The sequence below is a fragment of the Chiloscyllium plagiosum genome, unplaced genomic scaffold (assembly GCF_037043375.1).
Source record: "Chiloscyllium plagiosum isolate Xiang-an unplaced genomic scaffold, Cpla_swu_hap1 HiC_scaffold_23, whole genome shotgun sequence".
NCBI classification, from domain to species: domain Eukaryota; kingdom Metazoa; phylum Chordata; class Chondrichthyes; order Orectolobiformes; family Hemiscylliidae; genus Chiloscyllium; species Chiloscyllium plagiosum.
This window is the reverse complement of record NW_028270161.1, coordinates 7,904,948-8,049,126: the sequence shown is the minus strand read 5'-3', so window position 1 is coordinate 8,049,126 and position 144,179 is coordinate 7,904,948. Positions and strand designations below refer to the sequence as shown.

The 144,179-nt window shown below is 42.7% G+C and overlaps 1 long non-coding RNA gene and 1 pseudogene across 1 annotated transcript; one reads left to right on the top strand and one right to left on the bottom strand.

The window, feature by feature from the left end:
• Positions 1-24,255: 24,255 nt before the first annotated feature.
• On the bottom strand, positions 24,256-116,255 carry LOC148145806 (uncharacterized). The gene is made up of 3 exons (XR_015761201.1): positions 116,208-116,255; positions 32,749-32,874; positions 24,256-24,578 (listed from the first exon to the last, which is right to left on the bottom strand). It is a non-coding gene; the product is annotated as an uncharacterized LOC148145806 (long non-coding RNA).
• An 11,505-nt stretch (positions 116,256-127,760) lies between these two features.
• Positions 127,761-136,472, top strand: LOC148145805 (general transcription factor II-I repeat domain-containing protein 2A-like; annotated as a pseudogene).
• Positions 136,473-144,179: the final 7,707 nt, after the last annotated feature.

The window sequence follows — 144,179 nt, the reverse complement described above, 5'->3', positions numbered from 1 at the left end:
TGGATGAACAAGGCCGGATTGGAATTTAGCACAAGTCTGCTGGGGAAGGCTTGGAGAGGAGCAGATTTGCAATACAAAGGGAAAAAATATGTTTCCTGCCTTGTGCTCATTTTGACTAAATAAAATTTGTATGAGTTATAGATTTCATGTCGTGTGGGGAATGTACTCACTGTGTACAGTGGCAGCCCCATAAGAGGACAGCAGCATCATTAATCTTGGGACGCAGGTTTATGGTAATTTGCAAATGCGGGAGAGACCACATAAGGAGAACATTTATCCAGTAAGATCTTATGATTTTGAATGTATTGGCTAGAAGGATGGTGGGAGCAGATTCAATACTAACTTTCAAAAAAAAGTGAATAAGACAGATAATTAAAGGGGAAAAAATTTTCTGAGCTAGAGGGAAAGGTGAGAGATAAGATAACGGGCGAATGGTGGCTCAGTGGCTAGCACTGCTGCCTCACAGCACCAGGGACCAGGTTCAATTCCAGCCTCAGGCATCTGTTTGTTTGGAGTTTGCATGTGCTCCCAGATGCTCCAATTTCCTCCCACAGTCCCATGTGCAGATTAGGTAGATTGGCTGTGCTAAATTGCCCATAGTGTCCAGGACTATGTAGGTTAGCTGGATTGGCCAGGGCAAATGTGGGATTGGAGTGAAAGGCTGCATCTGGGTGGGATGTTCTTTGGAAGGTCAGTGTGGACTCTTTCCATGCTGTAGGGATTCTATGATTCTACATGGGATCTCTTTCAAAGAGCCAGAGCAACACCTTCCCTCTGCGTTGCAGTTAAATCCATGCAGTGAAGATGCCTGTTTGGAAAAAGGAATGGGTTTATGAAACTGTGAGACTGCCATTTAAAAACACAGGGCTTTTAGGTGGTGAGTGTATGTTTCAACTAGATTGGAGCATTCGAACAAATACACAAGCAAGAATTGCAAGAATAAAGGTCAGAATAATCAGAGATTTGATTGAAACGTCTGCATTAAGATGTGATAACTGTGAATTAAAACGTGTTCACACTGGCTTCAGATGTGGGCACTGCAACAATTGAGGCTCAGAATGTGGGTAGTTCCCGCTTTTCTTTCCTACAAAACTGGCACCTTCAGCTGCTTGAACTGTTGTTTCTGTAACACTGTAATGATTCATTATGGCTCAATTCTCTGGAAAAAGAGGGATGCTCTTATCAAAACAAAAAGCAGTCTCTTGCCAGGTGAAAACATCTTTCGCTCTCAATAGGTGCTGAGGTCACCCCAAGGTTATTGAACAGCGGGAGTGGAAGCTGCCTGATTTTCTGCAGCTCTCTGGCTGCCATTCATTTTATTTTGATCCAGCTGCAGGCACAGTCCTTGCAGCACACAGCATTAAAGCCTTCGACATATAAAATACTTGGAAAGAGCAGAAACATAGTGTGGAAAATGTAAGCACTTTCATATCCTTCTGGGAGATGCATGTCTTTCCTGATCCATATAACTGAGAAAATTTGCCTTTCTCTGAATGCAAAGGTGCTGACTCGTGTTGGGTATGGGTTTTGTTAGCAACGCAACACAGGGACTCAGGGTCTCTGAGCAAAAAGAAATCTCTGAGAGAAAGAAACTTTGCCTCTTTCCCAAATTAACCAGGAGTTTGGTGAGCCTATAACACACCATTGCTTTCTCAACGGCATTTCATCATCCAGTTATAGTCAACTCTCCAACCAATCAGCAGCTTTTTCTCTTTAGTATCGATTGTTGTATTAATTGAGGTTCTATGTCTGAAGGCAGCTGTTGACACTGCTTTCTGCATGACAAGTCTGTAGAGAACGCAAAAGTATAGTTTGGCATCAAACCATGTGAAAATAGACTCAGCGGACAGCATGAGACTCAGACTTGAGGTGGAACCTGACACATTTATGACCTCTTCAGCTAGAGTGCACATTGGGGACGGTATCTGCTATTAGAGCCAGTGAATGAACCTCAGCATATCCTTCTCAACCAACATCCTCACTGTTTCACATCTGTTAAATGAAAAGAGATTTCACAGAAGTTTCATATCATCTAAATAGGGTGAAGGAGAATATCTATATATTTATGTGTCATTTTTGATGATTTCTGTCACTAACGCTTTAGCATTGGAGATGGTCTAAATCTCCCCTGATGTAGTCTCATGGTGAATTATAACATTGCTGAGGACAGGATATTCGATGGTAATAGGGGTTAATATGGGTAAACTCTCTTGAAAGCCTCCAAGTACTGGCTGTAACATATGGAACTCAAGGTTTTACTGAGTTGAGACACAGCACACACCCAAAAGGTAGCAAATTAAGTCTGTTATCGAAACTGGAAAATTTGCTTGTCATCTGCTTTGTTGGTTGAACTGTGACTGGCCAAGATTCCCAGTTTGTAGGAAAAGATGCAGCTCCTGCAAGGAGATCACAGTCTCGGGGAGAAATAATGTGTCATCTCAGCACCACGTATACCTTTTCACATTAGGAATTGGACAAACCCAGGATTGCAGCCTCCCCTTGTATGTACCTCTCCATTCCCCATCTCTTGATCGGAAGCAAAGCCTGTCGATCAGGGAAGATGTCAAGGCTAATAGTCACTAATATGGGATTATTAACTTCTCACTGTGCAGAAAATCCACATTCACATTATCCATTGACAGTCTGGATAAAGAACCGAGAGTATTGTTGCAAAATTTGTCGATGACAAATTTGGGTCCCATATCTAAGATTGATGTGCTAGCATTGAAGTGGGGTCCACAGGAGGTTTATGAGAATGATTCCAGGAAGATAAGTGCTTGTCATATGAGGAGCAGTTGAGCACTCTAGGTCTATACTTGGGTAGGTTAGAAGGATGGGGCGGAAAGGTGTGGGTATCTGATTGAAACTTGCAGAGTACTGAGAGGCCTGGAAGAAGATGATTTCATGAGTAGGAGAGGCTAGGACTTGAGGGCACAAGCTCAGAGTGAAGGGATGACCCTTTGGAACTAATGTTTAGAAGGATTAGAAGGGTTCTCATTGATTTGATTTGATTTATTGTTGTCACATGTACCTAGGTACAGTGAAGCGTTTTGTTTTGCATGCAGTACAGTCAGATCATGACACACAAGGGCAAACAGGTCATAAGGTGATTGAACAGAGCAGGGCATACAGAGTTATGGCTGCAAAAAAAGTGTACAAAAGCAAGATCAACATTAGGTTTGAAAGTTGAGAGGTCCGTTCGGCAGTCTAATAACAGCAGGGAAGAAACTGTTCTTGATCCTGTTGGTGCATGTGTTTAAGCTTTTGTATCTTCTGCCTGATGGAAGAGAGTATAACTGGGGGAGGAAGGGTTTTTGACCTTGGTTGCCTTTCCACGGCGATGGAAACATATAACATTCTTATAGGGCTGGACAAACTAGATGTTTTCTGTGGTTGAGAGACTCAAAGCAGGGGACAGAATCTTTGGATAAGAGGTAAGCCATTTAGGACTGAGATGAATGGGAAAATTCAAAACTAGGGGCATATTTTTAAGGTTAGAGGAGAAAGATTTATAAAGGACATGAGGGGCAACGTTTTTGCACAGACAGTGGTTCATGTGTGAAATGAATTGTGAAGGATGCAGGTAAAATTTACAAGGTATTTGGATAAGTATGTGAATAACAAATGTTTGGAGGGATTTGGCCAAGCGCAGGCAGGGATGGGACAGGTTTAGTTTGGGAACATGGTTGGCCAGGATTGGTTGGTTTCCAAGTTGTATGACTCTAGTCAATCCAAGCTAAGAAAAACTGAGATAAGGAAGAATTTCTTCAGCCAGAGGGTGGTGAATCTGTGGAACTCATTGCTGCAGAGGGTTGTGGAGAGTAAGTTATTGAGTATCTTTAAGAAAGAGATAGGCTTTTGATTACAAAGAAAAAGACCAATACAGCACAGAAGCAGACCCTTCGGCCCTCCAAGCCTGTGCCAACACATTTTGCCTTTCTGTCCTAAAACTGTCTTTAACTACAGGATCCGTATCCCTCGATTCCCTTCCCAATCATGTATTTGTCCAGGTGCTTCTTGGATGCTGCTATTGTGTCTACTTTCACCACCTCCTCTGGCAGCATGTTCCAGGCACTCACCACCCTTTGTGTGAATAATGTGCCTTAACACATCTCTTTTAAACATCCCCCCTTCACACGGTGAACCTGTGTCCCCTAGTAACTAACGCCTACACCCTGGGAAAAAGCCTCATATTTTCCACTCTACCCCTGCCATTCACAATTTTATAAACTTCTATCAGGTCACCCCTCAATCTCATGTACTCCAATGAAAACAAACCCAGTCTATCCAACCTTTGTTCATAGCTAAAATCCCCCATACCAGACAACATCATTCTAAACCTTTTCTTTACCATCTCCAAAGCATCCACATCCTTCTGGAAGTCTGATGACCAGAACTGTACACAATCAGTAAGGGGATCAGGAGTTACGGGGAGAAGGAGAATGGGGTTCAGAAACATATTGTTATGATCCAGTGACAGAGCAGACTTGATAGGCCACATAGCCCGAATTCTGCCCCGATATTTTATGGTCTTAACTGACACGAACATGGACTTCAGGTTGACTTTTCAGACACACTTTGTGCATGAGGTTAATCTCAGTGAGGGCATTCTCAGGACACACTAGCCTGACAGCACTGTCCCTTAGCCTGAGACCACTCTCTCTCTCCCTTGCACCATCCAACTCTGCAATCTTTGTCTTGGGGTCCTTCAGAATCTTAGATGTTACTCTGGATCTGAACTATAAGGCAGAGTACCCTGTATAGATAAAATCATCATAGTCTTACCAGACTGAGGGCTGCTCTCATATCACAGAGAGACAACTGGTGGTGGTGGTGGTGGTGGTGGTTCAAGCTGCAAGAAATGAACCCATATTACTCTGTGTCGCAAACCAGCCATCCAGCCACTTGAGCTAACCGACCCCTTGCTATATAATCCAGGAGTCTCTAAATGACATTTCACACCATTTTATATAGTAAGCGAGGAACAACCAAAAGAACAAGCAGAGAGACAATGATTACAGATGGGAAAACTGGGAGAATTGTTGTGAATTCCAAATACGTACTTGGGTGAAAACTGTTGAAAACCTTGTCCTTTGATTTTTCTTTTATTTACCCATTTTTCTCAGCAAACTTTACACACCTCAGGAGTAGGTGGTACTTGAATCTAGGCCTCCAAGTCCAAGGGTTGTGACACTACCACTGCATCATGAGGGGGAACTGTTCCTTAGATGCAGTGTGGGTTCAATTTGTAACTTTTTAAGTAGAAAGAAAAACTGAAATTGTTCATTCGGCCTGGCAGTATCTGTGGAGAGAAATCAGAGTTAGTGTTTCGGGTCCATTGACCCTTACCTCAGATGGTAGCTAGGAAAATGCCAGCTCTTATGCAGAAGATGGGGTGGTGGGGAGAGGGGGTGGTGGTAAGGAGCAAATGATAGGTAGGGGTAGAGACCAAAGAGAGAGAAGAACAGTTGGACAGACAAAGGAGTGGATAACAGTCAGCCGAGGAGAGTGAATAGCTACTAATGGAAACTGTTAGTGGCAAACAATGGGTGTTGTGTAGAAGACTCTGTGATATAAAGGCCTGGTGTGTGGGGGTTGAGGTAAGGACATAGGAGAAGGTTCCTCAAGAAATAAAATTGTTGAATTCGATGTTGAGTGCAGAAGACTGTAGAGTTCCCAAGTGGAAAATGAGTTGCTGTTCTTTCAGCTTACACTGAGCTTCACTGGAGCATTGCAGCAAGCCTGGGACAGAGATGTTGGCCAGGGAAGAGGGTAGCTTGTTAAAATTGCAGGCACCTGGAAGCTCAAGGGCTTTTTGTGGACAGGATGTACATGTTCTATGTTTCATGTCTCCACTGTAGAGGAGACTACATTGTGAACAACAAATACAATAGACTAGATTGAGTGAAATGCAGGTAAAGCACCGTTTCACCTGGAAGGTGTGTTTGGGCCCTTGGATACTAAAGAGAGCGGAAGTAAAAGGACAGGTGTTACACCTTCTGTTGTTGCAGGGGAAGGTGCCTTGTGGGGATGTTGGAAGTGAAGGAGGAGTGGACCAGAGTATCCCGGAGGGAATGGTCCCTGCAGAAGGCTGACAAGGAAGAGGAGAGCATGTGTCTAGTGGTGGCATCTCACTGGAATGGTGGAAATGGCTGCTAATGATCCTGTGGATTTAGATGCTGGTGGGATGGTAGGTGAGGACTTTTTGCAGTTGTGGGAGGGAGGAGAGGGGGTGAGAGCCTAAGTGTGCAAGGTGGGTCAAACCTGTCTGAGGGCCCAGTCAACAATGATGCTGGGGAATCCTCAGTTGAGGAAGACGGTGGACATTTCGGAGGCTCCCTTGACGAAATTGGCATCAACAGAACAGAAGCGATGGAGGTGGAGGAACAGGGAGAGTGGAATGCAGATTTACTGGAAGCAGGGTGTGAGGATGTGTAGTCAAGGTAACTAGGGGAATCGATTGGTTTGTAATGGATATTGGTGTCCAGCCTCTCTCCAGAAATGGAAACAGAGATGTCAAGGAATGGAAGAGAGGAGTCAGAGATGGACCAGGTGAAGGTGAGAGCCGGGGAAAATTGGAAGCGAAATCAATAAACATTTCCAATTTCAGATGAGAGGGAAGCAGCAGCAGTGCTGTCATCGATATACCAGAGAAAGAGTTGTGAGTGGGGGGCCAGAGTAGGACTGCAACAAGGAATGTTCCACGTTCTCCACAAAGAGACAAAGAGAACTGGGGCCCGTGTGATTAGATTAGATTAGATTACTTACAGTGTGGAAACAGGCCCTTCGGCCCAACAAGTCCGCACCGCCCCGCCGAAGCGCAACCACCCATACCCCTACATTTACCCTTTACCTAACACTACGGGCAATTTAGCATGGCCAATTCACCTGACCTGCACATCTTTGGACTGTAGGAGGAAACCGGAGCACCCGGAGGAAACCCACGCAGACACGGGGAGAATGTGCAAACTCCACACAGTCAGTCGCCTGAGGCGGGAATTGAACCCGGGTCTCTGACGCTGTGAGGCAGCAGTGCTAACCACTGTGCCACCGTGCCACCCACAAAACTGATGTCACCGTGTGGGTACCCATGGCCACCCCTTTGACCTGAAGAAATTGAGAGGAGCTAAAAGAGCAGCCATTCAGAGGGAGGATGAGCTTGGCTGAGGCGGGGGGAGGTGTGGAAGGCTGGTGGTGGGTGGGGATGTTTCAGGCCTTTTATTCCGCAAGAAGCAAGAGAGCCTTGAGACCATCCTGATGGGGGATTGACATGTAAAGGGATCAGAAATAGGCAGTGGCCGGAGCCCACAAACTGAAAATGCTGAAACTGATGTAAAGCATCAAAGGAATCATGGATGTAAGTAGGAAGGGACCGGACAAGCAGAAAACCAAACGAGTTGAGGTAGGAAGAAAAAAAATGCAGAAGTTGTTGGAAAAGCTCAGCGGGGCTGGCAGCATCTGTGGAGAGAAATCAGAGTTAATACAATATTTCTGGTCTGGTGACCCTACCTCAGAAGGTAGGAAGGGATGTATTCTACGGGCAGGAGCAGATAGACACAATGGGTTTTCCCTTGATAGTTCTGTTTGTGGACTTTGGTAAGGGAGATAGAGGTGAGGTTGGGGTCTAGGACTTAGAGGCAGGGGGATGAGATCACCAGATGAAAGAGGTTAGTGACTGTTGTGGACACAGTAGTCTGAGGTTCCATGGTCGGGTCATAGTCCAGGGAAGATCGGAGGAGGTATCTAAGAACTGGCACTATCCTCTGCAATGTTGCTTTTAAATAGTTGTCTGTCCCAGCTAGTTGATACAATAAATCTTACAATCAGTCAAAAGATGCGTAATCAACATTTAGGTTTGCTCTTCATCATAGACAATATTTATTCATGATTCAGAAAACCAGATTTATTGACAATTAGTTACACAGTTAATCAAAATACACTGCATGAATATTAAAGTCAGAATCACAGCAATAGTTTTATATGTTAGCCCATGGTCTGAAAGTCCATGGGCTAAGATAATAAGATAGAACCCGAGAGTGTACTCATCAAAGGCTAATAAACGACCTTACCAACTTGCTTTATTAAGATACACTGTATTCCAAGTGACATAGGATTGCCAAACACATATCCATCAGTGTAATAGCTTTCAAATAATGCAATGAAAATGCATATCCGTCAATATAATTTCAATATACATCTCCAAATCTCCATCCATCACTATTACCATTTTAATATTATACTTGAGGAGCTCCTGAGGTGTTGCTCACAGGGGACTGTTCTTTATAGAAAAAAAAATGAATTCAGAGAAATATGGAGCATCGATATTGTGTTGTTCAAATATCTCAAAGTACTTCACAGGGCGAACTACTCATTTTTAACTGCAATGAATATTGTTATCTAAGCAAACTGCAGGCGGTTGAATACCATTTTTGTTGCTCTTGTGTTGTTAATAAGTAAGTTATTGTTTATCTCAATATCATAGAGTCATGCAGCACAGATCCTTTGGTCCGACTAGCCCACGCCGAACATAATCCCAAAGGAAACTAGTCCCATCCACCTGCACTTGGAGCTTATCCATCCAAATATTTCTTATTCATGTACTTATCCAGAAGTCTTGAAATCTACCCACATCCACCACTTCCTCTCATTAATGGCTATGCCTTCATCTACCTTAACCTAAAGTTGCGGAATTCCCTCAACCCTTTTTCAGCTGCCTACCTTCATTTCTTCTTTTAATACTCTTTTTAGAATCATTTAACTATGATTTTGGTCACCTCACTCATTACTTCCTAATGTGACCAGGTGTCATACGTTGTTCCGTGAGCTGTCTTGAACATTTTATTACTGCATTACTGCATTGTAAACATAAATAAATGTAAGTTGCTGATCAGATTAATGTAGTTCCAGAAAGCCAGTAAATGTGAAAATATGACAGCAATAACAACTTGTATTTATTAACACCTTTAACACAGTAAAATGTTCTGGCAACTTGAAAGTGCATGATCAGAGCAAGCAGTGACAATGAGCCCAAGGAGACATTAGGGTAAGTGACCAGTCGCTTGCTGCCAAAGAGTTTTGGATTGTGTCATAAGGAAGGAGAGAGAAGTGGCAAGGTGATGAGGTTTGGACAGGGTCACAGCGTATATTTTTATTCAACCACTTCAGAAATATTATTGCGTACCTCCAGGGCCAGTAAGACTTAAAACTGTTGCGATAAGAGTCCTGCCTACTCAACCTCATCCCTTGCCTGAGGTGTGGTGACCATCAGGTTAGCTCACCACCACCTGTCTCAGAATTGCGTCTGTGGTGACTTTACTCTTACTTCGGGATAATGACTGCACCATGAGATTCCCCCTGAGTCTTAGTGTAAGGTGACAGTAATTAGCTGAAAACATCCTTGTCATCAAAGCTTAAAGAGGACCATACTGATTTGTTAAAAGTATCAAACCTTACCATTCCCTAATCATCAATAATCCTGGATGGTCAGGTGGACACGAAATATTCACCAGCATCCGCAGTTTTTTCAGTTTTTAATGATAGGAAGCTAACGTGTGCAAAAACACTTCTGAGTTGTGCATGCTATTTGCAGTATCACTTTGATTTGACTCCTGCTTCCTGATCATCATGGGCTGACAGTCTCTTTGGCTTTGAACCAAGACACGCCACATGGCTTTCTAGAGTAGTTACTGCATTCTTAGGGTCTCAAAATTGGAACGGGTTCCTGAAATAACTCTACAGAGGCCAGTGTCCTGTCACCAAGTCACGCTTTATTCGTACATGCACAGTACTTAACAGTGGTCTGGCTTCCTCAGAGCCAATTCTCAGAGTGAACAGTGCCAGGGACTTGGGTTCGATTCCACCCTTGAGTATCTGTCTGTATTGAGTTTGTACACTCTCCCTGTGGTTGCATGAGTTGTATGTGCCTGTTTCGGGATGTGTAGGTTTAGATAGATTTGCCATGGGAAAAGCAAGATTATAGGGTAGGGGAGTGAGTTTGGGTGAGATGCTCTTCAGAAGATTGGTGTAGACTCAGAGCTGAATGGCCTCCTTCCACACTGTAAGGATTCTATTCTAGGAACCTCTAAGACTCCTGTTTATCTTTTTTTTTCTTCTTTTTTTATTGCAGTGCCCTAACCCTTCTGTTTATTTTTTCTTTTTTTTTAGGAAGAAAGGAAACACCCGAGTGGCCAGTGACAAGCAGTGCCCTTCACATCAAATGGAGTTTGTTTTTTTTTAAATTAAATTAACCCCCACACTAGCGCTTAACCGCAGTAGTGCTTATTTTAAGACTCCTGTTTATCTTTTTTTTTCTTTTTTCTTTTTTTTTAACCCCCACACTACCACCTAAGTGCGGTAGTGCTTATTTTGTCCCCAGCACCCATGGTGTGTGTGTGTGCAGGTGTGAGACACAATGAAAGACACAAAGTGCACGAATCTTTATTCAAATTCCACCACCAGGAAGATAGGAAAACACCCGGGTGGCCAGTGACAAACACTGCCCTTCACATCAAAGGGCAGTGCTGTGTGATCAAAACAGTGAAGGGGAGGGTAGGGACTAAATCAAAATAGAGTTGGAAAGACTCCTGTTTATATCTGTCAGCCAGGGGTCCCTGCTTGGACCAGATTAACGATTCTATGAGGTCCATCTGGCTGACCTCATTACAATCACTACAGTTCTAACCATAAAGGTTTCATAATAAAATAAAGATAAAGATACTTCATTTAGTCTGAAATAAAAGTAGAATCATGATGGAAGTGCACCACAGTTCTATTTGAAAGGTTTGAGTAGGAGCTACTACACAAACTCTACCCAGGAGAAACTCACGCAGCATCAGTGGAGGGAGAAAGAGAGATAACATTTCAAATCAGTATGAATCTTCTTCAGAGTCATTCCCGATTCTGCTGAGTTCCTCCAGCATTGACTGCGTTTCTTTCAGATTTCCGCCATCCATAGGAGTTTGCTATTATTCAAATACCAAACTGCTTTTTCTGCCAGCTGTTGATTGATTTTCCACTTTTATTTCACATGACTTCTAATTTTACTTCAAGCTTTCTCAGTGTATCATAGCTCTGATCTGTTTCTGTATTTATTTTGTGCTGACTCATGAGTCAATTCTGCATGTTGCAGCCGTCAGTGTAAAATGAGAAGCTTGAATGTGTTTTTCTGAACTTATGCAGAGGCAGATACAATCTTCACACAGAAAGGAAACTCTTAGGTAGCCAGAATGAATCTGATCAGAGACAGTTACCATCACACTAATAAAATAATAATGTGTCAGAAACTATTTGAACGTGTCTGATATGGTCGTCTCCTGGATGTGTCAGAGGATGTTTACTGGATTTAGGCAGATATTAAATATGCTCAAGATATATTTCTTCCAGTCGGTGCTGATTCAGTCAATATTCAGATATAAAACTGGCGCTGCTATCCAGAATGCATGTTTACTGCAAATAGAATGCACAACTCAGTAGTGTTTTTGCTGCACATTTTTAAAAACTGAAAGAACTGCGGATGTTGGAAATCAGATACAAAAAACAGAAATTGCTGGAAAGTCCAAGCAGGTCTGGCAGCACCTGTGGAGAGAAATCAGAGTTAATGTTTTGGGTTCAGCCGGTTTTGAAGGAGGTTCACTGACCCTGAAACGTTAACTCTGATTTCTCTACACTGATGATGCCAGACCTGCTGAGCTTTTCCAGAAATCTGTTATTTTGTTGCCAGCTTCCCACCATTCCTCCTCATCTAATCCTCTCAGGATTGAACCATAAAATGATGACAGCACTGAAGGAGGCTATTCTGCCCATTGTGTCCATACTGACTCCATGCAAGTGCAATTCAGTCACTCTCACCAACAATCCTGCTCCACGCCTTACCTTCTGTCTGGAGCTTTTTTCCCTTCAGTAGCTTATGCAATTCCCAAGGGAACACTGTCGCTTGTCAGCCACAACTGAATCTGTTTCCAACACACCCTTAGGAAATGCATTCCAGTCATAACCACACGCTGTGTATATCATTCTGTTACCTTTAGTTATTTTCTCAGTCACATTGGATCCGTGTTCTCAGATCCTTGATTCTGTTAATAAAGGGAACAGCTTCCCTTTACTAACTTTGCCGAATTATCTCACAATTTGGAAAATCTGTATCAGTAATAATTCCTGAAACCACTCGAGAGAATCTTCTTTTCACTCTCTCTAAAGCCTTCACCTGCTTCCTAATGTGATAGTATTGTAATCACTGCTGATGGTAACAGTGGACAAGTCAGAGTCTAGAGTGAGTCAAGGCTTGATTAGATTAGATTACATTACATTACAGTGTGGAAACAGGCCCTTCGGCCCAACAAGTCCACACCGCCCCGCCGAAGCGCAACCCACCCATACCCGTACATTTACCCCATACCTACCACTACGGGCAATTTAGCATGGCCAATTCACCTGACCTGCACATCTTTGGACTGTGGGAGGAAACCGGAGCACCCGGTGGAAACCCACGCAGACACGGGGAGAACACGCAAACTCCACACAGTCAGTCGCCTGAGGCAGGAAATGAACCCGGGTCTCGGGCGCTGTGAGGCTGCACTGCTAACCACTGTGCACTACATTACATTGTGCAATGTTTCATTAGTATGTCAGTGTACCTCTAAAAGACTTGCTCATGATATCATCATTCTCTCGGAGCACATGACCTGAAAGTATGAAGATCTCAGTCTCTGACTAAACCCACTGATCACTTGAAGAAGGACATGACTCTGATTGTGTTTTTGGGATCCTTGAAGGGGAGGGGGAGCAGCCCCAAGTCATGGCCCACATAGGTAATAATGACATAGGTAGGAAAAAAGGTGGGGATTTAAGGCAGAAGTTTATGGAGCTAGGGTGGAGGCTTAGAGCTAGAACAAACAAAGTTGTTATCTCTGATTTGTTGCCCGTGCCATGTGCTAGTGAAATGAGGAACAGGGAGAGAGGGGAGCTGAACACGTGGCTGCAGGGATGGTGCAGGGGGGAGGGTTTTGGATTCTTGGATAATTGGAGCTCTTTCTGGGGAAGGTGGGACCTCTACAAACAGGATGACCTTCATTTGAACCAGAGGGATACCAATATCCTGGGGGAAAATCTGCTGATGTTGTTTGGGGGTTTAAACTAATGCAGCAGTGGGATGGGAACTTGAATTGTAGTTCCAGTGTACAGGAGGTTGAGAGTAGTGAGGTCAGAGATTGGTTTACAAGGTCGTGAGAAAGCACCAGCAATCAGGATGTTGGTTTGAGATATGTATACTTCAATGTCAGGAGCATCCGGAATAAGGTGGGTGAAATGCAGCCTGTGTTGGTACATGGGATTTCGATGCTGTGGCCATTTCAGAGACATGGCTAGAGGAGGGACAGGAATGGTTGTTGCAGATTCCGGGTTTAGATGTTTCGGCGAGAACAGAGAAGATGGTAAAGGGGGGTAGGGGAGGTAGTGGCATTGCTAATCAATGGTAGTATTATAGCAGTGAGATAATGTTTTGAGCACGCATCCACTGAGGTAGTTTGGGCTGAGGTTAGAAAGAGGAAAGGAGAGGTCACCCTGTTGGAAGTTTTCTATAGGCCTCCAAATTGTTCCAGAGATGTAGAGGAAAGGATAGCAAAGGTGATTCTCAATACAAGCGAGAGTAACAGGGTAGTTATCATGGGGGACTTTAACTTCCCCAATATTGACTGGGAATACTATAGTTCAAGTAGCTTAGATGGGTCAGTTTTTGTCCATTGTGTGCAAGAAGGTTTTCTGACATAGTATGTAGATAGGCCAACAAGGGGCTAGGCCATATTGGATTTGGTACTGGGAAATGAACCCAACCAGGTGTTAGGTTTGGAGGTAGGTGAGCACTTTGGTGGTAATGACCATAATTTGGTTATGTTTACAATAGCAATGGGCAAGGATAGGTATATACTGCAGAGAAAGAGGTATAACTGGGCGAAAGGCAATTATGATATGATTAGGCAAGATTTAGGATGCATAGGATGGGGAAGGAAACGGCAGGGGATGGACACACTTGAAATGTGGAGCTCATTCAAGGAACAGCTACTGCGGGTCCTTGATAAGTATATACCTATCAGGCAGGGAGGTAGTTTTGAGAGAGGGAGCCATGTTCAACTTCTTCAACAACTAAAGAAGTTGAAGCTCTTGTCAAGAGGAAGAAGAAGGCTTATGTGAGGATGAAGCATGAAGGTTTTCAGTTAGGGGGCTTGAGATTTATAAGTTAGCCAGAAAAAATCTAAAGAGAGGGTGAAGCAGAGCCAGGAGGGGACATGAGAAGTTGTTGGCGGATAGGATCACAGAAAGTCCTAGGGCATTCTGTAGGTATGTCAGGAATAAAAGAATGACTAGAGTAAGACTAGGACCAATCAAAGACAGTAATGGGAAGTTGTGTGTGGAATCTGAGGACATAGGGGAAGCGCTTAATAAATACTTTTCATCAGTATTCACATTGGAAAAGGGAAATGTTAGTGAGAATACAGAGATATAGGCTATTAGATTAGACGGGATTACGGTTGCAAAGAGGAGAGTTTAGCAATTTTGGAAGATCTGAAAATAGATAAGACCCCTGGGCTGGATGGGATTTATCCTCAGATTCTCTGGATAATTGGAGCTCTTTCTGGGGAAGGTGGGATCTCTACAAACAGGATGGTCTTCACCTGAACCAGAGGGGTACCATTTTGATCTTTATGTCATCATTGTCGACAGGAATAGTGCCAGAAGATTGGTTGATAGCAAATGTTGTTCCGTCATTTAAGAAGAGGAGTCCGGACAACCCTGGTATTTATGTCAGTGAGTCTGACTTCGGTTGTGGATAAGGTGTTGGAAAAGGTTATAAGAAATAAGATTTATAATCAGCTGGAAAGGAATAATTTGATTAGGGATAGTCAACACGGTTTTGTGAAGAGTAGGTCATGTCTCACTAACCTTATTGAGTTCTTCTGAAAGGTGACAAAATAGGAGGATGAAGGTAAAATGGTTAATGTGGTGTATATGGACTTCAGTAAAGCGTTTGATAAGGTTCAACATGGTAGGCTATTGCACAAAGTACAGAGTTTTGGGATTGAAGGTGATTTAGTGGTTTGGATCAGAAATTGGCTAGCTGAAAGAAGACAGAGGATGGTGGTTAATGGGAAATGTTCATCCTAAAGCTCAGTTACCAGTGGTGTGCCACAAGGATCTGTTTTGGAAACTGCTATTTGTCATTTTTATATATGATCTGGAGGTGGGCAGAGAAGGATGGGTTAGTAAATTTGCGGATGACACTAAGGTATGCAGAGTTGTGGATAGTGCTAAAGGATGTTGTGGTTATAGAGGGACATAGATAAGATGCAGAGTTGGGCTGAGAAGTGGCAAATGGAGTTTAACGCGGAAACGTGTGAGGTAGTTCACTTCAGAAGAAGTAACAGGAACGCAGAAAGTACTGCGCTAATGGTATAATTCTTGGCAATGTATACAAACAGAGAGATCTCAGTATCCAGCTGCATTTATCCCTGAAAGTTGCCACCCAGGTTGATAGGGTTGTTAAGAAGGCATATGTGTGTTGGCATTTATTGGTAGGGGGATTGATTTTTGGAGCCACGAGGTCATGCTTCAGCTGTACGAGACACTGGTAAGGCCGCACCTGAAGTATTGCATACACTTCTGGTTCCCACATTATAGGAAGGATGGAAGCATTGAAAAGGGTTTAAAGGAGATTTACCAGGATATTGCCTGGTGTGGAAGGGAGGAAATGCTGAGGGAACTGAAGCTGTTTTCCCTGGAGCGTCGGAGGCTGAGGGGTGACCTTATAGAGGTTTACAAAATTATGAGGGGCATGGATAGGGTAAATAGGCAAAGTCTTTTCCCTGGGGTCGGGGAGTCCAGACCTAGAGTGCATAGGTTTAGGGTGAGAGGAGAAAGATATAAAAGAGACCTAAGGGGCAACTTTTTCACGCAGAGGGTGATACATGTATGGAATGAGCTGCCAGAGGAAGTGGTGGAGGCTGGTACAATTGCAACATTTAAGATGCATTTGGATGGGTATATGAATAGGAAGGGTTTGGAGGGATATGGGCTGGGTGCTGGCAGATGGGACTAGATTGGGTTGGGATATCTGGTCAGCATGGACGGATTGGACCGAAGGGTCTGTTTCCATGCTGTACATCTCTATGTCTCTATGACTCTATGGACATATAAATGAATAATAATGGAACGCTGTCAGGTAAGATGGGCATCAGATTAATTTCACAGTTCGGCACAACATCAAGGGTCGAAGGGCCTGTACTACGCTGTAACGTTCTATGGTCAATGTTCTATGTTCTATGCCATTTATTCATGAGACATTGGCATCTTTGGCTGGCTCAGCATTTATTGCTTGTTTCAGCTGCCCTTGAGAAGGTGGTGGTGAGTTGCTTTCATGAACTGCTGCAGTCCATGTGCTGTAAATCAACCCACAATCTCACTGGGGAGGGACTTCTAGGATTTTGACCTATCATTTCTAAATGTGGATGGTGTATGGCATGGAGGGGATCTGCAGAGTGTGGTGTTCCCATGTAACTGTTGCACTTGCTCTTCAGGTTGGAAGTAGTCATGGGTTTGGAAGGTGCTGTCTATAGATCTTCAGTGAGTTTCTGCAGTGCTTCTTGTAGATGATACACACTGCTGCTGCTGAGCAAGGGTGGTTGAGAGAGTCGGTGTTCATGGATGTGGTGCCAATCAAGCGGGCTGCTTTGTCCTGGATGGTGCTAAGCTTCTTGAGTGTTGTTGGAGCTGCCCCATCCAGGCAAATGGGGAGTATTCCATCACACTCCTGACATGTGCCTTGTAGATGGTGAACAGGGAGGTGAGTTACCCTCTTTAAGATTCCTAGCTTCTGACCTGCTCTTGTAGCCGCTATGTTTATGTGGTGAGTGCTAGTTCAGTTTCTGGTCAATGGTAACTCCAAGATGTTGATAGTGGAGGAGTCAGTGATGGTAACACTGTTAAATGTCAAGCAACAATACTTAGATTATCTCTGGTTGGAGGTTGTCAATGCCTGACATTTGCCATGAATATTATTTGCCACTTGCCAGCCCAAGCCTGGATATTGTCCAGATTTTGTTGCATTTGGACATAGAATGCCTACAGTGTGAAGCTGGCCTTTTGGTCCATTGAGTCCACATTGACCCTGCAAAAGATCATCCCACTCAGACCCCACCCCCATCCCCCACCCTGTCCCTGTAATCCTGTATTTCCCATGGCTAATCCACCAAGCCTGCACATCTCTGGACACTATGGACAATTTAACATAGCCAATCCACGTAACCTGCACATCTTTAGATGCTTCAGTATCTGAGGAGTCTTCAATGGTGCTGAACATTATGCAATCATTGATGAACATTCCCACTTCTGACTTTATGATGGAGGGAAGGTCATTGATGAAGCAGCTGGAGATGGTTGGGCCTAGGACACTACCCTGAGGAACTCCTGCAGAGATGCCCTGGAGCTGAGATGACTGACCTCCAACAACAACAACTATCTTCCTTTGTTCCAGGTATGACTCCAAACAATGGAAAGTTTTCCCTCAGATTCCAATTGATTCCACTTTTGCTAAGATTCCTTGATGCCACACTCAGTCAAATGCAGCCTTGATGTCAAGGGCTGTCACTCTCATCTCCCCTCTGAAATTCAGCTCTTCTGTCCATGTTTGAAACAAGACTGGAATGAGGTCAAGAGGTCAGTGGCCCTGCTGGAACCCAAACTGGGCGTTACTGAGCAGGTTATTGATGAACTGGTGCTGCTTGATGACACCTTTCATCTCTTTACTGATAATGGAGAGTAAACTCATGACGGGAACTAGCTGTGTTTGATTTGTCTTTTTTTTGTATATAGGTAATACCTGGGTAATTTTCCACATAGTTGTGCAGATGCCAGTGTTGTAACTGTACTGGAAGAGATTGGCTAGGGGTGCAGCAAGTTCTGGAGCACGTGTCTTGAGTAATATTGCCAGAATGTTATCAGGGCCCAGTACTTCCAGCCGTATTTGTGATCTCACGTGGAGTGAATTGAATTAGCTGAAGACTGGTATCTGTGATGCTGGGGACTACTGGAGGAGGCCAAAATGGATCATCCATTCAGCACTTCTGGCTGAAGATTGCTGCAAACGTTTCAGCCTTATCTTTTGCACTGATGTGCTGGGCTCTTCCATCATTGAGGATGGGGATATTTCTGGAGCCTCCTCCTCCAGTGAGTTGTTTAATTATCCACCACCATTCACAACTGGATGTGGCAGGACTGCAGAGCTTTGGTCACAATCAACTCTGTCTCTCCTATGCTACTTATGCTGTTTGGCTTACAAGTGGTCCTGTTTGCTAGCTTCGCCAGGTTGACATCTCATTTTTAGATATGCTCCTGGCATGCCTTCTGCACTGTCCATTGAACCAGGATTGATTCCCCTGGTTTGATGGTAGTGGTTGAGTGGGGGATATGCTGGGCCATGAGGTCACAGATTGTGCTGGAGTACAGTTCTGCTGCTGTTGTTGGCCCACAGCACCTCATGGATGCCCAGTCTTGAGTTGCTAGATCTGTTCGAAGTCTATCCAATTTAGCACAGTAATGGGCATTTTCAAAGTGAAGTTGGGACTTTGTCTTCATAAGGACTGTGTAGTGGTCACTCTTACCAATCCTGTCATGGACAGATGCATCTGCAGCTGGCAGTTTGGTAAGGTTGAGGTCAGTGTGTCTTTCCCTCTTGTTGATTCCCTCACCACCTGTCGCAGAACCAGTCCAGCAGCGATGTCCTTTAGGACCTGACCATCTCAGCAGTAGTACTTTTTCACGCAGAGGATGGTACATGTCTGGAATGAGCTCCCAGAAGATGTGGTGGAGGCTGGTACAATTGCAACATTTAAGAGGCATTTGGATGAGTATATGAATAAGAAAGGGTTGGAGAGATATGGGCCGGGTGCTGGCAGGTGGGACTAGATTGGGTTGGGATATCTGGTCGGCATGGACAGGTAGGACCAAAGGGTCTGTTTCCATGCTGTACATCTCTATGACTATGACTCTACTGCTGCTGAGCCACTCTTGATGGTGGACATAGAAATTCCCCATCCAGAGTACATTTTATGCCCGTGCCGCCCTCAATGCTTCCTCTAAGTTTTGCTCAACATGCCGAAGTACTGATTCGTCTGCTGAAGGAGGATGGTATGTGGTAACCAGCAGTAAGTTTCTTTGTCCATGTTTAACCTGATGCTTGGAGACTTCAAGAGGTCTGGCGTCCATGTTGAGGACTTCCAGGGCCTTGATATGCTTGTGAATGTAATGTTTGAGTGTAATAACCATCTGTAATAAGTGTCTGCTTTCTTCATTAACCACACACACCTTATACTGCAGTGGTAACACAAGCATTGTCACATCAAGTAAAATATTTGGAACAAAGTCCACATCATTGTGGAAATCATTCACTCTAAATATTCACAAGAGGCTGTTCATGAACTTTTAACAAAAGAACTTTAAAGTTTATTATACAAAAGAGAAAAGAAGCTCATGCTAGATTGTGTTAGACAAGGATTATTGGAATAATCTCATTACAAATAACAGAGCAAAAGATTTACCCCTCTTACACAGGCAATAACCTTGCAGACACTCAAACCTCAGGGGAGAGTTATTCCTATCACTGCGTTGAAGCTTCTTGCTCTGCTGGCATGGCTGTTATAATTTCCTTTTCACAAATTTCTGCTGAGTATTCTCTCAATGCCATCTCCTTTAGTTAAGCTGTGGAGGTGCTGGTGTTGGATTGGGAATGGACAAGTAAGATGTCACATGGCACCAAGTTATAGTCCAACAGGCTTACTTGAAATCACAAGCTCCTTCATTGTGCGACTTCTGTCCTTTAGTTGAGCAAGTTAGAGTTTAACCTCGGTTATCCAAACATCAATTATCCAAATTTCAGATTCTCCAAACAAGATCTCAAGGTGCCGTAAAAAATGGTATTAGGCAACTCAGCACTCAGTTATCAGGCAAATGGCATTATGACATGCATTGCTGGATAACGGAGGCACATTCGATAACCAGCATTCATAAATTGCCACTTGTTTACAATCAGATCATTTATCCGCACAATCAGTTACGCGAACAAAATACTCCCTGCCTGTCTCACTTGGGTAATTGAGGTTATACTGTATTTAGTATTATTTAGTTAGTTCTTTAGTAAATTTGTGGCAGTGGACTACTTCAAACAACCCTTACTTGAACCACATACCGATACAGGCGGCACATTCTACAAGGTATCAGGAATAGTCATCTGGGATTTACACCTCCTTACACGGATCTTACCAATCCTCCTTGTTAAAATTGAACTTAGCCATCATTTTCATCAAAAGAAGGAATGTTCTCTACGATAAACATAAAATGAACTAAACTTTTAAATCGCAATTACCCTGTCTATTTGAAGTCAGTGCTAGAAATCCACAGAATTCTTCCACTTATCACAATAAGTTACTATTAGACTGCTAAGTTCAGCTGAGTCATGGCATTGGGCAACTCAGCACTCAGTTATCAGTTAAATGGCATTATGACATGCATTGCTGGATAACGGAGGCACATTCGATAACCAGCATTCATAAATTGCCACTTGTTTACAACCAGATCAGTTATCCGCACAATCAACTACGCGAACAAAATACAACTCGCCCGTTTCATTTGGATAATTGAGGTTGTACTGTATTTGTGGTGGGAAGGAGTTAATACTGTGTGATTTTAATTGACTAGTAAGCCCGCTGTCCACTGTTTACATGCTCTTCTCAAGATCATTAGGGATGGGCAATAAATACTGGGCTAGCCATCCCACCAACATTCCATGAACGGACTTCTATGGAGAAAGAAAAACCAATAATACTGGTGAATGAGATATACTGGTCAGATGCATTTTTATACTTCAAAATGATATATTTATTCCCAAGTACTAACTGATTTACAAGATTTTCAAGCCGTATTGTTTCAGATTCTCTTTATTAATTTTCAAATTTTGATCCTATTTTGTGAGTTGGTGCCAGTTGAACCCAATAAGGGTTGGTTCTGTTGAGACAGAATCTGTGAGGATTTCTGGGCCAAGAAATTCTGGATCTGTTGGCTGCAATTTCCCGAATCGAGTGAAATGCTGCTTTTCACTGGGTGTGCCAAACATCCAACATCAGGTTTTTCTGTTTTCTTTTGCATTACAAGTGTGTCTGCCAGATTGTGGGTTTCAACTTCTCTCTTGCTGAAGGTAATCATTATTGAAAACCTATGGCTATTCACACTGACTCTGGAACCTCACCCAAGGATTCACAGCCAGTTCTGATCTTGCCCGTACCTACTCTTCACTCACATGAAATCACTGGATATTCATCACATTCAAAAGCACAGGCGTAACTTGCTTTTAAATTACATTTTGTTTTCAGGTCATTGGGCCTATTTGCTGTGATAATCTAGTGGATGTGAGTTAAATCAGTACAGATTGGGAGCTGGTGGAATTTTGTGAGCCATTTTGTTTTGCTTGTAAACTTCTGGCATGGATGGTCATGAGCAAAGGTGATGTTTTGACTCGTTGCTCTGGATTTTATAACCTATTAAAGCAAATGATAAATTGCAGAACGCATGGAGTTGATTTCCCTTAATGTGATCTGTGTAGGTGAGAACTGCGCTAGCATTTTAGAACTGGAAGAAGTACACTCTGGTCCGTATACCTAATCTTATTCAGAGATGAATGGCTTATCATAGGAAGAGATACTGAGCAGTTTAAGTCTCTACCCTCTAGAGTTTAGAAGGATGAGAGGACATCTAACTGAATGTGCTGCATTTTGGGAAAGCAAATCTTAGCAGGACTTATACACTTAATGGTAAGGTCCTAGGGAGTGTTGTTGAACAAAGAGACCTTAGAATGCAGGTTCATAGCTCCTTGAAAGTGGAGTCGCAGGTAGATAGGATAGTGAAGGCGTTTGGTATGCTTTTCTTTATTGGTCAGAGTATTGAGTACAGGAGTTAGGAGGTCATGTTGCAGCTGTTTAGGACATTGGTTAGACCACTTTCGGAATACTGCATGCAATTCTGGTCTCCTTCCTATCGGAAAGATGTTGTGAAACTTGAAAGGGTTCAGAAAAGGTTTACAAGGATGTTGCCAGGGTTGGAGGATTTGAATAGGCTAGAGCTGTTTTCCCTGGAGCTTCGGAGGCTGAGGGGTGACCTTGTAGAGGTTTATAAAATCATGAGGGGCATGGATAGGATAAATAAACAAAGTCTTTTCCCTGGGGTGGGGGAGTCCAGAACTAGAGGGCATAGGTTTAGAGTGAGAGGGGAAACATATAAAAGAGACATACGGGGCGACTTTTTTACACAGAGGGTGTTATGTGTATGGAATGAGTTGCCAGAGGAAGTGGTGGAGGCTGGTACAATTAAACATTTAAAAGGCATCTGGATGGGTATATAAATAGGAAGGGTTTGGCGGCATATGGGTCGGGTGCTGGCAGGTGGGACTAGATTGGATTGGGATATCTGGTCGGCATGGACGAGTTGGACCAAAGGGTCTGTTTCCGTGCTGTACATCTCTATGAATCTATGACTCTGTATAGATAGCAGAAGGCACTGACAAAGTGATTGATTGATTTGCTGTTGTCACATGTAATGAGGTACAGTGAAAGTATTGTTTTGTGCACTATACAGGCAGATTGTACCCTACAAAATGCATCAGGGTAGCAGAACAGAGAGCAGAATCCAGTGTTACAGCTGGTGCAGAGAGAGAGATCAGAATTAACATTTGAGAGGTCCATTCAAAAGTCTGATAACAGCAGGGAAGGATGTGTTCTTGAATCTCTTTGTGTGTGCCCTCATACTTTTATATCTTCCACCTGATGGAACAGGGTGGAAGAGAGAAACACAGGGGTGGAAGGGGTGTTTGTTGATGTTGATTGCTTTCCTGAGGCAGCGGGAAGTATAGATGGAGCCAATGGATGACGTAGAGTAGATGTAGAATTGGATGTTTCCCCTTGTGGGGCAATGAGAGATCACAGATTTAAGTGGAAGGATGGTAGATTTAAAACAGAGGTGAAATGGAATGACTTCTCTCAAAGGGTTGTGAATCCACAGAATTCACTACCCCAGAGTGTAGTGGATGCTGGGAAACTGAATAAATTTAAGGTGAAGTTTTAATTTGTAATGAGTTGAAGGGTTATGAAGAATGGAAAATGTAATGGAGGACAAGATGAGAACAGCCATGATCAAATGGTGGAGCAGGCCTGAGGAGCTGAATGGCCTTACCCCTGCTTTTAGTTCTTATCTTCTCAACACACAGCAGTGATGCCATTACCTACAGGAAGACTGGACAGGCCTCTGTTTGATTAACACCCTTTTACAGTCCTTTCTGTAAATCATGAAAGGAGCATTTTCCTTCTATTCAGAATTCAGCAAAAATAAAACTTCTTGGAGCTTTTTGAAAATGAAAATGTTTGAAAATGGAACTGGGGAAATGGTTCGAAAAAACAACTTGTAATTATATTTAAAACTGACCTCTTCCGTAAATTTAGCCATCCTCTAGCAGAAGGTTAAAGGAGGTACATCAAAAATTATTTTAGTGATTTTTGTGGTGCAGAATGCAATGGAATGTTAAATGTGTACATTCAGTGAATATTTACATTTCAATTGGGTAGCACAAATTGAAATACCTTGATGTATTATCAGATTAATGAGTGTGCATTCTCCTCACCTTCATATTACAATATCGTAGCAATTTTGCCCAATGCTTATATACATTTTGACAATATTATTGTCATTTAGCCTGCCGCTGTGTCTTACAAGTCTAGAAATGACCTAAAATTAACAATCATTTATGTTTTCAAAGACCGCCCAACTGCTCTTACCATCAGTCGGAATCAGTCAGCCTGACCCCAGCATTGTTACTCTTACTCTGTCTCTCTGTTTTTACATGACCAGGAGCAGATTAATTAAGTCTGGTGACAAACAGTTCCTCTCAGCCTCACTAACAATGACTAAAAATTACAGCTTGAGAACCAAAGTATACATTAATTTTATTGCTGCGGTCATGTTTGGCCCAGTGTTTGAAAAGATCTCAAAAGCACCTGTGAAAAATTTCAACCAACATCTGTTAAATCATGTTGACACTTATAAAAAGTTAAATTAAGAGAGAGATATACATTTCACAACAAATGTATCAATGACTTTCCAAGAAAATCTTCTGTCTGCTACTTTTATGAAAATGTTAGCTGATCTTGTTCCAAATCAAGTTTATGCAAATTTGGCAATTAAGAAGCTCCTCTATTTGAATGATTCAACAACAACGTGGTGTATTTATATGGCATGTATTGTGTAATAAGACATCAGTAATGGGAGCATAATGACGAAATTTGACACTGAGCCAAAGAAGTAGATATTAGGAAGGGTGGCCTACTGGGCCAAAAGATCAGTTTGAAGGAGCATCTTAAAGTAATGTCAGGAGTTACACAACACCAGGTTATAAGCCAAAGGGTTTATTTGAAATCACAAACATTCAGATCGCTGCTCCTTCTATGACTTCTGACTTTGTCCACTCCAGTCCAGCACTGGCACCTCCACATCACCTTAAAGTAGAATAGAGACATAGAGATGTACAGCATGGATACATACCTTTTGGTCCAACATATCCATGCCGACTAGATATCCCAACCTAATCTAGTCCCCCTTGGCAGCATTTGACCCATATCCCTCCAAACCCTTCCTATTCATATACCCATTCAGATGCCTTTAAAATGATATAATTGAACCAGCCTCTACAACCTCCTCTGGCAGCTCATTTCATACACGGACCACACTCTGCGTGAAAATGTTGCCCCTTAGGTCCATTTAAAATTTTTCCCCTCTCAATTAGATTACTTACAGTGTGGAAACAGGCCCTTCGGCCCAACAAGTCCACACCAACCCTCCGAAGAGCAATCCACCCAGACCCATTCCCCTACATCTAACACTATGGGAATTTAGTATGGCCAATTCACCTAACGTGCACAGCTTTGGATTGTGGGAGGAAACCGGAGCACCCGGAGGAAACCCACGCAGATACGGGGAGAATGTGCAAACTCCACACAGACAGTTGCCTGAGGCGAGAATTGAACCTGGGTCTCTGGCACTGTGAGGCAGCACCTCTCCGCCCCCACCCCCACTCCGGCCTATCACCCTCACCTTGACCTCCTTCCACCTATCACATTTCCAACGCCCCTCCCCCAAGTCCCTTCTCCTTACCTTTTATCTTAGCCTGCTGGACACACTTTCCTCATTCCTGAAGAAGGGCTTATGCCCGAAACGTCGATTCTCCTGTTCCTTGGATGCTGCCTGACGTGCTGTGCTTTTCCAGCAACACATTTTCAGCTCTGATCTCCAGCATCTGCTGTCCTCACTTTCACCCACATATAAAACCTATGTCCTCTAGTTTTGAACTCTCTCACCCCAGGGAAAATACTTTAGCTCTTCATTATATCCATGTCTATCATGATTTTATAAATCTCAATAAGGTCACATCTCAGTCTCTGACACTTCAAGGAAAACAGCCCCAACCTACTTAGCTTCTCCCTATAGCTCAAACCATCCAACCCTGGCTACGTCCTTGTAAATCTTTTCCAAACCCTTTCAAGTTTCACAACAATTCATCCTATAGTAGGCTGATCAGAATTGAACACAGAGAGATGGAAAGGTTTAAGTATTGTGTGACTTAATGTTTTTGTAGCAGACACCATGGTCAACAATGGTGGAACAATCCATCAATTATATTCCCATCAGGAATATCACAGAGCTCTGGGATTGAGGGAGATTACAGAAATAAGGAAGGACAACCATTGTGATAGGGTTTGATAACAATTGTGAGAAATTTAAAATTGAGGCATTTAAAACTGCGTTAATGCTGCCTGAATTTATAACGGCTTTGTTATTTGTTCCATTCATACAGTCAGGACTTTAACCTTATTGTCTACATATTTTCATAGTTTGTCATCCAAACAAACATAACCATGTAGGTGGTTCATTCTATGGTAGGTGCCTAAGTTCTGAACCCTTAACTGTTAGGTCATTTCAGACAGGCAGATATGAATATGAGCCATTGTGACTGAACCAGACAGGCCTCTAATTCTTAAAAGTTATGAATAACTCAAATGGGCTATTTCATCAATCCAATCACTTTTTAATTACTGCAGTTGGTTCCCAATCAACCCTCTATATAACAGTGTAAAAGCATTGAAGATTCTCAGTGTGTCTTCAATGGGCTCACTGCAGCTGATTAACTCAACAAGTGCTTGGAGAAATAAAACCAGAGAAAACTGGAGCTACAGGCAACATCTGTGGAGAGAAACAGAGCATACATTTTAGGTCTATGACCTTTCATCAGACCTACAGAGTGGAGTGCTGAAGTCATTGTAGATTTATATAAATGATTTGGATATGAACATAAGAAGTATAGTTAGTAAGTTTGTAAATGGCACCAAAATTGGAGGTGCAGTGGACAGTGAAGAAAGTTACCACAGATTACAACGGGATCTTGATCAGATGGGCCAATGGGCTGAGGAGTGGTAGATGGAGTTTAATTTAGATAAATGCGAGGTGCTACATTTTGGGAAAGCAAATCAGACCAGGACTTATACACTTAATGGTAGGGTCCTAATGAGTGTTGCTGAACACAGAGACCTTGGAGTGCAGGTTCATAGTTCCTTGAACATAGAGTCACAGGTGGATAGGCTAGTGAAGAAGGTATTTGGTATGCTTTTCTTTATTGGTGAGAGCATTGAGTGTAAGTCAATGGGAGTGCACAGCAGTTAAGGCAGCATCCAAGGAGCAGCGAAATCGACGTTTCGGGCAAAAGCCCTTCATCAGGAATAAAGGCAGTGAGCCTGAAGCGTGGAGAGATAAGCTAGAGGAGGGTAGGGGTGGGAAGAAAGTAGTATAGAGTACAATTGGTGAGTGGGGGAGGAGATGAAGGTGATAGGTCAGGGAGGAGAGGGTGGAGTGGATAGGTGGAAAAGGAGATAGGCAAGTAGGACAAGTCCGGACAAGTCACGGGGACATTGCTGAGCTGGAAATTTGTAACTAGGGTGAGGTGGGGAAAGGGGAAATGAGGAAACTGTTGAAGTCCACATTGATGCCCTGGGGTTGAAGTGTTCCGAGGTGGAAGATGAGGCGTTCTTCCTCCAGGCGTCTGGTAGTGAGGGAGCGGCAGTGAAGGAGGCCCAGGACCTCCATGTCCTCAGCAGAGTGGGAGGGGGAGTCGAAATGTTGGGCCACGGGGCGGTGTGGTTGATTGGTGCGGGTGTCTCGGAGATGTTCCCTAAAGCACTCTGCTAGGAGGCACCCAGTCTCCCCAATGTAGAGGAGACCACATCGGGAGCAACGGATACAATAAATTTATTTATTTAAAGCAGAATTTATATAAATTCAAAGATTGGCTTGTTCAGTCTCTGGGTATAGATGACTCTGTCAATTCTGGCATTTTTTTATCCACATCTAATGACTCATTTCTGGACTCTTAACTAATAGGCCATTTCAGATGGCAGATATGAATATGAATCATTGAAACTAAACCACATAGGTTTCAAATTCTTAAACGCTATGAGTAAATCAGATGGGTTACTTCATCAATCCAATCAATTTTTAATTGCAGACGTTTTTTTTTTAAATAGTAATTGTTTTGAGGTTTGAAACAGTGCATTGATTAACAGAATCCATCAGTAATAATGCTGACAGAAAAGACAAGGTTCAAATATATACCCTGTCTTGTCCTTCCCTCTTGTCCCCAGCAAGAAATATAACCAGTCCACACCCCAATCCCTATCAAAGCATACTCAGTATTCATTGCAGATTTCACTAGCTTTCTGTAGCCTATCATTGCCCCAGTACTCTTCTGTTTGTGTTTAGAACATAGAACATAGAACAATACAGTGCAAAACAGGTCCTTCGGCCCTCGATATTGCGCCGACCTGTGAATTATTCTCAGCTCACCCCCCTACACTATCCCAAAATCATCCATGTGCTTATCTAAGGTTTGTTCAAATCTCCCTAATGTGGCTGAGTTGGCTGTGTTGGCAAGATAATAATCTGTGAACATCTGTACCAGCTGTACTTGCTAAGGCCGGCATGAGCTGCTGTCGTAGTCTTGATAATGAAAATTTTTAAATGGAAATAATCACAAGATATGACTTGGAGGTTTCACGTGAAGGGACCATGGTTATTTGATTTGGTATCTTGTTCCATTGTGGTACTGCCATGGTGAAGGATCAGAAACTATTGATCCTGTGGACGGTCACCTCTTAGTCAGTGCCAGAGGGAACCTGCTACTTGTTTTTGTCAATTAACACCAGTCATTTCCATAGTTTATAGAACAGCTCTGTCGACTTCCCTCTCTCTTTTGCCATCATGGTTCCCATTCCACAACATTGATTAAAAATGTGGCACTTGTGTATTTTCCAGGCTGATTTGTGCCAAGAATGTCTTTGGATCACTTCAATCTTATTTGCACCTCAGTCAAAAAGTGTGTCGTTGGAAAGACACAGCAGGTCAGGCCGCATCCGAGGAGCAGGAGAATTGATGTTTTGGGCATAAGCCCTTCATCAGGTATGTCACATATCAACTGTCCAAATAATCAAAACAGACTTGCTTACTTTCACGTTTTAAGGCCATTGTGTGATTTCCAGTTCTTTTCCATCACATTATGCTTGAGAGAGCTCACATCACTGACTGTAAATTAGGGTGAGGTAGTGGTAATGTCACTTGACTAGTAAACCAGAGACACAGGCTCTGGGGAAAGGGATTCAAATCCGACCATAATACCCAGTGGAATTCAAATTCAACTAAGAAAAGAAATCCAGAATGTAAAGTCACCACAGTAACCATGACAACTTAACTTTATACAAATCCATTTGGTTTACAAATGGAAATTTACTGTCCTCCCCTTGTCTGGCCAAGGTGTGAATTTCAATTTCTCTCTGAAATTATTTCAGTCACAGTTTGGAATATGCAACAAAAAGTGACCTTAGTAACAATTCCCACACCCCATGAGAGAATAGAAAAAAATAAAACTGCTCCAACATGTCTTGCCTCAGGGCCATCAAAATTGACACATGAGAAAGACCTGAACAAAAATAGAAATTACTGGAAAAGCTCAGCGGGACTGGCAGCATCTGTGGAGAGAAATCAGAGTTAATGTTTCGAATCCAGAAAGGGTCACTGGACCCAAAGTGTTAATTCTGATTTCTCTCCACAGATGCCTACCAGACCTGCTGAGTTTTTCTGACAGTTTCTGTTTTTGATTCTGATTTACAACATCTGCAGTTCTTTCCATTTTCACAAAAAAGATCCATTTTTTTTTAATTACGAACATTTATACGGTGCCATGCTGGTGGGAAGGTTTTTTGATTTTATGCAGCTTGTGCAGAGAATGGGTGGGTTCTTGAATTAATTGAAATTTGAACATTGTCGTCCAGCTATTGACTGACAAGAACAACTCATTATTACAATTAGACTCTCACTCATGAAGACTCTTGTGATACAGTGGGTAGTGTCCCTAGCTCTTGGCCAGTAGATCTGGGGTTAAGTCCCACCTGACCTGGAGGAGAGTCACAGGATGCCTGAACAGCTTGATTAAAATCACTATTCCAATCATTACTGGGAGGGCTGTTGTGACACTGTGGTAGTGTCCATGTATTTGAGTCAGGAGGCCTAGGTCTAAGTCCTACCTGCTGCAGGGGTGTGCCAAACGTGCCTGAAAAGGTGGATTAACTATCTACCGTCATTGGCTGGCTTGACCCGTCATCTGTAACAAATTATTTCCTATAAACACCAGTTTCAGTACCAAAACAAAACTGCCCTGTTCAAATCCTTGACGTGCTTGCTACAGGTAGACGATCCTTTATTTGACATTGTCGGAACCAGCTGTTTTTTGGAATTCGGAATTTTTCAAATTTCAAATAAGAGACAGTTCGATGGTGAAATTGTAAAAAGTCTTACCAGAGGAGCAGATTTATTAAGTAAAACAGGCCTTGAGAGAGAATCCAAACCTGCTGGTGCTGGGCCATGCCTCTTCATGTCGTATCTGGGCGGCACGGTGGGCGGCACGGTGGCACAGTGGTTAGCACTGCTGCCTCACAGCCCAGAGACCCGGGTTCAATTCCCGGCTCAGGTGACTGCCTGTGTGGAGTTTGCACGTTCTCCCCGCGTCCGCGTGGGTTTCCTCCGGGTGCTCCGGTTTCCTCCCACAATCCAAAGATGTGCAGGTCAGGTGAATTGGCCATGCTAAATTGCCCGTAGTGTCAGGTTAGGGATATGGGTTGCACTTCGGCGGGTCGGTGTGGACTTGTTGGGCCGAAGGGCCTGTTTTCACACTGTAAGTAATCTAATCTAATCTGAGTGACACACATCCAGTAGGTGTCAATTTGGGTTAACTGTTTGCATGCCAAACATCCTTGTTTATGAGAAAAAAACTTCACAAAAAAAACCTTCGGATTTCAGAGCTTTGTGAATTTTGGAACTATGGATAAAGGATCTGTACCTTGTATTGGGTTAGTAGTCTTGTAAGATCGTGCTACCACGAATACGTAGGAATTATGATAATCAATGACAGGGTGGATTGGGGCCTGAAACAAAGTTTATTTTGCCAAGAGTGGATAGTTTTTAGACTCCTGCACAAAAATAGATGGTCATTCCTGAATGCCTAAGAGTGTTAGGCTTGTTCCATGAGGCTCCTGCCCGAAACATCAACTCTCCCGTTCCTCGGATGCTGTCTGACCGGCTGTGCTTTTCCAGCGCCTCACTTCTTCTCCTGATTTTTTTTTAACAGCTTGTTTACGATTCTTTGTTATTGTTCATTTGACCAGACATCCCATTAATCGAAGAATTGTAGCTGAAATTGTCTGCATGCATTTTCAGTCGCTTAGCTTATATTTCAGGCCGGGGCTATCACATGTCTGATGATTAAATGTTCTTTGTCTCCCTAGAATAAATTGTAATAGTCCAGTTGTTGATGACCTATATCTTTTAAACTAAACTACAATCAAAATGAAAGGGTGTCTATATTCCTGAATGTTAGTAGCCTGAAGAATGGAAGAGGGTTTTGAATTCTCACTGTAGACTGTTCACAATATTGTAATGAACTTATTATGTAATCCTAATTAGAGTAATTACTTTATGCAAGGATCAATTACATCAAAAATATGATGGATCACCTTGAGCGGTTGTCACAGTTAGCTGAGGCTCAAAGTAAATAAGTGGGAATCTGTGTTGCTTTGAATAAACTGCATGTGGCTAATTCATTAATGAAATGATTGGGGATTGAAGTTAGTGTTCAGTAAATGTATTGATTTTTCAGATTCTGCAACATATATATTTTGTGGCATGAATTACACACGCCACCTATGCAGAATTCTCTGGTGGATAATTATACTGTTTTGAGTTAGGTAGTTAAAGCCACACATGGCAACCAATAATGTTGATGTAGACAGTCAATCTTTCATATCCTGTGACAGTGTTTGCCACCACATGCCCTGCTGTGTGTTTACCTTAGTGTTCTTCAGTTGTGTCTAGACTGACTCAATTCATCCGCAAGTGCAGTTGCCAAACATTGTCTCCTGAACTCGATAGGTTGATGATTTTTGGTTGAAATATATAAACTTGGGATTTTCTGATTTCCCTTGGGTGTCTCTGAGTTCAGTCACTTGCCTTTTGTTGTATTCTACTGCTGAGCATTCTTTCTGGTATTGTGATTATTTTGAGCCCTCTATGATTATTGATATTGTATTGTTCATTTGGGTGGCACTACTGCCTCACAGCGCTGGGTACTGGGGTTCAATTCCAACCACATGTAACTGCCTGTGTGGAGTTTGCACATTCTCCCTGTGTCTGCGTGAGTTTCCTCCCTAAGTCCAAAGATATGCAGGTTAAGTGGATTGGCCATGTGAAATGCAGGGTTACAGAGATAGGATGACAGGGGGTGGTGAGTCTGGGGTGGGATGCGGTTAAGAGCGTTGGTGTGGACTTGATGGGCCAAATGACCTGCTTCCACACTGTAAGGATCCTATATAATGACCTGTGTTTGCTTGTTCTTATTTATGCAGGAAAATTGATAGACCACTCTGTATTGTGTCAACCAGCATGAGATATGTTCCTTCATCTTCCCGATCAGCAATGTTAGTTGCAAACTTCTGGAGGAGCTGGAGACTTAAACCAATGCTCCTATCCCAGAGGTAGGGTCACTACCACTGTGCCACAAGCCCTCCCTTGCTTTACTTGCAAGCTGCGCAGCTCTATCAAATGGAAAACAGGAGTGAGTTAGGTTATAGACAGAGTCCTCTAGGGGTCTGAATGAGGAGCTACACCAGGATGATTGGTAGAATTGGAAATGTAGTTCAGGGAGGAGCATTGTAAAGGCAGGAGCATCTCGCTCCATCTTTTCCGTTTTTGACAAGCGATGTGAGAAGTTTCTGGCCCAGTGTCAGTGAGTTGCCAGTTAAGGGGGATTATTGTCTGATAAGCACCTTGCTAAGAGCACAGCTTGCTTCACTAGTCTTCAGCTTTCTATTCTAACCAATTCACCAAACAAGCTGGACATGAAGGAAACTCCCTAGTCCCTGGCCATCTTAATGCACTGGCTTCCTCTGTTTGTTGTATATCCCCTCTAGATCATCGACCACTTCATTCACACCAAAACACTTATGGACACAGAGAGCAGGGAAAGGATAGGGATGGTGTAGAACAAGGGACACTGTTGTCAGCAATACTCATTACCATCTCTGCAGCATCTTCTTTCTGTTCCCAGGTGGTGTAAGAGGCTCTCACCAAAGTCCTCCAATCCTGACAACATCATGTCTGGCTGTCAAGTGGTGCTTAATGTTGAAATGATTACATTTGGGGCTGCACAGGAAGACAAATGATCAGATGTCAGGTGAAAACAGTGACATCTATAAAAAAGTGCAAAATAACGTACAGTGAACACCATAAATAGCCATAGTCCCTTCAATCTTCCTTCACTCCTTCCCACTATGCCTTAGTATGGTCTCTGGATCCACAGTGGGACCTGCTGAAGGTGGAGTTGGTTGACCCCTAAGGGGTGTCTGTGTCTAAATGACCCAGCTATGCTGAGGTCTCTTTGCCTGCAGACCCTAAGGGTTCTGTACGCTGTCTCTTCATGGCAGACCTGACCATGGAGGCAGATGGACCTTGCTGCACTACTGTGTCTTCTGGGCACTGAGGGCCATTACCACCCACAGTCCTCACTGTGTACATGGATCAGGCCCCTGATTGCTGATATCATGGGGGTCCTCTGTTCCCCTGGGCAGAGCAGGGGCCTTGTCTCTAACAGTCCTCTGAGTACCAGCAGCTTGAGGCATTTCTTGCTAAGCCAGATGTGCAGCTGTCCCAGTGAGATGCTCACCAGCTTATGGTCCCAGATTTCCTCAGCCTGACATTTCCTCTGAGGTTGGGAGGGCTAGTACAGGGAGCGGCCTTGCTGATGCTTCCTTTGGGGCCTCAATAGTGTCGCCCTCAAGGACCGGGGAGATGGCTTCTGGAAGGAAACAGACAATTCCTCACAGAGATGACAGACATTATGGACGTTCTTACAAGACACGAGAGAGAGAGAGAGAGAGAGAGAGACAGCATCGTAGCCAATGTTGAGAATATGGAGGGCAATAAAAATAAAAATAAAACAAAATAAAAACACTTTTGCTTCATCAGAGATATTGAGACTGTTTTCCTTGGATAGGAAAAGACTAAGAGATGATTTGACTGCAACTTTCAAAATCATGAGTGACTAGACAAAGTAGATAGGGAAAACTATTTGCTTTCACAAAGTGACCAAGAATGAGAGGGCACAGCCATTAGGAAATTTGCAAAGTGTGATGTGAAATAAAATTCAAACAGTAATTAGTACTGGTGCGGAATGCACTGACTGGAATTAGGATGGAGTTTGCTCCAATTGAGGCATTTGAGGGGAACTCAATGATTATTTGAACAGAAACAATACTCAGGATTATAAGAAGAGAGGACATTGACACTAATGCTCAGTCAGAGACCTGATGCAGATTTAATAAGGTGAATGGCCTCCTTCCACAACATAGCATAGAACATAGAACTTAGAACAGAGTAGGACAGCATAAGAAAAGGCCCTTCGGCCTACCATGTCTGTACTGACCATGATACCATTCCAAACTAATCCTACCTGCCTGCACGTGATCCATATCTCTCTATTCCCTGCCTGTTCATGTGTCTGTCTAAACACTGCTACTATATCTGCTTCTTGCACTATCCCCGGCAGCAAGTTCCAGGCAACTACCAATGTCTGTAAAAGTCTCGTGTTGCTCATATTCTTTAAACATTCCACACTCACTTCAAATCTATGCTGCCATAATAAAACCCTTATGCACCCTCTCCAAAGCCTCCTCATACTTTCTATTGTGTGGTGACTAGAGATAAACGCAGTACTTCAAGCTAAAGTCTTCTACAGCTGCAGAATGAGTTGCCAACGTTTATACTCAATGACCTGACCGATGAAAGCAAACATGCCATATACCTCCTTCACCACATTATCCACTTGTGTTCCCACTTTCAGGGAGCAGGTTCTACTCTAGTGACAGTTGGTGGAAAATTCTGTAGTTTGCTCAGAATTCCCTGAACTGTTCAAAAACAAACTGAGGTCCACCTTCTGTTGTGATGGTCTCCACTAAATGCCAATCTGTAAACAACTTGACTAGAATCCTATGGGACTAATGGCATTTCTTGTTAAAATTTCTGGATATTTCCAGTGCAGATCTATGGGTGGCACAGTGGCACAGTGGTTAGCACTGCTGCCTCACAGCACAAGAGACCCAGGTTCAATTCCCGCCTCAGGCTACTGACTGTGTGGAGTTTGCACATTTTCCCCCGTGTCTGCGTGGGTTTCCTCCGGGTGCTCTGCTTTCCTCCCACAGTCCAAAAATGTGCAGGTTAGGTGAATTGGCCATGCTAAATTGCCTGTAGTGTAAGGTGTAGGGGAATGGGTCTGGGTGTGTCGCGCTTCGCGGGTCGGTGTGGAATTGTTGGGCCAAAAGGCCTGTTCCACACTGTAAGCAACCTAATCTAAAACACCAAGCAAAAGCATTTTTTTTTTGTGAAGCATGTAAGATTAAACTAACTTAACCAAGCACTTTAAAAGTGCTTTTAAATTAAGACAACAAATTTCTTTGCCCTGTATGGTATTCTTATTCCCTCTCGCCACCTCAACTAGCAAATATACCACTCCTGTCCCTTCAATGTCGCTGGGTCAAAATCCTGAAACTTCCTCAGTAGCAATATTACGAACACCATGCAATGTCTTAAGCAGGCACAACTTTCTCAATGGCAATTGGAGATGGCCACAAATGCTGGCCCAGCCAATGATACCCAAAACTCCAACCCCCTCCAGTAGCAGCAGTTAATAAGAAATGATCAGATTCTGTCATCTTATGCACTTTGGCAGGAAGAACAGTGGAGCTGAATATTATTGAAATTGGAAAAGATTGCAGAAAGTTGTGGAACACATGGCTTTGGAAGACCTCGTGCATTAATCACAAAATGTTTGCATCCAAATTCAATGGGTAATAGGGAATAGATTGCTGGCCTTTATTTTAAAGGGACAGGAAAGTAAAAATAGGGAGGTCGTGCTAAGATGATACCAAGTACTAGTCAGACCACAGTTAGAATACTGTAGGCAGTATTCCTTATCTAAGGGAAAATATACTGGCATTGGAGGCAGTGCAGGGAATGAGTTGATTATGTATTGTTGAGGGATTTCCTCATGACGGGAATAATGCTGGATTTGTACTCACTGGAGTTTTGAAGATTGACAGGAAATGTTATTGAAATGTATAAGATTCTTAGGGGTCATAAATGAATGAATGAATTATTTATAGCTATGTGCATTTTACAATGAAATTCAATAAGACACAGTGAAAACCTTTCATGTGTCGCCACAACCTAGCGCCATTATGATTGTTTGAGAATGGGGGAAAGTGAAAAGATATAGGTTAAAGAGTACAAAAAAAATGAATAAAGAGTCCAATGATAACAATGAATTCATTGTTGATTGTTGGAAAAATCCATTAGGTTTCACTAATGTCATTTAGGGAAGGAAACTGCCATCCTGACCTGGTCTGGCCTACATGTGACTCCAGACCCACAACAATGGGGTCGACTCTTAACAGCCCTCGGGGCAATTAGGGATGGGCAATAAATGCTGCCCTGGCCAGAGACGCACACATCCTGTGAATGAATAAAGAAAAAAAAAGAGTTCTGAGCTGGTTCAAAACCACCACAGCTTCACTGGGCTCACTCTCCCCTTGCACTGGGCTCAATCTCCCCCAACACTGGGCTCATTCTGCCCCCCACTCCCCCCCCCCCCCCCCGGCACTGGGCTCACTCTCCCCTCGCATGGGGCTCACACTCTCCCTGCACTGGGCTCACACTCCCCTCCCACACTGGGCTCAATCTCCCCCAACACTGGACTCATTCTCCCCCCGCTACACTGGGCTCACTTTCTCCACTACACTGGGCTTACTCTCCCCCCTACACCAGGCTCACTCACCCCCCCACACTGGGATCACTCTCCCCCCTGCACTGGGCTCACTCTCCCCCCCACACTGGGCTCACTCTCCCCCCCACACTGGGCTCACTCTCCCACCCCCCTCCTACACTGGGCTCATTCGCCCCCTCCCCCCTCCCCCCCATACTGGGCTCACTCTTCCCCCTACACTGGGCTTACTCCCTCTCTGTGCTGGGCTCACTCTCCCCCACTACACTGGGCTTACTCTCCCCCCTACACTGGGCTCACTCTCTCCCTGCGCTAGGATCACTCTCCCCCCACACTGGGCTCACTCTCCCCCCACACTGGGCTCACTCACCTCCCACGCTAGGCTCACTCTCCCCCCTGCACTGGGCTCAATCTCCCCCCTACTCTGGGCTCACTCTCCCACCCCTCCTTACACTGGGCTCACTCCTTTTCCGTGCTGGGCTCACTCTCTCCCTGCGCTAGGCTCACTCTTCCCCCTACACTGGGCTCAAACTCCCCCCTACACTGGGCTCATTCCCTCTTTGTGCTGGGCTCACTCTATCCCTGCACTAGGCTCACTCTCCCCCCACGCTGGGCTCATTCTCCCCCCCACCCCCACCCCCACCCCCACTCTCCACCCCCCCCCCCCCCCCCCCCCCCCGCCCTACACTGGGATCAGTCTTCCCCCCCTCCACACTGGGTTCACACTCCCCCCTGCACTGGGCTCACTCTCCCCCCCCTCACACTGGGCTCAATCTCCCCCCTACTCTGGGCTCATTCTCCCACCCCCCCTTACACTGGGTTCACTCCCTTTCCATGCTGGGCTCACTCTCTCCCTGCGCTAGGCTCACTCTCCCCCCTACACTGTGCTCAAACTTCCCCCTGCACTAGGCACACTCTCCCCCCACGCTGGGCTCACTCACCCCCTGCACTGAGCTCACTCTCTGACCACGCTAGGCTCACTCTACCCCCAACACTGGGCTCATTCTGCCCCCACTCTCCACCCCCCCCCCCCCCCCCCGCATTGGGATCAGTCTTCCCCCCCACACTGGGCTCACTGTCCCCCCCTCACACTGGGCTTACTCTCCTCCCCCCACACTGGGCTCACTCACCCCCCTGCACTGGGCTCATTCGCCCTCCCCCACACAAAAACACTGGGCTCACTCTCTCTCTGTGCTGGGCTCACTCTCTCCCCACACTAGGCTTATTCTCTCTCCGTGCTTGACTCACTCTCCCCCCACGCTGGACTCACTCTCCCCCTGCGCTTGACTCACTCTCTCCCCGCGCTAGGCTCAGCCTCCCCTTGCGCTGGGCTCACTCTTTCCGCACACTGGGTTCTCACTCTCCCCTCCAGGCTGTGCTCACTCTCCCCTCCGGGCTGTGCCCACTCTCTCCCCGCCCTGGGCTTACTCTCCCCCTATGCTGGGCTCACTCTCCCCCGTGCACTGGACTCACTCTCTCCTCATGCTCGGCTCACTCTCCCCCTGCTCTGGGCCCTCTTTCTCCCCGCATTGAGCTCACTCTCTCCCCGCGTTAGGCTCACTCTCTCCCCGCGTTAGGCTCACTCTCTCCCCACGCTGGGCTCACTCTCTCCCTGCGCTGGGCTCACTCTCTCCCCGCATTGGGCTCACTCTCTCCCCGCATTGGGCTCACTCTCTCCCCGCGTTGGGCTCACTCTCTCCCCGCATTGAGCTCACTCTCTCCCCGCGTTAGGCTCACTCTCTCCCCACGCTGGGCTCACTCTCTCCCTGCGCTGGGCTCACTCTCTCCCCGCGTTGGGCTCACTCTCTCCCTGCATTGGGCTCACTCTCTCCCCACGCTGGGCTCACTCTCCCCACGCTGGGCTCACTCTCCCCACGCTGGGCTCACTCTGTCCCCGTGCTGGGCCCACTCTCTCCCCGCGCTGGGCCCACTCTCTCCCCGCGCTGGGCCCTCTCTCTGCCCGTGCTGGGCCCTCTCTCTCCCTGGGCTGGGCCCTCTCTCTCCACACGTTGGGCTCACTCTCTCCCCACGCTGGGCTCACTCTCTCTCTGCATTGGGCTCACTCTCTCCCCGTGCTGGGCTCACTCTCTCCCCGCGTTGGGCTCACTCTCTCCCTGCGCTGGGCCCTCTCTCTCCCTGCATTGGGCTCACTCTCATTGCCCATGAGTCTCGCCTTTACCGCACGTACCTGGGAGGCCAGGCTCATACTCTCCCTGCCGGAGATGCAAGAAAATGAGAGAAAAAAAAGCAAGAGAATGGGAAAAAAAACAACAAAGAAAGCAGAAAGATGCGGACAAGCTCCAGACCAGGTGTTTGATCGCAGTGATGCCTGTCCAGAGCCACCATATCTGTCTTGGTAACTCAGGCAGGGTGGGGAAGGAGAGATTACTTCTACTCAGAGTCATAGAAATGTGCAGCATGGAAACAGACCCTTCGGTCCAACCTGGCCATGCCAACCAGATATCTCAACCCAATCTAGTCCCACCTGCCAGCACCCGGCCCATATCCCTCCAAACCCTTCCTATTCATATACCCATCCAAATGCCTCTTAAATGTTGCAATTGTACCAGCCTCCACCACTTCCTCTGGCAGCTCATTCCATACACATACCACCCTCTGCATGAAAAGGTTGCCCTGAGGTCTCTTTTATACCTTTCCCCTCTCACCCTAAACCTATCCCCTCTAGTTCTAGACTCCCCGACCCCAGGGAAAAGACTTTGTCTATTTACCCGATCCATGACCCTCATAATTTTGTAAACCTCTATAAGGTCACCCCTCAGCCTCCGACGCTCCAGGGAAAACAGCCCCAGCATGTTTAGCCTCTCCCTATAGCTCAGATCCTCCAATCCTGGCAACATCCTTGTAAATCTTTTCTGAACCCTTTCAAGTTTCACAACATCTCTCTGATAGGAAGGATACCAGAATTGCGTGCAATATTCCAAAAGTGGCCTAACCAATGTCCTGTACAGCCGCAACATGACTTCCCAACTTCTGTACCAATAAAAGAAAGCATACCAAACACCTTCTTCACTATCCTATCTACCTGCGACTCCACTTTCAAGGAGCTATGAACCTGCACTCCCAGGTCTCTTTGTTCAGCAACACTCCCTAGGACCTACCATTAAGTGTATAAGTCCTGCTAAGATTTGCTTTCCCAAAAAGCAGCACCTCGCATTTATCTGAATTAAACTCCATCTGCCACTTCTCAATCCATTGGCCCATCTGGTCAAGATCCTGTTGTAATCTGAGGTAACCTTCTTCGCTGTCCACTACACAACCAATTTTGGTGTCATCTGCAAACTTGCTAACTGTCCCTCTTATGCTTGCATCCAAATCATTTATGTAAATGACAAAACATAGAGGGCCCAGCACCGATCCTTGTGGCACTCCACTGGTCACAGGTCTCCGGTCTGAAAAACAACCCTCCACCACCACCCTCTGTCTTCTACCTTTGAGCCAGGTCTGTCTCCAAATGGATAGTTCTCCCTGTATTCTGTAAGATCTAACCTTGCTCACCAGTCTCCCATAGGGAACCTTGTCGAACACCTTACTGAAGTCCATATAGATCACATCTACTGCTCTGCCCTCATCAATTTTCTTTGTTACTTCTTCAAAAAACTCAATCAAGTTTGTGAGACATGATTTCGCACGCACAAAGCCATGTTGACTGTCCCTAATCAGTCCTTGCCTTTCCAAATACATGTACATCCTTTCCCTCAGGATTCCCTCCAACAACTTGTCCACCACCGAGGTCAGGCTCACCAGTCTATAGTTCCCTGGCTTGTCTTTACCGCCCTTCTTAAACAGTGGCACCGTGTTAGCCAACCTCCAGTCCTCCGGCACCTCACCTGTAACTATCGATGATACAAATATCTCAGCAAGAGGCCCAGCAATCACTTCTCTAGCTTCCCACAGAGTTCTAGGGTACACCTGATCAGGTCCTGGGGATTTATCCACCTTTATGTGTTTCAAGACATCCAGCACTTCCTCCTCTGTAATCTGGATATTTTGCAACGTGTCACCATCTATTTCCCTACATTCTCAATCTTCCATATCCTTTTCCACAGTAAATACTGATGCAAAATACTCGTTTAGTATCTCCCCCATTTTCTCCGGCTCCACACAAAGGCTGCCTTGTTGATCTTTGAGGGGCCCTATTCTCTCCCTAGTTACCCTTTTGTCCTTAATATATTTGTAAAAACCCTTGGGATTCTCCTTAACTCTATTTGTCAAAGCTATCTCATGTTTCTTTTTGCCCTCCTGATTTCCCTCTTAAGTGTATTCCTATTTTCTTTATACTCTTCTAAGGATTCACTCGATCTATCCTGTCTATACCTGACATATGTTACAGATGGACCAAAGGACACTCTCACAGTCCGTGGCTTGAGACAGAGAAGAGAAGGATTTTTTTTCTGTCAGAGGGTAATCAATCTGTGGCATTCTTTAATGCAGCGAATGTGAGTCCTGGTCTTTAAATATATTCACAGCTGAGAGAGACAGGTTTTAATCAGTGGGTGTATGCAGAGTTATGGGGAAGGAAATTGGAGTTGAGGATTACCAGGCTGGCCACGATCTGATTGAATGATGATGTCGAGTTGCCGGTGTTGGATTGTGGTGGACAAAGTTAAAAAACACATAACTCCGGGTTGTAGTCCTACAGTGCTTCCAAATAAACCTGTTGGGCTATAACCTGGTGTTGTGTGATTTATAACTTTGATTGAATGATGGAATAGACTTGATGGGCCGAATGGCATACCTCTGTTCTTACATCTTACGATCTAGCACAAGCATGAGAACAGTCTGTTCACTCATATGTAAATTATGAAAATAATGAACATGAATGACTTATATTTCGAGCTGAGTCATTACAGACAAATATAGCAGCCAATGTATGCATTATAAAGTGTCATAAATAGCAGTGAAATGAATTTCCAGTTGGGCTGTCCTGCCCATGTGGTAAAGGAATAAATGAAGGTCCTGAGGCTTGGAAAACTGCCTACTCTTTGGAAAATGTCAAGCAATCTTTTATGTGCACATGAATAGATGATATAACACGTCGGTTTAACCTGCCAGCAGAAAGATAGAGAGACATTTTAATTCCATCGTGTTTTTAGTGTAATTATTTGTTTTAATATGTCACAAACCCTTATTTATGATTGCTGTTTTTTTTCCCTCAAGGATTGTCAGCTACTACTCGGACTTGTTATGAGAGATAGGTGTACCTAGGTATGTGAAAATATGTAAATATGTGAGGTTTCACAGCACCAGGGACAAAGATTCAATTCCACCCTTGGGCAACTGTCTGTGTGGAGTTTGCACATTCTCCCCGTGTCTGCATGAGTTTCCTCTAGGTACTCCGGTTTCCTCCCACAGTCGAAAGATGTATAGGTTAGGTGGATTGGCCATGCTAAATTGCCCCTAGTGTCCAAGGATGTGCAGGCTAGGTGAGCTAGGATTACAGGGATAGGGTAGAGGGCTGGGTCTGAGTGGTTTGCTCTCTGGAGGGTCAATGTGGATTTGATGGGCCGAATGACCTGTTTCCACACTGAAGGGATCCTAAGATGTAAGTAATGGAGCCAAGGTGATAGCCATGATCTAACGGAGTGGCATAACAGGCACAATGGACTGACGGTGTGAAATCTACTTCTGTTCCAGATTATTGCACCTGCCCTGTGAATGAGCTCAAGGTGGACTGGTACAGTTGACCACATTCTCTTTGAGGAGAAAGTGAGGACTGCAGATGCTGGAGATCAGAGCTGAAAATGCGTTGCTGGAAAAGCACAGCAGGTCAGGCAGCATCCAAGGAGCAGGAGAATCGACGTTTCGGGCATGAGCCCTTCTTCAGGAAGCCCTTTATTCCTGAAGAAGGGCTCCTGCTCTTTGGATGCTGCCTGACCTGCTGTGCTTTTCCAGCAACACATTTTCAGCCCACATTCTCTTTGAGTCATGAGGCACAAAGTTGTAGTGGATTCCTGTTCTCAGTCACAACCCAGTGAACATTCTGTAGAAAGTGGCCCTGTGCAGGGTAACAGAATTAATGCTGGCTATTAGAATCCATGGTCAAGTAGCCCACGGACCCGTGCTACTTACATTCACAAATGAGGAATGGATAGGCTGCTCGACACAAAAAACTTTGCAGACAATAGTGGGACAGAACACCGACGTCAAGAATCAGTGGCTGTGGGGGGGTGCTGGGGGCGGTGAGGATCATGAAAAACCCTGAAGAGGCAGAGGCAGCCATGTTGATAGTTGGTGTTTTGCTGGAGTTACAGGAAGAGGGCCAAAGGCATTTCCCAAGGAATGTAGAAGAAGGAAAGCATCCTAAGTAACATAACATCACAGCTCTCATTCTGAAAAGCCTCACGTCCTTAATAAAGTGCCCAACCACAAACCTTTAGAGATATCTTCCAGTTTACTGATGACAAAGTAAATGTTTCTAAAAACTGAATGAAGCACATGATTAGATTATGACTTGGAGATTGCATTTTGGGCTGAACTATTCCATTTATCTCTCTGCCTTTAAACATTTGCATAAAATACTGCCATTTAACCTAAGGTAGATGTAAATGTCAGTCACTATCCACTTCCTTAAAAGGCGATCTGACATTATTCTTTTGAAATCTGTTGTGGTGACATATGCTTTGAAGGTAATTTTCAACCTTCTACACAATCACAGTTAACATCTGTTTCCTTCCACCCTTACATCTGTTTTGCTTACTGCTGTTTCTGGGTTGTCAGGTTTCTGGCTCTGCAGATATCCAGGTTTCACTTCATAGACATTTCTTCTAAAGAAAATGGGGCTGAATTCTTTAAAGACTGAGGGTGAAACATGTTATAACAAGAAAATAGGAACAGACATTTCAAAGCAATCAGAAAGAAGAAAAAAAAACAGAAGTAGAGAAAATTTTTAAGCTTGATGTAGAAATGAAACCTGTTCTTAAAAAGGTGCATCTTTTGGACAGATTCTTGCATTATCCCTGATTGGAATATGCTTTGATGAAGATCATTGACATTCTCATTCAATATCTTTTCATTAGGAAAGGATTGGAGATACCTGAATTTTAATTACGTTCCTCTGTATTCTAAGCCTTTCCCCAATCAATGTTTCACAGGCATGGTCCCCCTGCTGTTTTGTAGAATGGCTACAGCACAGAAAGTGGCCAGACCCTAACAGAGGTGAGGTGAAGAGGGTTGAAAGTATCAAGTTCCTCGGCGTGACACTAACCAACAATCTGGGCTGGACCTCCCACGCAGATAGATGTGACGGTCAAGAAGGCACAACTATGCCATTTCTTGCTTAGAAGGCTTGGGAGATTTGGCACGTCCACAGGGATCCTCACCAACCTTTACAGATGCACCACAGAAAACATTCTGTCTGGGTTCAGAGCAGCCTAGTATGGCAACTGCTCTGCTCAGGATTGGAAGAAACTACAGAAGGCGGTGTGCACAGCCCAGACCATGATGGAAGCCAATCTTCCATCCACGGACTCTGTCGACACTTCTTGCTGAGGCAGAAAGGCTATCAATCAAACACCCCTCCCAATGTCATCAAAAACCCCTCCCACGTAGCTAACATTCTCTTCCAACTCTTCCGTCAGGCAGAAGATACAGAAGCTTGAACACATGTACCAAAAGTTTTGAGAACAGCTTCTTTCTGCTATTATTAGACTGATGAATGGACATTGCTAACTTAATGTTGAACTTGCTCCTGTGCTGTGTTACCTTGTATACCTGACTCTGTCTGAGCACCCTATGATCAACGTTTGCTATGATCTGCCTGTACTGCTCGCAAACCTAAACTTTTCACTAGGCACATGTGACAACAATAAATTAAATCAAATCCAATCAAATTCAGCCCAATTTATGTGTGGTGGCTCTCTGCAGAACAGCTCAGCTAGTCCCACTCCCCTTCCATTTTCCAGTAGCCCTGAACATCGTTTCCCTAAAGATAATTATCCGATTCCCTTTTGAAAGCCATTGTTAAATCACACATTTTCACACCATCATGAAGCATATTCCAGATCCCAACCCCTGACTGTGAAAAAAGCTTCATAGCATGTTGCCATTGCTCTTTCCCCAGTCAGCTTAAATCAGTGTCCTTTGATTCTTGAACTCTGTGCAGATTGGAAACAGTATCTCATTTACTGTGTCCTGTCTTCTCGTGATTTTGAAAACCTCAATCCAATCTCCATTCACCCTTTTTCTCTGTAAGAAGAAAACACAGCAGATTCTACTGATGAATCTTGTAGAATTGCAGAAGGAATGGCTTTATAATGGGCAGTGTCCATAAACGAGAGACTAATCTGCTATGCTAGTTGTATACCAAAGCAAAAATATGAAAAGCAACTCCAGAATTTGTTGAGTTGAATAATAACAAGGTCCAGCCCATTTTCATTGTGCCCACATTTGAAATAAAGGTCATTATTACTGGGCAATGCACAATATTAATTATTTTACACAGAGTCATGGGTGCCCCAGAGATGAGCTGCTTAACAGATTAGTTTTTTCTTCATGAACAAGAACAAATCCCTTGAAATTAAAAATGTGCTTGTTCTCAAATCTTTGAGTTAATTGAAAGGAGAAACAAAAATTGATCCTGAATCTTAAATCTAACATTTTTTTGTGTGTGTCTCAGTCCTATTAAGTACACACTGAACATGCAGAAGTGAAAATTCTCAGGCGGGGAGGAGAGCCAGCAGGTGAAATTTCATAGACATTTCTTTTAAAGAAGATAGGGCTGAATTTTTTAAAGACTAGAAGTGAAGCCTGATATATCAAGAAAATAGGAACAGACATTCCAAAGCTTTAAAAAGAAAAAAAAGAGGTAGAGTAAATCTTTTAAGTTTGATGTAGAAACAAAACCTGTTCTTAAAAGGTGATATTCAGGAGTAATTCTTACATTAACCATGACTGGAGTAAGCTTTGATGAAGATTGGTGGCAAAAATAGAAATTGCTGGAAAAGCTCAACAGGTCTGGCAGCATCTGTGGAGAGAAATCAGAGTTAATGTTTCAGGTGGAATGACCCTTCCTCAGAACACTGTTCCAAGGAAGGGTGACTCAACTTGAAATGTTCACTCTGATTTCTCTCTACAGGTGCTGCCAGACTTGTTGAGCTTTTCCAGCAATTTCTATTTTTGTCTCTGATTTATAGCATCTGCCGTTCACTCGGTTTTTAATCAAGATTGTTGACATACTTGCTCAACACTGTTTCATTAAGAAAAATGTAAATGACAGTATCGTTGTGGTCAGTTGTGTTGGAGATCATGTGTTTTTTATACGGGTGCTGGCTTTGAAAAGGTCAGACTAGATAATAGGCACGATTGAAACTGGCTATGATTCTATTAACAGAAGCTGGTCCTATAGAATGCAAATCTCCCTCACTTAGAGAAAAAGTTTTGGGGACACTGTCTTCAGAGTGTGTTTGTGTGGGTTTGCGATTGAGTGTGAGTGTGTGTCCGTGGCAGTGAGAGTGAGATCGAGAGAGTGTGTGCATGTGTGTGTATGTACATGTTAAGTTTCCATGCGTACTGATTACAGCTAGTCAGACAGGTTCTGGTTTTTTCCAGTGTTGTTACCTTTCATGCTCCAATTCAAACATCCAACCTTGAAAGGAAACATATAAGTATTTTCAAACTGCATTCAGTCATGCCAACTTTATGGCAGATTAAAAAGCCATCGAATTTGTTTAGAAATCGCCAGCAAATGATTATTGTCAAGTGTGATAGTGCAATTGCATCTGTCTCTGTCTCTGTCTCTCTTTTCCTGTGTTGTGGTCTAAAGGTCTACTTTTATCATTAAAAAAATCAGCTCCGAAAGAAATAAAAATTGCTGCAGAAGCTCAGGAGATCAATTGCCAATTGATACGCAACATCCAACTCGATACATTAACCTCTGTCTATTGAGATACAAGCTGATAGTTCATAGCATTGTCATTGACTTGGATCAGAACTCTTTCATATCTTTCTTCCCCCTCAGCCATATTGACAAAGGCTCCAGTTAACCATCCAAAATCCCTCTTCTCTTTCACCCTTTCTCACCTCCCCCTCTCCTCTCCCTTTCCCCTCCAACTCTTCTCACATTACCCCTACTCCCTCTCCCTTCCACCTCCTCAATCTCCTACCCTCACCTCTATCTAAAAGAGAGGTGGAACTTTGAAAAAGATAAAGATAAAAAGATACATTACTGGTCATGACAAATACAGACAGTAAAAAATTGTTCTTGCTATATTTGAGATGTCATTAACACATCCACAAATGCATTTTGGGGACCCTGCACTACTGCCCAAATAAAAAGACACTGGTGACTCTTGTCTGTAATTCCTTATGTGACTTGGTGTCACATTTATAGAGTCATACAGCACGGAAACAGACCCTTCGGTCCAACTAGTCCACACCCTCCACGTTCCCAAGCTAATTTAGTCCCACTTGCCTGCATTTGCCCCATATTCCCTCCAAATCTTTCCTATTCATGAACTTATCCAAATATCTTTTAAATATTATACCTGCATCCATCACTTCCTCTGGTAGTTCCTTCCACACACTGTGTACGTTTACACCCTCTGTAAACAAGTGACCCCCGTATCCATTTTAAATCTTTCTCCTCTAACCTTAAAAATACACCCCACCTTTAGAGAAAAGACCGTTGCTGTTCATCTTATCTATGCCCCTCATGATTTTAAAAACTTCTACAAGGTCACCCCTCAATCTTCTGCACTCCAGTGAAAAGAAAAAAAAACAGCCTATTTTTATAACGCAGACCCTCCATTCCCATCCCAACATCTTTTCTGAATCCTCTCCGATTTAATAATATCAATTCCATACTATTTCTGGGCAACAACATGTGACAATCTGTGACATTAAGAGATCTAACCAAACACAAGTTGCAACTAAGAATTTTTTTTCTCTCTATACTAGTGGAGAGAAGCAGTGAAGTGATTTCAGAGTGAATGGAACCCTGCACCTCTCTATTAAAGTTAGGAATGTACAAAATGTCATTCACTTATTTAGTGGGAGGATATTTAATTCATTGTCCGCAGCCTAATCCTATCCCTCAGTATAACCATCTCTATGACATTTGTTTTTAGCTGTTTCGTGTCTGAATTGAACAGTTAACTTCAGTAGCTAAAGGATGAAAAATGCCTTCATTGATATAGCACCTGATGACCCCTTTATGTTCTAACTTGGACAACTTTCAGCCATCTTGATTTACTCTGTGCGCTATCAAGTAACAGCTGAAGATGCTGGAACCTGTAACGATTATGGGTCCAATAACACTCTGATAAGATGATGGCTTGGTGATATTATCGTTAGACCATTAATCCAGAGACGAAGGTAATGCTCATGGCAGATGTTGGAATTGGAGTCCAATGGAAATCCAGAGCTGAGAATCTAATGATTACCATTAAACTGTTGTTGGGGAAAAACCAATCTGGTTTACCAATGTCCTTTAGAGAAGTGTAGTGATTGGAATGAGGGCCAGGTGGATATCATTGAGTATCAGATCCTTGTATTGGGTTGTTAACCTGCTCCCCAGAAATCCACTTGGCCCTTGATCCAATCACTACATGAAAGGAACTGTTGTCTTTACCTGGTCTGGCCTAGATGTGACTCCAGACCCACAGTAATAGGTTTCACCCTTAACTACCCTCTGGGCAATTAGGGATGGGCAATAATTGGCGGACTGGTCAATGATGCCCATGTCCTGTGAATGAATAAAACAAAATACTGTGGAAATTTGAATAAAGATTCGTACACCTTGTGTCTTTCACTGTGTCTCACACCTGCACACACACAACATGGATGCTGGGGAAAAAAATAAGCACTACCGCAGTTAGGCATTAGTGTGGGGGTAAAAAAAAGAGAAAAAAGATAAACAAGAATGTCAGACATGCTATTCACGATGAGAGCTGGCTCTAAGGGAGCTGGGTCTGTGTCAAGGACTCTTCTTGTGTAAATACAGGGTGACTTGGTGAGGGGATACCAGCCTCTGTGGAGACATTTCATAAATAGTTTATATTTGTCTTTCCTGGCTAATATCCTGATGGCTTTGAAAAAAAAAAAACAAAATACTGCTGAAGACGTGCCCCAAAAGTAGCTACAACTCTAGCCAAGTGTTGCAGTACAGTTGTGATATTAACATCTACCAATAATGCAGAAAATTGTCCACAAAATGCAGGATCAGCTACCCAACATGGCTGCCTGCCAGCCCTCCATCAGTATACCTTTCATTGCCAGCCAAGTGATGGAAGGGGTTGTCAACAGTGCTATCAAACAGCAGCCAGATGTACTGGTCTAATGCTGTTTTGATCATTTTACCCTATCCCTTATTCCAATTTGCTAGCTCACTTTAGTTAACTCTGCTTTTATACCTTCTTAATTGTCCTTTTCCACAGTGTTGGGGATACTGTCCTGTGACTGGAGTCAGACCTACCAGAAAGGAAGGTGGGTGTGCTTGTTAAAGGTCAATCATCTCAATCACAAACATCACAGAAGGAGAGAGGTGGTGTCCTCAGCCCAATCAGCTGCAGCTGCTTCATTATTGATGGGTCTTCCAGCATGAGGTGAGAAGTGTGGATGTCCACTGATGATTCCACAGTGTGAAAACTCAGATTTCTCCAGTTTCCTCATTTCCCCTCCCCCCCACCTTGTTTCAGTCAAATCCCTCGAACTCAGCACTGCCTTCCTAACCTGCAATCTTCTTCCTGACCTCTCTGCCCCCACCCCACTCCGGCCTATCACCCTCACCTTGACCTCCTTCCACCTATCGCATTTCCAATGCCCCTCCCCCAAGTCCCTCCTCCCTACTTTTTATCTTAGCCTGCTGGACACACTTTCCTCATTCCTGAAGAAGGGCTTATGCCCGAAACGTCGATTCTCCTGTTCCTTGGATGCTGCCTGACCTACTGCGCTTTTCCAGCAACACATTTTCAGCTCTGATCTCCAGCATCTGCAGTCCTCACTTTCTCCTCGGGCAATTTAGCATGGCCAATCCACCTAACCTGCACATCTTGGGATTGTGGGAGGAAACCTGAACATCCAGAGGAAACCCACACAGACAGTCACCCAAGGATGGATTTGAACCCAGGTCCCTGGCGCTGTGAGGCAGCAGTGCTAACCATTGAGCCACCGTGCCTGCCATTTGTGCACGTGCTTGGGTGACCATCCTCGGCAACTGTCTGTCTGGCACATTCTTCCAGTGTCTGTGTGGGTTTCCTCCGGGTGCTCCGGTTTCCTCCCATGGTCCAAAGATATGCAGGTTAGAGTGAATTGGCCATGCTAAATTGCCCGTAGTGTTCAGGGATGTGTGGGCTAGGTAGATTGGTCATGGGAAACACAGGGTTACAGGATTAGGGTCGTGGGGTGGGCCTGGGTGGGATGTTCTTCGGAGGGTCGGTTTGGGCCTGATGGGCCGAATGGCCTGCTTCCGCATTGCAGGGATTCTCTGATGATGATGTGCTGCAGGAAATCACTGTGCAATATCAGTATGAAAGAAAACCTTACAATGTTGAAGAAGTATTTTTATTGTGTACTTGCAATACCAAGGCTATGGGCCAAGTGCTGGAAAATGAACTAATGGTCGAAGGACCTTTTTCTGTACTGAAGACCTCTATGACTCTATGACTCATTAATGCGGTGGTTTTGAAATTTCTCTGCTGTTTAAAATGTTTAAAAAAAACTTCCATTTAGACTATTATTAAAATCTCAGAGAACTGAAACTCTATACAAGTATGTCATGTGTCACCCACACTGTGGATATCAGCTGTGAACATTTCTCATTCTGTTTCTCTAATCCAGAGTTCAGAATACTTTGTCCTGCAGAGAAACATGAGCAAAAGGTTTACTGAGGTTTTGAGTTCGTGAGTTAAGCAAAAATTCAGAAGAAATAAATTAACAGTCTTTTTCCACTCCCCCCACCTGGTCATAACTAGATTGTGAGGGATGGTGTGGGCAGGAGGAGGAGATTAGGCATAGTATGTAAACCTGGGTTTAGCTCTTAACACCAAGGACAACATTACATGGATGCAATAGGCCAAAGGGTCTTTTCTGCACTGTAGATTTCTGCATCTCTGAGATAACTATATGTGGCAAACTAATTTGCCACTGTCTCACTGTTATGTTATGAAAAGACTATTCTCTCAACACTATACATCTTCCATCTTTGATCAGTTTAACTTAGTCCACACTGTACTATTTACGCCCAGAGGGGGAGCAGCTCTGTGACATCATCACATGTTTGCTCCAGGGCCCTGAAGCCCTTACAAAATAGGAACATTCCAGAAGGATCAGTCACTTTTGTTATGGCTAGAGCATCAGGAAGAGGAGAAAAAACTGCTCTTCATTGAATAGGAAGCACTTGGACTTAGCCCACACTGACATTCTACTCATTCACACCATCCCCTCATTGATGTTAATGCCAGGGACTAATCTCCTCTGGCCTTGCTAGCACTCCTTGACTAGTCCAATTTTAGCATCTCCTGGCAGTGAAACTACTCTGGAGGTCAACAAGAGCCATGTAAATGAAGCCCAACTATTAGAATTGAATTGAATTAGCTTTATTGTCACATGCACTCTGCACATCAGCTTCCAGTCTGGGACACACCCGACCAGGGGAGAAATTGAATACTGCAGATGCTGGAGACCAGAGCTGAAGAGTGTAGTGCTGGAAAAGCACAGCCGGTCAGGCAACATTCAAGGATCAGGAGAGTCAATGCTTTTGGCATAAGCTACTGATGAAGGGCTTAAGCTCGGAATGTCGATTCTCCTGCTCCTTGGATGCTGCCTGACCGACTGTGTTTTTCGAGCACCACACTCTTCGACTCACCTCCCCCTGTCAGCTGCTGGTCTGGGACCCACCTCCCCATGTCAATTTCTGGTCTGGGACCCACCTCCCCATGACAGTTTCTGGTCTGGGACCCACCTCCCCATGTCAGTTTCTGGGTTGGGACCCACCTCCCCATGACAGTTTCTGGTCTGGGACCCACCTCCCCGTGCCACTTTCTGGTCTGGGACCCACCTCCCCATGACAGTTTCTGGTCTGGGACCCACCTCCCCATGTCAGTTTCTGGGTTGGGACCCACCTCCCCGTGTCAGTTTCTGGTCTGGGACCCACCTCCCCATGACAGTTTCTGGTCTGGGACCCACCTCCCCATGTCAGTTTCTGGGTTGGGACCCACCTCCCCATGTCAGTTTCTGGTCTGGGACCCATCTCCCTGTGTCAGTTTCTGGGACCCACCTCCCCGTGTCAGTTTCTGGTCTGGGACCCACCTCCCCATGTCAGTTTCTGGTCTGGAACCCATCTCCCCGTGTCAGTTTCTGGTCTTGGACCCACCTCCCCGTGTCAGTTTCTGGTCTGGGACCCACCTCCCCGTGTCAGTTTCTGGTCTGGGACCCACCTCCCCGTGTCAGTTTCTGGTCTGGGACCCATCTCCCCATATCAGTTTCTGGTCTGGGACCCATCTCCCCGTGTCAGTTTCTGGTCTGGGACCCACCTCCCCGTGTCAGTTTCTGGTCTGGGACCCATCTCCCCATATCAGTTTCTGGTCTGGGACCCATCTCCCCGTGTCAGTTTCTGGTCTGGGACACACCTCACCGTGTCAGTTTCTGGTCTGGGTCCCATCTCCCCGTGACAGTTTCTGGTCTGGGACCCACCTCCCCATATCAGTTTCTGGTCTGGGACCCATCTCCCCGTGTCAGTTTCTGGTCTGGGTCCCATCTCCCCGTGACAGTTTCTGGTCTGGGACACACCTCACCGTGTCAGTTTCTGGTCTGGGTCCCATCTCCCCGTGTCAGTTTCTGGGACCCACCTCCCCATCTCAGTTTCTGGTCTGGGACCCACCTCCCCGTGTCAGTTTCTGGTCTGGGTCCTATCTCCCCGTGTCAGTTTCTGGGACCCACCTCCCCATATCAGTTTCTGGTTTGGGTCCCATTTCCCCATATCAGTTTCTTGTCTGGGACCCACCTCCCCGTGTCAGTTTCTGGTCTGCGACCCACCTCCCCATATCAGTTTCTTGTCTGGGACCCATCTCCCCATGACAGTTTCTGGTCTGCGACCCACCTCCCCGTGTCAGTTTCTTGTCTGGGACCCATCTCCCCATGACAGTTTCTGGTCTGGGACCCACCTCCCCATATCGGTTTCTGGTCTGGGACCCATCTCCCCGTGTCAGTTTCTGGTCTGGGACCCACCTCCCCGTGCCACTTTCTGGTCTGGGGCCCATCTCCCCGTGTCAGTTTCTGGGACCCACCTCCCCATGTCAGTTTCTGGTCTGGGACCCACCTCCCCATGTCAGTTTCTGGTCTCACCTCAGATGTTAACCTAATGAGCCTATAGTTACCTGTTTTTTTCTCTCCTTTTCTTTCTCAGTAAAAGTCTTACATTGACAGTATTATAATCCTCTGAGACTGTCCCAGAATATTGGCTCAGCCAATAGCTTCGGAGTCAAAGTGAAAGTTTCCAAGCTACGTGCCAATGCCTGATCCCATAACATGGACTGACACTGCAGACGTCTCAGTGCTGGAAGTGATTAAGGGTCCTACCTGAAACATCAACTCTCTTGCTTCTCAGATGCTGCCTGACCTGCTGTGCCTTTTCCAATGCCACACTCTACCTACACTGACTGTCCAACATCTACAGGCCTCACCATCTCCTAGTGCATTGTTAAATTCAACCATTAAACTGAGTGCATCTACCTGTTGAATGGATGTCAAGGGTCACATGGTACCACATCAAGAACAGTGGAGAATTATTTCAGTGTCCCAGTTAACATTTTTCTATAAATCTGCATCATTAAAAACAGATTCATTGGTCATTCTGTATTTCCCTGACTCATAACATTGCAGTATGGACGTCATTGGACTCATCCACCGCCAAACCACAACAACGCGACGGTCGGAGGAGGAGCGTCTTATCTTCCGACTGGGAACCCTCCAACCACAGGGGATGAACTTGGACTTCACCAGTTTCTTCATCTCCCATCCCCCCACCTTGTCTCAGCCGAATCCCTCCAGCCCGGCACCGCCTTCCTGACCTGCAGTCTTCTTCTTGACCTCTCCGCCTCCATCCTACTCCGACCTATCACCCTCACCTTGACCTCTTTCCACCTATCACATTTCCAACGCCCCTCCTCCAAGTCCCTCCTCCCTACCTTTTATCTTCTCCTGCTGAACACTCTCTGCTCATTCCTGAAGAAGGGCCTGTGCCCGAAACATCGAATCTCCTGTTCCCTGGATGCTGACTGACCTGCTGTGCTGTTCCAGCAATAAAGTTTCAACTCATAACATTGCAGTAGCACCATCACCACAAAGACAGCACCTGTTGAAAGTAAGAGGCGTTTTAGGGCCTCCTTGTGGTATGAGGAATAACCCGTGAGTTTGGTGACCCTTGTTAGCATTACTCACATTCCGAGAATGAATTAAAAAGCACAGCTTCAACGTCAGTGATTTTATAGTTCAAAATGATTTAGTACATACCAACCGAATTAACACTCAATGTATTGGAGCTAAGATGTGGTGTTATATGTGGGAGGTGGTGATGGCCTGGTGGGATTATTGCTGCACCGTTAAAACAGAGACCCAAGAAATGCTCAGGTGTCCTGAGTTCAAATCCTGCTATGGTGGAGTTTCAACCTAATTAAAAATCTTTGAATTAAGAATTTAATGAATTGATTGTTGGGAAAACCCCATCTGGTTCACTAGTATTTCTTCAGAATGAAAATCTACCATCCTGACCTAGTCTGATCTACAAGTGGCTCCATAGAGTCATAGAGATGTACAGCATGGAAACAGACCCTTTGGTCCAACCCGTCCATGCCAACCAGATATCCCAACCCAATCTAGTCCCACCTGCCAGCACCCGGCCCATATCCCTCCAAACCCTTCCTATTCATATACCCATCCAAATGCCTCTTAAATGTTGCAATTGTACCAGCCTCCACCACTTCCTCTGGCAGCTCATTCCATACACGTACCGCCCTCTGTGTGAGAACGTTGCCCTGTAGATCTCTTTTATATCTTTCTCCTCTCACCCTAAACCTATACCCTCTAGTTCTGGACTCCCCGACCCCAGGGAAAGATCAACAGCAATGGCAGACTCTTACCAGTTCTCTGGGTAATAAATGCTGGCCTAGCCAGTGATGCTCACATTCTGTGAAAGAATAAAAAAAACTAAGCAAAAGTCACCCTATGTCTTCTGAAAACATTTAAATGCTAATGCTTCTAAAACAAAATCTCCCCGTGTCAATTTCTGGTCTGGGACCCACCTCCCCGTGCCACTTTCTGGTCTGGGACCCACCTCCCCGTGTCAGTTTCTGGTCTGGGACCACCCTCCTTGTGTCAGTTTCCGGTCTGAGACCACCCTCCCCGTGTCAGTTTCTGGTCTGGGACCACCCTCCTTGTGTCAGTTTCCGGTCTGAGACCACCCTCCCCGTGTCTGTTTCTGGTCTGGGACCACCCTCCTCGTGTCTGTTTCTTCTTTGGGACTGACCTCCCCCTTCCAGACTCCAGTCTGGAAGTTGCCTCCTCCAATCCCCTCTGAGTAAGTTTAAAAAGTTAAAAGTTTAATAAAAAACACTCAAGAACAGAAAAAAACGAAAAAGAGAAAAAGCAAAAGACCAGGTGCAGCAGAGTAACTCTGGCTTGTGCATCCTCCTGTACTGCTGCTGGGTGGCAATCCAAGCTGGACTGACTGCTCCCGATGCAACATTGCTGCACAAGAATTAAACACAGAACCAACAGCATTAACCTTAAATCATGCACTCAGAAACACAAACTCATTTTCCTGCTAGTGCTACAATCAGGATGCATTATTCAATATAAGTGATGTGCTTTTCGATGTAACCATTCATATTGCTGTGAGTGTTGATCTAATATAACTGGCTCCTACTCACAGACACTCAATCGGCTGCAGGATTGTTAGCAAATAATTTCAATGGAGGCACTTCCTTGTGAAAACAACTATATTTCTTAAGCACCGTGTTTTCATGCCAGACCTTTATTGACTTCAATTTTTTTGCCACTGGTGTCCACATCCTCATGATTACATCAGTCCAGAAGAACAGTATGCTATCCCTATGAAATGTTCACACTGTCAATGGAACTCACCCTTACTTATCCCTGATGGTATCTGAAAGATAAAACCCTCGGATAACTTTTGTTCCTTTGGTTTCAAAAGGATAAGGCCCTACATGAGAATATATTTGACTGCTATCTGTGTGGCCTACTCCTGCTCCTAACTTGTATGTTCTAGCACAGGTAAGTAAGTCACAGTACAAATATGATTAATAATATTAATTTCATTTTTAGTGTTATTCCTAGCTTAGCAGAGGCCATGGCCTGGTGGTATTATCGAAAGCCTGTGAATCCTGAGACCCTTAATGTTCTGGGGCCCTGGTTTCAATCTTGCCACGGCAGGTGGTGGGATCGGAATTCAATTAAAATTTTGGAATTAAGAGTCTAATGATGACCATGAGACCATTGTCAATTGTCAGGACAAACCCCAATGTTGTTTAGGACAGGAAATTTCCATCCTTACCTGGTCTGGCCGATATGTGACTCCAGACCCACAGCAATGTGGTTGACTCTGAACTGCCCTCTGGGCAATTAGGGATGGGCAATAAATCCTGTTCTATCCAGCGACGTCTATGCCCTGTGAATGAATTTTAAAAGGCGTCATCCAATAGCTGAATCATATCCTTTCTCGGACATTATGTTCTCAGCTTGGCAAGTAAGAGCTGGTTAAATTCAGTCCACACTCAGTCTCTTGTAGAAGGGTGAAGGAATGTAGTAAGCTGATATTCCAGAATGAATCTTTATTAAAGTTAGAATGGTAGGAGGATGTTGAAGGATAGAATCCACTGGGTGTGATGCCCACAGCAATGGGATATATCTGACATGCCGATCAGCACCATGTCCCTGCTGCTGGGCAGGGGGTAAACAGCTGTTTTTTATTTCCATCATCACCATGGACCTTAAGACTGTAAGACATAAGAGCAGGATTAGATTATTCAGCCCATCGAGTCTGCTCCACCATTCAATGGGATTCATAACTCTTGATTCCTTTGATGATTAAAAATGCGACTTTCTCATCCTTGAAACATTTAATGATGTAGCCTTGATAGCTCTCTGTGGTAAAGAATTCCACAGATTCACTTCTCTCTGAGACAGGCAATTGCTCCCCATCTCTGTCCCAATTGGACAATGCCATATTCTGAGATTATGCCCTCTGGTCCTAAACTCCACCAAGAGAGGAAACACCTTTTCTGCATTTATGCTGTCGAGTCCCCTAAGAATCTTTTTAATTTGAGAAAGGTTGGTCTGTGTGCTAACAATAAGGGGCAGGGAGAGATGAAGAGTAAACGATCAGTGGAGATCGAGCCCAGAGACAACAGGAATTGGGGCAGACGATGGTTGTGATAGCAGCCATGTGTTGGTGCTGCAGGGCTTGGTGTGCAGGGATTGGGGTAAAGGATATATGTAATTATTGCACTTGATATTAGGTCCAGGAGGCTGAAGGGTCCCCAAGCAGAAAACGAGGTGCTGTTCTTGCAGCTTGCACTGAGCTACGCTGGAACACTTCAGCAAGCCTGAGGCAGGGATGCTGGCCAGGGGACAGGGTGGTATGTTGAAGTGGCAGGCAACTGGAAGCTCAGGATCATTTTTGCAGACAGGATGTTGGGTATTCTGCAAAGTTGTAGCCCAGTCTGCACTTCATTTCCCCAATGTACAGCAGACCACATTGTGAGTGCAATTGCCAGACTGACTCTGCTGGGTGATATATTGTATTTCTAAATGCTCTGCCATTATATCCTTTCTAATAAACTCCAAACTTTTACCAATAACAGATGTTAACCTAATGAGCCTACAGTTACCTGTTTTTTTCTCTCCTTTCCTTTCTCAGTAAAAGTCTTACATTGACAGTATTATAATCCTCTGGGACTGTCCCAGAATATTGGCTCAGCCAATAGCTTCGGAGTCAAAGTGAAAGTTTCCAAGCAACGTGCCAATGCCTGATCCCATAACATGGACTGACACTGCAGACGTCTCAGTGCTGGAAGTGATTAAGGGTCCTACCTGAAACATCAACTCTCTTGCTTCTCAGATGCTGCCTGACCTGCTGTGCCTTTTCCAATGCCACACTCTACCTACACTGACTGTCCAACATCTACAGGCCTCACCATCTCCTAGTGCATTGTTAAATTCAACCATTAAACTGAGTGCATCCAACTGTTGAATGGATGTCAAGGGTCACATGGTACCACATCAAGAACAGTGGAGAATTATTTCAGTGTCCCAGTTAACATTTTTCTATAAATCTGCATCATTAAATACAGATTCATTGGTCATTCTGTATTTCCCTGACTCATTAACATTGCAGTAGCACCATCACCACAAAGACAGCACCTGTTGAAAGTATGGACAGTAAGAGGCATTCTAGGGCCTCCTTGTGGTATGAAGAATAACCCGTGAGTTTGGTGACCCTTGTTAGCATTACTCACATTCCGAGAATGAATTAAAAAGCACAGCTTCAATGTCAGTGATTTTATAGTTCAAAATGATTTAGTACATACCAATCGAATTAACACTCAATGTATTGGAGCTGAGATGTGGCGTTATATGTGGGAGGTGGTGATGGCCTGGTGGGATTATTGCTGCACCGTTAAAACAGAGACCCAAGAAATGCTCAGGTGTCCTGAGTTCAAATCCTGCTATGGTGGAGTTTCAACCTAATTAAAAATCTTTGAATTAAGAATTTAATGAATTGATTGTTGGGAAAACCCCATCTGGTTCACTAGTATTTCTTCAGAATGAAAATCTACCATCCTGACCTAGTCTGATCTACAAGTGGCTCCATAGAGTCATAGAGATGTACAGCATGGAAACAGACCCTTTGGTCCAACCCGTCCATGCCAACCAGATATCCCAACCCAATCTAGTCCCACCTGCCAGCACCCGGCCCATATCCCTCCAAACCCTTCCTATTCATATACCCATCCAAATGCCTCTTAAATGTTGCAATTGTACCAGCCTCCACCACTTCCTCTGGCAGCTCATTCCATACACGTACCGCCCTCTGTGTGAGAACGTTGCCCTGTAGATCTCTTTTATATCTTTCTCCTCTCACCCTAAACCTATACCCTCTAGTTCTGGACTCCCCGACCCCAGGGAAAGATCAACAGCAATGGCAGACTCTTACCAGTTCTCTGGGTAATAAATGCTGGCCTAGCCAGTGATGCTCACATTCTGTGAAAGAATAAAAAAAACTAAGCAAAAGTCACCCTATGTCTTCTGAAAACATTTAAATGCTAATGCTTCTAAAACAAAATCTCCCCGTGTCAATTTCTGGTCTGGGACCCACCTCCCCGTGCCACTTTCTGGTCTGGGACCCACCTCCCCGTGTCAGTTTCTGGTCTGGGACCACCCTCCTTGTGTCAGTTTCCGGTCTGAGACCACCCTCCCCGTGTCAGTTTCTGGTCTGGGACCACCCTCCTTGTGTCAGTTTCCGGTCTGAGACCACCCTCCCCGTGTCTGTTTCTGGTCTGGGACCACCCTCCTCGTGTCTGTTTCTTCTTTGGGACTGACCTCCCCCTTCCAGACTCCAGTCTGGAAGTTGCCTCCTCCAATCCCCTCTGAGTAAGTTTAAAAAGTTAAAAGTTTAATAAAAAACACTCAAGAACAGAAAAAAACGAAAAAGAGAAAAAGCAAAAGACCAGGTGCAGCAGAGTAACTCTGGCTTGTGCATCCTCCTGTACTGCTGCTGGGTGGCAATCCAAGCTGGACTGACTGCTCCCGATGCAACATTGCTGCACAAGAATTAAACACAGAACCAACAGCATTAACCTTAAATCATGCACTCAGAAACACAAACTCATTTTCCTGCTAGTGCTACAATCAGGATGCATTATTCAATATAAGTGATGTGCTTTTCGATGTAACCATTCATATTGCTGTGAGTGTTGATCTAATATAACTGGCTCCTACTCACAGACACTCAATCGGCTGCAGGATTGTTAGCAAATAATTTCAATGGAGGCACTTCCTTGTGAAAACAACTATATTTCTTAAGCACCGTGTTTTCATGCCAGACCTTTATTGACTTCAATTTTTTTGCCACTGGTGTCCACATCCTCATGATTACATCAGTCCAGAAGAACAGTATGCTATCCCTATGAAATGTTCACACTGTCAATGGAACTCACCCTTACTTATCCCTGATGGTATCTGAAAGATAAAACCCTCGGATAACTTTTGTTCCTTTGGTTTCAAAAGGATAAGGCCCTACATGAGAATATATTTGACTGCTATCTGTGTGGCCTACTCCTGCTCCTAACTTGTATGTTCTAGCACAGGTAAGTAAGTCACAGTACAAATATGATTAATAATATTAATTTCATTTTTAGTGTTATTCCTAGCTTAGCAGAGGCCATGGCCTGGTGGTATTATCGAAAGCCTGTGAATCCTGAGACCCTTAATGTTCTGGGGCCCTGGTTTCAATCTTGCCACGGCAGGTGGTGGGATCGGAATTCAATTAAAATTTTGGAATTAAGAGTCTAATGATGACCATGAGACCATTGTCAATTGTCAGGACAAACCCCAATGTTGTTTAGGACAGGAAATTTCCATCCTTACCTGGTCTGGCCGATATGTGACTCCAGACCCACAGCAATGTGGTTGACTCTGAACTGCCCTCTGGGCAATTAGGGATGGGCAATAAATCCTGTTCTATCCAGCGACGTCTATGCCCTGTGAATGAATTTTAAAAGGCGTCATCCAATAGCTGAATCATATCCTTTCTCGGACATTATGTTCTCAGCTTGGCAAGTAAGAGCTGGTTAAATTCAGTCCACACTCAGTCTCTTGTAGAAGGGTGAAGGAATGTAGTAAGCTGATATTCCAGAATGAATCTTTATTAAAGTTAGAATGGTAGGAGGATGTTGAAGGATAGAATCCACTGGGTGTGATGCCCACAGCAATGGGATATATCTGACATGCCGATCAGCACCATGTCCCTGCTGCTGGGCAGGGGGTAAACAGCTGTTTTTTATTTCCATCATCACCATGGACCTTAAGACTGTAAGACATAAGAGCAGGATTAGATTATTCAGCCCATCGAGTCTGCTCCACCATTCAATGGGATTCATAACTCTTGATTCCTTTGATGATTAAAAATGCGACTTTCTCATCCTTGAAACATTTAATGATGTAGCCTTGATAGCTCTCTGTGGTAAAGAATTCCACAGATTCACTTCTCTCTGAGACAGGCAATTGCTCCCCATCTCTGTCCCAATTGGACAATGCCATATTCTGAGATTATGCCCTCTGGTCCTAAACTCCACCAAGAGAGGAAACACCTTTTCTGCATTTATGCTGTCGAGTCCCCTAAGAATCTTTTTAATTTGAGAAAGGTTGGTCTGTGTGCTAACAATAAGGGGCAGGGAGAGATGAAGAGTAAACGATCAGTGGAGATCGAGCCCAGAGACAACAGGAATTGGGGCAGACGATGGTTGTGATAGCAGCCATGTGTTGGTGCTGCAGGGCTTGGTGTGCAGGGATTGGGGTAAAGGATATATGTAATTATTGCACTTGATATTAGGTCCAGGAGGCTGAAGGGTCCCCAAGCAGAAAACGAGGTGCTGTTCTTGCAGCTTGCACTGAGCTACGCTGGAACACTTCAGCAAGCCTGAGGCAGGGATGCTGGCCAGGGGACAGGGTGGTATGTTGAAGTGGCAGGCAACTGGAAGCTCAGGATCATTTTTGCAGACAGGATGTTGGGTATTCTGCAAAGTTGTAGCCCAGTCTGCACTTCATTTCCCCAATGTACAGCAGACCACATTGTGAGTGCAATTGCCAGACTGACTCTGCTGGGTGATATATTGTATTTCTAAATGCTCTGCCATTATATCCTTTCTAATAAACTCCAAACTTTTACCAATAACAGATGTTAACCTAATGAGCCTACAGTTACCTGTTTTTTTCTCTCCTTTCCTTTCTCAGTAAAAGTCTTACATTGACAGTATTATAATCCTCTGGGACTGTCCCAGAATATTGGCTCAGCCAATAGCTTCGGAGTCAAAGTGAAAGTTTCCAAGCAACGTGCCAATGCCTGATCCCATAACATGGACTGACACTGTAGACAGTCTCAGTGCTGGAAGTGATTAAGGGTCCTACCTGAAACATCAACTCTCTTGCTTCTCAGATGCTGCCTGACCTGCTGTGCCTTTTCCAATGCCACACTCTACCTACACTGACTGTCCAACATCTACAGGCCTCACCATCTCCTAGTGCATTGTTAAATTCAACCATTAAACTGAGTGCATCCAACTGTTGAATGGATGTCAAGGGTCACATGGTACCACATCAAGAACAGTGGAGAATTATTTCAGTGTCCCAGTTAACATTTTTCTATAAATCTGCATCATTAAATACAGATTCATTGGTCATTCTGTATTTCCCTGACTCATTAACATTGCAGTAGCACCATCACCACAAAGACAGCACCTGTTGAAAGTATGGACAGTAAGAGGCATTCTAGGGCCTCCTTGTGGTATGAAGAATAACCCGTGAGTTTGGTGACCCTTGTTAGCATTACTCACATTCCGAGAATGAATTAAAAAGCACAGCTTCAATGTCAGTGATTTTATAGTTCAAAATGATTTAGTACATACCAATCGAATTAACACTCAATGTATTGGAGCTGAGATGTGGCGTTATATGTGGGAGGTGGTGATGGCCTGGTGGGATTATTGCTGCACCGTTAAAACAGAGACCCAAGAAATGCTCAGGTGTCCTGAGTTCAAATCCTGCTATGGTGGAGTTTCAACCTAATTAAAAATCCTTGAATTAAGAATTTAATGAATTGATTGTTGGGAAAACCCCATCTGGTTCACTAGTATTTCTTCAGAATGAAAATCTACCATCCTGACCTAGTCTGATCTACAAGTGGCTCCATAGAGTCATAGAGATGTACAGCATGGAAACAGACCCTTTGGTCCAACCCGTCCATGCCGACCAGATATCCCAACCCAATCTAGTCCCACCTGTCAGCACCTGGCCCATATCCCTCCAAACCCTTCCTATTCATATACCCATCCAAATGCCTCTTAAATGTTGCAATTGTACCAGCCTCCACCACTTCCTCTGGCAGCTCATTCCATACACGTACCGCCCTCTGTGTGAGAACGTTGCCTCTTAGGTCTCTTTTATATCTTTCTCCTCTCACCCTAAACCTATACCCTCTAGTTCTGGACTCCCCGACCCAGGGAAAGACCAACAGCAATGGAAGACTATTACCAGTTCTCTGGGCAATAAATGCTGGCCTAGCCAGTGATGCTCACATTCTGTGAAAGAATAAAAAAAACTAAGCAAAAGTCACCCTATGTCTTCTGAAAACATTTAAATGCTAATGCTTCTAAAACAAAATCTCATTACGGCAGGATTTTTCTTATTCTCTTCAAAGTGAGAGCTAACAGCTGAATAGGTATTGCGCATCAAGAACTTCCTGAGATGAGAAAATTCAAATGTGGTATTTTGTCAATGAGAGGACCAGAGTAAAGGTGAAAGCAACAGATTCCATTTCCCTGTCCTCATGTCTATCAACACAAAACTCTTGTGATGATTTCATTTAATTGGATATGAATATAACCAGGGAGGAGAAAGTGAGGACTGCAGATGCTGGAGATCAGAGCTGAAAATGTGTTGCTGGAAAAGCGCAGCAGGTCAGGCAGCATCCAAGGAACAGGAGAATCGACGTTTCAGGCATAAGCCCTTCTTCAGGAGAAGGGCTTATGCCCGAAACGTCGATTCTCCTGTTCCTTGGATGCTGCCTGACCTGCTGCGCTTTTCTAGCAACACATTTTCAGCTATGAATATAACCAACTGTGTAAATAATAAGACTACAAATCCCAAACAAGCTTCTGTCTACATTTCCCCTGTTGAGTACATCATATTAACTGCAAGTGGGTTTTTGGCCTGGATTACACATTTCACAAGTTTTATGGCTCTAGTTTTATGTGTGAAGCTTGTTTGAATTCTTACAGAAAAACGAAACACAATAACAGATCGGCAAAACCACATCTTGTTATTAGCTGTAGGAACAGGCTGGAGGGTCTGCTATCCATGTACAATCCGAGACACCAAACTTTCCTTTGGGCAGGGTGATCAGGCAATCTACTGGAGTTAAGTGTGGGATAAAGAAGAAAATCTACCTCATTTGCTTTGTCAGAGAAAGAAATTCAACATGTTCTATAAGCTCCAGGTACAAGTGCTCCATATAAGCGGATGTGCAATTGAGTCAAATCACTTCTGCACTTGGAAGCATAGCATGAACGATTTGACTTGCTTGGTGTTCAACCTGATTGAAATATCAGAAACCATTTCACACCATAGATGTTAGGAAGCACTTCTACATGCAAAGGACAGTAGAAATGTATAATTCTCTTCCTCAAACGACAGTCGATGATAAATCAGTTGTTAATTTTAAGACAGAGATAGAAAGATTTTTGTTAAGCAAAGCTGTTAATGGTTAAGAAACAAAGGCAGGTTTAAGAGGTTAGGCCACAGGTCAGCCTCGATCTCACTGAATGGTGGAACAGGCTCGAGGGGCTGAATGGCCTACTTCTGTTCCTTTCATTGAAGTGCAATGATAATTGTGAAGGCAAGTGGCAGTCATTCTAAACCATTCCACAAAGAACATTCATGAGCACTTGAGGGAGGAAGTTTCCTTGTAACCCTAACCTTCCTTGCCCTAAATCTGACCTACCTCTTATTGAAAAAGTGTTCATTTGGTCTAGAAATCGACAGATAGCAATGGACAGGACAAGATCCAGTTGTCCATCTCAGTTATCCAAACATAAAGAGAGGATTGGCTTTAAAATGGGCTTAATTTCCATTTGGAGATGTTGGGGTGTGTTTCAACAGTGATTCCATTCATCTCAGCTCACATATGGATTGGAAGGTCAGTCCTCTGTTGGCACCTATTGGGTTCCGAATTCCAGGCGCCGTTTTGAAAAGTAACTCCAGGTGGCATTTCACTCTCTGCGTCTGCTCAACCAACAATCCCTGCTCCCCCAACTCCCTCAACACCACCCTCCTCATCAACTCAGAAGAGATCAGAATCAAACAGAAAATGCTGCCGGGTTTAGCTCTACCTCTCCAGCTGTTCTGCAGAAGGCTATCCAGGAGAAAAAGGGAATTGCTCTTCCCTGGGAACATCCTGATTGGTGAAAGCAGAGTGGATGGAGATGGCTGTGGAGCTCAGTCATCGGCTGCAGTGATCTGGGCTCCCCGCTCAGCTTCCATTCCTCCTTATTCTCCCGGCAACTCCTGCCACACCAATTACCTCCCACTCTAGCCCCCATCTGCAACCTTACTCCATCACTTGGCTGTCATCCCGCACTCTCACCTTCAAAATCCGCACTCACCTGGCTACCCATTTACCCTGTCAATCCCTCTGCCATAGAAGGTGGTTGAGGCCAAAATAATCAATATTTTCAAGAAGGGGTCAGATATAGTTCTAAAGGGATCAAAAGGTATTGGGGCAAAAGTGGGAACAAGGACTGAGTTGGATGATCAGCCGTGGTCATATCGAATGGCGGAGCAGGCTGGAAGGGCTGAATGGCTTACTCTTGTTCCTGTTTTCTGTATTGCTATTTTAACTTGGTGGCTATTTGCCTCATACACTTACTTCCTCACAGTAGCTGTTAAAATGCCTTCAGGATGGAATACAGCAGCTACAGAGATTTAATCACCAATCCACTGCTGCCAGAATGAATTCCTGGACTGCACTAGGCTACTTCAGCTCCTGGTCCAGACATTCACCTGGAAAACCTTCCCCAAACTATTCCCCAAACAGTGTTTTGTCTGATATGGTTCCCAACCCTTTTTCCGACAGGAACTGGAAGATACAGACCAACATTTCTTGTTTGGAAGAAGAGTTAAAGCTGTTTCTCTCGCTACAGAGGATGCCAGACCTGCTGAGCTTCTCCAGAATTCTGCTTCAGATTTCCTGTTAACCTTTGTCCATAAAATCTTATTGGGTAACAAAGTGTTTAAGGAACAGCTATAGGTGGGTGATAGAGAGAACAGCGCATCCAAATCTGATAAACTAAAATTGGGGCTGGAAATTCAGTATGGTCCTGGATACGATGTGCAATGTTCAATCATGATGTATAACTGCTTCGCCTTTCCCAAGACAGTATGGTAATCTGTAAAAATCAGATGCTTTATAAGAAGGCAGCTAATTATGTAGCGCAATAGATCACCCATTACTTTAAAAGGAGCCGTTGGCTTTGGTGCAATATTACTTGTGGTAAATGTGATAACATTGAAATAATCTCCATGAAATATAGCACTTTATATTTTATCTTCAAAGAGACGCATGAACGTGCAAAACTCAGTTTAGAGCAGATATCTGCAAGATTTTATTCACACAGGGAATGTTTGAAACGGACTTTCCAATGGAATATTGGAGAATCATAGAGCCATAGGGTCATAGAGATGTACAGTACGGAAACAGACCCTTCGGTCCAATTCATCCAAGCTGATATCTAGTCCCATTTGCCCATATCCCTCTAAGCTCTATGAGTTCATATACCCATCCAGATGCTTTTCAAATGTTATATTTGTACCAGCCTCCATCGCTTCCTCTGGCAACTTATTCCATACACCCATCACCCTCTGCATGAAAATGTTGACCCTTAGGTTGTTTTTAAATTTCTCCCCTCTCATCCTAAACCTATACCCTCTCTTTCCAACCTCCCCCATCCCAAGGAAAAGGCCTTGTCTGTTTACCCTATCCATGCCCCTCATGATTTTATAACATGGGAGAGATTTTGGAAGGATGCAATATGATGTGAAAAAATGCCCACCTCAGATACAATGTGAATACTTGCATTGATGAAAGGGATTGAGTTATTGAGCCTATGCTGTCGACACTGATAAATCACAGGCTTTGGGGTAAACTCTCGTCCATTGACTCAAAAGGGCAGCAAATTTTCTAATATATGTGGTTGGCAGATGAGGGTCCTTTCTGTAATCAGGGGCTAAAAAAAATCTGGCATGCCATGTCATCTCTGTAGTAGAGTACAATCTGATAAAGAAATGACACTAGTACAGGTTGAGAAATGCATTTTCTTCATTTATGTTCAACCTGCAACCAATGACTTTCCCACTTTTTCCTCTTTGGGTTTTTATCTGACCACTTTAACACATTGAAACAACAATCCATCTGGTGTAAGATTGAATGACCATGCCTACGAGGTGCACAGAATCCAAAACAGAAGATCAAAGAAATCATCCATCACACTGTTGTATCGCCTTTGAAGGTCATTCAGAAAATGCCACAGGGAGGTGTGTGTCACAGAGAGACAAGGATGTCACAATCAGGAGTTTTATATAGATCTATTATTATTCCTTAAACAGTATATATTATATCAGAGAGCCTTAATGACTAAGGGGTCCTTATTAATATGATACTGCCATTTCCAATTGTCTTTTATCAAATGATGGTAGTGCAGAGCAGTGGAAATAAATCCTGCTCATCTGAGCTAATTATTTTAACAAGCCCGAATCATTCTGTTGAACAAGGTATAAAGCTACAATTTACAAGCTTAATGTGCAGCCAGTCATAATCTGGAATCATTTCCATTACATGTCTATTTCATCACTAGTTAGACGCCACCGAATTAAAAATGTTTTCAGAGGTAATACAGAAAATGCAATAACGACACAAACCAGGCATGTGGTCCACTGCTGAGTCTGGAAGACAGTGTGATCCAGTCTGCACAAGGGTGACCCGGCATTTCTTCAATCGTCAGTCCTCCTGATAATATCGTCGTGTGAAAACGGCAGAAAATGCACACCATTTACTCATTTCGGCGTTTAGGACAAAGGAAGGAGCTAGGGGCTCTTGTGTGCAGTGATAGTGTCCACACCTCCTGGTCAGGAGGCCCAGGCTCTCGATCCACCTGTTCCAGAGGTGTAACAATATAAAATAAGGAACTGCGGAAACTGGAAATCTGACATGAAAACAAAATGGCTGGACGAACTTAGTAGGACTGACAGCATTTGTGGAGAGAGAAACAGAGTTATTATTTGGGGTTCAGTGGACTTGAAATGTTCAAAATGTTGTCAAGTCAGTAAGCGTGATCCACAGCTACTCTGGCTGAAATTTAGTTTTTAGTACTTCGGAACAGGGGGAGGCATTTGAGCTTCATAAACATGTTCTTCCAATCAGTGAGATTATGGCTGATTTCCAAATATTGTAAGAGATTCTGTATCTGGCGCTCTGGGCTAATCCTAGGCTATGGAAAGACTGTCTAATGAGGAGAGGTTAAGTAGGTTGAGAGGTTAAGTAGGTTGGGCTTGCGTTCATTAGAATTCAGAAGAATGTGAAGTGATCTTATTGAAACATATGAGATACTAAGGGACATGACAGGGGAGAAGCAGAAAGGTTATTTTTCCTTGTGGGAGAGTCTAGGAGCAGATGGTATAATCTAGAACAAGGGATTGCACATTTATGAGAGAGATGAGGAGGAATTTCTTCTCTCTGAGGGGAGCGAATCTGTGGAATTCTTTACTGCAGAGTTTTATCAAGGCTAGATCATTAAGTATATTTAAAACTGAGATAGACAGGTTTTTAATCTATAAGGGAATCAAGGGATTATAGAGAAAAGGCAGGAAAGTGGAGTCGAGGATTATCAGATCAGCCACAGTCTCATTGAATAGTGGAACAGACTCAATGGGCTGAATGGCCTACTTCTCAGTGTTTTCAGGAGTAGAAGCCTGGATAGACTGTTGACAGGGTGTTATAGATTTATAATGATACACTTTATTTCGATCAGTCCCATGAATTATTGAGTCCTTTGTCCAAGGTTAGCTACAAACTCTGTTCCTTTGATATCTGACATCTGTGGTCAAGTCGTTAGCCATGCATTGTTGTCCTGCAATTTGCAGATACAGGAAATGCAACAATAAGATTGAAAATCATGTATTTCATCTAATTTGCCATTAGCTCCATGAGCCTTTGTATGTATCTTTTGTGCTTTATCAATCAATGTGACCCCACTTTCTCTGCCATTTTTCAAACTGTTCTCTCTGACTGGTTTCATCCCTCTAGTGGCAATCCATCTCTGGCCTTGAACTAATTCCCATTGTTTCAATATTCCACTCTGAGATATTTAAACCTAAAGCTAATCATAGAACCCATGAACAAGTTGTTCATGATCCATTCTGATTCCTCATCAAGCTGTTGGTCTATATTGTTCAACAAAATAAGTTCAATTCTCCACCTACACTTCAATGTAATTCAAGCATCTTAATTAAGTAAAGTTAAATGAAGACACTAACACAATTGTACTGTCATCACTTGTTTAAGTATCTGCCAGCTTGACTGTACATGTCTCACTTTTCAGGCTAGCCGGCATGACCTGAAACTAATCATTTCACGAGCCTTCATTCTGTCGAAATGAAACCTTAAACAATTTCCAAGAAAACAAAATCACAGCAAGAATCCATTCCTTGACCTATGTAAAGCTGATGAGATATGTCACAAAGATACTTCATTTTCAATGTTTCTTGGAGGATTTACATTTTGAAGGATTGTAGAAAAATTGATGTATTTCATGTTTTGTGAAATTACATGGGGAGGTTTCTTTAAGAGACATAATTGAAAGTTCGGTGTAGACTTTGTAATTTTTGTTAAACAAGGTTTCTTAAACATCACATAGCTGATGATAACTGCTGGCTCTGCTATCACCCTCTGGTAGGACATTTTGAATAATGAATGACAAGGAAAGATTCATATTTTATCTGGTCTTCAAATGGAATACGAGAAATGTGTGAGAGAAGAACTACCCAGTGATCTCTCCCAGCTCTATAAAGAAGACCCTTTTGTTGAGTTCAAATAGAATCCCTACAGTATGGAAACAGGCCATTTGTCTACACTGACCTTCTGAAGACTAATTCACTCACATCCATTTCCCTATATTTATCCTTGACTAATGCACCTAACCTACACATCCTTGAGCACTATGAGCAATTTAGCATGGCCAATTCACCTAACCTTCACATCTTTGGATTGTGGGAGGAAACCAGAGCACATGGAGGAAACCCACACAGACACGGAGAGAATGTGCAAACTCCACACAGTCAACTGAGGCTGGAATTGAGCCCAGGCTCCTGGTGCTGTGAGGCAGCAGCGCTAATCACTAACCCACCGTGCTGTCCAAAAAGGATAAGTAGAGATCGGCTTAGCCAGCATCGCCTGCATCCAATGAATGAATAAAAAAGAATGACATAATATCTTTTTGATTGCAATAATAACCAATTCGCCAAAGTATTAATTTTTCAGAAAGCCAGTCTCTGCATTTTCCCCCATTGATGGAGGTTTTTCTCAGCATAAGCATTTGTGAATCCACATTACCAACTGTGCATGTTAACTGAGTACTGCACCTTCACTGAATACGTTTGGTTTTGATAATAACCATTTTTATTAAGGAGCCTATTCGATGGATCTTTGACTTTGTAAACTGATATACATAAAGTGTTTAATTGGGCAGCTTGATAATGAGAAAATCTAATTTTATTTCATGTGTGGTCCTCGGAGTAATGGGAGTAAAGCTACAGCACAGACCTCCAGCCTCAGTCAAAACCCAACAGATAACGAATTGGGAACATTTGTTAATATTTCAAGCACTGCTTGCTGAATTTCATTGTTAGACAATATACTAGCTAGCAGAAAACTCTCTACTTCGCAAATGCTCATGCAAGCTGTGAAATACAAATTTAGTACTCTATAAATATATCTGCTGTGTTGATTAATGCCCAGTGTCATTTAGAGGAGGTTCAAATCATCTGGATATGTCCTAGACAGATCCCTGCTCTTAACAGGCCAATTATATCATAACACCAGTCATTCTTTGAAACATTTTCTTCCCACTGTTAGCAAATAATTCTGCACTAAGAGCTCGCTGTTACTATACAAACTGGGTCATTGTGGCTCCCTCATCAAATCTGTTTCCAGTTACACAATGATGGTATCTTATTGCAAGTACGTGTTAAAGATTAATCTTGACAGGCTCCAAAATAACAATTGTCTGTAATTTAAACTGGACATTTTGATTTGTAATAGTTTAACAGCTAGGATATGCAAGTTGGTATGTGTGGGGCCCCTGGACTGCACTGTTGCTCAGAGATAAACATTGAGTCTTTTCAGGCCTGGTTTGCTCAAGGAATTTAAACAAATTGAAAGGGGACCTTTTTGAGATTCTGTTTGCCACTTGTATGGCACAGGTATACTTGCCCTTTGGTATCAAGGTGAAACAGTTTGGATTACCTCACATTGATGCAAAACTAGAAGCATTAGACATGGTTCGGTAACTAATCTGACTCTTGGATGGTGTAAATAACATCCAGTTCCAAGTTGGCTAGGAACTGATCAAGCTTCAAAAGCTTGCAGACATAGGGTCGTAAGAAATACAATGAATGGCTGAGGATCCTGGGATTGTATTCATTAGAGTTTAGAAGGTTGAGGGGAGATCTAATAGAAACTTACAAGATAACGCATGGCTTAGAAAGGGTGGAGGCTGGGAAATTGTTTCCTTCAGGTGGGGATACTAGGGCTCGTGGGCACAGCCTTAGAACTAGAGGAGGTCAATTTAGAATGAAAATGAGGAGACATTTCTTCAGCCAGAAAGTGGTGGGCCTGTGGAATTCATTGCCACGGAGCACAGTGGAGGCCGGGACGTTAAACGTCTTCAAGGCAGGGATTGATAAATGCCCATCAGCCATGATTGAATTGTGGAGTGGACTTGATGGGTTGAATGGCCTTACTTTGACTCTTATTTCTTATGGTCTTATAGAAATGGGAGCAAGAGTAGACCATCCAGCCCATTTAGTCTGGTCTGTCATTCATGACTGATCTGATCATGGCCTTAATACCAAACGCTTGCCCATCCACCATAACATATGATTCCCATGACAAACAACAATATTGTCCAACACAGGTTTGAATATATTTGACAATGCTGCCTCCAGTCCACCCTGGAGAAAAGTCCAAACAATGATGACCCTCTGAGTGAAGAAATTCCTCCACATCTCCTTCTTCAGTGATCTGTGCCTTTCCATTGAGTCTGTGCCCCCTAGTTCTCCATTCAAGTCTGAAAGGAAACACCCTGTCAATACCCACCCTGTCAATACCCACCCTGTCAATACCCACCCTGTCAATACCCACCCTGTCAAGTGTCCTCAGAAGCATCTGTGTATCAGTGAGATCATCTCTCATTCTTATAAATTCCGATGAATTTGCTGAATCTTTCCTCAAAAGACACTGGATGGTAGACTTTTCTCTCCAGTATCAGTTTGTTTGAATTGAGGAGAAGAGATCAAAAAGCAGCAATACAATCTCAGATGGTTGGAGCAGACACTAGGACTTATTTTAAAAATAACATGAAAGACCTGTGGATGCTGAAAATTGTTGATTTTTATCCTGCCATCTATGTAGAATGGGGGAGGGGCTCGTTGGGTAAAATACAAGTGAATTGTAACCCGATGAATATGTAGAGGAGTTTGATGGACTATTGCATTGCGGATCTCAGGTGTCAAGATGCTTTTTATTTTCCCAGAAGGATCTTAAGATTTTTCTCAGCAGTATTTTTTGAATTTTGGCATTACTTCCTGGTTTTTGGGCTCCCTTTTGGAATGGCAGGCGGTGACCAGTGGGGTACCGCAGGGATCAGTGCTGGGACCACAGCTTTCTACAATATATATTAATAATATAGATGATGGTATTAATAGTAACATTATCAAATTTGCTGATGACACAAAGCTGGGTGGCAGGGTGAAATGTGATGAGGATGTTAGGCGATTACAGGGTGACCTGGACAGGTTAGGTGTGTGGACAGATGCATGGCAGATGCAGTTTAATGTGGATAAATGTATGGTTATCCATTTTGGTGGCAAGAACAGGAAGGCAGATTACTCCTAAACGGAGTCAAGTTAGGTAAAGGGGCAGTACAGAGAGATCTGGGTATTCACCAGTCAATGAAAGCAAGCATACAGGTACTGCAGGTAGTGAAGAAAGCTAATAGCATGCTGGCCTTCATAACAAGAGGGATTGAGTATAGAAGCAAAGAGGTTCTTCTGCAGCTGTACAGGGACCTGGTGAGACTGCACCTGGAATATTGTGTGCAGTTCTGGTCTCCAAATTTGAGGAAAGACATTCTGGCTATTGAGGGAGTACAGTGTAGGTTCATGAGGTCAATTCCTGGAATGGCGGGATTACCTTACACTGAAAGACTGGAGCGACTGGCCTTATATACCCTTGAGTTTAGAAGACTGAGAGGGGATCTGATTGAGACATATAAGATTATTAAAGGATTGGACACTCTGGAGGCAGGAAATATGTTTCCGCTGATGGGTGAGTCCCGAACCAGAGGACACAGCTTTAAAATAAGGGGTAGGCCATTTAGGACAAAGATGAGGAGAAATCTCTTCACCCAGAGAGTGGTGGGTGTGTGGAATGCTCTGCCCCAGAAGGCAGTGGAGGCCCAGTCTCTGGATTCGTTTAAGAAAGAGTTGGATAGAGCTCTCAAGGATAGTGGCATCAAGGTTATAGAGATAAGGCAGGAATAGGATACTGATTGAGGATGATCAGCCATGATCATAATGAATGGTGGTGCAGGCTCGAAGGGCAGAATGGCCTACTCCTGCACCTATTGTCTATTGTCTCACTTACCTATTTATTGATGATGCAGTCACATCATAACAATACTTTTTGTATTCATTTTGTGGTGGGGGTATTTGGAATAAAACAGCAGCAGAATTAGAAGAACTCATTCATATCCTCAATAATGATCAATCGTCAATTAAACTTAAAGCCATAATACACAAAATATTACTTTCCTAGACACCATTGTATTTAACTTGGCTTAAGACGACAGGTGTAGGTAAATAATACAAGCTATTTTCTAAAATTACTGACACACACCTCTACACACAAAAAGCCATCAACCTGAACATACTTTCTACAAACAATTGAGGTCACAGCTAATCTGTTTCCATTGCATATACACAAAGGTGGAGCATTTGAATCAGGTGATCAATGTCCTGCTGCAATCTCTAATAATCTTCCTCACTGTCCACAATACTGCATATTTTAGTGTCATCTGCAAACATACTAATCATGCCTGTGCATTCTCATCCAAATCATTGATATAGGTAACAAACAGCAATGGGCCAAGCACCGACCCCTGAGGCACTCCACTAGTCACAGGCCTCCAATCCAACAAGTATCCTTCCACTATTACCATCTGCTTCCTACCATCAAGCCAATTTGCTAGCTCCCCCTGGATTCCATGTGATCTAACCTTCCAGAGCAGCCTAATGTGTGGAACCTTATCAAAGGCCTTATTGAAATCCCCATAGATCACTTCTACTGCCCTACCCACATCAATCTTCCTGGTCACTTCATCAAAGAATTCTAACAAATTTTGTGTGACATGATCTCCAAATTCTGTCTTTTCAAATGCATGTATATCGTATCTTTCAAAACCTTCTAAAGTAACTTACCTACCACAGATGTTAAGCTTACTGGTATATAATTCCCAGATTTTTCTTTGCAGCTTTTTTTGAATAAGGGCACAACATTCACTACCCTCCAGTCTTCTGGGACCTCACCAATAGCTAATGGTGATGCAAAAATATCAGCCAAGGCCCCTGCAATTTCTTCTCCAGCCTCTTGCAGTTTCTTGGATATATCCGGACCAGGAGTAATTACTCTAAACCCACATCAACTGTATATAAATGTACTTTTAAAAACACATCAGTGGTTAGAAAAACTGCACATAGAATAATGAAGGTAAAATTAATTATTTTTCCCTTTGTTTCTTAATAATGGTGAGGATTCCATCTTTTTAAAGCTTTTTTTTTGTATTTTCATTTTCCATTGATCAGCGATTGTGAAAAATTAACTGAAGTAAGCACAGGGTACATGGACAGAGAAAAGACACAACTACTGAACTTTGTCATTTTCAGTACATTGCATGGAAATGAAATCCTCCGGGTGATGTGATTCATTTTGTTGTAACTTGTGGCTTAGTCTACATCTGCTCAAGACTAACAACAGTTCCCATTTCAAAGTAAATCACTGTTTATTTTTCAACCTACCCTTTTTTTCAAATTCATGTTTCCAATTTATATCATCTCTGGATCACGTTTACATCGCACAGGTTTAGTGATTTACACTCGATGCATATTGCATTTCCTTGTCTCCATCATATCCTTAGCTCTTCTGGACAGGACAAGGTCACCAACTCAGAGATGCTGGACCATGCTAATGCCATCAGCAAGTGCCCATTGTGCAGAACCGTGAACACAAATGCAAAGCATACTGGAGAAACTCAGCAAGTCTGGCAGCATCTGTGGAGAGGGAAACAGACTTAAATGCTTTGAGTTCAGTGACCCTTTCTGATGTGAGGTCACTCAACTTGAAACATTAACTCTACTTTCTCTCCACAGCTGCTGCCTGACCTGTTGAGTTTCTCCAGCAGCTTCTACCTTTTGTTTCAGATTTCCTGCATCTGCAACTCTTTATCTTTGTTTTACTGCCAATTGGGAGTCAGTAATGGCAGGAGATTCCCGGTAAGACATTAGAACCGTTTCATAGATTGTTCTCAAAACCTCGCTGAAGGCATCAAATATACTCACCAACCCATAAGAGGCTAACCAAATGCAGAATGTTTATTCAGGAAAGCAGCAAATACACTAAGGGATTTTGTTGGGAACACACAGAGGTGGAGTTGAGATTCAAATGGAACACAGGGACCTCTAAACCCATCTATCACTTGGCCCTTGAAATTCCAACTGCCCCAGATGTGGCAGAGTCTATAAACCAGACATTGGACTTATGAAACATCTCAGAATCTAACAAACTGGAATGGATCATTGATCCTGAAGGACATAAGGGCAATTTGCTTTTGTACCAGTTGGTTTATGTCTGATCTCTGCAGAAATACCTTTAAAATCCTCAAGTTCTGAGAAAATGGGGACATTTAGCCCCCATTCACTCCTGCTGTAAATAGTTACTGAGAATTTACTTTTAAGCATAAATTTGTTTCGCTTTTTTATAGGAGAGTAGGAGATACGGGTGGATAAGCTAACTGGCCATGGCACTGTGGTACAGGAAATCATTTCTTTTGGGGTAGCAGAAAGGAAAAATGTTCAAAGCTATTATTAGAGAAGGTATCACAGAGGAACTGGATAGGTTCAAGGTGGTCCAGCGGAGTCAACATGGCTTTGTAAAATGAAAATCACGTCTGATTATTCTATTGAAATTCTTTAAAGAGAAGACATACGCTGTGGATGAACAGGAGTCAGTGGCTGTATCAGACTTAGATTTTCACCAGATGCTTGTAGATAGACCTTTTTAAAATTTTTGTGCTTTTTAAAATGGTGAACTGAAATAAGAAAGAATTATTTTAAAAACCAAGAATTGCTACATGGCCTGGGAAAGCTGGTAATTTGACAGAAACTGTAAACACTTTTTGCGAAGCTATGGGTTACAGCAGTGTTTGCAGATGAACTGGAGCTGATGGTTGTTTACACGTGTCGTTTTGGTTGGCAACACGAATTTGACCGGTCTATGGCCTAGTGCCCAGTTACTGATGCTAAAGGCGATTTGCTTTCCAACAACAATGTGATTGGTTGTCAGGTAAGTGAACGCCTTGGAGCTGGTAACAAGACATATGGACGGTTAATCAGCTCTCCATCAATGCAAGACTGTCTCTCTGCTCTCTGCAGTTAAAGCTTACTTTAACCCTGAGGAAAGCTAACTTATCTTCCCTTTAGCAGTTACTGTAAGTTGTGACTTATTAACTGGTAATAAGTGAACTAGACACCCTGTACCTTCTTCAAACAAGTGGAAGCATTTGGAAAGAAAAGCTGAGAACACCCTATTGATCAGGAAGAACCATCTCAACAGATCATATGAACCAAGACTGCTGAACTTTGTCCAATTTTCCTCCATCCATGTTTATTTTTCCCAGTCTATATCTGTGTATGTGTGCACATGTGTGTGCATGTGTATGTGTATTTGTGTGTGTCTGTGTCTGTCTATCTGTATGGGTGTGTGTGTTTGTGTGTGTGTGTGTGTGTGCATGTGTATGTGTGTGTATGTCTGTGTCTGTCTATCTGTATGGGTGTGTGTGTGTGTGTACGTGTGTCCATGTGTAAGTGTATGTGTGTGTGTCTATGTCTGTCTATCTGTATGGATGTGTGTGTGAGCAGACAGTAGGCATTAATGGGCCTTTTTTTAAACATTGGCAAGTTCTAATGTGTGGTGTGCCAGAGGCATCAGTACTGGGAGTTTCACTGTTTACAATTCAATAAATGAATTAGGTGTAGGGGCAAAAGATATAGTTGAAATTTTTTATAAATCACAAGAGCTTATGATGCAGGCACAGCAACTAATTAAGAAAGCAAATAATAGGTTACCAGTTTTTGCAAAAGGATTTGGATACAAAAGTAAGGAATGTATGCCTCAGTTACACAGGGCACTAGAGGGACCATATCTGGGGTACTGTGCACAGTATTGGTCACCTTATTTAACTAAGGGGGAAGTTCAGTGATGGATTACTTGCCTAATACATGGAATGAGAGGAAGGGACTGTTGGCTGATGAAGAATATTCAGACAGGTTAAGCTTGTATCCACTGTAATTCAGAAGAGAAATACAACACTTGATTGGAACATAAAATCCTGAAGTGTCTTGATGGGGTGGATGGAGAAAGATGTTTCTCCTTAAAAGAGAATCTAGAACTAAGGGGGTCACTGTTTAAAAGTCAGAGTGGCCTGTTAAGGTGGTGATTACATTAGATTACATTAGATTACATTACAGTGTGGAAACAGGCCCTTCGGCCCAACAAATCACACTGACCCGCCGAAGTGAAACCCACCCATACTCCTACATTTACCCCTTACCTAACACTACGGGCAATTTAGTATGGCCAATTCACCTGACCCTGCACATCTTTGTGACTGTGGGAGGAAACCGGAGCACCCGGAGGAAACCCACGCAGACACGGGGAGAACATGCAAACTCCACACAGAGAGTCGCCTGAGGCGGGAATTGATAAGGAGAAATTTGTTCTCTCAGATGGTCATGGTTCTTTGAAACTCTCTTTCTGTAAAGGTGTTTGAAACAGGTCCTTGAATATTTTTAGGGTGGAGATGGATATATTCTTAGTATACAATGGGACAAAAGGTTGTCAGGGCTGTTGGGAATGTGGAGTCGAGGTTACAGTGAGAGCAGGATGTTCTTATAGAGCTATAGAGTCATACAGTGCAGAAACAGGTCCAACTTGCCCAAAACTCAACTAGTCCCATTTGCCTGCATTTGGCCTATGTCATGTACCTGTCCAAATGTCTTTTGAATGTTATAATTGTACTCATGTTTACTACTTCCTCTGTTGGTTCCATATATGCACCATCTTCTGTGAGAAAAAGTAGCCTCAGGTCCCTTTTAAATCTTTCCCCTCTTACCTTAAACCTACATCCTTTAGTTTTGGACTCCCTTACCCTGGGGAAAAGACCTTGACTATTCACCTTATCCATGCCCCTCATGGTTTTATAAACCTCGATAAGGTTACCCCTCAGCTTCCAATGTTCCAGAGGAAGGAAGTCCCAGCCTCTCCTTCTAACTCAACCCCTCCAGTCCCAGTCCCAGCAACATCCTTGTAAATCTTTTGAAATGATGGAGGAGACATGAAGGCCTACTCTCGCTTCTTTGTATATTGCCATCTACAGGTTTTGCTTATCTTCACACAGGATTATAATGGGTTATATTCACAAACTATTACAATACGTTACATTAATCGAGGAAGATCAGGGACAGATAGCAAATGTTGACATTGTCAATGATGCTCAAAACCCATGAATGAATATTAAAGAAGAACACACATAACAATCCATTATTCTCTATACAGGATACAACACATTATATTACACACATACACACATACACACACACTCTCTCTCTCTCCTTCTCTCTCTCGCACACTCAGTCTCTCACACTTGCGCACAAGCACACTCACACAGTCTCTCACACACACTCTCTCTCTCACATACACATACACAGACATACACAGACACACACACACTCTCTCACATATTCACTCTTTCACACGCGCACACACAAAGACACACACAGTCTCTCACACACTCACATTTTCTCTCACACATACACACACACTCTTGCACGCTCACTCTCTCACACTTGCACACACACAGACACACTCATACTCTTATGCATACTCACTCAAGCACACACACAAACAGGCGCACACACACAAACAGGCACACACACACACACACATCAACAAAGAAGTGAAAAATAATCTTAATGTCTTTAATTATGTTTTAGGTATTGAAAATCACAGACATGGAAGAAAATATAAGAAACGGAGGTTGTGAAAACAGCCATATGGTGTGAATGGTCCACTCAATATTTCATTATCCAAAGATTTGTTACTGGACTTGATTATCTTACCATTATCAAAGATAGTATTAACTCTCATTTAATGTTCAGACAGATAAAAGGGATAAAAGGTAAAAAGGTTTCATTAAAATGAATCAAATGTTAGAGAGCTTGACATGTTTGAAACTGACAGGGAAGTCTGGATCTGGGATGCAAAAATTAATCATCCAGTCATGACAGAGATGAGAAGCAATTCCTGCACTCAGAGGGTTATAAATTGTAGGAGTTCTGAACAATCTTTAGTTTTCAAATTCAATAATGAGACCAATGGATTCTGGGACTCTGAGGAAATCAAGGAATTTGTGGAAATTGACGGGAAAGTGGAATTCAGCCATAATCTCATTGAATGGTAGAGCAGGCTTGAGGGGTCAAATAGCCCACCTCTGCTCCCAGTCCCTTTGTTCAGAAAAAAAAATCATTTGGATTTATATGTCATTTTATTATTTCTTCCTTTCTCTTGTGAACCTCAAGCAGCACTTTACATTCAGTGAATAAAGACCAAAGCTTTGAAAAAGTGATATCTTTTCTGTTGATTTCCCACTTTCCAATGAAAAGCCAGCATGTATGTAGGAGGAGCTTTACACTCAATTACTGTGATGTCATAAAACTCAGCCTGTCAATCGCATTCAAGTCAGTTCATCTTTTGAGTACTACCATTTTTGTCTTGGAATAAAGCCCAGTAAACAATATGATTTCATCAATGTGTCAGATATTTTATGGCAGTAAAGTCATGGGGAAAGCCTAGTTACAAATCACCCTTATCTGTTTGAAAAAAAATTGTATGTAATTAACTGTAATTACCATAACTAATTAATACAGGTCTTAATGGGATGATGAGTATACCATCGAAGTTTATTTTCCAAATGGGTTTGACAGGTTTTGAATTATTGGAAAGTTTTCAAGAAACAGCTCATTTGTATATGTAAATGCCTCAATTAGTACAGCTAATAGCTAAAAAAAATCCTCCAAATTTCATAAGCAAATGTATTTGAAACAGAGGATAGATAATTTTGTAATTAAGCTAATGTGTGTATTAAATACAATCAGCATAAATGTAAGATGTGCAATTTTTAATATAATTAATGTTCCCTCCAAATTCTATCAGTATGTATTTTAAGGGATTTCTGAAATGGCAGGGGAAAAGATTTTTTCTCCAGGTTAATTTGCAGAGTGCTAATAGACTCAGGGAACCATCTATACCCCTGAGGCTAAACAGTTTACTTTGCTTTCAGCTCATGCAGAAAAAGAAAAACATTAAGCTTTTTAGGAATAGCTTATGACAGATAAGAGCAGTGAATCCATTTACTATTTTCCCCAACATATGCAGTTGGCAATATTATTGGAAATATCCAGCCTGAAAATAGTACAATTACTGCAACCATGCAAACAGGATACTAAGGTGAGATAATGCTGGAAACACTCAGCAAGTCTGACAGTATCTGTGGAGAGTGATAATTTTGTCATTCAGGAGCAGAATGATACTGGCCAGGCCAGTGTTTATTGGCCTGAGGGCAGTTAAGAGTCAACCATGTTACCATGGCTCTGGAGTCGCATGTAGGCCAGATCAGGTAAGGATGGCAGTTTCCTTCCCAAAAGGACATTGGTGAATCAAGTAGGTTTTTCCCAACAATGGATTCATGGTCATCATTAGGCTCTTAACTTCAGATATTTAATGAATTCAGATTCTGCCATGGCAGGATTTGAACTCAGATCACCAGAACATTACCTGGGTCTCTGGATTAATAGTGCAATGATAATATTACTGGGCAATTACCTCCCTGAGAGTTAACTTCAGATTTTTAGCATACATAGTATTTTGATCTTGTAATTATGGACTGTACCCCAGTTTCACTACCATTTACCTTTCTCCATACAGATGGTTTGGAGACTGTATATGTACACTCCAGAAGTAAAGCATAACGTATGATGAGGAATCTGCATATGCTGCAGAACAATCAGGAGCATTTCGGGTAAAGGTGCGCTACCAATCCACCTTTCTATGCCTTCAAATAAAAATTAAAACAAGTTAAACAGCTCTTGGTCAGATCCTGTAACAAAAATTTTAAAATATCTAACGGTCTCCTCCTTTCTGTTCATTTCATTCACCTTGTTCTGGCGGGTTATGGAACAAGGTGAGCATGGACCTTCTGGCTCAGAGGTATGTACACTACCACAGTAGCCTTTCTATTCTTTTACACAAAATATTGCTCAGGTTAGGCAGCTCCTGGATTGGGCACTGACACACAAAAAAAATCAAACAGTTAAATGGGAACTTATAGAATTGGAATGGAAACTTACCAGAATATCATTAACCCTGGGGTGATGAGATAGTCCAGCCCCCATGGTTCCCATCAGTCTCTAAAAGCCTCTAGTGTGCTAGCAGACACTACACACTTCTTTTAGGGCAGGGTGACTTGAAACTGGATCTACTAGTTCAGAGATAGGGACACTATCATGATCACTACCACTATCCTTAGCCTTCTCATCCCTCCCTATGCTAGGTCAAAGTTCAGCTTGCTTGACAGTGATAGCCAATGAATTGCTAGTGAGTCTTATCGAGAAGAGGCATTTGACTTAATTAAATATAAGCACATAAGACAATGAGAAGTAGGAGCAGGAGTAGGCCAGTTGGCCCCTTGGGCCTGCTCCACCACTCAATTAGGTCATGGCTGATCTTTTCATGGATTCAGCTCCACTTATCCACTCTCCCACCATAACTCTTAATTTGTTTACAGTTCACAAATCTAACAATCTTTGCCATAAAAACATTCAATGAGGTAGCCTCAACTGCTTAACCAGGCAGGGAATTCCACAGATTCACAACCCTTTGGATGAAGATGTTCCTCCTCAGCTCAGTCCTGAGTCTGCTCCCCCTTATTTTGAGGCTATGCCCAACATGCTCATATTTGTTTTGTGGTATATATGCTCATATATACCATAAAAAAAAATTAGCACATTTCCCTGATATTCTTCTGCTGCATTTTAATGTAGCCATTAACTAGTCGAAGTTGAAGAACAAACAACATGGATAAAGAAATATCCTGAAAAGATATTGAGCATTTATTCTCGAAAAATACCAAAATTAGCTTTTAGACTTTTTGACCTGGATTTTCTTTTTGTAATAATGGGACAACTGTAGTACTAGCTGCACAGTAAAACTGACAGAACAGCGTATACATAAACAGTCGCACATTGAAGTCTGGATGATGCTTTCACTAAGATCTTGATCATAGTTAAAAATCACACAACACCAGGTTATAGTCCAACAGGTTTAATTGGAAGCACACTAGCTTTCGGAGCAATGCTCCTTCATCAGGTGACAGTGGAGGGCTCGATCGTAACACAGAATTTATAGCAAAAATTTGCAGTGTAATGTAACTGAAATTATACATTGAAAAGTTGATTGTCTGTTAAGCCTTTCATCTGTTAGAATACAGTGATAGTTTCACTTCTTTCATGTGTAAATCATACATGTGTAAATCTCGATCATACACAGGCTGTGCTGTTTCAACTTTGTCCAGCAAAATCTGCACAAAGCTTGCTCAAATGTTTTGGACTTATGGGATAGTTGCCCACTTGCCTCACACTAAGATAATTGGAAGAATTATGGATCATGAAATCAACAGGAACTAAGCTTAAAAGTTTTAATAAATGGTAATGTCTTCCGAATGGCTTCAAATAAAAATTTATAAGTGTAAAGTATCATTTCTTCTAAAGAAAATCATTGTTGCAGAGTTTTCAAATGATATCCTTAAAATAATTATTTGAAGTTTTTCTTTATTTTGTGTTTGCCTTTGTCCCCAATCACCCATAATCCCATTTGAAGAGTGCACCATTTTACTGGATGTGGGATTACTCACTACCAACAATGCAAACAGTCCCTGGGCATCTGCACACAAACTGAATAGCAAAACCCATTCCTTTGCTTATTGACTGTGCAAGCTGAACCATTGCTTCATAGACTGTCATCGTGAGCAGCTCTCACGTGACTGGAGTCAATTGCTTGTTGAACCCCCACTAAGTTTTAACATTTTTTTTCTCAATTAGAGCAAGAAGTTATCATGAAGCTGTAAGTTTCCATTGGGCTCTCCGCTATCTGCCATCACTTTTATATCAGTTAGAAAGTGCTGTTCTGCAAAACAAAGTGGCTTTGTGGTGTACTGAACTGCTGGGTTTGCAACATAATATTCTGTTGTCAATGACCTCGTTGAATGCAATGTTAATTTTCAGGTCAGTGGCTTCCTGTTGGCTTCCACCTGATACTGTCATTACTGATAACTATTTATAGAACCTCACATCCTCAGAGAGATCTTCTCCCCTCCTTACATTGATACTGTTACATTGAGTCGTGGGTTCTGCTGAGCTTCTGCTTTCAACCCATCAAATGAGTTGCTCAACCAACATAACAAGAGCTGCAGGAAAGTGATATCAGTCAATCAGTGTGACCACAAAATAGAAAATGCATCCTTGACAACATAGTCTACCGTTCAGCTCACTGGCCTGAGTTGACACCATTGCATTAAACTTTTGACTTAGATAAAAACATTTAAGCATTTTGACAGTACGTTTGATCTAAGTTCTTCTGATTACACTGCAGGGCAGTGTTAAACACCTGAACTGGATTAGCGACTCAAGTGTACGAGGAAGGAAATTAATTTTAGAGCCATCCTCTGCACAGGCTGAAGAATATTCATCTGTCCATTTGCAGAAACAGGCCAGAAGACAGATATAGGTGAGGATGGTGTATCCTCGCTAATTAATGCAGAATGTTCTGTACATTGGATTAATCAGGTCCCTCTAAAATCATTGGAGTATTTTTATTTGCCCTGCTTCCCTATGAGATTCATTCTTCAGTTTAACACATTTGTCCGAAATTTGTCTTTCACTGTGTTCCTTTATTCTGCCACCACCATTGAGCTTACTTGGTAGTCCAAGATTCTGCCTTCTTCCAGATGCCAATGAAATAGCCACATTGTTATTTTATATTTTCACACCTCACTTGGGTACTGCGCTGGAAATCAGGCTCTGCTATTCTCAGAGTTGTCAAAAAAGTTAAACATTTTATGATGAGCACACAAAATTCCCCAATTTACCTGAATTCTAGACCCAAGAAATAGAAAATATGGACCAGCTTTCTTAACAAGCATTGCTATTTGTTAAAAGTAATTAGGCTCTTGGCAAACAGGTATAAACTGCAAATTGGAGGCACAACACCTCTTCTTCTGCAGACTACAGCTTACAGCCTGGAGGAATCAACATTGAGTTCTCCAATTTCAAATAACTTCCCTCCCCAACTCCTGACTCCCTTCCCAGTGCCTCCCCGTCCCTGCCACTCCTCCCAGCTACCAAACGGATTTATTCCTCCCATTGGTCAACTAAGTCGTATCCTCTACCTGTCTTCACCTATCCCCACTTCACCACCCTGCCCCCCCTTCACCTCCCTTTATCTGCAACTCTCCCCATACCGACCCTCAGTCCTGAAGAAGGGTTATACCTGAAACGTTGACTTCTCCACCTTCCGATGCTGCTTGGCTTGCTCTGTTCTTCCAGCCTCCTGCCTGTCTACTTTGGATTCCAGCATCTGCAGATTTTTTTTGTCTCTAGGTATAAACCATTGGCATATAACCTTAGGGAAATTAAGGATTATAGGTATAATGCAGGTAGGAGGAGCTAAGATGATGGATAGTTCAGCCATGATCTTAATAAATGGCGGAGCAGGATCGACGGGCCAAATGGCCTACTCCTGCTTCTATTACGATGATACTATGATTACAACTTAATTTCCTGATAAACATCCTGTAACACATGCACACACAGCCAAACAGACTGGGAAAATAGGGAATTATGGGCAGATGAAAATTGTAACGACAGTTTGGTGGTGTCTATTAATGAGTTGCTCAGATCTTTAGGATTCTTATGCTGACTAGAACATTGCTTTCCAGTCATTTTCTCTGAATGCTTCCATTGGTTAGCAAGAGACACAGATGGCTTGTCCATTTGCAAAGAGGTCTCTGATCAGGAAACTCTCCTGCTCTAAACAACAGCCATCAGGTGTACTGGAAGGATTTATAGGCTGTTAGTAAACATATTTGGTCTCATTACAAATGCATCCCTCATGGCCAACAACTCCAAGTGTGAGTCACAAACACAAACCTTCTGGACCAGAGTTAGGTACATTAATACAGTGCCACAGGACCTCGTTTTTCTTCACAATGTCATTTGGACTACAGAAATTGATTTAATGGATCAAACATTTCTCCAGTTATTTACATCTCCCTTAAACTTGTGAAGTGATTCACTTTGGAAGGTCAAATTTGAATGCAGAATACAGGGTTAAAAGCAGGTTTTTTAGTATTGTGGAGGAACAGAGGGATCCTAGGGCCCATGTCCATCAAAGTTGCCACACAAGTTGATAGGATTGTTAAGAAGGCGTATGGTGTGTTGGCTCTCATTAGCAGGGGGATTGAGTTTAAGAGCCACAAGGTTATGCTGCCGCTCTACAGAACCCTGGTTAGACCACACTTGAAATATTGTGTTCAGTTCTGGTTGTCTCATTAGAGAGGGTGCAGAGGAGATTTACCAGAATACTGCCTGGATTGGAGGGCATGTCTTATGAAGTAAGGTTGAGGAAGCTAAGGCTTTTCTCATCGGAGTGAAGAAGGATGAGAGGTGACTTGATAGAAGTCTACAAGATGATGAGAGGCATGGAAAGAGTGGATAGTCAGAGATTTTCCCCAGGGCGGAAATGTCTACCACAAGGGGGCATAATTTTAGGTTATTGGAGGAAGGTTGAGGGGAGATGTCAGAGGTCAGTTCTTTACACAGAGCATGGTGGGTGCGTGGAATGCACTGCCAGCGGTGGTGGTAGAGATAGAGACATTAGAGACATTTCAGAGACTCTTGGATAGGCACATGAGTGATAATACAATAAAGGGCACGTTGGTTCGTTTGATCTTGAAGTAGGATGAAAGGTTGGCACAACATTGAGGGCAGAAGGGCCTGTACTGTGCTGTGCTGTTCTATGTTGTCAGCAATGTTCTAGCTCAGCTGTGGCTCAGTGGCTCCTACCTTTGCCTCTTAGGTGGCAAATGTTAGGTTCAAGTTACATTCCAGAGAGCTGTACATACAAAGCAGGCAGATACTCCAACACTCATGTAGATACATGACAGTACCGACCTAATAGGCTGAGGCTCTCTTCTGTCCTGTATGATTCTATGTATTGGAGCATCTTTCAGTTGGACCACTGCTGCACATTTTACAATTGATTATTGCTCATCAATGATTGGAAACACAAAGTTTTGATTTTACTAACATTCCAAATCTATTTCAAATGCCATTCTATTCTTTGATTGTTGTACTGAAAGAGCATATCACAAATTGTTTTCTTCCTATATACCAATAATGTATGCTTACCCATGTTGTGCTTCATCTACAATATCTGACACATATGTTTCAAAATCTTTTTTTCTACAAAGTATTTAGTGAGTTTCAGGTCAATCTGAAGAGCCAGGAAGAGCGGCCAATTTCTTTAAATGAGTGACCCTCTGACCCAGCCTCTGTATCAATTCAAAAGCCTCTTCAAACTTGAGATTGATTGATGTTGGGGGAAAATAGATAGGAAAAAGACACAATAAAGTGTGAAAATGAATGCACTGTATATATTAGAGTTCCTCTTTCAGTTAAAGCCAATGAGTTGTTTTACCTAATTTCCTACTTTTACTGATTTTTCCTTCTGGGAATTGAGTCCAAAGCTAATCTATAATGCCATTGATTGGATCTGATTTCTTTTCCATTTGAGTCAATATATTGTTATCACGTGTAGCGAGGTACAGTGAAAAGTTTTGTTTTGTCAGCAGTACAGGTCATAGCAACCAAGGACATACAGATCATAGGGTGCTTAGACAAAATGAGGCATACAAGGTTATGGCTGCACAGGAGATACGTGAAGCAAGATCAACATTAGCTAAATCAACATTATTTGAAGTTAGAGAGGTCCATTCAGCGGTCTAATAATGGCGGGGAAGAAGCTGTTCTTGAATGTGCTGGTGCGTGTGTTCAAGCTTCTCTATCTTCTGCCTGATGGAAGAGGCTGGAGGAGAGCATTACCAAGATGAGAGGGGTCTTTGATGTTGGCAGCCTTTCTGCGGCACCAGGAAGTATAAATGGAATCCACAGATGGGAAGTTGGCTTCTGTGATGATCTGGGCTGTGCACATAACTTTCTTTAGCTTCTTACGGTCCTGGACAGAGCAGTTGCCATATCAGGCCGTTACAGGCCTGGATAGAATACTTTCTATGACACATCCTTAAGAGCCTTTGTTTTGCCTTATTGACCATCTCGTCTATGTGGGAAGTTCAGGACAGGTTTTTGGCTCTTGTCACTCCAAGGAACTTGACACTCTCGACCCGCTCATCCTCTGCTCCATTGATGTAGGTAGGGGTGTGTCCTCCTCCTTTCTTCCTGAAGTCAATGCTCAGTTCTTTTGTTTTGCCAACATTGAGAGAGAGGTTTTTGTCATTGGGCACCGTGACAAGCAGAACAAGTTCAAGGGGCCAAATGGCCTACCTTGCTTCTATTTTTTTTTAATGTTCTTAAATTGTAGTTTGCACAGATCAACAGAAATGAGAAGAAACAATTTACACAACTGGGTCATATCATTGGAGAGAAAATAGAGTTAATGTTTCAAGTCTGGTGACCCTTCTCCAGAACTGATATTAGCTAGGGACAGGTGGTGTTTATGTTGACTCCATGGTTTGGGTTGGCAGGAATGGGAGGGATGTGTAATGAGAGGAGGAATGAGCAGAGAGGTGGGAATGGAGCCCAGTGAGAGACATAAGAACTTAGGCAGGCATAAGGATGGCTGAGACTAAGCCAGTGAAGATGAAAAGCGAGACAGGTGATAATGGGGTCTCTGAAAGGGTGGAAATGGTTTGGCTGTGCTAAAGGCAGCCCATGCTGTTCAGGTCCTAACATTATTGAACTCACTATTGAATCCTGAAGACTGCAGGGTCCCCAAGGGGAAAATGAGGTGTTGTTCTTCCAGCTTGCGCTGTTCCTCACTGGAGCATTGCAGCAAACCTGAGGTGTTGACCAGGGGACACAGTAGTATGTTGAAATGGCTGTTCACAATGAGGTCTCTTCTACAATGGGGGAGATAAAACACAGATTGGGTGATCACTATGGCTGCAAGACAGTAATATAATGTTCCTTCTAAAATATTGGAAGCCAATTTCACATCACAGCAGTTGAGGTGGAACTAATGTCAACATTCAAGATTAGATCGGATGGTTAGATGATGGCTTTATTGAAGGATAAATGATGGCATGAACTGACTTGATAAAAGACTTGCTGTATTAATTCTGAAATAATTCCACAGAGGCCAGTATCCCATCATCAAGTCAACCTTTACTTACATGTGGAAAGTTCTGGACACTGATCCAGCTTCCTCAGAGCTAGCTGTCAGAGTGAGCAGAACCTCTGACCCTCTTGTTTCTATGTCAGCCAGGGCTCCCTGATTGGACCAGGTGAACAGCCCAAGCAGGGAACTCCTAATCTATGAGGTCCACCTGACTGACCTCATTACAATTACTACAGGCTCGGTACTCCTTACAATTTTTGCGTTCACTTCAGACTTCATGTATTTACAGCTTTCAAAAATCCATCCACGCAATGGACAGAATGCTTCCAGCAAGATCCTCACAACAAGAAGAAGGAATTGCACTTGTGTCTTAGGTTGCTTCACATGAGCATTATGAAGCTCAAGTCACATGTGAAGATACTGGGACAGATGACGGAATGTTGAATTAAGGAGGCAGGCTTTCAGGGACATATCGAAGTAGGTGAGTAAGATAGAGAAGCCAAGAGATTTAGCAAGGAAATGCTCATTAGTAAATATACCTCACAAAGTCAAAATAATGTGGATGCTGGAAATGTGAAATGAAAACAAAAAAATAACTAGAAACAGGTCAGGAAACAATTGTGAAGCGATCAGAAAATGTAACATTTCAGAATGCCAGCTTTTCATTATGAAATTCTAGTGAAAGATCATTGACATGAAACATTAACTATCTTCCTTTCACCTCTAAATGAATACACCCAGCCTTTTATTCATTCTGTTTATCACAATCCCACATTCATTATCAAATGTGTACAAACTAATCGTTAAACGGAATCATTTTCTTTTGGTAGCACTAGGGCAATCTCATCTTCGATAAACATTGGTGTGGCTTGCAAAACTTGGTATTATCGGTTTCATTGCCCTGGATAAAGTGCAGGAAATGGTCAATGATCATCATATCAAGTTTCAAAAGATTTTTAAGGAATCCACTGTAACTGGAAGTTGGTGCATGCTTCTGATCATTCAACAGAACCTGTGTGCACTGGAATTTGCTGTGCGCAGCAATTTTCCTTGACCCTTAGAGAATGTGTTTCTGTTAATTCTGAAAGTATAGCAACGCTCCTTTCTGGAGACAGGAGCATTTTGCTGACAGAGTCATCTGGGTGTTTTCTTCATTCCAATTGCCATCTTGAGTGATGTGCCAACCTTTGGGATGGCTGGTGAGCAATCACACTATCCACACAGCTGTGAGGGCAACTCAACAATATCAACTGGAACAAACACATAGAATACTGGAGAAACTTAGCATCTGCAGAGAGAGAGAGAGAGAGAGAGAGACTGCATTGAGTTCATCTGAGTCCAGAATGACTCCTATTCGGGACAGATTTGGAGTTCTGGATGAAATCCTGAAGTGAAAGCTGAGTGGCATGGACAAGTTGGGCCAAAGGGCTGCTTCCATGCTGTGAAACCTCTGTGATTCAAAGAGTCATACTGGACTAAAAAAATCAATGCAGTTTCTTCTCCTCCAATGCTGCCAGACCTGCTGAGTTTCTCCAGCATTTTCTGTGTTTGTTTCTGATTTCCAGTGTCTGCAGTATGAGGCTAATATTGACTGGAAGATGCAAGGAGATACTATGTTAAATTGGTGATTCATTCTGGTACCTGAAGACATGGGAGGGTCAGGCATGATCTTTGCAGAATGACACTGAGGTTGGACAAAGGATAACTTAGTCTTCTTCTCTCTATTCACGATCGGTAACACCCCAGCATAGATTAAGCTTGTGGCATAAGGCAGAAGAGTAGTATGAAGATCTCACATACAAGAACAAAGAGCAAGCAATGAGGTGGTTTTTGACAGAGAGGAAGAGGTTATCAGTATATATCTCTCTGACATTGAGCATGCTGGAAGGTGAGTTAACTTCATATTAATGAAGCTATTCACAAGTGCTTGTTGCATAAGTTGTCTTTACAAACTTCAAAACTTCATGTCAACTTGCTGTGTTAAGCTGAGGGGAGAGGAAATCAGCTCAACAATTGTAATTGTACTCTGCGTTGTGTTACTGATCAGAACTCTCACATTTTGTCGTTAAATTGTGAGTGATGGTTGATCACTGCTGAGGCAATATTGAAGACAATACATTTGAACTTCAGTTAGGTAAAGTAGGAATTTGTCCAGATTTGCACTCTTGAAATAGCTGGTAAATGGTGTGTAAGTGCAAACGGGAGAAAGTGAGGACTGCAGATGCTGGAGATCAGAGTCGAGAATGTGGTGCTGGAAAGGCACAGCAGGTCAGGCAGCATCCGAGGAGCAGGAGAATCGATGTTTTAGGCATAAGCCATATGTCTGAAATGTCAAAGGAGGAGGAGGAATGGCTCAATTAATGATGGGTTTACGTTCAAGATCTACATCAGTGAATGTTCACCTCTAAACTCATATCTTAAGGCTGGTCAAGAGACTATAGAGTCACAAAGTCATGGAATCATAGAGTCATACAGCACGGAAACAGACCCTTCAGTGCAACTCATCCACGCCGACAAAACATTCCCATCTGACCTAGTCCCATTTGTCAGCATTTAGCCCATATCACTCCAAACCCTTCCTATTCATGTACCCATCCAGATGTCTTTCAAATGTTGGAACTGTACCAGTCTCCACCACTTCCTCTGGCAGTTCGTTCCATACACGCACCACCCTCTGCGTAAAAAGGTTGCCCTTCAGGTCCTTATTAAATCTTTCCCCCCTCTCAGCTTAAACCTATCCCTCTCGTCATAGAGTCAGACACATGAAACAGACCCTTCGGTCCAACTTCTCCATGCCGACCAGATATCCCAACCCAATCTAGTCTCACCTGCCAGCACAAGGCTCATACCCCTCAAACCCTTCCTATTCATATACCCATCCAGATGCCTTTTAAATGTTGCAATTGTACCAGCCTCCACCACTTCTTCTGGCAGCTCATTCCATACACGTACCACCCTCTGTGTGAAAAAGTTGCCCCTTAGGTTTCTTTTATATCTTTCCTCTCTCACCTTAAAGCCTTCTAGTTCTGGACTCCCCCACCCCAGGGAAAGACTTTGTCTATTTATCCTATTCATCCCCCTCATGATTTTATTAACCTCTATAAGGTCACCCCTCAGCCTCCAACGCTCCAGGGAAAACTGCCCTAGACTATTCAGCCTCTCCCTGTAGCTCAAATTCTCTAACCCTAGCAACTTACTTGTAAATCTTTTCTGAACCCTCTCAAGTTTCACAACATCTTTCTGATAGGGAGTCGACCAGAATTTCACACTTTGAACTCACCCACTCTAGAAAAAAGACCATGGCTATTTACCCTATCTATGCCCCTCATGATTTTATAAACATCTATAATGTCACCCCTCAGCCTCCAAAGCTCCAGGGGGAAAAGCCCAAGCCTTCTCAGTGTTTCCCTATAACTCAAACCTCCCAGTCCCAGCAACATCCTTGTGAATCTTTTCTGCACCCTCTCAAGTTTAACATCTTTTGCTATAGAATTGTACATAGAATTCCAAAAATGGTCTCACCAATGTCCTGTATACCTGCAACATCACGTCCCAACTCCTATACTCAATGTTCTGACCAATGAAGGCAATTGTGCCAAATGCTTTTTTCACCACCCTGCCCATGTGTGACTCCACTTTCAAGGAATTATGCACCTGAACCCCTAGGTCTCTTTGTTCACCTCAAGGCCCTGCTATTAACAATACAAGTCCTTCCCTGGTTTGCCTTACCAAAATGTAACACCTCACATTGATCTAAATTAAACTCCATCTGCTAATCCTCGGCCCACCAGCCCATCTGATCAAGGTCCCATTGTACTCTGAGATAACCTTCTTCACTGTCCACTGCACCATCTATTTTGGTGTTACCTGCAAACTATTTCTTAAATCTATTTTCATTTTAAAAAACTTACTAAACACACCTTCTATATTCATATCCAACTACATAAATGAAAAAAAAACAGTGGATCCAGCACCGATCCTTGTGGCACTCCACTGGTCACAGACCTTCAGTCTGAAAAACAACCCTCCCCCATTACCCTCTGTTTCCTACCCTCAAGCAAATTTTGTATCCAATTGACTAGCTCTCCCAGCCTCTCCGAAACTGCACCTGAGCACAAGCTAAACGTCTCGGGAAAGGCAAGGGGGAAATTGGGGGTAAAGAACATTAGATCCAAAAGAAAATAAGTGAGTATTAATGATTGATCTCCTTCAATCACATTTCTCCTATGTATGAGACGTGTGACTGGGATACGTATGAAACTGACCTCATTTATACTGAAGATAATGGAGCTCCGGAATCCAAAATAGAGAGGTTTCTTTTGTCCATAAGTTTGATCTTTTGAGCCATCTGGGGCACTGTCAAACACTATGCACATTTATACAATATGATTTGCCCTCATCAAAAGACAATGTCATGGATGACTAAATGATATATCCATTCCTAAAACTCTTTAGATTGTCCACTCATGCAAATAGTTGAGATAAGCCACATCCTTGAAAGACCACTTCCTTACGTAATCATTCTTAACCACTCAGAGCAACACGCTGTGTTAAGCTTTACCCTTCTGCAACATAGCTTGCACTTAATTGGTGCCCTTTACATAGTAACATATCCCAAAGTGTTTCACAGGAGTGTTAGATCAAGAAAATTTGTCACCAAACTAAATATGGTCAATAATGTAAGGAGTTCTTTCAGGAATAAAACATGGGTGGAGATATTCAGGGAGGCAATTCCAGCACTAAACATCTTGTCAACTGAAGTTGTGGATGTCAATGGTGGTGAGTTATCACTGGGAATGCTCAGGATGGACTACAATTACCAAACAACTGTAGTTAATAGATAACTCAGCCTGTGGTGCTATCTTAAACTTAGAGGTTACACTTTAATCAAGTGCAGAGGGCATCAGTTATTTCCTGAAACAAGCACGTCTTGCATCAAAAGACAAACTGTACACTCTTCTCACCACATTGTAAAGTATCGTGTTAATATCAGAAAGACTGGTACTCTCAGAAACAATAATGTTTGACTGTTCGACTTTAATTCCCCAAAGTCCTACACATAACTCCCAGATGGTCTGACACTGTGCAGCAGTTTATTACAAAGATATTACAAAGACAAGATAAAGGGATTTAATGAAGTCAGGAAGGAGGAAATCTATGTCGAGCATTAACTATCTATGGCAACATTTCACATAAAAGTTCTCAATGACTTTGGGACTATATGAGACTCCTCAGCCAATCTGATCCATGGGCAATAGTGTGCTGATGTTGAATATTGGTAACTTTGCCAGTGAACTGCTGTTGACCATTTTTAATGCAACAGATTGAAAACAGAAAAGCATTCCTGCACAGGCATGATCTGCTGAATTTATTTAGCAACAGGTTTAATTGCAAAGGGAAATTCAAAGTTTATAGGAGCCTACCTGCCATTGTAAATTCAGATTGCGTCATTGCCTGATTTGAATTTATGAGGCTATATATTGGTTCTCTGCTGTAGCAGTTTTGAAGGTTATGACTGTTTTAAGATGGAACAGAAAGGCCAGAGCATAAATGCCAAAAGAACTTGATGGTCTTTAAGATGAGAAACTTGACAATTCTCAACATTACAGTTCTAGTAATGACATTTAAATTGTAGCTTTGGGGCCAATGTCACGAAGAAAAGTATGTAAAGTTATCACACTTACTATGCAAATCTGGCCTTTAAATCTTGTTTGGACCGAGATAATTTGCTTATGGCTGATAAAGCTTGCAAAAGATTCAGTATTTGAGGGAAAATCACTCACATCTGACTCCAATTTCTCCCATTGACTTTTAAATATATCCTTGGGAGGTTTTTTGCAGTGAAATATTGCTCACCTATGAACAGCTAAATTTTGTTGCAAGATTGTGAAAATCTGCTCAACTTATTGGATAATTAAAATTTAAATATCCAATGAAATGCCCATAACAGCAATAATTAAAATCCAGCTGAATAGTTGAGTTTTTTATTTCAAACGAAAGCACTTTTTTTTTGTCGAGATGCCACATCATGAAGATTTAATTCCCCCTTGTTTTGTACCATATCACGGACATGTGTGTCGGGAGTCTGTGAATTGTCAGCAACCGATTGACATGCCGGGTAACATATCAAGTTAAAGTTAAAGTTAGCAACGTAACACTATTTCATTGCATGATTCGCCTGAGGTTGACGCCACTGTGTATTGAATCAGAGCCTGCTAGCTACGCATAGGCAGGTGAATGTGCAGGTGGAGAGGCAGATTTTTCCATCAGGCATGGTCTCAAAATGGACATCCTGCCTCAGGATGACTCCAGAGCAGTTTCCCGGTCTCGAGAACCTCAAGGTGAAGCCCAGCATAATTTGAGTCAAGATCTGCTGCGGACCAGCAGCTAGAGTCGAGAGTGTGGTGCAGGAATCCTGATGAAGGGCTTACACCTGGAACGTGATTCTCCTGCTCCTCGGATGCTGCCTGACCTACTGTGCTTTTCCAGCACCACACTCTCAACTCTGATCTCCAGCATCTGCAGTCCTCACTTTTTCCTATACTAGAAGCTAGGACTGGATTAGAAGCATTGTTATTCTTATTTCTTTATTTTTCTAATTTATTCCTAAGATCTGTAATGCTGGACATTTTATTATTTTTTTCACTAAGAGTTTATACTTAAGAATCTGTACCTAGGTACCGTTATACCAAGATGATGCCATGTGTGGTGATTTGCAAATTTTTCACAGTACTCATGCAGGTATATGTGACAATAAAGCTAATTCTGAGAGTGCTTTGCTGTGCAGCTTAGATAAAGGGTCAATAACATATAGAAAATCATAGGAATGCCATGCCATCCAAATCTCACACATTCTTGATTGGACATATTCCTTCAAAGTCATTGGAATTCCTCACCCAACCCCATTGTGGGAACATTGGTGCGGAATCTCAGCGGTCCAACATCATCTCAGGTGACTCAGAATGAGTGGGAGATATATGTCCTGAAAACAAACATTTATTTTTCTAATATCAAATAAACATGGTCTTTAATAATTCACTCAAAATATAAAAAGAAAAGAAGCCATTTTTTTCTTGAATGAAAGGAGAATGAGATGTGATCTGATCGAAGTTAGCAAAATGTTAAAGGGGATTGGTAAAGTAGACGTAGAGGGGATGATTCCCCTTGTGGGGCAGTCTAGAACAAGAGAATCATAGTTTTAGGATAACAGGTGGCAGATTTAAAACAGAGAAGAGGAGAAGTTACTTCACTCAAATAGTCATGAATCTGTGGAAATCGCTAAAATGCTGGGACATTGAGTAAGTCTTAAGGAAGAGATTTTTAATGAGTAATGGGTTGAAGGGTTCTGGAGAGTGGGAGGAAATGGATGTAGGTTTGCTCACTGAGCTGGGAGGTTCATTTCCAGACATTTTGTCAGCCTACTAAGTTAGCAAGCTTATATCCAGAACCTCAACCTGAGCTACAAATCTTCTCAAAACTCATTAAGTGGGAGGAAAGTGGAGTTGAGGTTGAGGTGGGATCAGCCATGATCGTATGGAATGGTGGAGTAGACTTGAGGGGCTGAATGGCCTTCTATCGCTCCTAGTTCTGATGTTATGATGTTTATGGGTTGCTAATATTCATGAAAAGTCGTTACAAGAGCAAAGCAGACGGAACAGTAAAAACTGCAATCATATCTTTTAAACCTAATGGACCATTACAAAATAGTGCATGAGGCCAGTTAGAGAGCATGGTAAAAATCCATCAGAAATAGTAGAACAAAGTGGTTAGTGGAAAAGTAATTTCCTGATTGGTTCTTGGAACATCTATGCTAACATGAAAATTTTGTTAAATTTATGAGACTACATTTGTTGAAATGTAACTACATTTTGAGATACATATATCGAAAGTGTATGTTCATCCACGAAACTTTTCTGATAATGTTAAAATTGACAATAACAATAAGTTGCCTATGAGTCATCTTTGCTTTCAACAATTTATAAAGTAACACAATCCACAATCTGTTAACAGTGGTTGTACAGAAAGTTTCATTCTTCTGTGGATTTATGTATACTAGCGTCTATTTTAATGCTTCCTGTTACCCAAGTTCTGCAATGAGTAAGCCACATTAAATATATAAAGCTACAACAGCTCATACGCCATGACCCAATTACCCTGTAGCAACTGATACCGTACACGTGCTTTGGACATTGGTTGGAGGTAGGGTCACACAATTATAATACATATTGAAGAGACATACAGTGAAAATTCTCAGGCTAATTCTCAGGTGTGATCTAAACCATGGGTATTTTACTGGTTGGTACATAATTTTCTATCTATCAATCATGCTACTTTAATCTTGTCCATGGAGATTAGGTATTTCTCATTCTTCAGTTTTAATTGTAGCTAATGAGCTGACTGCCATGAGAAAACGATATATGTGTAAAGAATGAAGAAACAGCAGGGGGGAGAAAGCCAAAGAATTTGAAAAATAAAGTCTGGTCCCAGTACATGTCTGCTTAATTCACATGGAATTTCTTCCTTTGCCAATTAATGGCTTATGTTTTCAGTGTAGCAATCTTATGATTGCCAATGATGGGCTATCAAATCAGTGACCCAGAAAGTGAGCAATTATAACTTTGAAATCTCATTCCTTCAAGTTGTGAATTGTTTGAAGAGATTAGAAAAAGTGACATTTTATTTAAAAATGAACACTTCTTACTTTAAGATAAGTTGAGATATAGGAACAGGAGTAAACCATTCCATATGAGATCATGACTTGTCATGGGTTTCAAATTCACTTTCCCACCCATTCCCTTGATTCACTGACAGACCGAAAGTCCATCCTTCTATCGTCATTTTTATTTCTGTATTGACACTGAACTTATTGCTCTCCCTTGCTTTGTAATTTTTCTGTTGCCTGTTACCATGTTCTTAAATCTAATTAATTATTGGACTTTTTGTCCTCAAGGAATGAGATATCCCATTGCCCATGCTTTGCTCTTACCAGCTCACATTTCTCAGCTACTATGTAGTCAAACATTTTTAAATCTCAAATACTCATTAATCCATCTAATGCAGTCACATATAATGAGACAACCTTTGTCCCCACTGATGTGATTTTATGATAATTAATCTTCAGTAACTATAATTTCTCAACAAAATAATGATCATGGTGTTCATTTAGGATGCTTTTTACTAGATTGTAATACTACAATGTGATATAACTGTAATATAATCACAATACAATCGTAATACAATCTCATTACAACTGCATTACAATTGCACTGCAATCAATGTACTGATTTGATTTTGATCCTACCACACATTGTACAGTATCATTTTGCATGCAAAGTTAATAAATTGTGATGTGCAACATCTTTGTATCTCCTGCTGTAGTGGTACAAGTGAAAGGATGTTATCACACAATAAGTTGTGTGTGCTGAAGGCTTACATCTACTGTTCCAGAATGTCACTACAAGGCAAGTGTTTCCACTTACACAGTTAGCTATGAATGTTATATACATGTGCTGGTTGTCTAGATTCTTGTATGTTATAAACCCAATTCACTTCACAGCAAATAACCTTTGTATTGTATTTGCAATTGAAAAGTGGGCATTTCCAGTTTTGACATGCAGTCTGTTTTAAAGGTGAATACTTTGCTCACATTAATTATCTTTCTGTATTTTACTTCATGCCATTATACACCTTCATACAATGCTCAGATTCATGTTTACTGACTGAGACATCAGCATCCATTATTTCAGGTGATTTTAACAATCCCTTCAGGGAACCCTTTCACTACTCACTGCAGAAGTGACTTTATTGGCACATTTACTATCCATGAAAATGCTACTTGGTTTTGGCTGTTTCATGGTGTGCCAACAAAGATAATTACACAAATCTGCAGATGGAGTTCGGTGTGAAATACCTCATTAATCTCATTGACTTAAATTGCGATTGCTCAGTGATGATTGTTTACTAGTGCCTGTGATTCAATTGTGATTGCATTGTGATTGTATTGAGTTTTATTAATGATTGTACTGTGATTGTGTTGTGATTGTATTGAGATTGTACAATGATTCTGTGTGATTGTATTGCAATTGTATTGTGATTGCATTTCAATTGGTTTACAATTATATTGCAGTGCGAACGCATTATGATTGTATTGAGATTGTAATGTGATTGTATATTGGCGATTTCTTTTATGTGACTGTAATAATTGTTCATTACTGATTGAGTCTTCATGATTGTGTTTCTGCACTTCTGACCTTTTGAATTCTATATCCACGATTGTACTGTACAGCAAGATCTACATCGCCACCCCTCCCTCCTCCCCCCGCCCACCCCTTTTGACTGGGGACTGCTGGCTACCAAGACAAGATGCCTGATCATGTGACAGCACTAATTGGCAAGACTAGGCAGGGTGCTGTGAGCATGCAGCGGATTGACTGAGAGTTAAGAGAGCACGTGAGCAGCCCTGGGATGCAGCCTGCTTCATTCAGAGAGCTGGGAGACTGTCTCTGCCCACAAAGTGTCCCTATGGCAGCTTTCAATGTTGCTTGTCAGTGCTCAGGAAGAATCCAGACTCAACTTCCTAAGCATCCTGCAAGTGAATCAGAGAAAGAGGGCAGCATGACCGCTCACTGGTTAGCACTGCTGCCTCACAGCACCGGGGACCTGGATCAATCCCACCCTCGGGCAACTGTGTGGAATTTGCACATTCTGTGTGGGTTTCCTCTTTCAGTCCAAAGGTGTGGAGTTTCAGTGGATTGGAAGTGCTAAATTGCTGCAAGAATAGAGTAGGGGGTAGGTCTGGGTGAGATCCCCTCCCTCTTTAGAAAGGTTGGCATGGACTCAATGGACCAAATGGCCTGTTTCCACACTGTAGGAATTCTATGAAGTGAGAATCCTGAGGAGTTCATTCCTGATGAAGGGCTTATGCCCAAAACGTCAACATTCCTGCTCCTTGGGTGCAGCCTGACCTGTGCTTTTCCAGCACCACACTTTTCGACAACTACAATATATACCAGGTTGACCGATTTGACAGAAGAATACTACATGCTAGTGACTGTGATTGTACATTGATCAGACTATTCTTCTCCAACACCTGCCTACTATCATCCAGCTGAATAAGACTGTACTCACCCTGTTTCATTATTATCTATCTAATTGTAAGTAATATTGAAAATGGCTTCCCTTCCTGCCTCTGCCTAGTTAACTCCAGAGACACCTAAGGATATCCTATTTCTCATTTGCATGTTGCCCATTGGTGACATCATGTAAAAGTGTAACCTCCATTCATGCCTTTATTACTTTAAACTTGACTACACTGATGTATGCCTGGTCTTCTACAGCAGACTCTCAATAAACTTGAGATCATCTAAAACACTGCTGTCCATATCTTTCACCAAGTCTCATTGACCTGGGGTTTTTTTCATTACATGGAGGAGGTTAAAGGGGGATATGATTGAGATGTATAAAATTATCAGGGGCATAGAAAGAGTAGACTGGAGATAAATTTTTCCCTTTGATGAAGAAATTGTTGAGAAGAGGGGGGTGATTGAAGGTAAAGGCCTGCCCAGAGGCTGGTGGGGAATCTGGAACTCACAGCCTGGAAGGGTGGGAGAGATAGAAACCCTCATCACATTGAAGAAGTATTCAGCTGTGCACTTGCAATGCCAAAGAAAAACAAGACTATGGGCAGCATGCTGGAAATGTGATTGGAATAGTTAGGTGTTTTTTTTATTGACATGGATGTGATGGGCTGAGGCCCTTTTTCAATGCTGTAGATCTCTATAACTCGAAGACCTTGTGTATGCTGATCTTTGGTTGTTCCCAGTCAAGTTTAAAATAGCTATCTGTTTTGAAAACCCACCATGGCAAGCAGTTTCCCAGCTCTGTGATCATCCCCAACCCCATGACCCTCTGAGGTATCAGCATGCAAACTGATTTCAATCACTGCTAGCCACCCTATCTTCAGTAACCTGGATCCTAAGCTCTGAGATTTACTCTCTAAACTTCTTCAACTTCTCATTTGATCTTCCAGATTGTCATCGTGATATCCGTGCGGATATCCAGATCCCTATGGAGAAGGCAGTCATCCTTCCAACTCTTCTGTACGGCTCTGAAACTTGGACTATGTATAGACACCACCTCAAGGTGCTGGGGAGGTACCATCAATGCCGTTTGAGACAGATTCTCTCCATCACCTGGGAGGACAGGCATACTGACATTAGTTTCCTTGAAACAACCAATAGCATCTTTGCAACCATAATCATCTGAAACCAATTGACCAATTTTGCTGGGGCTGGCCTCAGGCTTGGGATGCCTGAGTTCTGACTTCCAAAGCAAATCTTCTTCACTCAACTCAAGGAAGGCACTCAAACTGGAGGAAAACAAAGGAAGCATTTCAAAGACTCATTGAAGGCTTCCTTCAAGAAATGCGACATAGATGCCAAACACACGGGAGACCCTTGTTCAGAAGAAACCAACTTGGATGAAACTCCTGCATGACTGGACACAATTCTATGTGGCTACAAGAGGAAGTATGGAAAAAGGAACCAGAGAAAGAAATGCCAACAATTTCGACAAATCCAACCTTCCGAGAACAACCTGCCAAATGCATGTTCAGAGATGTGGCTGGAGGATCAGCCACACAAAGACCGACAGAACCCAGAACAGTGACACAGAATGTACTAGGTGGACAATCAGCGATTGCTGATGACGTGCATGTGTTGGGTTTGTCTGTGTTTTGCAAATTTGTATGTGTTTGTGAGTGTGTGGACATTTGTTTCACATGTTTGTGAGTGTGTGTGCGTGTGTGTCTGTGAGTGCAAGTGAGTTTGTGTGTCCATGTTTATAGAGTTGTGTTTTTGTGCATACTTACATGAGTGTGACTTGGTGGAGCTGGTGTTGGACTGGGGTGGACACAGTTAAAAATCACACAACACTAGGTTATAGTCCAACAGGTTTATTTGGAAGCATTAGCTTTCAGAGTGATGCTCCTTCATCAGATGGTTGTGTGTGTGTGTGTGGGTTTCTGTTTTGTCAGTGTGTTTTCATGTGTGCGTGTTTATGTTAGTGTGTGTGTATTCATGTTTTGTTGGTGCAACTTTGTGCTTGTGTCTATTTTATTTGTTTGTTTGTATGTGTGCTAGCCAGTGTGTGTGAGAGAGCTTTCGTTCATGGCTCTGAGCAAGAATTTCACTTAGGAGGCAAGATACTAAGAGAGAGATAAACCGACCATAGCTAACCAAGGAAGTTAAGGAGAGTATTAAATTGTAATAGGAACCACATAAGGTGACAAAAGTCAGTGATAGCCACAAAGACTGCAATAAATTCAGAATCCAGGAAAGGAGGACTAAAAGATAATAATATTCAAGAAAGTAAATTACGAGGGTAGACAAACATGGAACATAAAAACTAACAATAAGAGCTTCTGTAAATATATAAAAAATAAAGACAGGGGTCAAAGGGAACATAGACCCCTTAGAAAATGAATCTAGGGAGATGGTTCTGTGGTACTAGGAAAGGGCAAAGGAATTAATTGGATCTATTGCATCAGTCTTTATATTGGTAGATATTTCGCACATCCATTAATTCTAAAGAGTATGGGTGAGGAATCAAGCATCATCACTGGAGAAGTCATAGCAGACAAACTAATGGGATTAAAGGCAGATAAGTCCCCTGGCTCTGATGACTTGCATCCTTGGATCCTAAAAGAGGTAGCTACAGTGAGAGTGGATGCATCAGATGTAATTTTCTAAAACTCCTTGATTCTGGAGAAGTATAGAAAACTGGAAATGTGACACCCCTATTTAAAAAGAGAGGGAGGCAAAAGGTGGTGACTATAGGCTGATTAGCCTGACATCTATTACTGGAAAAGTATTGCAATCATTTATGAGGAAGCATTTATGTGGAAAATCATAATGTATTCAAATAAACTCAGCACAGCTTCATGAAAGAATGTCTCAACCCAGAGTCGATCGAGGGAAACTAGTAGGTGTGTTGTATTTGGGTTTCCAGAAAGCATTCAACAGCATATCTCATAAAAAGTTAAGTCATAAGAGCTGACTGCATTGGAACTAGGACTTTGACATGGGTAGAGAATCAGTCAATGAGCAAGAAACAGCGAATGGGGCTAAGGGGTTCTCTTTCAGTTCATGACTTGTAACTAGCGGGGTTCCACAAATAATTAGTGCTGGGACCTCAACTACTTATAATATATATGAATGACGTGGAGGAACGAAGTGAATGTATTGTAGCCAAATTTGCAGATGATACAAAAATAGGTGGAAAGACTAGTTGGAAGAGGGTTTCAAGCAATTCACAGAGTGAGATGGAAACTTAAATAAGTGAGCTAAAAGTTGGCAATTGGAGTATAATATGGGAAAATGTGAAGTTGTTCAATTTGGAAGGGGCATTAAATGAACAGTTATGATTTAAATGGAGAAAATCTGTGGAAGGTTTCAACTTTATATTGTGTATATATCCACAAAACACTGAAAGCTAGCACACAGATGCAGCAAGTAACCAGGAAGGCTATAGGAATGTTGGCCCTTATATCAAGGGGGTTGGGGTATAAGAGTAGAGAAGGGCTGAAAATGTGTTGCTGGAAAAGCGCAGCAGGTCAGGCAGCATCCAGGGAACAGGAGAATCGACGTTTCGGGCATAAGCCCTCCTATAAGAGTAGGGAAGCCTTACTGCAACTGTACAAGGGACTGGAGAGCCCACACCTGGAGTACTGTGAGCAGTTTTGGTCGCCTTATTTAAGAAAGGATATTATTTCATTGGAGGCAATTCAGAGAAGGTTCACTAAGATGGTCCCTGCCATGTAGAGATGTCTTAGGAGCAAAGGCTAAATAGGCTGGGACTCTGCTCTCTGGAGTTGAGAAGAATGAGAGATGATCTTATTGAAATGTATAGGATTCTTAAGGGCCTTGACAGGGTCAACGCTTAGAGGTTGTTTCTCCTCCTGGGACAGTCTAAGACCAGAGGGTATAGTCTCAGAATTAGAAGCGCTAACTTAAGACTGAGTTGGGGAAGAGAGAGTTGAGAGTCTTTGAAACTCGTTGTCGCAGAGAGTGGTGGAGGCAGAGTCCTTGTGTATAATTAAAGGTGAGAGATCTTGATCTGATGGGGAATCAAGAGTTGTGGGGAAAGAGCAGGAAAGTGGACGTGAGGAATATCAGATCAGCCATACTATTGAATGGCAGAGTGGGCTTGAGGGGCCGAATGGTCTACTCCTATTCCTGTTTCTTACAGACTTATGGTTTTGCATGAATTGCCTGTGTCTAATTTTGCTTTACAAAGTCACTGTGAAGCACCTCAGGATGCTTTCTTTGACATGCACCCCATTGTATAAGTAAGCTAATAAATAATAAATGAAGTTGTTATTGCCTTGTTGATTAAGCATTGATAGTTATGTAGAAGTGACAGTATTTGTGTTGTAAACTGTCACCGTCAGTAGCGTTGCCGGAATACCTCCTTGTAGTTTATTCAAAGCGATAGACTTGAAAAAAACACATTGCATCCAAAGTGTATTTTTCAATACAGCAAGTAACATCAATTGAGAAATTTGATGCACTATTAAATCCACAAGTTTTCTAACTTTTTCTTTTGGAGAAGCTCTTTTTTATTCATTAACCTTTGTACTCCAGGACTGATTCTTATTCCTTTAAAAATCTGGATTGATTTTCTTTCTCTCAGACTTTTAGAAACTGGTTCCTGGTGAAGACGAACAAGATGTTATTTAACTGGAACATCACGTAGCTAATATCTCTATAACAACTATGAAAGGGCAAATCGAATCAGCACTCACTAAACTTCAAACTCGATTTGTTCTTTCATCAAAAACAACAAAATAAAGCAAGTTCAGTGACTTTTGAAGAAATGTGGGTCAACATGGCAGTAGGAAAACCTTTCAGAGGAAGAATAAAATCACAACAAGTTAGTTAAAATCACAACCAGCACAACAAGCTAGTTAACATAGAAATGAAGTGATTCTTGGTGAATGATAATAATTTAACAATTGGAAGGCTTTTCTCCTATTGCAATGTTCTCCTACATTAGGTGATGCCTTGCAAAATATTTAACCATCTTCAAGACTTTGTGATGGCCCTATACATCATTGCCAGTGTTGCTTAAAGACGATGTGGAGGAGCTGGTGTTGGACTGGGGTGAACAAAGTCAGAAGTCACACCAAAACCAGGTTATAGTCCAATAGGTTTATTTGAAAACACCAGCTTTTAGAGTGCTGCTCCTTTGTCAGGTGAAAATCCTCCTCACAATCTACAACTCTGCCAATTTTAGCATCATCCACAAACTTACTAATCCGACCACCTGCATTTTCCTCCAGATCATTTATATATGTTATAAACCACAAAGGTCCCAGCGCTGATACCTGCGGAACATCGCTATTTAATAATCTCCATTCCGAAAGTACCCTTCCACCACTATTCTTTGTCTTCTGTAACCAAGACAGTTTTGTATCCATCCAGCCAGCTCACCTGGATCCCATGAGATTCTACCTTTTGTACCAGACTGCCATGAAGTACCTTATCAAAAGCTTTACTGAAGTCCATGTTGATAAAATTCACTGTCCATCCCTCATGAATCATTTGTGTTACTTCCTCAAAAAACTCAATCAAGTTGGTGAGACTTGACTTTCCCCACACAAACCCATGCTGCCTCTCACTAAAGTCCATTTGCTTCCCAATGTGATCAAATCCTGTCTCTCAGTATCTTCTCCAACAGCTTCCCCATCACTGATGTCTCACCAGCCTGTATAAACCTGGATTATCTTTGTTTTCCTTCTTAAACAAAGCAACAACATTGGCCATTCTCCAGTCCTCTAGCATCTCGCCTGAGCCAAAGAAGATGCAAAAATATCAGCTACTATCCTGGGATAGATTCCATCTGGCTCTGGGAATTGGTCTACCTTAATGCATTAAAGACACCCAACACTTTCTCCTTCATTATGTTGACCTGCCCGGGAGTATTTACACAGCTTTTCCTAACCTCCACATCCTTCACTTCTCTCTCCTTGGTGAACCCTGATGTCAAGTACTCATTAGGGATCTCACCCATTTCCTCTGGCTCCACACATAATCTCCCTCCTTTATCCTTGAGTGGGCCCACTCGTTCCATAGCTACCCTCTTGCTCCTAATATAATGCCTTGGGATTCTCCTTATGCCTGCAGGCCAAGGACATTTTATAGCCCCTTTCAACCCTCATACCTCTGCAGTAGGTGGGACCCGAACCCAGACCGCCTGGTCTGGAGGTAGGGACACTATCACTTCACTGCAAAAAGGGGAAGATAATTTACTGAGAAACATAAAAGTCAAGATAAATGGCAGAATATTCATTCTGTATTCACCTCTGTCCTTCTGCCTTTCCTCCCTATGTCACAGCACAGGAACCATTTTATTCGATGGGGTATGGAATCCTCTCAGTCAATACCAGTGGCTGTCTCTCTATGTTGGAGCACAACCAAGTGGCTGAACAGCAGCCGTTAAGAGTTTTACATAACAAAACTGCAAAGGTAATCTCCCCAGAGATGGCCACAATCTCCATGGCAACTTCAAAAACATGAACGCACATGAGAAGGGACCTCGTTTCATCTCTGACCTGATACTTATACAACTCATTTTTAAAGGGATTCATCATATCTGCCTTAAGTGTTTCTGCTGGACATATCTGTTCCTAAATATAGAAAAAAGAAACAGCAATTGAGGCTTGTTCTTGTTAAATCTGCATGGTCTATATCTCTGCACAAAGCTTATATCATCTGCAATCTCCCAGCAATCAAACATCTGATGGAGCATTTTGAAATATCTCTGGAGTAAGATCGAACTAATGAGCATCTTATCCAGATTTCAAACACTTGTGCCTCTAATGGTCTCTACGTGCCTGATTCCTCAATAATTAGAAAGCTAATTAGAAACACACAAGGTTAAATTCAGAATGAAATATTGAATCATTATATGAAATTAATTTTTTAAAACCTTTGTTTCATGTGAAGATTGAAATATGCAAATATTTAACATCAAAATCCTTAATTTATGGATGCTTATCCGTGCAGTACAGAGTCACAAAGAGCTTTCCTTATCTAAATTATTGTCTAACTGTGATAAATGGCTATTGGTTTATTGGTAAAGTACAGAAACAACAGATCAAGTGCAGTTCCATCACATCCACCCTGGGGGTTACATGTTTTCAAAAGAGATACATATCTGAATCTGTTCATTTAGAACCGTTCATTATTATCGCTGTTTCTCTGTATAATATACATGAAGGAGGAAGTCTTTGAACTCTCCATGAGGCTCCACTTTTGCTGTTACAGTCCAGCACTTTGTTTACCATTCAGAAGTGGTCATCGCCCATTATAAAAATCGGCAATTGTATTATGGGAAAGTTGCTTGTGTGTGCAAGAAATAGAAGTTGAAGCCTTCAGAACACATTCATGAAGCTGCTGCTAGAGGTGGTAACCAGAGGAATTATTCTCACGTGGGAATGAAAATATGCTGCAAATGTTTTTTTTAATTTAAGCTCAAAGCACCTACTCCAATCTCCACAAATGAGCTGAAACTATAGGAGTTTTGGAATGGCAAGGAAAGTCGTCCGCGCTTTAATGCATTTTCATGTTGAGATGCCAAGTTGAGGATGATCTGGACTTTCTTTTCAGTCTGGAATGAGTGAGGCCAAATTGTTAAGTGTTGAGGTTTGTGAGATCGACCTGTCTACAGCATTGAAGAAACTCAATGAGTCCCCAGCTGAGCAGATGAAAGATTACAGAACAAGGACAAGTCCACTATGAAATCAGCCAAAGTACAGATGCGGCTATTTATCCCAGAATCCATCAGTTAAGCAAGTGAACATCAATACTAGTTGTTACTACTGTGAGTTAACAGTAGGAACACCAGTATTCCCTATTGAGAAAGTTGGCAACAGATAAAAGCAAAGACCAGATTCACTTGTGGCATTTTCCATGCTAATGAAGCATGCCAATTCTCAGTCTCTACCCATATGCCTGAAGACTGACTATTAGGTGATATATCACAGGCCAAGGGTGCCCATAGAACCATATCAGATACTTATCAGCCATGATTGAATGTTACAGCAGGCTTGATGAGCTGAAGCTGAATGGACTAATTTCTGCTTCTATGTCTTATGGTCCAATGGTATTCATGTAAGGAAGCATTGTCTCTATTTGAGGGGATTTGATGATCAGGGGTTCACTTTGCAATGCCAGGGCAGGTTGTTGGTGAACCTTTGTCTTGTGGATGTTCAGGGTGAGATCCATGCTCTCGTCTGCCTCTGTAATGATGCTAACAATGATCTGGAGTACATCCTCTGAGATTGCACATCCGCAAACACCATTCATGTACTACAGCTCGATGATACTAGTTGGGGTGACTTTGGGTGTTGCGAGAAGATGGCAGAGGTTGAATAATTTCCCGTTGGTTCTGTAGGTTAGTTTCACTCCGGTGGGGGAGCTTGTCGGTGGACAGACCGTTGACCACTTCCACTACCTCAGGAGTGTCCTATAGGCCAAAGCAGATCATGATGAAGAGATCCAGCACTGCATCCAGTATGGTAGCACAACCTGCAGCCATCTGAGGGAAAGGGTCTTCAAGGACAACAACATCAGATCCAAAACCAAGCTCATGGTATACAGAGATGTAGTGGTTCCCACTCTCCGATGTGGCTTTGAGATGTGGACTGTCTACAACAGACATCTCATAATGCTGGAGCAGCCCCACTAAAGCTGCCTGTGTAAGTTCTTGCGAATCCTCTGGGAAGACAGACACACCAACACTAGCGCCCTCAACCAGGTCAACATCCCCAGCATCGTGGCATTGCCCAGCATCCTCCACCCCCCCACCCACCCCAATTGGCTGCGATGGGCTGGGCACGTTGTCCCCATGACTGGCACTAGACTCCCCAAGCAGGTGCTCCACTCCCAGCTCCAAAACAGTAGGTGAGTCCCAGGTGGACAGTGGAAGTGTTTCAGAGATACCCTTAAGACCTCACTGGGGAAGTGTGGCATTCCCACCGACACTTGGGAATCACTGGGCCAAGACCATCCAAAGTGGAGGATGGGCATCCAGCAAGACGTTGAACATCTCAAACGGTTTTCGTCTAAGGAACCATTGTCTCATTTGGGAAGAGAGGGAAATATTGTCAATGATAGAACCCCAACCGCAAGGTTTATTCACGTTCAGCAAAGGACTCCAATGAAATTCATCTATTCATAGCCACAATTTAGTTCAAACTGTAAACAAAGTGACATAAGTATGGAAATTTGCCCATTACTACCCAGTAATGCAGGCAATTTGTAAATTAAAATGAAATAGTGAATGAATTTCCACACTCACGTCTGGAAAAAAGTCACATTGGACTCATAGATGTTTAGAGACATAGCGACGTATACCACAGAAACTGCCCTTTTGGTCCAACTCATCCATGGCAACCAGATATCCTAAACTAATGTAGTCCCATTTGCCAGCATTTGTCCCATATCCCTCTAAACCCTTCCTATTCATATACCCAGCCAGATGCGTTTTAAATGCTGTAATTGTACCAGCCTCCACCACTTCCTCTGGCAGCTCATTCCATACACGTACCACCATCTGCAAGAACAAAATATAGCCCTTAGGTCCCTTTTAAATCTTTCCCTTCTCACCTCAAACCTATAACCTCTAGTTTTGGTCATCCTTATCCTGGGGCAAGACCTTGCCTATTCACTCTATCCAGGCCCCTCAGGATTTCATAAACATCTATAAGGTCACCCCTTAGCCTCCTACACTTATTCAGCCTGTCCCTGTAGCTCAAACCCTCCAACCCTGGCAAACATCCTTGTAAATCTTTTCTGAACCCTTTCAAGTTTCTCAACATCCTTCCAATAGCAAGGAGAACAGAATTGCACACAACATTTCAAGAGTGGCCTAACCAATGTCCTGTACAGCTGCAATGACCTCGAACCCCAATGCTGAATGTACTAACCAATAAAAGAAATTATACCAAATGTCTTCGACTCAAGAAACATTTCTGCTTCTCTCTTCAACCTACTGAGTTTCTTCAGCACTTTCTATTTTTCTCTCAGATTTCCACACTGCACCTGTGCCTCATGCAACATCTCATACTTCAAACGTCAATCCCTGGGGCTGATGTTATTCTTTACAACTTGAGTTTTGTTTGAGGCGTGTTCCCAACCATTCTGTAATTCCAGTGACTAATAGTTACATTCATCTGCGTTCAAACTGCAAACATTGTCATAAAAGGCCAAGTGATGCATTTTCTGTCTTCTCCTTTAATTTTGATTGATAACATTCTTTCCTTGCCTCAAGTTGTTGACTCCTGATAAGAGGCTGGTCATTTTCCTGTAGTTTGTTAAAGAAGCAATTACTCATATATGAGTCTTAACCCTGTTGTGCAACACAGCTTTCCAAGAACTGATGAACACTACAGGGCACACAGTGTTGAGCTGAAGCAAACAATGTGATTATTTATTTATTTGCAAAGCTGTGGGGAAGGAACTCAGGAGTAGACTAAACCGATATTTCGTTAAAACAAAAGCCCATAAAACCTCGTTAGGCCAACTGGTCTCCTGTGCGATTTCAGCCATTATTTTATTGTGCATTTTTATCGCTAATTAGATATCATGTAGGAACCTTTCACTTGCTACATGGATTGTAGGAGTGATTGGGCTCAGTATAGCATGCAGAAGACTCACAAGTCCAGTTGTTCTTGCATGGTGTTGAGTTTTTGTTCCATAGTGTGTGGACCTGGTGTGGCATGGTGGCTCAGTGGTTAGCACTGCTGCCTCACAGTGCCAGGGACCCAGGTTGATTCCACCCTTGGGCGACTGTCTGTATAGAGTTTGCACATTCTTCCCGTGTCTGTGTTGGTTTCCTTCCACAATCCAAAAATGTGCAGGTTAGGGTGGATTGGCCATGGTAATGCGCAGACTGAGTGGGATACTCTTCAGAGTGTCAATGCAGATTGGATGGGCTGAATAGCCTCTCCAGCCTGACAGAAGCAACCTGGAAACAGAGATTGCTCTGGTTTCCTCCCTCAGTCAAAAGATGTTCAGGCTGGGTGGATTGGCCATGGTTAATGCTGGGTTACGGGTGTGGCTCTGGATGGGATGCTTTTGGGACAGTTGGAGCAGATGAGATGGGCTGAATGGTCTGTATCTGTACTGTAGGGATTCTATGATTCAATTTGACAGGTTCTACTGGATGTCAGCTTGATAATTATATGTGGTATCCAGTTGGACAGGGAGCACTGCAAAGAAGCTGCTTAACCAGGTTGGTCTGATTCAATTCAGGGTCTAAAGGGAGTCTGAGATCCTAGTGGAGGAGATGAGTGCAGGGGTGCATGCAATTCATGTTAATCCTCCACATCCTTCCTTTAATTTGTACTTGCAGTTCTCCATAAGATATGGGGAGCTGTAGAGCTGTTCTTCCAGTGGTGATACTGGCCCAGTCATTAGTAGATTTGTCTTTAGTCAAGTCATACAGCAGGAAAACAGACCCTTTGGACCAACTAGTCCATGCTAGCCATGTTCACAACATTAAACTAGTCCTACCTGCCTGCGTTTGGTCCATATTCCTCTAAACCTTTCCTGTTCATGCCCTTATCTAGATATCTTTTAAATGTTGTAACTGTACCTGCATCCACCATTTCCTCTGGCAGCTCATTCCGCACAAGAACCACTCCCTGTGTAAAAACATTGTCCCTCACGCTTTTTTTAAAGCTTTTTCCTCTTACCTTAAAAGTATATCTCTTTGTTTTGAACTCCCCACCCAAGGCAAAAGACCTTTTTCATTCACTTTAACTATGCCCATAAACCTGTATACGATGAGATTAGATTCCCTACAGTGTGGAAACAGGCCCTTCGGCCCAACAAGTCCACACCGACCCTCCGAAGAGTAACCCACCCAGACCCATTTCCCTCTAACTAATGCACCTAACACTATGGACAATTTAGCATGGCCAATTCACCTAACCAGCACACCTTTGGACTGTGGGGGGAAACCAGAGCACCCGGAGGAAACTCATGCAGACACGGGGAGAATGGGCAAACTCCACACAGACAGTTGCCCGAGGCTAGAATCGAACCTGGGTTCCTGGTACTGTGACGCAGCAGTGTTAACCACTGAGGCACCATGCCTCACCCTCCTCCAACCTCTTACATTCCAGTGAGAAAAGTTCCAGGCTATCCAGCCTCTCCCAATAACTTAAACCCTCAATTCCTAGCAAATTCCAGTAAACCTTTTCTGAACCCTCTCCATTTTAACAGTATCCTCCCTTTCGCAGAGAGAGAAGAATTGCAGAGTATTCCAGAAGAGGTTTCACCAATGTTCTGTACAACTTCAACATGACATCCCAACTCCGATACTCAAAGGTCTGAGTACTGAAGACAAGCATGCTAAACACCTTCGTCACCATGCTGTCTACCTATGACACAAATTTCAAAGAATTATGTACTTGAACCCCTCGGTCACTCTGTTCTGCAACACTAGCCAGGGTTCTGCCATTAACTATATAAACCCTGCCCATGTTTGGTTTACCAAAATGCAATGCTTCACATTTAAACCCCATCGGCCCCATCTCTTTGCAATTCTAGATAACCTTCTTCACTGTCCACTCTCCCAAGAAATTTGGTGTCATCCACAAACTTACTAACCATGCTTCCTATGTTCTCATCCAAATCATTTATATAGGTGACAAACAAAAGTAGACTCAATACCGATCCCCGTGAAACACCATTGGTCACAGGCCTCCAGTCGAAAAATAACTCTACACCACCATCCTCATATTGTAGCCACACAGTGTGGCTTCATCCGAATGTATGCAGGGTGTTAAATAATACCATATATAGAGAGAGAATATGCATGGCACATTGTCTCCTTGCCCAAATCAGGTGGACTAAAGTCAACCGTACCCAAACTGATGTCTACCAAGTCAGCCAGAAGTCACATGGCACCAAGGTTATAGTCCAACAGGTTTATTTGAAGTCACAAGCTTTCGGAACACTGGTCCTTCAACAGATGAAGTCATTTCACCTGAGGAAGGGGCAGTGCTCCAAAAGCTTGTGATTCCAAATAAACCTGTTGGACTACAACCAGGTGTCATGTGACTTCTGACTTTGTCCACCTCAGTCCAACACCGGTACCTCCCAATCATGGCCAAGTCAGCTGGCAATCAAAGGATCTCATGGTACAGCAGGCCTTTGGCTGAGTTTACTCCTAGGAGCTTGGTTGTGATATAACTTAGAACATAGAACATAGAACAATACAGCACAGAACAGGCCCTTCGGCCCTCGAGTTGTGCCGACCCATGAACTATTCTCAGCTCATCCCCTTACACTATTCTCAGCTCATCCCATCATCATCCATGTGCTTATCCAAGGATTGTTTAAATCTCCCTAATGTGGCTGAGTTAACTACATTGGCAGGTAGGGCACTCCACGCCCTTACCACTCTCTGAGTAAAGAACCTGCCTTTGACATTTGTCTCAAATCTATCACCCCTCAATTTGTAGTTATGCCCCCCTTGTACACGCTGACATCATCATCCACTGTCACTTTCATTTGTTATGATTAAAGTGGTGTTAGAAAAGCACAATCCTCCTGCTCCTCCTCCTCCTCCTACTCCTCGAATGCTGCTTGACCTGCTTTGCTTTTCCAACACTGCTCTAATCTAGACTCTGATCTCCAGCATCTGCAGTACTCACTTGCTATGGTCTGATACACTTAGCAGAGTTGTAGTAACAGTGCCGAATGGATACTGGTTGGTATGGTGACTCATTGGTTAGCACAGCTGCCTTGCACACCAGGCATCCGGGTTTGATTCCAGCCTCGGGCAACTGTCTGTGTGGAGACAGTCTGTGCACATTCTCCCAGTGTCTGTGCGATTTTCCTCTGGGTGCACCGGTTTCCTCCCACAATACAAAGATGTGCACATGATGTGGATTGGCCATGGTAAATTGCCCCTAGTGTTCAGGGATGCATCAGTCAGGGGTAAATATAGAGTAATAGGGTAGGGGAATGGGTGGGTTACTCTTCAGAGGGTCGTTGTGGACTTGTTGGGCTGAATGACCTGTTTTCACACTGTAGGGATTTTATGAAGAAGCAGCTGAAGAATTAAGAGTGCCCGGGATGAAAAGGCAAAAATGAATTGCCAGAGTGGCAGTTTTTCACATTGAACTTTTTGATAACTGTACTTAGGACATCGCCAGCAGCCTCTAAGCCAACCCAGCTGAAAAAGATCCATTGAAACTGAACCTAATTTGCTAGGATTAGCCAGTTGACCTGGACTGTCTTTTCCTGCTGCTACATTTCATTATTAACAAATTAAAACAAGCAACAAAGTGTGACATTTACATTATGCAAGATTTCACATTATAATTATGCAAGAAATGGTGAAAATGAAACCTCATTAATATTTTACCACAGTTAGCCTCTGATACATGAATAAATTATAAAGGCAAACAGCTTATTGATTTAACAAGGATAGCCTTTGTCTCGTTCTGATTATTTGTTGATGTTTCTTTTCATGTGATTAGTTTCTGAGCTGGTTGCTACTATCATCAGCATACCAGGATGTTGATTATGCAACTATATTCACAAAGAGTGTACAAATATCTTGTGACAGTGACGAAATGGTAATGGGAGTCCTTTCCCTGAATGAATAGATCCTCTGTGTGATGTATTTCCATATACTTTGAGAGCTTTTTAAGGCTTTTATCACTTAGATTGATCACCGCAAGTTTGTTTTTTGCAAGACTCATTGTCTTTTTGTTGCACATCCCCCCTCTCCCTGACTGTGTGGAAATTGCACATTCTCCCCATGTCTGTGTGGGTTTCCTCCAGGTGCTCCAGTTTCCTCCCACAGACCAAAGAAATGCAGGTTAGGTGAATTGGCCATACTAAGTTGCCCATAGTGTTCAGGGATGTGTAGGTTAGGCGCATTAGTCAGGGGAGATGCAGAGTAATAGGGTAGGGGAATGGGTCTGGGTGGGATACTCTTTGGAGGGTCGGTGTAGACGTGTTGGATCAAATGGCCTGTTTCCACACTATAGAGATTCTATGATTCATCCCAGCACCAAGAACTGGCCATGATATTGTTTTTAGTGAATCATTTCAGGACACAATAATTACAATGTAAGTTTTCAGATGGTTTGGGGAATTGTCTATTGTGTATCACACACTCTCTCTTTTTAATCCAGGCCCAGCATTTTTAAGAGTGTTATCAATGGATGGCAAATGACACATCTGCGAATGAGTTATGTTGAGTTCCAACACCTGATTCTCAATGATCCAGGACTGCCTCGTTTGATTGTGTTCTCAAGTGGGTTCTTAGGTCTTAATACATTTGCAGGACTGACTTCATAAATACAATCTCAGGATTGTTACAGCTCAGAGGGTGGTCGTTCAGCCCATCATGGTTGTGCTTGCTCTCCAACAAGCATTGTGATTTGGTGATGTTTCTTCCCTTCTCTCCATATCCTTCACATTCTTTGAACAGAGGCAATTACCTATCACCCTCTTGAATGCTGATGTTGACTCTTCATCCACCACTCTCCAACACAATGCATTCTGGACCCAAACCACTCGACGTGTGAAAAAGGATTTCATTTCTCACGTCATGTTTGATATGTTTTCAAATCGCGTTAAATCTGTGCCCTCTCCTCCTTGATTGTTTTACATGCAGAAACAGCATCTCCCTTTCTAGACTAACTTGACCTCTCATGATTCTGAAAACATCCAACAGGTCTTCTCTAGCCTTCTACTCACCAAGAAGAATAGCCCCAACCTTTCCAACCTCTCCATATAACTGAAGCTTCTCACCCCTGGAACCATTCTTGTGAATCACTTCTGCACACTCTCCAATGTGTTCACATCCACCCCATAATGTGGTGCCTACAACTATACACAGCACTCCAACTGAGGTCTAACAAGTGTCCTCTATAGTTCAGCCTCATCTTCTTGCTCCTTTCTCTCTGTACCTACTAATGAAACCCTGAATACTGTACACTTTGAAAGCTGCTCTATACTTATTACTACATAGTAAATGATGAAAAGACAACAGAACTTTTTAATGGAACACTGACACATTATCGATGAGGCAGCATCACAGTGCATGGCACAGAATCATTTACATTTCATTGAAAACATCATGTTGCCTAAGTGTGGAATTTATTTACTTCCAGAGTCTTTCGAAGTGAACACTTTTTATTTAAAAGATATTCATATTGTAATGCACTTGCTATTTTTAATTCTAACATTTATTTATGTTCTTTATTTTTAACTGGTTAATCTAGTTAACTCCACTGCATTGTGGAGCTTTCTCTTTTGAAATCCTTGCTTTCTCACGCAGCGTGATCTTCACAAGTTTAAGTTCCCTTTGCTCCTGATGGAGAGTTGTCTTGTGAAAGCAGGTGCTGGAGGTTGGATCCAATTGCTGCCCCTGCTCAGAGTGTCTCGACACCGAGCGCACAGCCCCGAAGAAACACCGTTAACATTTTTACCGAAGTTATTCTAAACCCTTGTCAATAGCAGAAAACCTAATACTAATCTCTGGGGGATCTGCACCAGCCAGAGTGTTTAAAAAAGTACTACCGCATTTTCTTTCATATACCTTAACCAATTTACCGTTCAATTTTGGGACTTTCTCTCAGTTGTAAGTTAGTTGAGACACGTTTGCAATTTATGGTATATACAGTTTACCACATAGCAATTATTTGCCAATCTGTTACATTCTGATAGAGTTGTAAGCCATGACCCTGCCTTCATGAGCTAATGGAAATATGCCCTTTCCTTCTATTAAATTTACCTGGGTTTCTCTTTGGCTCTCGATATTTCCTGTATCTGTTGTTTTCCATTACGGGAGACACATTGGCATGATGTGGAACAGTGCAACTTCCTGAAGTGTGTGCTGTTGCTAAAACAGTGGATAAGATTTGCATGGCAATGTGACTTCCTAAACGAAAAGTCAAATCTCTGTTAAGTGATGAATGTTAACAGATGTCCGCATCTCTGCTGAGCAGCACACGGCACAATGCACATCACCCCCAATTAGATGGGATTTAGATCAAGACTTTACAAAAGTTTTAAAATAAACTACCAAGATGTTTGCCTCATTATTTACTTGAGTGGGATTCATTAAAACGATGAAAACCTTTTGCAAAAGCAGTTCTATGTGGGGACGTGTGGACACAGTCCAGGACAATGCTACCTTCAGCTGCCTCTTTCAGGTATATCACCTTCTCAAGGCAACACTTTCTTCTAACAAGTGTCATGTGCTGTGCGAGAGTCATTAATCACTGCAACTGCTGAAGCCACTGTGACAGCCTGAATCCAGCTGAGTCAGACAGTCTCCAATTTCTTTATAGCTATCAGCAGTAATGATCTGGGGAAAATGGTATGGTCTATTGCTGTGTTAATGAAAACCCATATTTTGATACATTCTGTTGCCCTCATGGCCCTACAGATTTATTTTCAGACCACAATCCACACTGTAAATGTGTCATTATTTTCCGCTACACCTTCCCTCTCCAGAGTTTATCCCTGGCATTGTGTCAAAGGCATGTTTTGAGTTAATTCTATTTCAGGCCTGCTTGAAATAACTCCACGAAGGCTGGTATCCCTTCACCAAATCACCCTTTATTTACAGATGCATGGTGTGTGACCCTGACCCAGCTAGCTCAGAGCTGGCTCCTAGACTGAGCAGAACCACTGACACTCCCGCTTTATTTTCTCTGTTTTACTTTTATCTCTCTTAACCCCCACACTACCACCTAACTGCGTTGGTGCTTATTTTTCCCCAGCACCCATGTGTGTGTGCAGCTGTGAGACACAGTGAAAGACACGAGGTGTACAAATCTTTATTCAATTTCCACCACCAGGAAGAAAGGAAACACCCGAGTGGCCAGTGACAAGCAATACCCTTCACATCAAAGGGCAATGCTGTGTGATCAAACAGTGAAGGGGAGGGTAGGGACTGAATCAAAATAGAGTTGGATGGGGAGACACTCCAGCTTTTTAAAAAAAATTTTTTCTTTTTTTTCCCTTTTTTTCCCCTTTTTAACCCCCACACTACCGCCTAACTGCGGTAGTGCTTATTTTTTTTCCCAGCACCCATGGTGTGTGTGTGTGCAGGTGTGAGACACAGTGAGAGACACAAGGTGCACAAATCTTTATTCAATTTCTACCACCAGGAAGATAGGAAACACCCGGGTGGCCAGTGACAAACACTGCCCTTCACATCAAAGGGCAATGCTGTGTGATCAAACAGTGAAGGGGAGGGCGGGGGTTAAATCAAAATAGAGTTGGACGGGGAGACACTCCTGCTTTTATTTTTTTTTCTTTCTTTTTTTTCTTTCTTTTTTTTTCTTTTTTTTCCCTTTAACCCTCACACTACCACCTAAGTGCGGTAGTGCTTATTTTATCCCCAGCACCCATGGTGTGTGTGCAGGTGTGAGACACAGTGGAAGACACACAGTGCACGAATCTTTATTCAATTTCCACCACCAGGAAGATAGGAAAACACCCGGGTGGCCAGTGACAAACTCTGCCCTTCACATCAAAGGGCAGTGCTGTGTGATCAAACAGTGAGGGGGAGGGTAGGGACTAAATCAAAATAGAGTTGGAGGGGGAAATAATGCACTCCACTACTCCTGTTTATTTTTTTTTCTTTTTTCTTTTTTCTTTTTTTTCTTTTTTTTTTAGTGCAGACAATACAAGCCCAGCAAGCCCCCGCCCCTCCCACCTTCCGACCACTCTAAGGCAAATACTCCTGTTTATTTATTTTTTTTTTAACCCCCCCACACTACCACCTAAGTGCGGTAGTGTTTATTTTTTTCCCCAGCACCCATGGTGTGTGTGTGCAGGTGTGAGACACAGTGGAAGACACAAAGTGCACAAATCTTTATTCAATTTCTACCACCAGGAAGATAGGAAACACCCGGGTGGCCAGTGACAAGCAGTGCCCTTCACATCAAAGGGCAATGCTGTGTGATCAAACAGTGAAGGGGAGGGCGGGGGTTAAATCAAAATAGAGTTGGACGGGGAGACACTCCTGCTTTTATCTGTCAGACAGGGTTCCATGTTAATTGCCTTAATCAGGAAACTCTTATTGTATGAGAGCCACCTGGCTGACCTCATTCCAGTCACTACACTGCCTACATACAGTGCTACGGAATGACTCGACAAGAGGTCTGGAAGTCTGTGTTGCGAGAGAGGACCATTTCAGAAAGAAACATAGAACAAACCTGATCAAGCTTTTGTAGTGATACTTAAAAGCATGGGACTCCCTATTGCCTAAAATGCACATCATCAGCCCTGATGCTGCCATGTGAATTTTAGGTGTAAATTCTGGCTGATTTACTGTGTCGGTACTGTGCTGAAAACTTACTGAATAATTGCATGGACCGACAGCCTTTCTGGTGTCCTGTAATAATCCTACCAAAGCCAATATTTGAAGGATATTGGAGGCAGAAATCAATTGCGCTTACTCAAAACTGTGACTTTGCATTCAACGTACGTTTTCAGCTGTGTGTATGAAGTACAAGGGAGTCTTCATTTATCTAACGTTGCTTAAACTGCCTCCAGTGTGAACTCTGTTGTATCTGGTAAGAATATGGTATTGAATGCAACAGTTGAGGAGTAGCTTTATTGAATCATAGAGTCCTACAGCACGGAGACAGGCCCTTTGGCCCAAACTGGTATATGCCAACCAAAATGTCCACCTCTCTAAAATGTTTTTTTAATCACCATATGAGATTGCTTACAACAGCTGCATGAAAAGATCCAGGTGTGGTGATGTAGAGAATACAATAATGTTTGGGAGCATGAGGAAGAGAGACAGAAGCAGCACTTCCAGCTTACTCTGATGTTCACAAAGATCATGCTGATTTTTAACATCAATTCCACTTATTTATCCAGTTCCTGTATCCCATGATTCTCCTCAACTCAAACAAAAATCTATCAGTTTCAGTCTGGAATAAAAGCAGAATACTGCAGACGCTAGAAATCTGAAACAAAAGCAAGATAATTGGGAATAACTAGGGGGAGGAGGGAATATAATGGATGTTTTTATAATTAGCAGGATGTCAACTGTTAAATGTACGTCTGAGATGGAATTCTGAAATGCAGTGAAAAGGATAGAAACTGTCTAGTTAAAATCATTTAGCTTTGTGTAATTGTGCTGGAAATGCATTAGCTGTGACCTCACCAATCTGAGGAAGGTGTGACTGAGGGGATAGCTTTTTGTGTGTAGAAGTGTGTCTCATTTATTCTGAAAATAAAAACATTTGGGATGTACCTGTTGTCCTGAGCCAATAAATATGTGGGGTTTCATAAAGTAATGCTTTCCCTGTATATTGTGTCTTTACGTTTGATGGTGAGTTGGTAATTATTTGAGGTGATTCATGAATTCTTCTACTACTGCATTTCTATGAGTCCAAATACTCCACACCTCGACACATGTACAGAAGGGGTTGTCACCTTCGGATTTCATCACGTAAGAAACAAGTCAATGAGAATGAAAAGGTAGCTCCTGAGAAAACTTCAAGAAAAGCTCGCTGTAGAAAATACAATACGCTGATCTCAGTTCTCAATTCTGAAGGGTGCGATAAGGAAGGTTGAAGACAGGGGTTGGGGTTAGGTTTTGATGGGAAAAAAATAAGGAATCTCAAAACAGTAAAAGAATTAGGGCCTTTGACTTGTCTCTCTCTGTAACTGAGAGAGGGCAAAGCATTAGCCTTATTTACTAACCACCAGCTGGTTATCTTTCTAAAGCAGTGTGGTGGAGGCAGCTCAAGTAAAATCCCCAACCCTCCATCAACCCCAATCTGGCTATATCCTGTAGCTGATATTTCTGGGAAACCCTTTCGGAGAGTCAGCCCAATTGAAGGATTATGATCTTGTGTTTCTGCAGCTCACTTGTACTACAGTTCAACCAGTGAAAAGCACTGTGTTTGTGCTTCTAAACATTCACTGAGATATCACAGTAAATAACAGTAAGTTAATTGCTAACCTACAACATATAGCTGTCATTATAGACTCAAATGTTCAATGGGATCTCCCATTGTCTTTACATCTGCTTCATTTGAATTGCTATTGGAAGTGATGGCTCTATGTTAACTATGTTATAAAATTCCTATTTGATAGAAGTTACCTTTTTGGAATTATTTGTAATTGTCTGTCCACACACCTCCTGAGAATGAATCCTTCTCACACCACCATCACAATCAGGTTCAGCCTGAGAGTTGTATATTAGAGAAGAATCAATCAGATATTCTGGCACCTTGACTGCCTGAGAACGCACATTTTATACTTCCCTGGCATGACAACAGTGAAGGGTATTGGGATAACCCGTTGGATAATTTGAACCCTGTTCATAACCCAATTGGCCAAAGATCTCCTAAGGTTTGAGAAGGTTAGGGGAGACAGGATAAAAACGCACACCTTGAAGCCACCCCATCAATGAAGAATCATGGCAGAAAACAGGACAGCAACCTAAGAAAACCCAGGAGAAAATCTGCCCCAACATGAGACCCAACTTTGTGAAGACAGTGAGTCCAAGGCCAGAGATAAACAAGATTCCAACTCAAACATATAGATCATAGAATCCCTGCAGTGCAGCTGGAGGCCATTCAGTCCATAGAGTCTACACTGATCCTCCAAGGATTAAGTTACCCAGATCTACCCTCCTTGTAACCCCACGTTTCCCAAAGCTAACCCACTAAGCCTGCATATCTCTGGGCACTGTGGACAATTTAGCATGGCCATCCCACCTAACCTGCACATCTTTGGATGTGGGAGGAAACCAGAGCACCCAGAGGGGAGCCACGTATGGGGAGAATGTGCAAACTTCACACAGACAGTTGCCCAAGGCTGGAATTGAACCTGGGTCCCTGGCACTGTGATGCAGCAGTGCTAACCACTGAACCACTGTGATCATTACAAGTAATAGCCTTTCTCAGATGGATGGGGCTAGATAGAGATTAAATATTGGGGGAATTTGGAAAATGCTTGCATGGTGCTTTTAATAAGGAACATTTTGTTTATGAAGTTGCAAACCAAATTCTGTGTCCTTGTGTCTGTCTCATCAACAACAGCACTTGCGTAAAATGTATTTAATACATAAACTGGTCAAAGTGTCCAAAGCACGGCAGCAGAATGCAGCATTGAATTGTATTCTCTCTTTACAACTTCTCAGTTGGTGTATTTCAGCCAGTGGAAATGTGTTGCTCAAAGTAGCAACATTGCCACACACAGGACATCTGCAGTATGAAAATTTTCCTTATTTCTGTTTGTCAGTATTGATTCCCCTTTGTCACCGCTCTTGATAGTGTTGATGGTTTTTCCTCAGGTTGAGCCTAACCTAGGACTGTCTTTACCCAGTCCAGTACCTCCCCCAAATGACTATTATTCACACATCCCGACAGAGTAAGATTGAAAATTTAAAGCCTACTGTCCAAAACTCAGAAGTGTTATCAAATGCAATGTAACATTGAGTTAATGAGTGTTGAGATGTTCCCGATGACCAGGGAGTCCAGAAATAGTATCACAGTTTAAGGATTGGGATGGGCCATTTCGGACTCAGATGAAGAGAAATGTCTTCACCAAGACAGTGGGGAGCCTGTGAAATTCTTTGTCACAGAAAGCATGTGAGGCCAAAATATCGAATATTTTTGAGAATTAGTCAGATATAACTCTTAGGACTAAATGGATCAAAGGGTATGGAATAAACGTGGGAACAGGGACTGAGTGAGATAATCAGCCATGATCATATTGAGTGGTTGCACAGACTCAAAAGGCCGAATGGCCTACTCCCGCTCCTGTGATGTATTTTTCTATTTGAATTACGTAAAGAGATAATTAAGGATAGAGGTGTCCTGGAGAAAGATAGTGAAAAAAAAAGGTGAAAGGGTTTAGGGAAGGAATTCAAAGCTTGGGTATTTAAGACATGGCCATCATTAATAGTGTGATGATAATTTTAGATGGCACTTTATGGATAAGCATAGACTAGATTTGCACCTCTTTTGTACAGAGCATTTACAATGACTCACATCATTAACAATGAATGTATAAATATGTTTATATGAAATGTGTCTGTTTTATTTAACCTCTTAGGTTTATAAAACCCTCAAGTATAAAAATAGTAAAGACCTTTCACAAAAATGCAATAGCTGTCTCCTCGAACATTCCCACTCTTGTATGGACTTGTCAACTGCATTTTTAAAACTGACCTAACTAACTGACTGGTTGTCAGACAATGTAAAGGGAAATAATTCCAAAAGGCTGGAAACCTGGCAATAAACGTAGAAAAAGAAGAACAAATTACATTAGTCAGCAACTCCAATGGAGGTGATTTGATGCAAAATATGGCCGGAGAATTGCCTAAATTGTCTTTTTTCTTTACAAATGCTGACTCATCTGCGACATATTACCAGCTGCTTGTCTTTTTTATTTCTGGCTGTTTGTTGCTTAAATTATTCCCCTACAGCCCATAAATATCATTGGAATGCCAGCTTGCTAGACCTACTGGGATTAACTATAAGCTTGGCACTTCTACTGTTCATTTGCTGAACTCATTGACTGAAGTGCCTCAAGTGCTAGGTTCCCTTGTGGGGCATCTAATTGGCATCCATTCCTGTCGCCAAATGATAGACTAACACGGAGGTCTCTTTCAGAGTGCATTTAGGGATAGACATTTGTATTGCTGGCCAGTGCTGAATCAGTTTGAGCTCTCTAATGTAAGGCACTGGGTTGAGTAACAAAACCATTGAACACCATGATTAGAATTTATCCCTCAAACCACTGAAATTAGTTGCTGGTGCTGAGTTTTGCTGAGGTTGAATAGAAAAGCCTGCACAAAATGTGACCTCTTAAAACTCAATATGCAGCCTTCTAACTGCTGTTGACTACAAAGAATAACTCACAGGTGGAAAGGATGCGTGGTAAAATCGCAGTCCGGTTCTTTATCAATTGAATTCTGACACTAACACACAAAGGAAAGCCTCAGCAATGTGGATCCCACACTCTCCACAGCCACAGCTTAATTTCTCAGTAAGATTTCTGTCTGCCAGTTTCTCAAAACTGCTGTTCTGTTTAAGGGATTATCATAGAGTCATAGAGTCATAGAGATGTACAGCATGGAAACAGACCCTTTGGTCCAACCCGTCCATGCCGACCAGATATCCCAACCCAATCTAGTCCCACCTTCCAGCACCCGGCCCATATCCCTCCAAACCCTTCCTATTCATATACCCATCCAAATGCCTCTTAAATGTTGCAATTGTACCAGCCTCCACCACATCCTATGGCAGCTCATTCCATACACTTACCAACCTCTGCATGAAAAAGTTGCCCCTTAGGTCTCTTTTATATCTTTCCCCTCTCACCCTAAACCTATGCCCTCTAGTTCTGGACTCCCCGACCCCAGGAAAAAGACTTTGTCTATTTATCCTATCCATGCCCCTCATAATTTTTTAAACCTCTATAAGGTCAGCCCTCAGCCTCCTTAGAGAGTTTCAGTAACGTCCCAGAAATAGCTATAAATCAGGAAATGGAAGGCAAGGAAAAATTCAAGAAACTTACAATCATCAGGAAACTGGCATTGATCAAATTGTCAGAGCTGTAGGCTCACAAATCCATTGGTTCGGACTGGCTTTACCCAGGTGTCTTAACAGATTTGGCTAGTGAGATAGTTGATGCTTTGGATTTAATTTTTTACAATTCCACAGATTTGGGGAAGTTTCGTTCGACTGGGAAATAGAGAATATAATGGCTCTTTTCAAAAAGGAAGGAGAGAGAGACAGAAAGCAGGAAATTATAGGTCAATTATCTTAAATTCTGAGATGGGGACATGTCAGGAGCCATTATTAAAGATGTTATAACTGCACTGAAAGATGTTCAAGTTCATTAGGCAGGGTCCACATGGTTTTAAGCGGGGTAGTAGGGATAATCCAGGTAATTATAGACTAGTGAGCCTGGCATCAGTGGTAGGGAAGATACAGGGGAATAGGATCTATTCCCATTTGGAAGAAAATGGGTTTATCAGTGAGGGGCAACGTGGTTTTGTGCAGGGAAGGTCATGTCTTAACAAGTTAATAGAATTCTTTGAGGAAGTGACAACATTGATTGATGAGGGAAGGGATGTAGATGTCATATACATGGGCTTTAGAAAGGCATTTGATAAGGTTCCCCATGGTAGGCTGAGGGAGAAGGTGAAGTCGCATGGGGTCCAGGATGTACTAGCTAGATGGATAAAGAATGGGCTGAGCAAGAGGAGGCAGAGAATAGTAGCGGAAGATAATTTCTCGAAATGGAGACCTGTGACCAGTGGTGTTCCACAGGAATCCATGCTGGGACCACTGTTGTTTGTGATATATATATACATGATTTAGAGGAAGTTGTAGGTTGCCTCATTAGCAAGTTTGCAGATGACATTAAGAGTGGTAGAGTTGCAGATAGTGAAGGGTACTGTCAGAGAATACAACAGACTATAGATAGATTGGTGAGATGGGCAGAGAAATGGCAGATGGAGTTAAATCCGGGCAAATGCAAAGTGATGCATTTTGGAAGATCCAATGCAAGAGTGAATGATACAGTAAATGGAAAAGTCCTGGGACAAATTGATGTACAGAGAGATCTGGGTATTCAGGTCCATTGTTCTCTGAAGGTGACAACACAGGTCAATAGAGTGGTCAAGAAGGCATATGGCATGCTTTCCTTCATCAGACGGGGTATTGAGTACAAGAGTTGGCAGGTCATGTTGCAGTTGTATAAGACTTTGGTTTGGCCAGATTTGGAATACTGTGTACTGTTCTGGTCACCACATTACCAAAATAATGTGGATGCTTTGGAGAGTGTGCAGAGGAGGTTCACCAGGATGTTGCTTGGTACAGAGGGTGCTAGCTATGAAGAGAGGTTGAGTAGATTAGGATTATTTTCCTTAGAAAGATGGAGCTTGAGGGGAGACCTGATTGAGGTTTACAAAATCATGATAGATATAGACAGGGTGGATAGCAAGAAGCTTTTTCCCCAATTACTTGGGGTCATGATTTCAAAGCAAGGGGGAAATATTTTGGGGACATATGCGTGGAAAGCTCTTTACACAGAGTGGTGGATGACTGGAACATGTTGCTAATAGAGGTGGTAGAGGTGGGCATGATTGCATCTTTTAAGATGTATCGAGACAGATACATGAACGGGCAGGGAGCAGAGGGATACAGATCCTTAGAAAATAGGCAAAGGTTTAGATGGAGAATCTGAATTGGCCCAGGCTTGGAGGGCCGAATGGCCTGTTCCTGTGCTGTGATTTTATTTGTTCTCTTTGCTCTTTTGTTTTGTTAAAATAAATTCAAAGTCAACAATTTATTGGCTTTCATGGTGGAAGTAAATGGATAAAGGGAACAAGTTGGTGTGTTTTACTAACATTTCCAAAAGGGGCCACATCAAAGATTATTACTGAGAGTATGAACTCTCCTGATACAGGAGAAAATGTGTTGGAATGGACAGAGGATTGGCTGGCTAACAGGAAAGAGAAGAGGCATCCAATGGGTAATTTTTGAGGGTGGCTCAGTGGTTAGCATTACTGTCTCACAGCGCCAGAGACCCAGGTTTGATTCCACCCTTGGCTAACTGTCTGTGTGGAGTTTACACATTCTCCCCCTGTCTGCGTGGATTTCTACTGGGTACTCCGGTTTCCTCCCACAGTCCAAAGAACATTAATGTGCCAACTCAGTTTCAGTTTTATTTTAACAACAAAATAAATCATGTTTCCTGCCACCAGCTTTTTGGTTAATATCTACATTTTAAAAATACAGTCGTTTCTGATATAATGCGATAGTTTCTGTCTCATGCGTTCTTGCGTTATAAGAAAATCCCACAATAGCCGTGCCTATTAAACTACTGGGGCTGGAATAATGTAATAGCCAATACAGGTAAGGAAAGTTCATGGTTTACAAATAATGCTCTAAATTCTTCAATCACATTAAAGCCAATTCACATTGAAGAAACATGCGTTATGGCAGAATTGACTACTGCATTCAAATATTTGAAGTACCACACTGGAATTTACATTCCTCCAATTATTTGTTCAGGCCTCTGGATGACAAGCAATGTGAGATTTCTGTGTGCTCATGATACAGGGTAAGTGCCGAAATCTGAATCTATTGGGACATGAATCAGTGCATGTGGAACACTTGATTCTAAACTTTAATAGCATGTTACTGATTTAGAATGAGCGCCCAGTCCTTACCTCCAATGATGTATATGAATAACATACTAACCTCAAATTTTCCTCTCGTTTTAGATAATAAAAAGAAATTAAATTTTGAGTGAATTTTTATTTTGACCAACCTGGTGAAGGTTTTAAGAGCAGGGAGATGGAAATCTTTTTCACTCTTTTACATGTTGACACAATATTCAATGCATCCAAATTAGGACCGCATATCCTGATGGGTGTCACCAACATTTCACCATGATCACAGGAGCAGAGAAGTGACATTAGATTAATTTCTTAAGGACTCAGATAGTTCCTTTGAGTGACTCTGTCATTTCAGTGTTGATTGCTGTTGCATTGTGCATGGAGGATTGGACAGCGATCTGGGATTTGGGAGTTGTTTCTTTATAGTAAACCTTGCTGCTAACCTTGATCTCAACGCCACCACAATCTTCTATGGATGCCATTGGTGAGGGGGGTCTATTATTTTACCTTCAGCAGGCTATTATGTTACCATCTTATGTTAGCTCCTGTAACCTAAGATCTAGATCCACAGTCCTGAAAGATTCAAAGGGTGAATCTTACGGTTTTTCGGCGAAATACATTGTATTATCTGGCGGGATTCTCTCCTTGAGGCACTGTGAGATTTCTTGGTATACCTTACCGGACCTTGTTGGCATTCCTCATGTATGATTCTATTGCACACATAGGGCCAGGCAGCTGAAGAAGGAGAAAGATAGTCTCAGCCGACGAGGAGTCTTCTTCATCTTCAGCTTCCAGGTATTCCAGTGGCCCGACACAGCAGTCTCATCTGGCTCTGTCTTCAGAGCTGTCCATCGTCCCTTAATTGGCTTTCCCTAAGCCCAGGTGCTGTTAACTGAACTGTGATAAACTTTGTCTTAATTTTACACTTTTTAAAAATTATGCATGACTTCTGTCATTGATGTGGGTGCTGTGATGGGTGACGTATAAAATAAGTCACTGTATTTTTCATTTAAAAATACATGTGACAATAAATTTCTATTCTATTCATTCATTGGATACCCAAACTGGTGTCCCTAGCTCCTGGGCCATCTATAAAAGGCCACGGTGTATCAGGTTAAGCAGTGGCATTCTGAAGATGCCCACCTCATTGACGGACAGAACTTGACCATGTTGAAGAAAGGGAAGAGGATACTACGATTCTTAATTCACCAAAAGAATGGGGTCCTGGCCAAGGAGCTGGCACAAAAGCGGGGCATCCCCTTCCTGAAGAGAGGACCACCCCTCCAGATCAGCCATCCTGGTCAAAGGTCAGCACCTGGGTCAGTAGGAATGGCCAGCAATGGAGGAAGAAGGTCAATGACTTACCGTGCTACGTTCATGCTCAAAGGTGAGCCGCTAGAAACTGGTGAGAACCTCACTGTCACTGCTCCACAGCTGGTCAAGCAAGACATGGCCAAGTCACTGGCACTCAGAGATCTGCTCAGCCCCTGGCAGGAGACAACTCCGTGGTATCGGCAATCGGTGACCTGGTCCATATAGACAGAGAGGAACAGGAGTGACAGACAGGGCTGTGGGAGAAAACAGCCCTCAGTGCCCCAGGAGCTGCAGCAGGGCAATGAGTCATGTGACCATCTGTCTGCCTCCATGGTCAGGTTGATGTCTGCCAGGTGAAGCACCCTCAGGGTCTGCTGAAGATGGGCACAGACACCTGTATTCCATTGTCCCATATATTGTTCTCATGATTGAAAGTGTAGCCACAGGAACTTGGCATGAACTTCATGTGCCCCTTCCTCACAAGGAGACAAGGCAATGCCAAGCGGAGGAGGACCATACACAGCATCTCGTAAATTTCCTCTCTGGGCACTCCACCTCTACCCTGCCTACCCCTCTCCAAACCTTAGCCACTCAAGCCCTGGAGGGTCCACCTACCTCTAGCAAGAAGAGGGTCATTATGCTTGGGCCACAACACCCTTAGAGCCACCTGACAAAAACTTTCAGGTCTAATAGATTCCATTGCTGATCAGATTCCACCCCAGCTGTGGAACCAGGGACCACATCGAGATGTAGTGAGATGGACAGAGAAGAGAATTTGTTGGAGGCTCTTTTGAGATGACTGACATTGCACTACCTGTGAAATCTCATGCTTGCTTAAACCTCATTGTTTAGACTCTAAATCTATTTGTTTGCATTTCTGTGTAGCCCCATTCTGAGAAAAGGTCACTGAGTTCAAAATGTTAACTTTGCTTTTGCTCTGCCAGTCCTGCTGAGCTCCTCCAGTGATTTCTGGTTTTATTTATACCATTTGCCTTCTTCCCCACATGTTTACTTTCAGTGACCAGTGTACAAATGGTATGGACCAGGCCAGACCCGCTCAAAATGTTTCAGGAAGGTAGCCCTTTCTAGTTTAGATTAGATTCCCTACAGTATGGAAACAGGCCCTTCAGTTCAACAAGTCCACACTGACCCTCCAAAGAGTAACCCACCCAGACCCATTCCCCTACCCTATATTTACCCTTAACTACTGGCAATTTAGCATGGCTAATTCACCCAACTTGCTCATCTTTGGATTGTGGGAGGAAACCGGAGCACCCGTTGTTTTAAACAGGTGTACAGTGGATATTCCAAGAGAGATGCAGCTGGTAAAACCAAGTAATTTTAAACAAAACAGCATTTATCTATGAGATTAACAAAAGAAACACAAACAAAAGAGAACAGAATAGAGAATAACTTAACCGATTCGAAAACCCAACAGACCATCCCAACTTCATGATGCTGTTCCAAATACTTGTAACAATCTCCATACACACCCCTTGGCACAAAAAGTAAAATGAAACCCAGGGTCTTACGGGAGAGATGTCAGAGAGAGAGAGGGTCAGCATGGACCTGTTTCTTTGGGTCTAGCAGCTTCACAACTGCCTGACTGCTTTCCGTGAATAGTCAGACAGTTCAAAACCAAATCCAAAGTAAACAGGAGGCTGGAAGAACACAGCAAGCCAGGCAGCATCAGGAGAGGTCGACATTTTGGGTATCACCCTTCAGAGAAAACCTGAGCTGGGAGAACTGACTGCTGCTCTTCCATTGTACAAGTATTTTTTTAAAACTTGGAAGCCTTTTGCCTGAGGCAGTATCTGTTAGCTATAATCAAATTGGCCCTAAAACCCATCCAAGCGCAACTTTTCAGAACCTGTGTTTTTCTGACCTCCTGAAGGAACAAACCAAGAACAACATAACCATGTTAAAGGAGCATCACCATCAAACAAGGACACCCAGATCTCATTGCAACTCCCCCCTTTCTCAACCTATCACAATTCAGATCATAATCTGCCTTTCTGTTTTTGCTATCAATGTGGATCCACATTATACTTCATCTGCCATGCATTTCCCCACTCACTCAATTTGTCCAAATCACACTGAAGCATATCAGCATCCACCTCACCACTCACCTTACCACCCAACATTTTGCCATCTGAAAACTTGGAGATATTACATTTAGTTCCATCATCTGAATCATTAATATATATAGTGAACAGCTGGGATTCAAGTACTGATCCTTGCGGTATCCCACTAGTCATGTCTACCACTTGTTTATTCCTACTGTCTGCCAGCCAGTTCACTATCCATATCAGTACACTTTACCCACTTCCAATCACTTTAATTTTACATGTTAATCTCTTATCAAAAGCCTTGTTGAATCCTGAGTAAATGACAGGGCACTGGTGAGACAATATCTGGAGTACAGTGTACAGTCCTGGTCAGCTTATTTACAGAGGAATGTTAATGTATTAAAACCAGTTTGGAGAAGTTTTACTAGACTAATGTCTGGGGTGAGTGGATTATCTTCTGAAGAAAAGGTTGATGGGCTAGGCTTGTATCCATTAGACTTTAGAAGATTCAGAAGTCACTTAATGAAACTTAGAAAATCTTAAGAATCTAAAACTAGGGGGTTCTAGTTTCAAAATAAGGAATTGCACAGTTAAGACAGAGATGAGGAAAGTTTTTGCTCTCTGAGAGGGTTGTGAGGTTTTTGGAATTCTCTTCCTTAAAAGTAGTGGATGCAGATTCTTATTACATTTTCAAGGCAGAGGTAGATTCTTGATTATCAAGGGGATGAAGGATAATGGGGATATGCAGGAATTATAGAATCATACTGTGCAGTGGTCACTCTTACTGATGAACAGATGCATCTGCAACAGACAAGTTGGTAAGGATGACATCAAATATGTTTTTTCCTCTTGTTGGTTCTCTTACCATCTGCTGCAGACTCAGTCTAGCAGCTACGTTCTTTAGAACCTGACCAGCTTAATCAATAGTGCTGTTGCTGAGCCACTCTTGATGGTGGACATTGAATTCCCTCATGGAAAGCACATTTTACCTTGTGCTCAGACAGTTGGTCTTGGGGATTATCCTGGCAAGCCCATTAAGCATTCCTAAATGTCTTGGAGGGGACTGGCAAGGTATTGTTATTGTTTTAGGAAAAACAGACACTGACTTTTAACTGAAGAGCAGAGGAGAACTTTCATATTATCAGTCGTCTATGTGCCAGGGTTCTGCACATCATCAGCATAATTTGCAAGGTTTAAGTTTGATCAAGAAAGCACATTATCGATGGGAGTCCAACTGATTTTCAGCTCATTTTAAAAAGTTATTGCAAAGTTTAATTTTGGATAAATCAAGCAGAAGCCAGAAGACCAGCTCAGCACATGTCTCTTTTGAGATCACAAGACAACAAACTGACTTCTGCTGTATCTTTACAAAATTGTTATAATGCAATTGTAGGCTCATAATGCAATGTCAGAGTGGAGCCGCAATTGAGTGTTGAAATCAACACAGAAACACAGCAACTAAACGAGAAACACAGGAATGTTCAGAGATTATGAAAACTGCCAAAAGCCACAGGAAGCCACAGAAACAAAAGCAAAGAAGAAAGCCACAGCTGAAAGCACTAGGTAAAACACAGTGTTTCTAAAAGTTCCCTCTCTCAATACCAGTCAAAATGAAAGGTGCTACAAGCAGAATTGACAATGTATTCACTCAAAATTGGCAAGATTGCAAAATTGCAACAGATAATTAACAAGCCAGAGCAGCTACAAATAGCTACACTTTCATTTCTGTTGGGAAGAGGCAGGTACAAAATACATTCCACCCGAAGTCTCTCCGAAAATTGGAAAAACACACAGCAGAAATTTTGGAAGCCTTGAAAACATGCTTTAAACTTAAATTGAGCCTAACTTATGAATGTTATGTATTCAATTTAAGAGCTTAAGGTGAAAAAGAGTCAGTTCACTAAAGACACAAGATAAGCCAGACTATCATCCTGTGAACCCATAGGAGGGCACTGAAGCGAAATCCGGACTATCTATCTGAACATATATCCCTGATCTCTTTTTCTTCTGTGGCAAACTTCTTATGAGGCAGCAATTCAACAAAGCATCTGGTTCCACACAGAATTCGTAGACTTCACCCTAAAATCCCAGGATTCAGTCCCTAATTCACATTCATAATTAAAGAGGCAGCAATAATTTTCCTTTGGTGATCCATTCCTCTTTGTCATAAATAATTTCCTCAGTCGTCATTCTTGGCAATTTAATATTCTTGTCCTTTCAGCTCACAATCTTAAGTTTATTAACCTGTGAAACCTCGAATATGCATTCTTTGCAGCACATTTAAATATTTCTCATGTTTCTTTTCTCCTGTAACACATGACTTTAAGCTTTTGGGGTGAAACTGTATAGCGGAATAATGATAGATTCTCTGGATGTTGTATTGAGTGCATGATACAGTGCATTAAGCATGCTCAGAGACAATGCTGGACAGAATTGCTCTCAGATGAGACTGCTTGCTGATATTTTACAGCAACAAGAACCACAACTTATATTTACATAAAACATAATAAAATATACCAAAACCATTCACAGAAATATCAGAAAGTACAATTTGACACTGAGCCACATAAAGGCAGTAAACTAAATAAAATTAATTAATTAACAATAACTGGTAAACGAGATCTGTAGAAGTCATATTACCAACCATTTCAATTAAGACCAATAGTTGGTTTCTTTCCCACTGTGGCTCCAGATAATTTGAAGTCTCTTCATTTGAATTATTGAAGATCATCATTGTTCTTGTGCAGAAAGAACAACTTTGAGAGATTGGAAGATGCCCATTTTTCAGTGCTCTGAGGAGATTGTTTGGAGGGCTCGGAAGAACTTGCAGCAATAGTTCAATTATCATTAATCGTTTGGAACAGATGTGATGAGTTTCAAATCAGAGGGAGTTTATTAGGGTTATAGTCGTGCAACAAAAAAACCCTAAGTTGAACAAAACAATCCCACAAATTACCAGTACATGTTAATAGCTCAAAGTTTGGGGAGAAGATTTGTAGCTCGGGTGCCCATTGTTGTGGTTCTGTTCGCCGAGCTGGGAATTTGTGTTGCAGACGTTGTGTATGCAGACCATACATCAAAAACATCTCAGAACTGACAGCCAGACTACTGCGGCCACTAGGACTCATAACAGCACACAAACCAACAGCCACTCAGACAACAACTCACCAGGACGAAGGACCCAATACCCAGCATGAGCAAAACCAATGTAGTGTACAAAATCCCATGCAAGGACTGCACAAAACACTACATAGGACAAACAGGAAGACAGCTAATGGTCCGCATCCATGAACACCAACTAGCCATGAAACGACATGACCAGCTATCCTTAGTAGCCACACACTCAGATGACAAGCAACATGAGTTTGACTGGGACAACACTACTATTATAGGACAAGCCAAACAGAGAACAGCCAGGGAATTCCTAGAGGCATGGCACTCATCCACAGATTCAATCAATAAGCACATCGACCTGGACCGAATATACCGGCCACTGCAGTGGACAGCTGGAACTGACAACCGGAAGTGGCAGGTACAAATCACTATAAATGCCGGAGGAAACATCACAGAAGCGCTTCACAGGAGGCTCCCAAGCACTGACGATGTCACTTAGACAGGGGACGAAACGTCTGCAACACAAATTCCCAGCTCGGCGAACAGAACCACAACAGCATGTTAATAGCAGATTTCATGGGATGAATACAAAGCAATAGTCTAACCTTAAGGTCTGTTGGAAGTTATAAACTCTACATTTCAATTATTGCCTGTAATCATTACCAGGTGCCCACTTTGAAAGCTAAAGCTCAATAAATGTTGCAAGAGGATAAAAGTGTTAAAAATATTCATTGTACAAAACCAAGGAACTATTAAGAATGCACACTTGAAATGCTCGCAGTCATAATCTAGTTGGGGGGGGTAAATAGCAGTTTACTGACGATAATCATTGGTAGATACTGGTTATTCTCGAATAAATAAAGTCTAGGCTACTCTTTGGTTTCACACTGAAACACTTAACATATTAATAAAGTTTATCTTCGATGCTTTGGAACCAATAGTTCATATCTTCCTGTCAAATGATGCAAAACCCACCTGCATTAAGAAGCCTCAGAACATGAAATTAAAGTAAATGGGTTACACTGTCAGAGGGCTGCTCTCATACCAGACAGAGAAAGACAACTAGTGGTGGTTCAACTGGTCACAAGTGAGGGAAGATGTTAAGTACTCCATAGTAACCTCAGCAGGTGCAGGAATTGAACCCATATTGCTAATATCACTCTGCAATAAAAACCAGCTAGTCAGCCAACTGAGCTAAGCAGGCCCCAGAGATTGTTATGAAAATCCCACCTTCTCAACCTTAGTTCTTGCTTGAGAAATGGTGACCCTCTCTCTCTTTCTGTCTGTCTCCATTGAGAGAGCAGCCTTATGGCATGAAATGAAGATTCCATGTTTTTCAATATTTTTAACATTTTTTTTCTACTTTCTTCACTCATCTTGCATCCCTTCATTCTCAAAGAGCACTAATCCTGTGCTGAGCTGGGATTCCTCACATCCCGTCAATCAAATTGCCCTCCAATCAAATGGCCAGCAGGAGCAAGGACTATGGAAGGTTGAATTGATACTGCTAGTGGTATTCTTGTATTTATCCTGATGAATCAAAGATGAAAATTTCCAAAAGCCTGTCTCTATTCACAGGAACAACAGAGAAAGATTTGCATTTATGTAGCACCTAGTACAACCTCAGAACAGCCTAAAGTGCTTCACAGCCAATGCAATACTTTCTCCAGGGCCATCACTGTTGTAAAGTGACACAACACCAGATTATAGTCCAACAGATTCATTAGGAAGTACATGCTTATGGAGTGCTGCTTCTTCAACAGGTAGCTAGTGGAGCAGGATCATAGGACACAGAATTTATAGCAAAAGATCACAGTGTCATACATTGATTTGATATAGAGTCGTAGAGTCATAGAGTTGTACAGCATGGAAACAGACCCTTCGGTCCAACTTCTCCACGCCGACCAGATATCCCAACCCAATCTAGTCCCACCTGCCAGCACCCAGCCCATATCCCTCCAAACCCTTCCTATTCATATACCCATCCAAATGCCTCTTAAATGTTGCAATTGTACCAGCCTCCACCACTTCCTCTGGCAGCTCATTCCATACACGTACCACCCGCTGTGTGAAAACATTGCCCCTCTTTTATATCTTTCCCCTCTCACCTTAAACCAGACCTGGGCATTTTACGGCCCGTGGGCTATATCCAGCCGTTTGGTCGTTCCTGTCTGGCCCGCATGAGGTCAATCTTAAATTAGAACATAAATGAAAAAGTATTTATGCCATGCATGCAATACAATTGTGTTGCTTTTGTTTTGAAAAGGATGCTTTTTTCATTTATGAATGCGCATGTATGTGCGTGTGTGCGAGAACAGCTAAAAGTGATGGTTGCTGGCTAGCCCACAAAATGTCAGCTCACGCCAAGACAAGTTATGTCATATCCCACAAAATCACCAGAAACAGTGAACCATTTTCTGATGGAGAGTTTATTAAGGAGAACTAATATGCCTGGAGAAAAAGGAGGCATTTGAGAATGTGCCCCTCTCCCGACGCACTGTAACGAGAAGGATTGGGGACATCGCAAGAAATCTGGAGCTTCAGCTGCAGCACAGAGCGGTCAACTTTGACTATTTTTCCTTGGCTTTGGATGAGAGCTGTAATGTACGTGACACAGCCCAGCTACTCATCTTTGTACGTGGGATAACTACGGACTTTAAAATCACAGAGGAGCTGGCAGCCATGCAGTCAGTGAAAGGAACAACAACTGGTAATGATTTGTTCACGGAGATAAGTGCATGTTTGGACATGTTGGGACTAAAATGGGACAAGCTGGTGGGTGTGACAACGGATGGTTGTCCAAATCTAACAGGAAAAAATGTTGGTACTCTTAAAGAGAATGCAGGATAAAGTGACAGAAATTGACCCTGAACAGAAATTGGTATTTTTGCATTGTATTATACATCAGGAAGTGTTGTGTAAGTCAGTGTTAAAAATTAACCATGTGGTTGATGTTGTAACTAAAATAGTTAACTTCATCAGGGCAAGAGCTTTGAATCACAGGCAGTTTGTTGCACTTTTGGAGGAAAATGAGACTGAACATTGTGACATAGGCTACCACACAGCTGTCAGGTGGCTCAGCCTGGGCAAAATGCTGAAAAGTGTATGGGATCTGAGAGAAGAGATTCAAGATTTCTGTGTGAAGAAAGGGAATGGCATTCCACAGCTTTCAGATGCAGACTGGATTGCAGACCTTGGTTTTGCTGTTGATGTGACTGCACTTATGAATGAACTAAATGTGAAACTGCAGTGCAAGGGCCTTTTTGTGCATGAAATGTACAACTTGGGGAAGGATTTTATGAGAAAGTTGCAGCTTCTCTCAAGCCAAATGGAGGACAACATTCTCACCCACTTACCAACACTGAAGACCATAAGACCATAAGACATAGGACTGGAAGTAAGGCCATTCGGCCGATCGGGTCCACTCCGCCATTCAATCATGGCTGATATGCATTTCAGCTCCACTTACCAGCGTTCTCCCCGTAGCCCTTAATTCCTCTAGACAACAAGAATCTATCAATCTCGGCCTTGAAGACATTTAGCGTCCCGGCTTCCACTGCACTCCGTGGCAATGAATTCCACAGGCCCACCACTCTCTGGCTGAAGAAATGTCTCCGCATTTCTGTTCTGAAATGACCCCCTCTAATTCTAAGGCTGTGTCCACGGGTCCTAGTCTCCTCGTTTAACTGAAACAATTTCCTAGCATCCACCTTTTCCAAGCCATGTATTATTTTGTACATCTCTATTAAGTCTCCCCTTAATCTTCTAAACTCCAACGAATACAATCCCAGTATCCTCAGCCGTTCCTCATATGTTAGACCTGTCATTCCAGGGATCATCCGTGTGAATCTCCGCTGGACACGTTCCAGTGCCAGTATGTCCTTCCTGAGGTGTGGGGACCAAAACTGGACACAGTACTCCAAATGGGGCCTAACCAGAGGAACTTCAGCTGATCACCTCCACAGGGACTCTTCTATGTTAGAAGCACTGCATGGTGAATTTTCAAGGCGATTTCAAGACTTTAAAATGGTTGAGAATGAAATGCACATGATTTTTTCCCCATTTACATGCAATGTGGAGAATGCACCTAGTGATGTTCAGTTTGAACTCATTGACCTGCAGTCTGACACACTTCTGGCAGAGTACTTTAGGTCAGTCTCACTGCTTGATTTTTTACTCTTCTCTCAAAGAGGAGAACTTTTCACACATGAGGAGGCATGTTCAGAAGATTCTAGTCCTCTTTGGATCTACCTATATATGCGAACAGACATTCTCAGTGATGAAGTTCAACAAATCCAAGTACAGATCCTCTATCACTGATGATCACCTCTCAGCTGTCCTTCACATATCCACCTCAGACATTCAACCAGATTACAGTGCACTTGTTCAAGCCCAAAACAGACTGGATTTTTCTCACTAAACAAGTAAAATGAACTGAAAAACATCAAAAGCACTTATTGCTTTTTGTATAGAAATGTTTGTTGTTTGTAATACTGAACAACAATGAAACAACTTTTCATTATTGGTTTGTGAGATTAACATGTTAAAAATAAAATGAAATACTGAAATTATTGTTTTTACTGTTTATTTCTTCCATATTTGACCTACTCCAGAATTTAATATCTTAATTGTAACAGAATATTCTTATTCTTTTGATTATAAGTTTCAGTGCAAAACTATATAATTTAGTACTTTTTACAATGGGAGAAAATTAATACTGAGCAGAATTATGTTCAACTTATTGTTGGTTCGGCCCTCCAACACAACTCAGGTTTCTCATGTGGCCCCTTGGAAGAATTAATTGCCCACCCCTGCCCTCTAGTTCCCACCCCAGGGAAAAGACTTTGTCTATTTATCCTATCCATGCCTCTCATGATTTTATAAACCTCTATAAGGTCACCCCTCAGCCTCTAACGCTCCAGGGAAAGCAGCCCCAGCCTATTCAGCTCTCCCTACAGCCCAAACCCTCCAACACTGGCAACATCCTTGTAAATCTTTTCTGAATCCTTTCAAGTTTCACAAATTCTTTCTGATAGGAAGGAGACAAGATTGCATGCAGTATTCCATATTTGGCCTAACCAACATCCTGTACAGCTGCAACATGACTTCCCAACTCCTGTACTCAAATCTCTGACCAATAAAGGAAAGTATATATTCAACCAAGCTAGATTACTGATAAGTCTTTCATCTTTTAGAATAGGTTGCAGGTTTTGATTCATTAATATGTGACTGACACTTCTACATCATGTTGGAAAGTGGGAAATGTGGCAATCAATTTTCACACAGGAAGCTCCCACTAACAGCAATGTGATAACAACCTGATCATCTGGTTTTTAATGGAGTCAATTATAGGATAACTGTGGTCCCTCTAGGGCTAACATTACTCCGATTTCTTGAAAAAATGCAAAAAGACTTCAGAGGGGCAACGTGGCTCACAGCACCCGAGTTCGATTCCAGCCTCAGGCGACAGTCTGTGTGGAGATTGCACATTCTCCCCGTGTCTGCGTGGATTTCCTCTGGGTGCTCTGGTTTCCTCCCACAGTCCAAAGATGAGCAGGTTAGGCGAATTGACCATGTTAAATTGCCCATAGTGCTCAGGGATGTGCAGGTTAGGTGCATTGGTCTGGGGTAAATGTAGAGCAATAGTGTAGGGGAATGTTTCTGGGTAGGATACTCTTCAGAGAGTCGGTGTGAACTTGTTGGGCAAAATGGCCTGTTTCCACACTGTAGGCGTTCTATGATTCTATAAGGCCTTACATCATTGGAACAAATTAATTTGGATCAGGAGTAGGCCACCCAAGTCAACAAGAGTTTCCACCATTTAATAAGATCATTGTTGATCTAATTACTCCTGTCTAACCTCAATAAACTTCCAACTCTTGCTAATCATGAAACCTTGAAAACAAATTCAAGAACTTTGCTTCCACTGCCTTTGGAGGTGGATAAGCCCGCATGACTCTCTGTGAAAGAAAAACAATTCTCCTCTTCTCTCCCTTTAAGGAGCGGCTCATTATTTTGAAAAGATGATGACCTAAGTTCTGAATTCTCCCACAATAGGACACATTGGACTGGATTTTCCAATGTACAGATAATTGTTTTTGTGGCTTAGATGGGGAGTTGTGTATAGGGATCCTGCAGAATTCCAGACATAGATTACTCTAAGGAAATGGCTTGGGAAATTGAAGATTGCTGTGTGCACCTGATTCCACTGCAGTTAAGTAAACAGTTAGCACCTAACTTGATAAAAATAAGATGTGAAGTAGCAATCTGCATGTGATTGCCATTCCTTGGAAAATCCAGGACACCCTATCCACAACCAGAATTCCTCCAGCTCTTGTTTCAGCCCTGATGTTTCAGTCAGGTTTGACACTTTGTCGAAGTATTATGTCTCAGACTGTGTATAGCTGCCAGCTCAGTCCTAGATTTGTTGTGTTTAACTCTCTCGGACAATTAACATAAAATTTTCTGACTCATCGGTCAGGAAAAGATCACTGTATCTCTGCAAGGGCAGGAGCTGACTCTTCTCTGTGTGAATGCCATTTTAAGTCCAAAGAAAGACTGTTTATTTTATTCTCTCTGCAGTTGCTATGAACTGTGGCTCTTACCCAGTTAGCCAGAGACTTTCTAAGTATGAACCAGCCACCCTGTGCTTTCTACAAGCAACTGGAAATATCTGGAGCAAGAAAAGCAAGAGGCAGCACTATTGACAAATCAGAAGGATCATTTTAATGAACCCTGTGAATAGAGACCATTGCATTCACTTCCCAGTTATTCCCTCCACCCATGACACTCTTGTTTCTTTCTCTTGCGTCTGTTTATATATGTGTTTAGGGGATACTTTATTGGGGGTTAGAGTTTTAACTAGTGGAGTTATGAGTTCATAGTTCATCAGAAGATGATAAGATAATAAATATAGGAGCAGAATTAGGTCATTCAACCCATTGAGTGTCCTCTGAAACTTGATCATGCTTGATATGATTCTCAACTCGATTCTCCACCCTTCACCCCTTTTTTAATCAAGAGCTGAACTATCTCTGCCTTAAATACACTCAATGACATGGCCTCCACAGCCTTCTGGAGCACTGAGTTCCACAGAGTCACCACCCTCTACCTGAAGAAATTCCTCCCTACCTCAGTTCTGAAGGGTCATCTCTTCACTCTGAGGCTGTGACTTTGGGTCCTAGTCTTTCCTACTGGTGGAAACATCCTCACCACGTCCACTCTATCTAGGCCTCCCAGTTCTCTGTCAGCTTCAATCAGATCTCCCGTCATCTTTTTAAATCCTGTCGAGTGCAGACCCAGAGTTCTCAACTGTGCCCGCATGGTAAGTCCTTCATCCCTGAGTTCATTCTTGTGACCCTCCTCCGGAACCCCTCCCAGTTCATCCTCCTTCCTTAGATATAGGGCCCAAAACTGCTCTCAATATTCCAAATGCAGTCTGGCCAGAGCTTTAAACAGCCTCAACAGTACACCTCTGCTCTTGTATTCTAGCCCTCTTGAAATGAATGCTAATATTGCATTTAACTTCCTAACTGACAACGGAACCTATATGTTAACCTTGAGAGAATCCTGAACTAAGACTCCCAACTCTCTTTGTGCTTCAGGTATCTGAAGATTTTCCATGTTTAGAAAATAGTCTGCTCTTCTACCCTTCCTATCAAAGTGCATAGCCTCACTGTGTGCTTCTTCATTTGTTTTTACACTGTTCCTGACACCCCCCCCATCAGTCACAGTTACCTCGGCCTCCCCGAGTATGTTTTCTTATTCCTTGGGATGAATTTATCATTTGTTTATCTGTGGCTAGAATTGATGCATTTGTAACAATTCTTGGTGAGTACTGACACCTGGTACCTGCTGTCTGTCAGCTTGGGTCTGAAAAACAATGAAATCTGGGAATTTTTCACACTTTATAAAAACTTTAACTTTTATGATGACTCTGGATTAGCAGGATTTGATTTCTAGTGTTCTATCCCAGTGAGATGTAACCATGGTAACAAACCAAGTAAGTGTATTTACTGCCTGGCCAATGAGGAGTTAATGTTGAGTATATATCATAGAAAAGGAAATTTTGTTTTGGAATCATTTATGAAGTAGAAGAAACCTGGCATTTCAATGACAACTGACATTTGATTTGTGAAATGATCTTTATCTCCGTCTTTAACATATATATGTGAAAAACGGATATAAGATTAAGTTACAGAATTAAACCATGTGCGCAGGAACAGATGACGCAGAAGCCAAATGAACAGCAATGTGACAGTTGAAAAAAAACTATTTTGCTTAGCCAGGTGGATTTACAGAGCAGTCTGCCAGCAAAAACAGTGGTGGTTCAAATCAGGTTTTGTCTGTAATTATTCATTGCAAGTGGGTGTCACTGGGTGGGCCAACGTTTAATTCCCGTCCCTAATCTCCCTGGAAAAGGTGGGGGTGAGCAGCCCACTGCAGTCATTGGGTAGCAGGGACACACCCAGTGCCATTAGGGAGGGAGTTCTAGGAAGTTGACTCAGTGATAGTGAAAGAACGATAATATATTTCCAAGTCAGGACGGTAAATGGCTCAGAGGGGAGCTTGCTGGTGGCGGTGTTCCCATGTATATGCTGCCTTTGTCCTTCGAGATGGTAGTTGTATTGATTGTAATGAGGTCAGCCAGGTAGACCTTATAAAATATGAGATCCCTGATTGGGGCTGTGGGCAGCAGGGTGGCACAGTGGTTAGCACTGCTGCCTCACAATGCCAGAGACCTGGGTTCAATCCCCGCCTCAGGCGACTGACTGTGTGGAGTTTGCATATTCTCCCCATGTCTGCGTGGGTTTCCTCCGTGTGCTCCGGTTTCCTCCCACAGTCCAAAAATGAGCAGGTTAGGTGAATTGGCCATGTTAAATTGCCCATAGTGTTAGATGAAGGGGTAAATGTAGGGGAATGGATCTGGATGGGTTGTGCTTCGACGGGTCGGTGTGGACTTGTTGGGCCAAAGGGCCTGTTTCCACACTGTAAGTAATCTAATCTAAAAGCCTGGTCTAATCAGGGAGCCCTGGCTGACAGATATAAACAGGAGGGTCAGGGGTCTGTTCACTCTGAGAGCTGGCTCTGAGGGAGCCAGTGTCAAGTACTATGCATGTGTAAATAAAAGGGTGACTTGGTGACAGGGTACCAACCTCTGTGGAGTTATTTCAGTAGTCATTATGGATTTGCAAGGTGCCATTGAAGGCCACTTGATGAATTGCTTTGAGAAAATTCCCTAATAAAGTCTCCTTATCTCATTAAAAGAAGGGACTGAAGCGAAAGCATGTTGACAATACAGTGCGGAATCTGTGAAGGGAAAAGATTAAAGGCCAATTCATTATGGAACAGTACCAAGGGATACGATGGTGACAGACAGTCACCATGTTTCTCAGGGGCAATAGGAATGGGCATTAAATGCATCAGGTGCATTAGTCAGATGTACTGACATTCCAGCAATAAATGCATAAAAATACAGAAATTCCAACCTTGTTTTGTTTCAGCTGATATTTTTAACTTTTAACATTTACTTTTTTTTAGTCAATCATGGGATGAGGGCATCACTGGCTAGTCCAGCATTTATTATCCATCCCTAACTGCCCAGAGGGCAGTTAAGAGTCAACCACATTGCTCTGGGTGTGGAGGCGCATGTAGGCCAGACCAGGTAAAGATGGCAGTTTCATTGCAGTGGGCAGCACAGTGGATCAGTGGTTGGCATTGCTACCTCACAGCGCCAGGGACCTGGGTTCGATTCCAGCCTTGGGCAACTGTCTGTGTGGGTTTTCTCTGGGTGCTCTGGTTTCCTCCCACTATCCAAAGACGTGCAGGTCAGGTGAGTTGGCTACGCTAAATTGCCAATAGTGTTAGGTGCATTAGTCAGGAATAAATATAGGATAGGGGAATGGGTCTGGGTGGGTTACTGTTTGGAGGGTCGGTGTGGACTTGTTGGGCTGAAGGGGCATGTTTCCATACTGTAGGGAATCTAATCATTCCTGAAAGGACATTAGAGAACCAGATAGGATTTCCTGACAATTGTTTCATGATCATCATTAGACACTTAATTCCTGTTTTTTTTAACTGGATTCATATTCCAGCATCTACAATGGTCGGATTTGACCCTGGGTCCCCAGAACATTACCTGGCTTCCTGATCAAGTGTTTATATCACTTGGTCATCGTCTCCCCACAAGTTATATGACTTTAACAAAGAGACAGGTAAATATCTGATTTGCACAGGCGTTACTTCAGCACCTTCCACTCTTTGTTAATGTGAGTTCATCCAACTCTTTCCAAACTGGTATCTACTTTCATTTGCCTCTGCTCACTGGATTGTAATGGCATCCATGATCGGCCAATGTCTCAACTTTGAAATTCCCAACTCCTCCTTTTCAGATCTCATCATGGCCTTGCAGCCCACTCCCCACAAACCTGACATGCTCCCCCCCTCCAAAACCACCACTCACCCCACACTCTCTGCAACCTCCCCAGATCAGGAACCATCCAAGGATCTCTCTGTTCTTCTAAATTCAAACAGGGTCACGTTCCTCCAGTCAGAGGCTGCACTCTCCAGGCCTCTGTGCTGACCAGCTTGGAGGCCGAGAGATGGATCAATACAGGGGGCTACTACATGAGAATTGTACATCCCAATTGTATTTTGTAGGAGTGAGCATTAACGTAGACAGACTGCCCAATCCACAGAGAAGACCAATCACCTTATGCAGCTGAGGCCCCAGTTAGCTGCAATTTTGAGACATTGCAACTGCACAAGAAGTGCAGTTCAGAAAGGGTTCAGAAATGATTCACAAGGATGTTGCCAGGGTTTGAGGATTTGAGCTACAGGGAGAGGTTGAATAGGCTGGGGCTGTTTTCCCTGGACTGTCGGAGTCTGAGGGGGTGCCTTTAAAGAGGTTTATAAAATCATGATGGGTATGGATAGGATAAATAGACAAGGTCATTTCCCTGGGGTGGGGGAGTTCAAAACTAGAAGGCATTGGTTTAGGGTGAGAGGGGAAAGAGTTAAAAGGAACCTAAGGGGCAACCTTTACACACAGAGGGTGGTGTGTGTAAGGAATGAGCTGCCAGAGGAAGTG